Source organism: Falco biarmicus, chromosome 8 (assembly GCF_023638135.1).
Source record: "Falco biarmicus isolate bFalBia1 chromosome 8, bFalBia1.pri, whole genome shotgun sequence".
NCBI classification, from domain to species: domain Eukaryota; kingdom Metazoa; phylum Chordata; class Aves; order Falconiformes; family Falconidae; genus Falco; species Falco biarmicus.
In genome coordinates this window covers 54,229,430-54,342,104 of record NC_079295.1, presented here as the reverse complement: position 1 = coordinate 54,342,104, position 112,675 = coordinate 54,229,430, and the positions used below count along the sequence as shown (strand labels likewise).

At 49.3% G+C, this 112,675-nt stretch overlaps 1 protein-coding gene and 1 long non-coding RNA gene across 3 annotated transcripts; one reads left to right on the top strand and one right to left on the bottom strand.

Moving 5' to 3' along the window:
* Window positions 1–45,242: 45,242 nt before the first annotated feature.
* Window positions 45,243–50,187, bottom strand: LOC130154424 (uncharacterized). The gene is made up of 3 exons (XR_008823738.1): window positions 50,031–50,187; window positions 47,301–47,535; window positions 45,243–45,920 (listed from the first exon to the last, which is right to left on the bottom strand). It is a non-coding gene; the product is annotated as an uncharacterized LOC130154424 (long non-coding RNA).
* Window positions 50,188–52,404: 2,217 nt separating this feature from the next.
* Window positions 52,405–89,843, top strand: ADRB2 (adrenoceptor beta 2). 2 transcript variants are annotated; one of them, XM_056349306.1, is made up of 2 exons: window positions 52,405–53,785; window positions 86,285–89,843. In XM_056349306.1, exons 1-2 carry the CDS (start codon window positions 52,612–52,614, stop codon window positions 86,317–86,319), a joined length of 1,209 nt encoding a protein of 402 aa, XP_056205281.1. In that variant the 5' UTR covers window positions 52,405–52,611; the 3' UTR covers window positions 86,320–89,843. The 2 variants fall into 2 exon arrangements, with proteins under 2 accessions (XP_056205281.1, XP_056205280.1); XM_056349305.1 differs by lacking the exon at window positions 86,285–89,843 and adding an exon at window positions 59,592–60,854.
* The last annotated feature ends 22,832 nt before the right edge of the window (window positions 89,844–112,675 follow it).

Genomic DNA, 112,675 nt, shown 5'->3' with positions numbered 1-112,675 from the left:
GAAGTAGACAGTTAAAAGAGACACTAAAGCTATAAGGGCTGGTGATGAGAATACAGTTCAAAAGAAGACAGAAATATTTGGGCATTGGCCAGAATAATTTTATGTTTGTGCAAATGACAGAAAGTTTCCATCGTCTGTTGAAAACGGTGCTAAAAATAATTTTCCCCAGAGTGTTGCATATCCAGAGACCTGAGCGGATGATATGGATGCTGGCAGTTTGGAGGCCTTCACCTGTGAGAAGAAGGGAAAGAGATTACAAAATAAGCAAGGTCCAGGACCTTTTCAGTACTTCAGTGTTGTCAGCTGGGTGATATTTAAGACATATTTAATCTGAGAACAGGCAAGACAAACACGTCTTTTCCCTGTATTGCATCTCACAGTGTTAGGGCTGTATTCGTGCTGTCCAGGTCTTCACCATAAGGCTCCGTATGGCATAGTCCTGCACTGGAGAGGAAGAAACTTCTAACCTTCCTTTAGTATGGGTTATGTACAAGTTTATCTAACCCCTTTCCTTCCAGGAAGAGTCACTCGCTGGCACTCCAGGGAGGTACTCCAGGAGGCTGCAGTGAGGCTGGAAGCGAACTTCCATGAGATATATAGCACAGGAGCATTTTGTAGACTTGGCAGTACCTCCAGCTTCTGTTTTAGCTAGAGGCTCTTTCATTTAAGGTGCTGGAGCACCAGGGAGTGGGTGCTATTGTAGTGCCTGCCTGGATGCAACAGGAGATTCTCAATGAGCATCTGTAGGCTCGCAGAGCAGCCATTCCTTCAAGGCGCAGGGGTGCTGCTGGGTGAAGGTGCTGGGAGAGAGAAGTGTGTCCCTGGGCTAATGATTTTTTTGCAGCAGTACTTCACAAACAGTCTTACAAGTCAGCCCATGATTTATTAAGGGAAGGGAACTTGGCCTGCTTGCCTCTTTGGGCCCAGTCCCACTGTGGAACTGGCTTCTATATCTTAAACAAACCAGTTAAAGAAAAGCAGCATGTCTTGTCTTTGTGCTGGAAGACATCCCAGTGCTCTGTTTGCCTTCCTTTGGAAACTCTGGCTGAAAAGGAATTTGTGAAGGGGTGCAGCAAAAAAAAAGTGGTTTGGAGCAGGATGGATCCAGCTGACACCTCCATCTGCCCGGTGGGTCAGGCCATGCTGACATGGGCCACTCCAGTCCAGGCCACCACCTCCTGCTTCAGGGTGAGCACTTGTGCACAGGGCGAGAGCAGTGCCCAGAGTGCCCTGATCCCACACAGGACATTAAGGGATGGTGGAAGCAGGCAGAGACAGACGAGATGTGGGATATGTTATTCAAACCCTGGCACTGGCAGGAGAGAGGAACTTATATTTGACCAGTAGTGTTGTGCTGGTGATCTCAGCATTTGGAGAGGGCAAGTGTCTATCTACCTACTTACTTTTAGCGGACAGTTTTATTTGTACAACCATATACTTGGTAGATTTGGGCCCCCGAGGGAAAACTAAAGGCTGCTTTGTAAGGTACCACCTTGGAAACAGCCAGTAGGCAGTGGAACAGGAATGAGGCTAAGAGATTTCAGACTTGTTTCCTCCAACCTTTCCTTTGGAAGAGTAGTGTTATCCTTTAAAAAAAAAACAACAAAACCCCTCCCCATTTGGTACCATTGTTAGTTTGGAGTCAAGAGGGTAAGTTCCCTTCCGTGTGCTGAGCAGGGCTGGAAGGGGTACTACAGACTGATTGCTGAGGATGGCATAACATGATTTTTGGGACAGCAAGAAGTGATTTACTGTGGCTTGGGCCAGTAATGTGGCACCTCAGTTGTGCCAATAATCTATCAGATAGGATCACTTCCCACCCTGAGCACAGCAGCAGGCTCACACACTAGTATGAGAGATGGCAGCATGAGTTCAAGTGGATCAGTATGTTTGCAATCCTATTAAGCCATAAAACATAAACCGTCCTTTATGGAGCTGGAAAGGGCAGCATTCAAGTTCAATTGGCTTTTCTCACCTCTCTCAGTAGGAATGCCAGGACAGCACAGTGGTATCACCAGCTCCATCTCCCATTCCTGCCTAAGGGCAGCCAGCATAGGCAAAACCAGAACAGCAACACGCTTGTGTCATTTATAAATCAACATTTGCCCTGGCTTTCTGCTGGATCCATTCTCTCGCTGTTTCTTCTGTATCCCAAGAAGACTTTGTGCTCCATAAACTGTTTGAATTGAATGTGGTTGCTGAACAAGGGGATGGGGCTGAAGCCTGGCAGAGCGAGTGGCTCCGTCAGCCCTGCCTGCCTCTTTCCTGCACTGGATTAACCCAAACTCTTGCACCTCCTGGGGGAGTTGTGCTTGCTGTCACCTCTGGAGGAGACAGGACTCCAGTAACGATTCCAGAGGCTCCCTCATCTAGCTATAGGGCTTTGAAAGCAATGGGTAATTAATTTCTCATCACGGCTTCCCACCTTTCTTAATTTTTCCAGCTCCTCCCGCTTCTCTGAAGTACTCTTTGAAAAGCAGCAAACATCGTGCCAGAGAATCCAGTTCCTAAATTGGGGCAATTTGCTTCCAGTCAGTTGTTCGTACACTTCTTGACCACCTTCTGGCAAACACTCTCCTCCAGTAAAGGTTAGCGGCTGCAGGAGCAATGGCTAATTTGAAGACCTGAAAAGTTCCTTACATCCTTCAGCCATCAGAATACACACACCAGATGCTTGTACAAGCAGGCTTAATGCTCAGCAGGGATGAGAAAATGGAGGGAAAAGGTAAATAATGAAAGATATAATTTGAAATACAGATATCTAAAGCTGGCTGTTTGAATAACTGTGGAGCTCGGAGAGAAATGGTTTGTGGCTGGGGCGGGGGGGGGATCAGAATGAGGAAGAGCTATGAGCCAGGAAAAGATGAAGTCTTTGGAGGGAAAAGCGTTTTGGAAATTTTTTTCTCTCTGTATAGACTGAGTGTTGGTAAATGTCACCCGGCTGCTGCGTGGAGGGGGAGCATGAACTGCCCTTCTGAAGCAGCCCTGCTTGGAGCAAGCTGGGCTTATCATCTGTACAATGAGGATGGAGGTGATAAACTGAAAGTAGTAAGTGCATTTCTTACATTGTAAATCAGTGGTGTTATGCTTTGCTGGTTTACAAAATCTGGAGGGAACAGAGAGAAAGAAGGGCAAAGCATGAGGAAAGAAGGAGCAGGTAATGGAACGGATGGTCTTCTATACATTAACATCTGGGGGGAGCATCCCCAAGCAATAGTGTCATAGGTGCTTCAGAGTGGGCTGTGAGAAACCTGGGTCTGGGTTCATCTCGGTCTCCCTCCACCAGGATTCCCATTGCGGCCGGTGAGCTGCTTACTCAGCGTTTAAAAGAGAGGCTGAAGTTGTGACATGACCATGGTCTACCATCAACTGCAAGAGAAAAACTGCACAGCAGCAAGGATGGCTCAATTCAGTAGAAAAAGACATAACAAAGTACTGCAGGCATTCCTAAGGTAACTAAAGCAAGTAAAATGTAAAACTGAGCAAACAGCCCTGTGCTGCAGGCCCTTCCCTGTGCATACCCTGCTGGTAAGTGTCAGGAGGCAGTCTCCAGTGTAGTCTCAACAGGAGTTTCTCGCCAAGACTATCTTTCTTCTTCATGCAGAAAATTATATTTACAAAAGAACATCCATAGTCCACGACTGCCACTGAGGGTGGGGAGGCTGTGAAGCATCCACACCTTGTTCCTCCTGCTGCCTCCTGAAATGACATTGGAAACCCTTACATGCTCTTATCTGATCTGCCACATCAGTGAGGAGCAGCACTAGCCAGAGAACTTCCATTGCATGTTTCAGTCAGCAATAGAGTACTATACACCTGAATGCTGGATATCTGTGACTGGTGGAGTATGATGGAGTCACTGGTTAAGCCTTTAATTATGGCTGTTTTGGGGGACCACCTGAATACTCCACAGTAACTTGCAATAAGCCTCAGTTGCATCCTGTGGGTGCGTTACCCTATTTGTTACTGACACCAGGGTTCCCTTACTGTCTTAAGGGTTTGCTAAGGGCACTTTTACCTGTTTGCAGAGGCATCCACAAACAAAAGGTGACAAGTTGGCTTAACCGCTTCTGCCAAGAGAGGACACCTCGTGGAGAGTTGCAAGGTTGGTTGCGAGCCCTGCCCACATCTCCTGGCGTGGCACAGAAGGCGGCTCTCACCGCTGCAGAAGGCACTGCTGCAACTACGCCGTAGTGCTGACGGAGCAGTGGCTGGGCTCCAGCAAGCCAGGCTTTCTCCCCATCCTTTTGTTCCGATTCCCAGGCGTGTGGCAATGAGGCTGTCCCCAGGAGAAACAGGGTGTAAATCACTAATTAATGCCTCCCGCCTGCATGCAATTCAAGTCCATTTGTGCTTGACGGAGATATGCAGCACAGGCTCCCCGGAGAGATATTCTATAATCTGCTACTAATCACTGAGGCTTCAAAACCATTTAAAAGGATGTGCCTGTGACTTGTCCCGTGCAAACATCAATTATATTCTCTCTGATGCTATGGCCTGAAAGGCTGCGGCACAGAAGGAGGCTTATGAACATTAGTCCCTCAGCCCTGACATCCAGCTTGTTTTATTGCAAGTGGTGATGTTATTTAAGGTATTCCCTGCTGTTTGGAGGATGGTTGAGGGAATTTCTTGAGAAGACGTTAAGACACTATGGCACAGTAAAAGACAGAAAGCATTACACTTTTCCAGGGCATCATGTAAACAAGTGCAGCAGTTTGTAGTAGTAAGTCAAGGTTTAATGCTGCACACACACTGTTGTTACGTGTGCTAAAAGATTCAGGAGATCCTGGCCAGAAATGGGACCCAGTGTGTTAAGCCTCAGTCAGATATAGAGGAGGTGACACTAAAGAACTTGCCTAAGAATTTTTTAAGCCAACAACATGATGCCCAAATAAACCCAACCCCATGCCCCCACCCCCTGGCCAATTCTTGGATGTTTGAGCAGTCTTTAGGCATTTTAAAATGCTTTAGCTCATATAAAATGTTTACTATAAACACTTTTTGAAATTGAGGCAGCCAGCAAATCTAATACACTTCTGGCTTTCACTCAACTTGGTGAGACATTCACATGGCTAGAAACATGTCCCAGCAAGTGTAATCTGGGACATTGGAGGAAATCAGATTTTTAATTACTCTTGGCATTTCAGTGCTGCTGGTTGCCAGTGGCCAGCCTGCTGGAAAATTACATCACCAGTGTTCATATTAGGATGCCAGTCTGTAAAACCAGTTTGCCAGCCTGTTTTCCTGTCACTGGGAGGAGTTTTCTATCTGTATATTTATCTATCTTTTGAACTTTGGAACTTGAAATTTATGGACACCATTAATCTTCTTACAAAAAATAAATAGGCTCTAATTTTATGCCTGCAATCAACTATGGGCATAAATTTTCCCCAGCAGCATTTAGCTGTAGCATTAGCTTGTACAGCTAACTTTCCATACATCCAGTACTTTCCCTAGTAATTGGGAATTAGGGTTTCTTTGTCAACAGTGTTATGAAGGCAGCAGCCTGACTGATTTCTTTAATTAGTTGGTGTCATGATTTAGCCCCAGCCAGCAACTAAGCCCCACGCAGCCACTCACTCACTCCCTCCTGCTGGGATGGGGGAGAGAATTGGAAGGGTAAAAGTAAGAAAAGTTGTGGGTTGAGATAAAGACAGGTTAACAGGTAAAGCAAAAGCCGCATGCACAAGCAAAGGAAAGCAAGGAATGCATTTATCGCTTCCCATGGGAGGCAGGTGTTCAGCCATCCCCAGGAAAGCAGGGATTCACCACACTTAACAGCTGCTTGGGAGGGCATATGCCATCACTCCAAACATCCCCCCCGGCCCTTCTTCTTCCCCAGCTCTTTATTGCCGAGCATGACGCCATGTGGTGTGGAATAGCCCTTTGGTCAGTTGGGGTCAGCTGTCCCAGTTGTGTCCCCTCGCAACTTCTTGTGCCCCCCCAGCCTCCTCGCTGGTGGGGTGGGGGGAAGCAAAGCCCTTGGCTCTGGGTAAGTGCTGCTCAGCAGTAACTAAAACATCCCTGAGTTATCAAGGCTGTTTTCAGCACCAATCCACTCTATCCCAGCCAAAACCAGCACAGATGGCAATCATGCAATGTTAGATTTTAAAATGTACAAATATCCAAGATTTGAGGATTCATTTTGAGACAGGGGCACCTTTGTGTATCTCAAATGTGGAAGTTTCTTTTGCTCAGAGGTGAACTGCTACACAGCACAACAAGAAAAACTTTCCCTTTTCAAGGGGAGGTCCAGTCTGGACCTGCAGAGAGTGCTGGAAGGGACCTGAGCAGGGCTGTGCAGCTCTCCCCTATCTCCTGGCCAGCACACCTCACTTCTGTTGACCCACGTTGCAAAGACTTGCCAGGGCTGAGCAGCACAGACATGGGCTAGAAAGCCTGAACATAGGCATGAATATCTCAAGCCAGGGCTAACAGTCCCTCTGTTTCGTGAGAACCAAAGCAAATATTTTAAAAGTTAGTTATTCTTCCCAAGAAAGCAATTGCCAGACAAAAAAATAGATTTAAAAACTATTTCTATTGCCAATATAAAATGCTCTGTTTGTGTAGATATTGTGATGACACCTTAATAGCCTGTTGCTTATCTCTGTGATCTACGGGACTCAGTACACTCTGCTCTTCACATCCCTGGCAATTTAGGGGAATCAGTCCTTAATCGCCTCTATAAATGGGATTTTTTTCCTTATGAGTTGCATAATTTTGGATGTGATCCTCTAAGGGGTAGACATGGCTCTTTGGACTCAGCCTGAAATCCTTCAGGAGCTCTTGGAGTCCATCACTGCTTAAAGTTTCTCTGCCAGCTGTTCCTTGTGCAGGTTTGCTTTTCCTTTAGAATCATAGAATCAATTACATTGGAAAAGACCTCTGAGATCTTGGAAAAGACCTCAACCAAGGACTGCCAAGCCCACCACTAAACCATGTCCCTGTGCACCACATCTGCATGTCTTGTAAATGCCTCTAGGGATGGTGATTCCACCACCTCCCTGGGTAGCCTGTTCCAATGCTTGACCACCCTTTCAGTGAAGAAATTTTCCTTAACATCAATCTGAACCTCCCCTGGTGCAATGTGAGGCCGTTTCCTCTTGTCCTATTGCTTGATACTTGGGAGAAGAGGCTGACACTCAGCTCCACAACCTCCTTTCAGTAGAGAGCGATAAGGTCCCCCCTGAGCCTCCTTTTCTCCAGGCTAAACAACCCCAGTTCCCTCAGCTGCTCCTCCTAAGACCTGTGCCCCAGCCCCTTCCCCAGCCCCGTGCCCGTCTCTGGACACTAAGGACTCAGTATTGAGAGACAGAGAAAACAGCGTGTGTTCCTCTAACAGGGCAATGCCTGAAAATGCACTGTGCGCTGGGCGGGCAAACCGCAGAGGCACCTCGGCTCAACATCAGTGTTGTCTGGGAGCATTTGCAGGTCTGGCTAGAGGCACAGGAGAAGAAGCAGAGACTTGTTCAGCGGCTTTCTAGGAGAAGAAAAGAGCCCTGGCTGCTGCTCTACCTACAGCAAGGCCCTGGAAAGCCAAACGGGCTGCTGCTGCTCCCAACAGCGACATGGGGACACGTGCACATAGCACAGTAACCCTTCTGTCCAGCAACAGCTATTTCTTCTCTCTCCCATCCCAGGGATGGCAGTGGGAGCAGCCAGCCCACCTCCTCCGAATCTCTGCCCAGCTCTGTTCTTTCCCTTTCTCCCCTTTCTTGGGAAGGAACGGTCCAATCCTGACCAGCCCTCAACCCATTATCCTTGGGCAGCTAGTATCCAGTTCTGCCGATGCAGCAGAGAAGCTGTAAGCTTGGCTTTTGCAGTATGTGTGTGTGGGAGGGTGTCTTGGTGTCGAAACTATTTCTATTCCTTCATCAGTATTCAATTTATTTAGAAAAGAAATAAAAAGTCCTGTGAGCCACAATGTATTGTTTAATCAGCAGAGAGCTAGTTAACAAATGAAAATGTGTGGCTGAGCCAGTTGCAAAATTCTTGGAAATAATTCAGGGATTGCATTGGAAGGAAAATACCCCAGGGCAGAGCTTCCCAGAGGGGGAATTCTGGTTCTGCTCAGTCCTCTTTGAATAAATGAGGACTATCTGGATGGGTACCTTCAAAGAGTAGCCAGAAAGGAGCTATAAATAAAGGTATCGAGCTACATTTCACATTGGAAGCTGGTTTCACTTGGAAGCATTTTAAATGATAAGCTGCACTGCAGTGAACCTCAGAGATAAAGGCTCTGTGTGTGTGTGTGTGTGTGTGAGGCTCTTGCTGTTAGAGAATAACTTACACTTACTCCAGCTCGTTACATCACCAACACTTAATGCTTTCATCTTTTAGCTCTGTTTATAGTCCATGACAACAAAACCCAGAAGGATTCTGAGGCATGTTTTCAAGCACAAGTGCTGGAAGGAAGAAGTCCAGCCCCAGACCTCCAGTGCATCTGTAGGCAGCTGCCCTCCAGCTGAGGCTCCCCTTGTATATGAAGATTCTCCCTGCAAGCAGAGCTTCTGCACCACTGGGCCCATGCTTGGGAGGTTGGTTGGCTTCAGGTAGTCCTGGAGGCAGCCCAGGGATGAGCATGGAGAACCTTTTGCTGACATTGAAGGCCACCCTCACCAAGTAGTCCAAGCACTAGTGCTAGTATCAGTCAAGTCAGCTGGTGTTTGGGACCTCTGGAAATTCAGGAAGCTGTTCCCAAACTGACTTTTGTGCTTGTTCATCATCATCCCTTTCACATGCTTTATCCTAGTGATTGCTGAGAGCTGCAGCCTGTGAAAAGAACAGAGTAAGTGTCCCAAGACCCAGACAGAAGTGGCTGCCTGGTCCCTTCCCTCCAGCCAGCTCAAAAGCCTTGAGCAGCTGATGTTCAGAAAGATAGCAGGAGATAAAGCTAAGGCCATGCTGTTCTAGTTGATTCCCAGCACGGCCAGGAGCCAAAGGAACGTGACAGGTCCTGGAGCCCGTGCCCTGGCAGGAGGGCGCAGCTGCCTGCGGGATGCCGGGTGCTGACACTGTAACAGCAGGTTGTGTGTTGAGCCAGCAGGTGTGAATGGTTTGTGGGGTACTGGTGGGCTGTGTCCATACCCCCGCCTTTCACCATGGGGCAGGAGGGGAGAGTATGACATGATGTGTGGTGTCAGGCCAAGCCCTTGCATCAGCCCAAGTCCTCTCTGTGGTCTGAAGTCACTGGGCAACTTGGCAGAGTGCTGGGTTGAGGAGGTCCATGAGGACTGTAGTACCAGTGTGGGTCTGAAAAGCATGGGCAGAGATGAGAGTCTGGGGGCAGAAGGCCGGGGCTGGGATGGTTTGGCAGAGCTCTGCAGGAAGGTTTTTGAACAGGGACTGCATATTCTCCACTGTAGCCAGAGTTAGGCTTGTTCAGCCCTCTCCAACATCTGGTGTTTTGCAAGAGTGAAGAACTAGATGGCAAGCTCATGGTGGCTCCTGTGGTTGCTCGGAGAACGCCAAGGGAAAGCAACCACTCACAACGTTTCTTCATGAGGATCTTTTTTCTAGAGTCAGAGTGGAAAGTGGGAGCTGTTTTGCCAGGTGTATTGTCCAATGGGGCTGCCAGAATAGGCTATATCACCATCTCCATTTTCCCAGCTCTGTTGCTGGCAGAAGGGGCAGCTGCTAATTTGTGTCTGCACTATGAATAGGATCAGGGGAAGAGCCTGAAAACAGTGATACAAACTGACCCTGTACATAGTGATATGCGTAGAGATGGACAATTTATGTCTGAAGCAGTGGAGCAGTTCCAAACACTTTTTTCGTATTCTGTATCCTGCCTTTCATGTCTTCAGCAGTAGGAAAACTGTTTTCTTTACATTTCTGCCTGGAAAAACAATTATAAATGTTAATTGCATTGACCAGGAGGTGGAACAGGAGTTGGCCAGGAAGGGCTTTTCTTTGCTCGTAAACAGGAAGACTCAACCTTTCCCGCCATTCTCCATGTTTTGGAGATGAAGGCGTTGTGAGGATTTCAAAAAGCTAGAAAATGGGATTTCAGTGGGAAAACCACCATAATGAAGAAATGAAACAACGAGAACAACAGAGCAAAGGCCCCGTCATTGTCACTCTCCAGGAGCAAACTGTGCTCCCATCCTGCTGGGGGAGGAAGCCATGTGAAGGGTGCAGGCACCTCATCTGCTTTTTGGAAGTTCTCCAGGATTTTCCTGTAATCTAATAACCTCCGTTGAGAGGTGTGGAAAGACCCAACAGCCTCTCCCTTCCCTAAATTGCAGAGATCTCATAGGCAGAAGTCTGAGCTATACACAAAGCTCTGCTCCTTGTGCAGCTCCACAGTTACAGGCTGATGGGGATCCCATGGAAAGGGATATCCTTCTTCATTGCTCAGGTACATCAGATTACCACTCTGAAGACCACTGTTTCTTCTCAGATCTTGGCAGGTGTGTAGGTTCTGGCTTGTTAAATGCTGAGCACTTTATTAGAAACATGGCTTTTACGGTAATAAAAGTGGCTAAGGTGTTCCTGATTGCAAGTCTTGACCTTCGTCCCTCTGCTGAGTGCACCATCAGGCAAGACTCTTTGAGAATATGAACTCTGCCACTGCACTCTCTGAAAGTACCAGAGTTGTGTCTATTGAATAATTTTCGCCTTTTTTTGTGCTGCAAAATACTATTCATTTGTGTAACCTGCCACACAATTTTCCCTGACAACAATTTCAAGTCAATTTTGCCTAAAACCACTGAGCACCTTAAATGTCCCCTCAAAACTAGTTTAATGAAAAAATCTTTTTTTTTTTTTTAATCTTTTTTGCTATGACAGCTAGCTTCATTCCAGTCTAGGGGCTATTTTGTCTTTCTGTTTTTCTCAGCACAAAATCACTGCCAGACCTGCTGTCTGTTCAGGGAGCAGAGGGACAGGGCCACCTCACTGCTCTGAGTGGGGCAGATGGCTCTATCCACTGGGCACATGGCAGTCATCAGTCAAAGATATCCTCGTGGTATCATCAGGATACAAGAACGTGGTGCAGGCTAGACCTTCAACCACTTCAGATGCCTGTGCGAATGGGTGGAAATACGCATATCACATATGAGGTCTGGTTACCTGTGTGCAAAAAAGAAAGCAAAGGTGCAGTTGTGAGTCTCCTTTTATCTTGCATTTCACGGCACTTAGACCTGGCTGTTCCCAGGACCCAGGGAGCTAGGACAGGGCTCTTTAACACCAAACAAGTCATTTCCCCTCACTTTGCTTCACTATTCTCATCTGGAAAAGGCAAAACAGTAATATTAGCTTCTCCTTGAGGGTATCGTGAGGATGAGCTGGCTGCTGGCTGCAGAAAGCTGCAGGATCCTGAGCTGGCAGTGGTTAGATAGACCATGTGTTATTATTTTATATTGGATAAACAAAGTAATTTCCCAAGGGTCTTTAAGATAGCATTGCCTTTTAGTGAGTGTTAATTGACTTTTCTATAAGGCACCCGATTTGTTGCTGTGTCCCTTAATTAAAACCATGGCTGTATGGCCCAAATGTTCTTGGGACAAGGCAAATAGTTTACAAATCAAGTTTCCATTACGTTCTTTTCGCATTGTGTCCTTTGTGCAGTGCTTCACCGTGTCCATTCCCCTTCCACAGCGAAGTGACAGTGCCAGCCAGCGGCAGAGCCGCCCCGCTGATCTCCGGGATGTTCTTAGAAACAGCCTCTAGCCTCTCCAAAACAGGAATTGCTGTCGAGGCGTCCCAGGTGGGACATGCCAGGGACCTGCATCTCATCTGGTGACTAGGCATTTCAGCAGGGGAGTGGATACTGTACCATAACAGAAGTTTAAAAAGGAAATCTAGAGGCAGTGGGAGCCTGAAGAGACAGACGGTGCTGCAGAGCCCAAGGGAACAGGGTGCCACCTGCCTCCACTAGTTTCTAGAGCCCACAGCCACCACTTTGAGTTGTGGCCAGGTTATGATAGAAACAGATTTCCAACAGCTGAGGATATTTGGCCATTTCTATGCTCCACCTCCCTGCTTGTAGTAGCCCCAAGCTTTTGGAGGATGTTCTGGAGCACACAACAGAGAGTATCCAACCGCAGGACAAGTCCCATGACAAAGGGCTGATTATGCAGTCAGTAGCTAAAGACATGTCCTCATTTATAACTTTTGAGCAAGTGCAGATGGCTCCAAGTGCTGGGACTCCAACCAGCACTTTTTGAATAGGGAACAGAAGTGTCCTGGCACTGAAGAGAGCTGCCCAGCATCAACTGGCAAGGAAGATCATTACTGAGCAACTGAGATTCATTGTGTGCTTCTTGGGACCCCCTGTCAGAAACCCTTTTCATTTTGTGGGTCTTTTTCTTCCCTTCCTGACATTCTGTATTTTCTTTGCTCAGGAAGGTCTGTGAAGAGCCTGCTGCCAGCAATGTCTTCTGCCAGCTTTAAATAGGCTTGATTGCTCCCCAGGATTGCTGCAGGAAAAAAATGCAAAATCCCTGCCTGCAGGGTGGGTTTTCCTTGGTGCAGGCTGTACCCGGTGCTGAGACCATCTCCTGACCTAGAGTTCAGCACTGTCACAGCACTCTCCAAACTAGCCGGCTGCAACAAGGTCTTTTACCATCTCATGCCAACATACTCTTCATGCCAGTCCCTCTGCTGCCTTCTCCTAGCCTCTCCTCATCCAGGGCCCGCCCTCTCTCTCCCTCTCTCTCTCTCTCTCTGATAATGATAATTATCTCTCTCAATGTTAATTAATTGAGCTTCATCCCTCTACAATTCCCCACCCCCCTTTTTTTTTTAACATTTCATACCCCACCCCCCTTTTTTTTTTAACGTTTCATACCTTATGTTTTTAACAATCATTACAACCTTTTTGCAAATAAACCTTTCATACAGTCCTCTATAATTCCTCTACACAGCACCAGTGATGACTTGTGCTCACCCAAAATCTCTACTCTTGTTTTATCTTCCTTTTCATTGAGACACAGCAAATCAGTCAGCCTTTTACTTTACCCCTTCATCTTCCAAAATTTCCTGTGGATTCCAGTGTGTGAGCAGCCTGAGGAATACCCTGGAGAGCACAAAACATGCTCTGTAAGACAACGTGGGCAGCCCCGGGGCCGTACAGCGCTCTATCAATAGAAGTCTCCTTTGACTCAGGTATTCCCTGTTAATTAAATATTGTGCATTTCTGGAGCAACAGATATAATGAATATGTGAGTTTTGTAAGGTGGTAAATAGTTGGACCCACTACACTCATTTTCATCCCAAGGCCAAGGCAGGAATTGGCCTCAGGACAATTTTCTTCGGACACGGGACTATTCCTCACAGCCAAAAATTTGCTCCATGCATGTCTTGGCAAGGTTGCTTTGCCATACGGTTATTGCTACAACTTTCCTCAGCTTTCCTAATATAGCTAGTCTTTGATGGAACACTCCCCAAATGTGATAAAAATAGCAAAATGTGAAAGAGTTTTAAGGTTGCTTGGGGTCCATTTTATTCAGCTCCCTTGTCCATGGGTAACAGCAGAACATCCTCCTCTCCCGAACCTCCATCCCTGGGAGTGCTGATCCTTTCTTTCAGATCTCTCAGATTTTCTCCCATTGTTTGTTTTCTCAGCTATTTAGATTGCAAAATCTTTGGACAAGGTTGCCTCTTGTGATGTGTAACACCCAGCACAGGCAAGATCCTAATCCTGTCTGGGGCCCTTGGGCATTATTGTAGTGCAAATAGAAAATAATAACAATAGCTGTCAGACATCTGAGAGGAGAAGTCGCATGAGTCACCCTAGAGCTAAGAGCTGCACAGGGCTGCTGGGGGTACCAGCCACAATCCTGTGTCTAGCAGGCACCTGCAGTGAGTCCTGTGAAGAGAAGAATAAACTCATGTTACTGCTTGTGGAAGAGCGTGTGAAAACACTCGGCAATGTTTTGTGTGCTGTGCTTGCTTTTGTTTTCCCACCATCCTCTATGCAGCCTGGCTCCTGGAGATGGTGGTGGCCCTTTGACTTGGGACTTTTTCTTCTGAAGGGTAGAGCGCTTCAGGAGATGTGGGTGTGTGGAGGATATGTTATTTTGAGAAGACAAATGCAAAGCAGCCAAAGGTGCACAGAGAGGCAGCCGCCCTGGGACACTAGCATGGAGCACACTCTGTCCCAAACACACTGGGTCATCTGGGGCTAAGTCCTCAACTGGGATGTGATGCAAAATGACATAGTTTGAGATGCAAATAGTGTAGAAGCTCAGGCCAGGGGATGCAAAAACCTTTCCACCTGGCTTAGGTTCTAACTCAATAAAAGAAAACCTTTTGATTTTAAAGTTGTCATTTTCTGGATTGTGTAACAGTAGGTGTGTGCTTCAACCGTTTGTGGTTAAAATACAGTGTTGATAAAAATACCCTTTTGTTGATAAAAAAAGCTGCCAGCCTTGAGGCTGTGTTTCTTTGTCACCCAACAAGTCCAGCGTAAGCTCAGCCTTGTCTACCTGGAGGAACAACATCCAAAGTTTATTCTTCCAAGTCCTCTTTTCGAAATGTGGTTTCTTTCAGCCCCTGGGCCCGTGGCATGGATGGATTTGTGAGCTGACATTGCCATCTGGGGCCTGGCCCAAGCCCCCGTGTGCCATCACGTAGCCAACAGAAAGTCCATCAGACACGGATGATTTCTGACTGCTGGTTCCCCCACCGCAGCCAAACTGTGCATGGCTCAGGCTTTCCCGAAGAGCTCTCCGAACCGTTGGAGCCTGCCAGATCATTAGTGAAACCAGACAGGAATCGGTTCACAGCCTCAGCTGCTGCCCAGCAAACCTCTCAATTGCAGAAAATTCCACAAGAGCAGCAGGTTAGTCGGTGACTGCCATCCACTTAGTGTATATCTGGGTTCAAGTTATTCATGTCAGTTGAACAGCCCACTCAGATCCAGGTGGTTGTTCATGGACTATTCAGGGGATAAATGCATTTACACCAAATCCACCTGGCCAAGCTCAGGAGTCAAATAAATCAGCCTTGAGTGATTAGAAATGAGATTATGATCTGAATGCATTTCTGTGACATCCGTGATGGATGTATACAAGTCAGCAAGGGCTTGGCTCTTCAGGAAGTTTCTGGAACCATCAGTCCACTTCCAAGGCTTTTGCTCAATTCTTGACAGCTTCGAAGGAAGTTAATTCATTGTTGCAGCTAAAATTTTTGAGAGGGACTCATGAGGCCATGAAGTGCATGACTGAGTAATTTAACTGGAGCTTCTGGCTAATGCATGCTTCATCAGAAGCTGGTGGAAGAACAAGTGAAGTATTTCAGATTGGAAGTACTGTGCAGGTATTTGAAGGCTGTGTTGAAGCTATTTCAGCAGGTGAATTCACTTACAGCTCTTTCCTGGTTTTGTTTTTAGACACATGGGCTTGTATTATAGTCTAATCCTCAGCCTTCCATTTTTATCCTTTCCCAGAAATACAAAGGTATATGATTTAAGAGTGTGAGACAATGTACTTAAAAGGACTTGAGGTTTCCTGGACAGTCGGGTACATAAGCAAAACTAAGGATTCACTATGAAATCCCTTCTAATGAAATCCCTTCTAATAAGGCCTCCTACTAAGTCTATTAAAACCAGCAGGAGCTTTTCCATTGACTCTAATGGGCTTTGGAAAACGCCCTGTAACACAGCAAGCAGCCCTTATCTACCAAAATATGCTCTCCTAAAGGAAACACCATGCTATTCCTTGGAGACTGGATATGTGAGCAATCTCGGTGGCCCTTAATTCATGGTGCTCACTGTTTCCCTGCTCCACTGGGAAAGCAGACAGGTTCTGCTGGGAAAGGGCTGCTGGAGGAACCAGGCTAGAGTTGCTTAGATAACGGGCTGATGCCACATGGGAAGAAAGATGCTTGCTGGAAAACTACCAGGGGAAGGAAGCTGCCTGATGTCTTCCTACATATTACTGCCACTTCATTTTGATGAAATCCATTAGCTATGCAAGGAGAAAGTCAAGGCATTTTATGCCAGGCTGATGTGCATTTGGGAAATGATGAGAGCTGGTGACTCCCCATGTAGGGCTGCAGGTCCAGTGCCAGGGCTATGTGGAATAGCAACAGGCTGGTATCGGGGCTGGGGCCACTGACAAAGGGTGGGGAAGCCCGTGCATGCCCTGGACTGGGTTGGTTTGTGTTGTTGTAGCTGTTGTTCAGTCGTCCACCACTTGCTAATGTCAAAGCAACATTTCCACCAGCATTAACGAACATGCACAGCTTATGAAACACCCCTCCTTCCTATTTCCCCAGGAATAAACATCAACAGTCACATAACTTCTTTTGTACCTTCTTGCGGCTGAGCTAATTCAAGAGGTCAAGTTGAACACAGTAACTGTATACACCTTCCCTGAGATATGGACATTGCTCTAGGAGCCAGACATTCAAGGCTATTTATAGACCCTGCTCAGGGAGAGAAGAGGGCAAGAGGCTTGTTTTAACGGAAAACAGGCAGGGGCAATTAGAAGTATTTGGGAGAACTTCACTGCCTGCAAATTCCAAGCAACACCAGCATGATTTTTTTCACCGGAGCACTAAGAAAGGGGTTATCAAAGAGGAGGGCTTCTTTTTGAGGCCTCTATCACACATACATCCCAAAACTGCAGGGAGGTGAAGCAAGGGAAAATATATCTTGATAATTTGTTTTCAAAGTACCTTAGATGGACATAAACTTCTCCCTGGAGTCTAATGTTCCCAGGGCTTGAACAGCTGCCTGGCTATAAAATAATAGGGAGATGCAAAGAGGAGCGTTTTCACTTCTGGCATGAGAACAGACGGCACTGTTTAGCATCCCACTTCATGTGAGAATGAAAGCCCCAGTCTATATGAACAGGGAGAAAGCGAGGCTCTCAGAAACCCTCCTAATAAGGTAGAGGAATTCCCACTTTAGGAGACTTCCCTTGCTGCCAGGCAGACGTGAAATGCTTCTATAGGCTGTGCTCCGTCATGCTGCTGGGACTTTCAAGCCTCATAACCAGCACTGTGAATGCACATAGTGCTTTTCCAGCCGGTACAGCACCGCAGCACCATGGCTGCATCCTGAGGAGCCCAGGCTGATGTGAACCCAGGGGGTGACAGCAGGAGCCTGCAAATTGCTAGCAGAGGTAGCGAGGGATCGGAAGACAGTCCATGTAGGAAGCTGCACAGGAAGGATTTGAAAGGGCAGAAGGGAGATGCTTGGCATTGGCTAGTTACAAGTGGAGGGAGAGGGCTTGAGAGGGAACACGGTGGTGAGCACGAGAGAGGAGCGATCAGGAAAAAGGACTATAAAGAATACTGGGGAAGAAGGGAGGGAGCAGAGCTGCGACCAGATGAACAATGAGCTCAAGGAAGCGTGGGAGAGCAAGAGCCAAGGAAGGGATAGCCTGGGGGAGCACAGGTGGAGAAACAAGGCATCTAGCCCTGAGTTCCCTTAGACACTGCTACAACCAACAAGGGTTTGACTGGGAACGGCAGCATCCCAAAGATGTAAAATGCCAGCAGACTGCATTTGAGTGGGCTGTGGTAAAGAGCAGCCCCAGAATCCACCATATTCACAGGGCGTGAAGGGTGGGTATGCAGCCTGCTGTCCAGACCTGTGGGGTGAAGGGCATTGCATTCTCACAGGAAGACGCCAGGCAACCCGCTAACAGCACAAAAGGAAACGCGCCTTTTGCAAAAACAAAGTCATTGGGATTCTGGACTTCAAAGCTCCATGCTACGCCCAGTGCTGTTTGTTGCTGTATTCATGGTGGCAGAGAGCCAGTTCTGAGAATTAAGAGGGGAAAAACTGCATTAACTTATTCTGCTGAAAACCTGTGTCAGTGCTGCAAGGAGAGCACCTGAAAAGCTGGTGTCTGTAGAGAAGGAAAAGACTCAGAGAAGTGAGTTTCCAAATGCATCAACACCTCTAAGGGACGTGAGTCCACTTTAAAGGCTGACCTACATGAAACTTTGTTTTCCACATCACTTTTCAGAAAGTAATGAAGTCACCTAGATGAGAGTTCACAGTGCAGCAGCCCCTGAATACATTAAAATTCTGAGCTGTGAGCTCCCAGGCTGCTGATACATCTCAGAAAATGGTACCTCAAAGCCATTCTGCAATTTCACTGGATCTGAATGCAAAGAAGGATAGTTTGGAAGGCAACAGTTGAAAAGGTGCATTTACAGAATAGATTTGTCGGGAGAGAAATTAGGAGTCCATAATTGGTTGAATGTTAAAAAAAAAGTTTTGACTCATGTTCACAAATGATAAAATTAAACTGCTGCCATTCTTAGGCTGACCCTATTCCCAGGGGTCTCAATGGTAGTCAGACAGAAACATGCACTGATCTCGGAAGTTTATTAATGGTAGCATAAATTATTAATTTTCTTAAAATGTGTGCCTATAGAATAGCGTTCAGGAATTGCTGCCTGCAATGTTTAAATCAACCAGTGAAGCAGCAAAGCATGGCTTTCACAGAGGCTCAAGCCGATGCTTTTTGCCATGGCCATGCAATTTGCTACATGTGCTTTCACAATGAGTTGCCACCGCCCAGCTGATGCGCAGCAACTTGTTGAGCTGCTGTGACTTGCCCATGCGCCCCGGGGTTTTCAAATCACTGGCTTGGGCTGCGCATGTGGGAGCAATGAAAGATGCAACTGTTCCCAGCTATCTGTCCGCCCCTGCTTGGTCTGGGGCTGCAGAAAGGCTGGTGAGCCTCCCCTTTCAGCTGTGGTTCATCACCTGGGCATTAATTGCAGCTTGACGTTGTGTCTGCTGGTGCAGGGACTGCAGCAGCTGGGGCAGCACGGGGAGCACAGGGAGCACAGGGCTGGCTCTCCCTCCCTGCTGCAGGGCACTTGCCCCTGGTCATGGATGCCTCAGCTCTGGGTGGTGGGGATTGCCACAAGCCATGAATCAGAGCCCAGAGCCTCAAACCTTGTTTGGATTTCAGCTTACGCTGTTCTTAACCGATTTAAACTGGTGTAAGCCAGGCTAATAGGAAGCTCGATGGATGTTTGCAGAAGGTCTGTCTAGCTGAACCCTCAAACCTGTGCTCATCCGAGTGGGGTCGGTGAGCAACCAGGTACCAGCTGAGGACAGTGCCTCCTCCAGCACTGCCAGCATGGGCACCCACAGCCAGGGTCTCAGTCCTGGCTGGTGGCAACCAGCTGGGGAAGCTGCAAAAACACCTGGGCATTGAGATCAGCCCCTTGTATTTGCTCTGCATCATCTCACATCTGGTGCTTGCTGTGATACTGTCACCCACTACATGCTCCTGGTCAAAGCCTGTGCCTGGGAGGGTACCGGCAGAGCGTGCAGGGGCCAGCCAGCCCTGGGCTGTGCGCACTGTGCTGAGCCCACACACACATGCAGCTAAAGAAAGGCAGGTTTGGGAGAGCGGCAGTGTGGCGAGTCCCCTGCTGACCTTAGCAGGGCTGACTGTGGGAGAAACATCTCAGTGGAATAAGCAAAGGTTGCACAGTCTGGTGCTGGTTGCTGTCAGGTTCATCCTTATTTGGCCCCAGGAAGGCAGGACCTGCTGGCTGCAAACTGGTACAAACTCTGTTAAAATGACAACTCCAGATTGTTTCTTCCCATTTTCACCCTTCTGATAGCTGTGGAGGTGCTAAGTTCCTTACTGTCCCTGAAGTACCACCCCTTGTCCCAAAAGCCTTACATGGGAATTGCACCCCAGCTATTCCCAATTATTTATTTCTGGGCACTGCTCTCTCCTCCTGTAAATTAAAAAATGATCGGTCTGAAGACTGTACTTGTGGTAATGTAAATAAGCACATGAAAAAGAAAAAGTTAAACACTGAAAGCAAAACATCCTTCAGTGCCGCAGCTCCTCAAAGAGCAGCGTGGGACTGGCACAGCCCTGCAGAGGGACTGGTATGGCCAGCCTGCCCAGCTCCCTGCACCGTCCAGCATCCCTCCAGCCCTTGCCATTGAACACCCCCTGAGGCAGCTGAGCTGGGAAAGCCCGAGCGGTCCAGCCTGGAATGCAGCCAAGGCTGGCAGCCTCCACCGACCAGCCCTGGCCAGCTCCTCACCCCAGAGCAGCGGGACGTGTGAGTGGGGTTCAGGGAAGGTGCAGCTGGGGGCTCTGACTCACAGCTCCACCAGTTTGAGCTGAGGAGGTTTAACCGTTGCCATGAGGTGTTCGCACCCGCAGGTCCTCCAGGGGCGGTGGTAATGGCTTAAATCAGCACAGCTAATGCTTTGAGAGCTCGTGAGTCAGAGTTGTGAGTAAATGTGAAAACACTCTATGAGCAGAGCTCCTCTAATGGAAACATTCCCTCTTTCACACACTTAGGAGATTTTTTTTTTTTTTCAATAAAATCTGAGGAGAATACAATATGAGCAACAGCTAAGGAATTTATTTGCCCATGTGCTTTCTACCTCTCTTTCACACCTCTCTTCTGCAGCTTTACCCACAGTACATACCTGGGTGGAGTGGCGTGAATATAGGTAATTTTCTTAATAGGAATATGTGCTTTTTTGCATGGTGTGGCTGCACTTGCACACCTTGCTTAGCAAGCAGAAGAGGAAGGAAGAGCTCTGGGGGGACTTGCAAGAAGAAAAAACGGGTGAACAGTTTTGAATTAATAATGGCACCATCTTCTTCCAAGGAAAAGGCCGTATAGATCTTAGCTAAATATTCAGGCTTCTGTGTCCAGGTTTTTTTACTTTTCCCCTAGTTCTTAGCTCTCCTCATGGAGAGGGAAGAACAGTTGATGCTCAGAGCAGCAAAGCTGTGCTGCCTCCACAGTTAGTCTGCAGCTGGCAGTGGCCTGACTGCATTGGTCACTGCAGCATGCCAGCCTCTGGTCGTGGGTGGAGAGGGTTATTTATTTGCACCTTAGGAAAATGGGACAAAGACACAGGTCTTTAAATCGTACTGGACTTTAGAGGTGCTTTATTATGGGATCAAGGGAAAACACTGCAAAACAGAAGTGTAGTGGGTGCAAGAGGTGATGCAGAGAGCATCGCAAACAACCCTCCCTGTGGTAGTCCCAGCCCACTTGCTGCTGCAACTCTAAAACGAGGGGTCTTGCTGTGTGACAAGCCCCCCAGCCCTGGCGCCTCATCAGCCACAGGCTCAGTAATGTCCCTGGGTTAAAGGCCAGATCCAAATGCCTGGGCTCCCTATGTCCCCCCAGGAGAGGCTGTGTGTGTCTGGTGCCCAGGCTGCGCTTGGATTCATATCTATGCAGCAATGCAAATCTCCACAGGAGTGACAAGAGCTCTTTGCCAGCTTCCAGAGTAAAGTTGCTCTTGTTACAAAGTCCTCACATGTGAAACTTCTCAAAAGCAAGACCAAGGAGTCTCCAAGCCAAATCCAGCCTAGCAGAAACCACTCAACGGTACAAGCACATGGCAAAATACTGTGCATCGGTATCTGGGTGTAACTGGATTTAGGGATTAGCTGAGATCAGCTCCAGCGCTGACTCCGGGGCGTCAGGGAGCTGTTTCTGTGAATGGTACCTGTGAGAACCGTCTGGGAGTGACTCAGCCAGACAGCTTCACCATCCCTTCAGATCACACCTAGTTTCCCTGCCCAGCCGTAATGCCGCGCTGGTTGCTGAAAGCAAAATTGTCCAGGCCAGGTGAATTGCAGCTGCATTGCTAGCCCCCAGCCACTCGGGACCATGCCTGGTTTGCATCAACCAGACCAATTGCTTGTATTTTTTACCCAAAGTAGGACATGGAAATTGTCTTGGGAGCACCTATGCTGTCCTTATCTGAGGTTGTGGGAGAGCACTGTGGGCTGGGAAGTGCCACTTCTGTGTCAACCTGTGTTGACAGTGGGATAAGAGGCAGACCAGTGCTGAGGGTGCTGAAGCAGTGATTGATTTTGCTGCCCTGGAGGTCTCCCTTCAGGCCTTTTGGGGGTGTATGCCCAACATTTCCTTTCAACAGCAAGCTGTCTGAAGAACCAGCATGAACAGGAGAATTGTTTTTTTCAGCTGGGCTATTTAAAGAAGGACTAGAGGGGTGAGAATCCTGCTTTCTTTCTTATGCCAATGAGCTGAGGATGCTTGTTTGTTTGCTGCACATGTCAAAGCTCACTGAGCTTTGGACCATTTTCAGCTTGGTTAAAGGGGTATCTCAGCTCTCCCAGGAAGGGTTTTCTTTGTTTCAGGCTGTGGCCATCATCTCTCACTACCCTGGGAACAGCAGCACCCAGTGAGCATGTGCTGCAGGCAGCATCAGGATTTATTCTCCTTGTCAGCCTAAATTTAAACTTTTTTTCCCCATAGTCATGATGAAACAGATGAAAGTGCTGCAGCCAATGGGTCCTTTACAAGCTGTGGCCCAGGGACTTTAAGGTAGCATGCTCTGTCTTTCAGAATTGCCTTTGAAGTGTCAAATACCGGGTGTGATGACATAAAGGAGGCAAACTTTTTAGGTCTCTGTGGGCAGAGCACTTGCAGGCAGAACTAGAAGGCTTCCTGCAAATGTACCAAGTGCCCGAGGATGTCAAACCGTGGATGTCTTTCACTGTTGATAAAGTGCAGTCACTGCTTGGCTGGGTCACTAGTGTATCTATCACCCATGCCCAGCAGTACCTAAGCAGTACTTGGTGTACTCCTAAGTACACCTTAGGAGATGATGTGCAATTTCTGGGTAAACTGAGCTGCTTGAGGCCTCAAGATGATTTATGATCCACCTCCAACCTTACTGAAGGATCACTTCTAAGTGTGTCACTGCTAATGGTCGTTCCTTTAAGCTCAGAGTCTTTGCAACCTCCCCAGCCTGTAATCATCCAAGTTAAAGCTGGGCGGCTGCAGCAGAATGAAAAGCATGAGATGAGGGCACCATCTGGCCTTATCCTGAGGGCAAGTGTTCAAGCAGGCCTCTGTTTTTATGTTTCAAGTGCAGACCACCCCCTCCTGCTCTGGTGCAGCCCCTCAGCACCTTTACAGAGCATCCCTCAGTGGCTGGGGACACGCTTTTTGCTTTGGCAGCATCCTGTTCTGGGGCCACAGAGCCCAAGGGAAAGCTGATGATGACCCAAGTCATCCAACCACGTTAAAGCTTGGGAGCTTTGGTCCCTTTACCCTTAAGTATTTCACAAACAGATAACATCCACAGCTTGCTTTGCTGAGAGGGGGGTGGCGGTGTCTCTCACATCCCTTGCCAGCGTGGAGAGCAGCATCATAACTAAACCTCATGAAAAGTTACCAGCTGCCGTGAGATGGGGAATGTCCTTAAACTCATACCACGGCCGCAGCGCTTTTTGCTCAGCTGTCCTCTGAAAGCGGTGTAACTGTGCTGTGCCAGGGAGCTGCCTGCTTTCTCCAGCGAGCAGAAAGCCGGAGGAACACAACAAATGGAAAGCCTCAAGCTGTTGACATATGAAGGAAGATGGAAGCGGTTCAAATTAACCAGTGACTAATAGGACACTGTAGCCATCTGCAAACACAAGAAGGGTGTACACACCAATAAGAAAAGGAAAGCAATTAGGAGTACATTTGGGGTATAGTTAAGAGAAATAGAATGACTAATTGAAGGAAAGTGTAAGCTGAATGTCAGGAAATAATTCCTAACTGTGAACTGTGTGGGGCTGTGGGACAAGCTCATAAAAAGAATGGAAATGTGATTTCCTGAGCTGCTCAAACCCGAATCAAACACTTGAGATCCGAACCCGCCTGGCAATAGACCAGCTCCTGAGCCAGTTCTGCCTGAGCCTCTGGTCTTGTCACAGTTGTTTTAAAAGCAAAAATGATGTTAATGTCTATAAAACACAGTTAAATTTCCACTCAGCATTTGCCACAGGAATCATGCATTTCTTGAGACTCCTGGTCAGGCACAGACCTTTGGTGCCACAAAACAGCAACAGAAAGCTCTCAAACACTGATTGAGTACATTGGCCTTGAACCCTTCCTTCTCTTGAGGTTGAACAAAAAGCTAAACAACTTCAAATCATTATTTTATCTTTATTGTCCACTCTGGAAGGCACATTCATTTTCTGATTCATTTACTCCTGTGATCAGTGCCCTCTTATCTCTTAAATTGCCTCTCTAGGAAGCTACTGCCTGTCTGGGAGGGGTGGCTTGGTGCTCTCCAGCCCTGGCCATGCCCTGTGGAGCTGACCTCCACTTGCCATTCCTTTCTCAATGTCCCCTGCAGTGCTGGCAGTCCTGCCGAGCCCCGGCGAGCACAGTGTGCCATAGGAACAGGAAAAGAGATGGCCTCTTGACAAAACTTGCTATTGTGAAATCCTAAGCTCCAGGGGAAGATAATAATTGGTGATAATAACATAATTGGTGATAAACAAAGGCAGCCCAGCACGCGGAGTTTCTGTTTCTGAATTTTCTCCAGCCTCTTAAGAAGGGCTGAACTTCAGCAGAAAAGAGGGATGCAGCTCTCAGGAAAATAGTTTAAGGAGAGTGGTCATCCCTGCCTGGCTCCGTGCAGCACCACTGCTAGGTGAAGGGATGGTGTGGAGAAGCACCAGGAGCTGGTTGAAGGAGAGTTTTGTCACACAATTTCATCCATATATTCATCAAAAGGGCTGAGATCAGGGGGGGAAAAAAGCAGAGGAAATCTACTGATGCTTGTGGTACCTGAATGCTTGATAGCAAGAGATAAATACCACCTATTAGAACTTCCCTTCCCTCCCCTGACAAACCCAGGGCTGCTTTGCAAATCTTGGCTGGTTTCTAAAGCTTGCCAGTAGTTCCCACTGGTCTCTTCAGTCTAGCAGACCACGCTGGCAGGAAACTTCTCCAAAAATTCAGCCCATCCTGGTCCTTGCTTTCCTTGCTGTACAGCCAATGTGTTGCACACCATGTTTTCTGAAAGATTTCTTGTATTGTTTTGAAATCTTGTTGCGGGAAGGAGAGGACAAACCATTTCCCTGAATGGAAATTCCCTCCCAGCCTGCTGAATACAGCTGCCTATAGGATGTTTAAATTCCTATGGTGGCTTTGGAACAGTGGTGAAGTTTGACTGAGAAGCACCCGAGAGGCACATACAGAGGTGTCATGGTTTGTAGGACTGATTTACAGAGCACCATGAATTTCCCAATGCTGCTGAAGTGGAGATATAAATCAGCAGTGACAAGAGATTCTCTCCTGGGAGGGTGTGTGAACACAGGCACAGACGGGGCACTTTGACAATTACCTAGGGATACTTCCCACCGCGCTCTGGTGAACTTTGCTCTGTTCACCACATGTCATAGAAAGAGGCAATTAATGTTACTTAACATTTGACTGTTTTTCCCAGATTAGATGTTGTTGACTCATTTGGTAGCTGCAGAACTTCTCTGGAAAGGTTAAAGGTTTCCAATCAGCCAGGGCAGAAACAGGAAAAGATCACTAACCTAATGGTGGACACGGACCTTCTTCTGACCTTCAGCTGTAGTTCCTGCCAGGCCCCTCAGACTGCTTTTCTCTTACTATTCACATTTTTCATGCAGAGTAACTTTCTTATAACCTCAGAGTTTAAATTCATTGTTTCTGATGTCACTGATCTATGGCATAACATTATAAAATTTAAATTGGGTTTTGAATAGAAAAGTCATAACTTGCGGGTATAAACGAGTCACAGATCTCATAAGTTACAAATGAGAAATGTTACACTGATGGAGCAAGAGACCTTGACTGAGACTGGGAGGATGTGACAATGACATCCCTTTTTGCATGCTGCTAGCTCAATAGCACAGATAAGACAGCTACAGAGAAATAGGTGAAAGTAATTTAAATTAGTAGAAAACAGAGCATTAAAAAAAAAAATAAGAGGGGGAAAGCTCTGGCCTTTCTGCAGATCCTTTGGTACTTCTAAATCCCAAATTATTTCAGAATGCATTTTGTTAAGAGACCAGCCATGTGGAGACTGTGCTGGGCTATGTTAGATGCTACTAATCCAGCAACTGCACAACGCTGCACATCATTGCCACCCGCTTCACTGAGAAAATTTCTGTGTTTCTTGGATCACCTGTTCAAAAATTAGTCTCTGCCTGTGGCAGATTGCTAGTGAATGGCACGTGACAGATGTCTGTACAACACCTTGTGCCCTGGGTGCTAAAAATATTCTTGGCACTTGACACCAGGGCTCAGCACTTGACCCACCTGTAACCTGCCCCCTGCCAGGACTTGGTTTTTCACTACGGTGGATGAGGGCTATGCTGAGCTCACCAAAGAGCTGAGTCCTTAATAAATGACAGGTTGTTCTGCTTAGGTGGCCTTGAACTTTCTGTCCTCTTGAAATCTGTAGTACGCCCCATCTTGATAGCCAAGAATAAACCTAAAGCCCTTCACAAACACGCTTGCAGAGCTGAGCAAACAGCCCTTCAGCAGGAAGCAGGTTATCTGCCCAACTGATCTACCAACAGGCTCTTCTGCCTGAACCAGTCAGCTCCGGGGCTTCCCCTTGGGGGCAGCTGCAGCCATCTGGCCCAGGGAGGTCCACCTCTACCTGCGGCATCGGCATCGCAGGAACAGCACTTCCAGCCCGGGCTCCCAGGTGGTGACCTGTGGCCTGCTCCTCCCTCTTGTCCTAAATTCAGCCATTATAGAGGTATAATTGGATCTGTGGCTTCATTAGCATAAGGGAATCTGGGGGGAAGGGCGGTGTACCCTGCAGCAGTCCCCTGGAGGATGAAGACCTCCCTGACCATGACCAAGGCTGTGGGACAGTGCCGGCTTGCCCCGCTCTCTGCTTTGTACCGCACTGACACAGGACCTGCGTGAAGCTGTTGCTTCAGTTACCACCTTGACTGGAGCTTGGTATCGACATTTGGTTTGTAGCAGGAGAAGCTGTTCAGCAGAGAGACAGCCCAGAAGAGCTGCACGTGCTGGCCCATGTGCCTCCCTGCACAGAGCTGGTCTCTGCGGGGACCCGTCTTTGCCCTTGCCTCAGAAATGCCCACTTCCTATCTCCAAAACACGGCAGTATTTCAGATTCCTTCTCCCCTCCTTTCTCCCCTAGCCACAACCTTCCTGGTATTGTATCTGTGCCTGGCAGCACTGTTCCTGGAAAGGTCTCGCTGTAGTCATCGAGGGACTGATTTTCAGGTCTCATGTGGGCACCAGTACCAGAGAAACTGCTGGCTGGACAAGCTGTCCAGCTGCTCCATTGCCATAACTGTGTGTATCTGTTCCAAAATCACATGGGCTAATCTGCTGGCACTCAGTCGTGAAAAGAAAAATAAATGCTAGTTTTGCAGTCTGCTGGTTTTGCCTTCAAATGTTTTTACATTTTAGTTCAATCTCTGCATACCGTGTCCTCAACAAAATTACAGTTCTTCACTTTCATAGCTGAGACTTAGCACTGTGTGTGCACAATCCTCAAGAAAGCACAGAGAGGGATCCCTAGGAATCTTGCCCCGGGCAGCCCATGGTTGTGTGGTCATTAGCCACCAGCTCAGTACGATGCTGAGTTTGGAGCAGGACTGAACTGTGTCGGAGCGTGCTGCTGCTGAACTGCCCAGAGGGTTTACAGAGCAGAGGGTTTACCAGGATAAACATGCCCCCATTTCTCAGCATTCGGAACAAACTTAGGGTGGCAGCATGAATCTGTGCCAGTTCCAGGATCTGCAGTGTGAGTCTGTAGGTCTCAAATCTGGTTGAGCATCCTAAAAGTGCATTTAGCTCTTGAATCTGTGGTGTCCTGTTAACAAAGCTCAGCCATATCTAGAATTTACCTTTGGGTAACTGATCTCCTTGACAGCATCTTGTGGAGCAGTCAGTCACCATGTCTCAGCTATGCCATGACAGTGACAGCAAGAGCAGATTAGGAGATCCCTGTTCCTGCCTCCTACAGCTTGCAGAGACTAGGATCAAAGTACCGAATGGGCTGCAGGTGGCCTCCGAATTCCTGAGTGTCTCAGCCTTCCTGACCTTACAATGAAGTTTAGGTGAAGACTGTAACCTATGTTGAGCTACCGTCTGTTCCTCAGTTTTCATCTGGTTTCTCTCAGGAGAGGATAGAAGTGGTGGTAGCAGTGTTCACACTCTGAGCTCCAGCAGTCCAGCCTGGGAACCACATGAACCCTTAGCTGCTTTGCCTCCGTTCCTTCCTCTAAGAGTGAATTAAAGTCACGGTGACGAACCTACTTTACCAGGGCTGGACTCTGGCCAGAGCTTGAATATGTGGCTGCTCGGTTATTTTTGTCTTGGGATCCCCTGGAATTTTCTGTCATGATTCCTCAGCCAAAACGCTGCATTTCAACAGCAAGATAAACGCAAACATGAACTGGAAAAGGTCTATCTAATCTTGTCATCATCTGTTAACAGTGCAGTGTGAATGGCTTGACATGTGATACTCGTGCACAGTATTTTATCCGAAGTGTGGATTCCTGTGCTTCCAGATGCTGTTTATCAACTTCCCCAAGGAGTCCCTTGTGAGTACAGGGACACATTCTGCTCTGAGCCACACCAGGATATGTCTGAAATGCTTTCGTTGTCTGTAGTAGCATAACCGGATTTTTTATCAATGTAACTGAGACGAGATTCTGTCCAAGATGTTCTAATAAAAACAAGAGTCTGCCCTGGGAACAAAGAGCATGTGATAGTTTTTTTCCAGCTCACTCAGCACTGAAGAGCTGAAAACAAGATGGTGCTGCTACAAACTCTTGGAGGTGCTGACATGCCTCATGCCTTTCACATTACGGTTATAGTGCTACATGAGGCTCCTGGTGCCTTCAGGGATGGAGCTTTTGCATGGAGATGAACTTTGGTATTGATGGACTTTGTAATGGCCTGATGAAACACATAGCAGGGGCAGGAGGTCAGTGAATAGTAGGGAAACGTGGATTTGTTGTATGCACTGACACTCATGGCATTACAATAACGAAGTGCCTGCACAGTTGCATGCTGTAATTGCTCACTGGTTACAGTGTTGGCAATGCAGTTATAGTTTCTTTTATGCCCCTGGATCAAGAAGGGGCTAGTTGTGCACAGGTGTTGTATTGGCTGTACAGTACTTTGTGGCTGATGGTGAATACATCGCTTTGTTTCCTACTCAAGTTCTGATACGGTTCTCTGCCATGGCTTTCTGAGATTTTGTAATCACATGAGCAGTAATAACCAGTTAAACAAAAACAAACCTTCATTAAATCTGCAAAACATGTGGCAGGAGCATGGTCGGGATTTTTTTCTGCCGGCAGCAGACCTGAATGAGTCAAAACTAAAGTAAGTTGAAATGCAGAGCAAAACACACAATAGCACCGAGCTTGTGAACGTGTCTCCTCCTTCTAGACACAGATTATCCAGCACAAGCGCCTGCCTGATCCACAGCCCATAGGAGGAGAGACCGAACGGCAGGGGCCTCGCTCCCTCTGATGGGCTCTCCAGAGCCATCTGTCTTTGTTTCCTTTGAGAACAGCTAGTTCTTGTCTGCAACAATCCTACATTATAAGTGAAGTTTGGAGATGTTCTTACTTCTAGCATGTCCCCTCTGCTGCTGTCTGTGATTTGGATGCAACCTCTGGCTCGGGAAGACCTTCAGCTGCTGATTGCCAGAACGGGGAGTGCCTCTGAGGGAAGGGTTCGTGCAAGTTTTGTTCTGCTGCTTATTATCTCTCTGTGATCATCCTCAGTTGGTCACAGCTGGAAACAGAATACTGGTCAAGCTGGACTTTTGCTCTAAAGGAGTTGTGGTTTATTTGTGTTTTCCTTAGAGACGTTTAATTTCCCCCAGGAGAAAAATCGTCTCTTAGTGAGACCATGAGGAGGCTGTTTGACGAGGCAGAGGCTGGGTTTTTTCTTTTGGGATAGGCAATGTGTTGAGGACAAGGGGAGACCATGCAGCCAGGTGATAAGAAAGCAGAGGGGACCTCAAGGGTGAAAGGTGTGAGCAACTTCTCAAAGGTCTGATGACTTGCCCAACTATAACTATTTTATCAGCTAATGCTGAGCTTCAGCAAAGTTTTCCCCACTGACACATTTATCCAGCCCTCTTGAATTCCTGCTCTGAGAACTGGCAACTTTCACCTTAGGGGTGGAGAAGGATCCAGAAGAACATGAAGAGGCGGCAGAACCAACAACTTATTTGCTGAGGGCCTGTGACCCAGCCACCCTCCCACTGCTGAGCGCCCACAGGGCAGGGAGGACAAAAACCTCTGGGGTTTGCCATCCAGTGTGTCAGTGACCAAGGATTCATTATTACTGATATCAAACCTGCTCAGTGGGAATTATGTCCCAATATTGTGGTAGCTTCCATCACGACAGAGATACTGAGACCTCTCTTACTCAGCATGTTGTCTTTAGCCTTTCATTTGCCATGTTGGAAAGTGTCCAGTTAGGAATGATGTGGGAGGAACACTGGGAACTCCCTGGCAGGACCTCCAGATAAAGGGAAGCCAGCTGAGCTCAGAGGGAAGCAAAAGATAATCCAGCATTGCAACTGTTGAGCTCCAGGTGTGACCTCTACCCGGCTCTACCTATCTGTGGAAAGTTGGTGGTCAGCCCTTGGTGTCTTCTGCTGTGGGAACTGTGGGGTCACAGCTGGATGGGACATCCCGCGGGGCAGTTTGGTGGATGCTTGCCTACTGCACAGCCCGAAATGCCCTGCCCATCCCTGTCCTCTGAGTATGCCCTGCCACCGCCCACTGTTCCCCTCCTTCTTGGAAAGCAAGTACCTCGTTGTAGGAGCAGGGCAGGGGAGATGACGGCTTTATTGCTTGAAACTATAACTACTGCATCCTGCTTCATGTAGTAAAAACTGGTTTGCCCTTTTCCAGAACTGCTTCGTATACTTTTGGGTTCACAGCAGTTCAGCCTCATCAGGTCAAAGGCAGCAGAGTGCTTACGTGCACAATTGTTTCATAGTGGGAACACAAGGAGAAATTAAAGGGGATGGATGGACAGCCACTCGAGATCAATACAAACTGTGCTGCCGAGTGGGGAAGACTGCAAGGAGGGAATGAAGGTCGCACGGGACAGAGAGACTGGAAGGCTCATGTACTGGGGGAAATGATGTTACAGCGTACAGGAAGAGAGTAGTAGGACCACTTGTACTCCAGACCTCCAGTTTACAAGTGTGTTGCAATACAGGTGATACTGGTCTTGTGGATAGTGGCTGACATGGGACAACACCCAGCAAATTATCAGAACTTGCAGGCTTGGTCTAGACTGGGGTATGAATATGGATGTTTCTGGTGTAGTTATCTCAGTGCTATGGTCATGAATATGAACCTGAGTGCATGTCTGAGTATTGCTGATGGCACACGCATGCTGACGTTGCCTTGGTATCATTTAATGCCACCACACACATCATATTCTGATTCTAATTAGTGAGTTCTAATTCAGATCTAAACCAAAAACCCTGCCAAGAGAAATTTTATTTACATGGTCTTTCTGCTCATTATCTTTTTAACGCCAAAACCCACTGGATTCTGCCCAACCCCTTTGAAATAAAAAAATACAAAGATTTTTCTGTTTCATCAGTGCATTATTGGGTGTCCAGGATCCACACAAGTTTCAGCTTTAAAGACGTGGAAGAATGTCTTCCTGACATTTCCAGAGTACATTATTCACTGTTGCACCAGACATACAAGTGGTAACGTGGCAGTGAAGTGTTCTGGTTCTGTTCCCAGCAGTGACAGTACTCTTAAGCAATCCACTCAGAACTATTCTCCTGATCCAGTTCTCCCACCTGGACAGTGTGTTGATAAGCCAGGGGGCTGTGATGATGAATTGACTCCCTTCGTAGGTTTCCCCGTGGAACCAAGTCATTGCATGACAGATTCCTGAGGCTGTGAAAAAGCCTGCAATCTCATAAAACAGGGCCAACATCTCTGACAAATGGCCAGATCCTGCTGTCCTGCTCTGACAGAAGCACACGAAAACAAATGCGGAGGCTAATGCCTGGAAGAGTGTGTTACCCTGGGTATGGTGGAGTGCTCTTGCTCTTTTCCTGCTGAGACTGGAATGGTGCCAAGCTGACGGGACCTTGCTGCCTGGTTCAGCAGCTTCAAAGCCTGCTGGTATTTCCTTTGAGTCATCTTGGTGAAGAAGTTGATAAGGCTGAGCCAAGACTCAGTGCAATGTTAGTGTCTCTCTGTATCTGCCGGGGGGTGCAGATCTCTCCAGGGCACTGTCACTAGGAGCCCACCTGGGCATGAGTCAGGGCTGGAGCTTCGGCTCTCCTTCCTGCTGTGCACAAACATGCCTTGCTGTGTATTGGCTCCTTTTGGAAAAGCTTAGTAGAAGAGGTGATGCCAACAGGAACCAGCTGAAGAATAGACTTGATACAGTAAATGGTGTGAGGATGTTCCAAGCCCCCTATCCCAAAGCTTTCCAAACTTCCTCAAGTCCCTCCATGATGTTTCATGATTCAAGGCCAGGTCTAACATGCATTTCTGACCCTCCAAAGATGTGGGAGCCCAAGCACGCTCTGAGAAAGCCGCTGGGGATCCTGCCAAAGGAACCCTACGTGCCACGTGCAGACTTGCCAGGAGCAGAGGGCACTGCACAGATACCTTGCAGCAATCCAGCAGCAGTGGAGCATGGAGCCAGGACCTCTATCAACTGAAGAGCAAGCTGCAGTAGTACAGGTGTATGTGATTGGAAGCTTTCTTTCAGGGATGGGCAAAATTTGGACATACATCTTGGAGCCAGTGTCAGATTTTTAATGCAAACACTGGGAAACGCTCTGGAGCAGGACAACTTTCTGCAATTGTTTTGGTGCCCAGTTTTGAGAACGAATTTCTCATTCCCAGTCCTGGACCTGCCTTGTGGCACATTGTCCTCATAGACAAACATGTTTGAGCTGAACTCATTGAGCATTCAGGAGCAGCTAGACTGGGATTTATTAGGATTTTTGCAGAGAACAGAACAGACCAAGAAGCAGCCTGACCCATCACTGCCTCCTCTCAGCTGCTTATAAAAGTGCTGTTTCTGAAGGCCAAGATGCCCACAGGCTCTGGCTGACCACCCATGCAATAAAAAGTCAGAATAACCTCAGCTGGGCTCTTCGGTGTGCTACAATACCTTGCCAGTGCAAAGAAACTCCTTAAAAATTAAGGGATTGTAATTTGCTCTCTTTTCCCTTCTTTTTACCTCTCAAAACTAATAAACCTTGACAAGCTCTAGCTATAAACCAGTTTTATTTCAAGCCTGCCCAGCAGCTCTCAAATCCTGAGTATTCCTTGCAGCCGGCTCGTGCCGTTGGGGTGTGTGGCACTGCTGGGGTTTGCAAAGCTGCCATCCTCTGGGGAGGAGCTGGGACCATCGCCAGATCGGGAAGGTGGCTAAACATGGACCTCTGAATAGACTTGGCTATTCAGTGCCGGCAGCGTAAAGGCAAAGCTTCTTGGAAAATCCCACTCCCAAAGCGAAATGTGGTAAGCAGCATGTGAAGGTCCGCTACCTGGCTGATTCACATTTAAGGACTTTTTAAGACAATTCAGTGGTCCCTGTCTGAACAAGTCAATGTATGCGTGCAAAACACCGCTAAAGCTTTTGAGGTGTATTGCTGTGCCTAAATCGTGCTCTGATTTTGGTGGAATTTCCTTGTTTTTACAGCAAGAAACGTGTTTTGTGCTGTGGTAAATGTAGCAGGAATAGAGCTATGACTTTGCTTTTTAGCAAAGCGTTAGTTAAAAGAGATACAGGGAAGCTGGAAGAGCAACAGCTTCCAAGGGGCTCATGTAAAAAGCTGGATGGGGTCATTTCCACCAGTCGCTTCCAACTTTCCCTGTGATTCCCCAAAGTTCTTCCAACAGAAACAAAACCCTGTTTGCTGAGGCTTTCCCAATCCTCCCTCTGACACCAGAACTCTCTTTAGTGGAGACAAATTCCCCGAAGCTGTTTGCAGCAACTGCTGCCTAATGACTATCATGCTGCCGGTTCCTTATAGATTACTTCAAGATGCTGAGAGATCCTGCCTGTCTAATCCAATTGGCTTCACTTTGGATGCCTATGAGAGATGAAGTTGAACAAAATAAATGTAAACCAAAGCAAACCTCTGATGCACGCTGCTGAGGAATACTGCTTGTCATGTAAAGGTCAACTGCTGTCAGATCCCTGCTAAATTACAGCGTTTTATTTCTCCTCCAGTCTGGGAAAAATATTGAAATTACGGCGCAGACCTGCAGTTGGAAGAGATGTGGATTTGACGTGGGGCTGGAGCGGTCTGTAGCTTCCCCACTGTCGATGGGTGTTCTGGTCCATGTGGCTGGGGCAGCCCACCCCCACCTCGGTGGTGGGAGAAAACCTTTAAGGGCACGCACAGAGCATCTGGGAAACAGGACTTGGAGGTTCTGCTCTGCTACCGATTTCTTGCACGACCCTGAGCACTTAACCTTTCCATATGTCATCTTCCTTTGAATTAAAAAAAAGAGTATTGATACTGTTCTTCTGCTTCTGCAGGGAGCAGTGAGGACAAGTACCTTAAGATGTGGCTTCTTTACTTTGGCCCACAGGGCATTTTAAGTCCTGTGGATAGACATCGTTTCAAATTCACGTCTCAAACGTCTGACACGGTGCCAAGCAAAGAGATAGAGCTTTGTGTTTGCTACAGAGAGGTCACCACAAAATTATGCATCATTCTGAATTGTGCCAGAAATTCTCTTTAGCCCGATTTCTGCAGCAAGGGGCTCTGTTTACGTCAGCATGTGCAAACTTTAAAGAATCTTCAGACTTTCTGCACCAGGCTGGGAAGCTTGCAACAAAATCCCAGGATGAGGCTAATATTGTCCAGTGTCCTGGCCAAATGTACTGTACAAACCCCACAGTTTTCTGCACGTTCAAACCATATCCAGACTAGTTTAAAATGTTCAAACTCTAGGAGACATGGAAACAGGCACTGTACTAGGGGTGGTCTCCTACAACATCAGTGGGACATCCATTCTGCACAAGGATGCATCATCATGTATTCCCAGATGTCACCACCAAATAACAGAGGGGAAAACCTGCAGAAGCTCCTTGTTTGTCTCTGGTTTCAGTCTTAATAACTCTCTTGCAGCTGCTGTCATAACCACTGATCCTTGTTCTCACCTTTCCTTAGTCTGGAAGAGGAAAAGCAGAAATACGATATATGAAGGTCCTTGACACTGAAGGGACACTGTAATTTATTTTCTTGTAATCCAGATAGTTACAAGGTCTTATCTTGCTATTCTTCTAATTTGCCTTCATTTGGGGGGGATGGGGGGACGGGGACGAGGATCCAAGAAAAATCCAGAAAGTACCTCTCAACAGAAACAATATTCTCTGAAGGCACTTGAGGAAGGATGTCAAGGAGGCATTCATATAGCTGAACGGATTTTTACCTCCAGAGACACTACGAAAACTTACTTTATGTGCACTGCATACCTGAAACAGGAAGAAACAATCTTGTTTCTGTGCTTTGTTCGCAAAGCTGTTTCCATCTCCTTAAATATGGGCTTTGGACAGAGGAGCTCAGCACCAATAATCTTGATCTACCTGTCAGCCAGATACAGTTTATCATCATAGCCAGGCATCAGTAATGCCTTCTTAATCTTGCCTTTACATGGAAAACAAACCTATTCTTGCCATATAGAATAGACCTTATCTTAGTGTTCCAGTTTAACCTTCCTCTGATTTCTGTCTGAAGTAGGAAGTACCCAATTTTTATGGATTTACCTTTCAGCTTATGAAATATTGCTCCTGGCACTCCGTTCAGTTTTGCTTTTCTTGCTGCAAACAAGAAGTGATATCATCCCCACCATAACTGAGTTTTTTTCTTTTATGTTGAGTGCTTTGCCTTTTTCAGGAACAGTAGAAGTGTATCTGAAAGGTCCTTCCCTTGCATTTTGCAACGCACAGCTGTCCTCATTACCTGTAACCACAGAGTCCAGTTAGCATTTCCGCGTTACTCCAAGTTATAACTGAAATGTTGTAAGATTTAAGATGCAAAAAGCAATTTCTCAGTACATTGCACAGCCACAAACGCAAATACAAAGTTTCACTGGGTGCAGAATACAGATTTCATGTTGTTTTCTTATTAAAACCGTTTTGGACTGTGGACCTTAATACCCTATATGGTCAGATATGAAGACAATTCACTACTAGGAGCACTGCCAGCTGATGTCCTAATTGTTCCTCTGTTGCAGTGTATTTCATCCCTTGAAGATGGAGTACAGTATGGAAATCCAAAAGGATGAGTTGAATTTCAGTCCCCCTACCCTGAGAATGTTGGGAGTTTCAAATCCAGCTCGGAATTATACTGAGTGTAGAGCCAAGTTAAGCTCCAATGTGATGTGGGATTTGATGAGTATCCCTAGGAGACTAACTAGAAGGCATCTTTTCATACTGAATCACAAGTAGCTGTAGTAGGATTCAACATGGATAACCTTTACCAAGGCAGAGAGAACACAAGGTTCATCCATATGAAATACCAAGAACATGACCTGTGGAACAGGCAAACAGAACCTTGAATAGCTTATAATTTTAGGTGTTGACTGAGCACCAACAAGTTAATCTGATTGTTAGACAACCCTGGTTTGTCAACATTGCAATAATTCCCTCTGATTGTAGATTCTTCTTCCCCCTCATTCCACCTTTTCCTCTGCCTGCATCTGCTTTGGTTTCAAGCACTGAAGAAGAGTCAGATCACAGCTGAGATGGGGGCACCAGCAAAGGACCTCCGTGTTGCCAGCATGGAGGCCCTGCTGCTGCTCTAACTGCCCACTGCATCTTGGACGTGCCCAAACACATGGTCTGCGGTTTGTTTGCATCATGTCTGTGGTAGCTCTGAACCAAGCTGCCTCCTCCAGAGGAGCTTCTGTCCGTCACAGAGCATTAGGGAGAGAAGCCATAGGCAAACATCATTTTTAAAACAAGTCATCAGGCACAAGTTTTCACACTGTAGGTCCAGATTATGCACAGGCATGTGTGTACTCCTCCAGCATGTCCAGAGCCTGCCTGGTGAACACCAGTGCATGGCTGGTGAGCTCCCAGAGTTCTGGCTTGCATCCATGCAGTGTTACATGTGTCCTCCATGGTGACATGTGTCTTCAGTACACTGGGTGCCTGCTCTGGCTTGTGTGCGTTTAGAGGCAGAGACAAATGACGGAGCCTGTGACAGCATGGAGGAAAATAAATGAACCTTCAATCTGAGTGGAAGAACACCCCCAAACACACGCACACACACAAAATAAAACCAAACCAAAACCTGCTTCCATCTTGAAAATAGGTGAAAACTTTTCTTCAGCAGCTCTTCAGTTGTTTTGCTCTTTCTTTGTCTACTCCACTAGTATGTTTTAAAGTTAATTGCAATATTCTATAGCCTGTTGACAGCATGTCAGCAAGACTCTAGAAGGGACTCCACAGAGGATCTCTGGTCCATGCTAAGGCCAATTTTACAAACACTCCCTTCTCTCCTGAAGCACTGCAGAGATAGTAAAAGATCTTTCCTCCCTGTGCTGCTACTAGACACAGCGCGTTACAGCTTTACCTCAAATCAGCAGTTCTGAGTCATCTCCATGCACAGAGGTTTTCCTTGTTGGATCGAGGAGGTTCATTACTGTACACAGCAGCTACTCTGGTCCAGCCACCCAGGCTGTGGTGCTTAACACCCTCAATCATTTGATTTGCCTCTTCAGATCAAATTACTGGAATTCTACATTAATAAAACTGGCGCTCACCCTTGGGTGGATTCCTTATTTTCCTAAATTTCCTCTCTTCACATACCAGGTCCTGGCTCCTTGGAAAGCCATTATTTCCAATAAAGGCCCTTTAGGGCAACTGACTGCTCTATTTAGCTCTCCTCTGCTATCCTGAACCATAAGAGCAAAAGGGATTTTTAATCAATATCTCCCAACTATGCTAAGCATGATGAAAAAGGAGGTGCAGGGAGCAGCAACCAGATACTAAGGTGATGCATGTTGATTTGGGAGCAGGCAGATATGCATTTGCTTACATTAAGACATTGAGATGTGAAGTGGATGAGTGAACTGGGAGGCAGCCCCAGTTGTTGGCCTGGGGCTCTCTCCCTTCCTGCTGCCCGTCCTTTTTAGCTGGTTTTTCCTTCATAACCTGATAATGAAACTTGTTTGTATGAGTGAGCGAACAGCACCCCCACATCTCCCCTGCAAGGTGGCAGACAAGCAGCAGATGGAGGAGCTCAGAGGAAAACATTTCTTTCCTGGGGAAAAAGGCTGGGGAGTGAGAATTCAGGAAATCCCTCCAGCAGTACTGCACATTCATAGTAGCCTTCACCAAACCCACCTGGTTCCATCTCTTCCTTACCCAGCCAAGCCCCATGGTGAAGAGGCTTCAGCACAAGAACAAAGCCATCACATTTGCCTGTCTTTGCCCTTTGCCTCTGTCCTTTCCCTGCTGTACCAGACCTTAGTCCCAGATCATGATGGCATATTTATGAAGGACACTGACCTACTCAATTCAACCCTTGAAAGACCTACAGTGCATTTGTGCCAAACCACAGCTAAAAGCAATCTTTGAAAACACAGATTAAAAAAATCCCTCCCTAATCCTTCTGTCTTGGCAGAACTTAAAAACATGGTTTAATGCATGAGTAAGTCCTTAGACATTTCCATGCATCCTATTTTTCTCCTACCCACCAGCATGATAACGAGAAATGTGTCTGTTTTGCACTGTGCACTTTGCCATGGCCTGCCAGGAGCCTGGGGATGGTCCCTGGATGTCACCCTTGCAGAGACGGTACCTCACATGGTTATCATCTCCTCTCTTTGGGCCATGAGCTGAAAAGCACTGGTCACAGTGCCACTAAAAGGGCTTTAGCTCCTCCCCTGGCTTTATGAGCTGCTGTGCCGGGTGAAAGTGAGCTTGAGAGAAGTGTCCAAACTCTAGGTTTCCAAGGGTGCTATCAGACCTTCTGCTGTGCAGAGATGAAGGATGCTGCCACTGTGCCCTTCTCCCCACGACTGGCTCTTAGTGTCTCTTCACTGTGTGTCAGATGGCTGAAACTAAAGGCCATCCCACCCTGCGAAAGCAGTCTTTCAGAGAAGCACATCAGACTGGTTATCTTCCACTGTCAGCTGCAGCAGCAAAGGGCTGAGCTACCGAGGATTCAGCTCTGCAGTTGTCACTAGATGCTTTTCTTCTCTTGTTTTCCCCAGAGAGCCCACCTACAAGCAGAGCAAGCAACCAGCCTTCATTGAACAACTGCACAAACAGGAGCTGTCAGCAACATCTCAGACCATTGAGGAACCCTGGCTGACAATAGGTCTTTAAGAAACCCATGCTTTATAATTTGCAACAGGAGCTATACGCTCATTTTTTCCCCCTTGGGTGAAGGATCCAAAGCAAACAATGCTGTGTTCTTATCAGCAGAAACATTTGTTGGGGAGTGGTCCAAAAGTGACTGACGCAAAGCCCTCTTCGGTAAAGTGCTTTGTCCTATTCCTAGATGAAGTACATTTGCATCCAGTTAAATCCACTGAGCTTTATCAGTGGGTGTATATATAGATGTGAGTAAGAAAACAGTGATGGACACAGCGGTAAAAAAATACCATAAGGCTCCTGCATTCCTTATTCCCAATCAATATGTTACATGCCAGATGGCTAGCTGTATTTGTGCTGTGCTATTAACTGTAATAGCCATATGAAGGGTCCACTTCCCTAGCCAACATCCTAGAAGCAGGAGTGGATATCTACTATCAATTATCCAGGAATAGCAGAGGGAGGAGGCTCCAGAGATGAACAGACCCTTTATAGATTGAAGAACAGATGATTTGGCTCCACTGACAACACAGATAAGAAATTCAGTGGTGGTTCCACTGGTGGGATGGAGGGAACTATAACAGATTCATTAAATACGTGCTATTTCTTTCCAGTCTTGAGGGTGTGAGTTTCTAAGCAAGGTCACAGGTCCCAGTGCACTGCTGGTCGTGGCAGATGGCTACCAGGTATCACAGCTGCTCAGAGCAATAAGGAGTTGGGATTACTGAGCCTTGACCTCAGTCACCTACCATGGCACCATGACTTCTGAAGTCAGAGGCATTGTTATTTCAAATGGGTGGTTGCATGTGGCCTGCTGCAGTCTCGCACCTCAGTCTCGCTCAGCTGCATCGCTAGCAGCCAGACACCATCATTCGCATCCTCAGACCCTGCAGCTTCACCAGAGCCTTGAGTCCCAGGCAGTTTTATGACATGGGCAAATGGGATGCAGGTGGGAAGGTCCAAGACCACAGCTGCTGCTGTGCTGCCAGGAGGATAATGTCGTCCCAGGGCTGAGGGGCTGGTGCCCCCTTGCTTGATATCACTGCTGGGCGCAGGTCCCTGGTCTCCAGTGCCTTCCTGGGAGAGGCTGAAGATGCTCTTTCCTTCTCCAGCTTTGCTGAAAATCAGTTCAGCAGGAGTTCAGGGAAAATCCAGAACATGCAAGGAAAACCCTGCCTAGAAGGCAGGTTTTGAGACCACCAGCATTTGACCTGTTCCTCTGCTGCAAAACTGATGGGAGTGGTGCCTCTCAGCCCTTTTTTCTGCCCCAGCCCCATGGCTTTCCCAGCAGCCTGGCTGTGTTAGCCTGTGCACTGACACCAGCTTTGAAGTCACCGTCAGTGGCATAGGAGCAGAAAGCTGGGGATTAACAGGAGCATTTCTTGTGAAGGGGATAATCACGTGCACAGCGCACAGATCGGATAGCCCTCCTGCAAGCCAGAGCTACTAATGAGATGTTTCCCCTGTGGTTGTTGAAGGGCTCATAACCAAGTTCCTGTCCTATTCTGTTTCCCAACATTACTTACGACAGCTGTCTGACAGAGGTCTTCTGTCAGAAATACTTGTTTCTTGCCCTCCCCTGTGGCTGCCCTTCTTCATCCTGGAGACAGATGGTGTGTTGAGTCCCCCAGCATGGTTTCTGGGCTCGACGTGCTGGATCTGCACAGCATCTCCTGACCCTGCTCCAGTGCTGGGTCCCAACACATCCGCGTGGACCTAGCCCAGCCATCCTGCTCCCTTGGGCCGCCCAGACACACTGCGTAGCCACCCTCACTGCTCTGCTACCTTTTTTTCTTAAAGGGTTTAACTGTTTAATTTTAATTAGTATTTACATAATGAATAACTAAGCAGCAAGCTTGTTTTTCATGTAGCCAGTGCTAAACAGCTGTCATGTACTTTTTATTTTGCCAGGTAAATAAATCATTGGAAAGCAGGTGAGTGAAATTAAGATTTTGCCTTTATAGAATACAGAAAACACTGCACATGGAGTGAAAATTGTTTGAAGGTGGTTTGGAGGTCACATGGTGGTGTTATATTCTTGGGTCTAATCTAAGGGCATCAATGGAAAGTGCAGTTTGAAGCAATACTCCAGGAAAAAGTCTGCATTTGAAGAAATCCAGACCTCAGTAGGATTCTGCTGTAGTCCTGATAACGGACTTGAATGTGCAGGAGCAGGGCTGCGAAGTGGCTGCGAATGAGGTGGTGCAACCATGTAAAGGACATGGCAGAGGGGTTTCAGACTCCATGGTCACCTGCACTTTTGCCTCCTGTTTTGCGTTTTGGGGATTCCATATGAGACATCTGCTTCCTGACATGGGCTCCCCTTTGAAAGGTTTTAGCTCCAGAGAAGCAGCGACCAGGCATGAAAAAGCCAAGAGCTGGGTCTCGTGGGGCTGGGCCAGACGCCTTCATTCCTCCCCCTACAGCAAAGCCCCTGTGAACCGGGGTCTCCCACATCTCCCACAAAAGCTGCTGACTTCACTCATAATGATAATAATAACACAGACTGTGAGGGTTGTTTAGTTAATGAGCTTCAAATGCTTGGGGGAAAAGAAAGGTTTGGTGACTTGGCTGGCGAAGTGAGTGATGGAGCCAGGACCCAAGACCTCCTGGTCCCACAGTCAGTCTGAAGGGAAGGTTGTTACTCTTGGCACCAGAGACCAGTGAAAAGCAGCCGCTCTGTGTGCTCTGGACCATTTTACCTGCTTCAATAAACCATCCACATCCACCCTGGGTGGGAAATACAACTGCTGAAGTCAACTTGCTAGCAGGTGAAGGATAGGGGTGCTGTTTATTTTAGTTTAGCTTATTTAAAGCCTTATAATTACTTTTCACAAGGCTATATTTGTTATTATTTATTTTGGATTTCAAGCACGATTTTCCCTTTTAAAACTGCACCCACTCCGACTCGGCAGCTGCCTTAACTCATGCAATAGGAATGAACTGAGATTTACAAGGAAAGGGAATGCATACCTTCAGATAAAATGTTTCTGTCTTATTAGGGTCTGTCAACCACAGTCACCCTAAAACTCTAAATCTGGCTTTCTTCCAGATTAAAAGTCTGGGATATGCTCTATGGGACAGTTATAGCTGGTGCAGCAGACATCAGACAAGGTGAACCACCAGGTCTCCTCCACACCTTTGCTTTGCCTGTAAAATCCCTCATCTTTTAACTTCAGACAACAGTCTCTTCAGAAGCTATTTCAATTGTTATGGAAACTGTTCAAAGGAGTGAGTTAATCTCAAAAGAAGCTTTCAGCTCAGTCACCTCTAGTGTTTTTGTGGAAGAAGGCCCCTTGCTAAGCTCAGTTGTTGGTGGTGACAGCTCCTGACCCACCTCAGTCTGCAGCTGGGCGTCAAAGCCATCGACATGAGCTGTGCCCCTGCCCCTAACGGGGACATTGTGCTTGGGTTGCTGTCATCTCCTTGGTCTGTTTCTTTCAGCTGCGCAAGAGTATAAACTACTCTTTTATAGGAGATGCAGTTAAGGATCTGTTGCAAGTATCTGGTGAGAAACAAGGGTTGTACAAATAGGTGACATGGAAATGTTCCTGTTTCTGGACCAAGGCATCTCTACCCTGACGTGCTCTGACTTGTGTTGTCAGCTCTGGGGTGTGAACGCTGCTCCTGTACCACACCTCAGTCCTGAGCAGCAAAAGCAGCTGCTGTGCTGGTAAAGGGACATCCACCTGCCCCACCTGCCCTAAGCAGGCAGAGGCTGTGCACTGATGGGGAGCTGGGGTCCGTGCCATCCTGCCCCACCACCCTTCTGGCCAGCCCTGTGCAGAGGGAGCCGCCGGCACCGGCACGGATGCACATAGGTCTCTCCCTGTGAGTGTTTTACTCATAGTGCACATGCATCCAGCTGGTTGGTGATGGTTACATTATGAATGAAACAGTGATGACTAATGAATTAATCAATGACAGGGACAACAGGGAAGGTGGGGAGCTGTGGTGACTCCCAGAGAGGTTAAAAACCGGAGTAAAAGCCCCTTGTGCTGCTCATGCTGGGAAACACATGGGCTCCTCCTGTGCAACAGAGATGGGACAAGGACAACACAGCACACTAGCTCTCTGCTGGCTTCGGGGTACGCTGGAGGAAAGCACACAGGCCTTCTAGCTGCTGGATCCCCACGACTGTTTTATTTTAAGGATAAAGTCAATTTGTTTGAATGCATCTGCATTTATAGCAAAAAGAACCCCAAAAGTACAACTCCACAATCTTCACGCATCCTGCTTCTGTTCGGCTGCTCAGCAGAGCTGCCAGCCACAGGCGTGACCTTTTGGCAAGAGCCTTCATAGCCTGACTCAGAGGGACCTGGCAGCAGTGGGGGGCAGAGCTCTGCCTGATTTTCAGGGTAATCAGCAGAGGATGGCTGCTGGAAACCCCCTAGATGAAACTGGGGTGGCCTGGAGGGAGGAATTCTGCCCCATGAAAGGGCAACGGCATTTCTGCCCCCTCCTCTCCCTAATCCTCAGCCCAGAGCTACACTTACATCTAGCTCTGTATTTTGGAAAGGTAGGATCTCCCTCGTTGCACCACCTGCTCCTCCAGGTCTCTGGGACACCTCTCTCTGCTTTCCACTTCCATAAGAGTGATTATGAAACCAAATGGCTTTGACCTTTGAAGTGGGAAATCAATGGCTGGGCAGGGCTCAGTTAACTGCAGAAATATTTACAGGCAGATCAGGAACGTTGTACTAAGTTCTTTCATTCTGGCGAGAAGGCAGGGAGCCAGCATGTGTTACATTCAATTCATACATTCAGATTTCGTTATGACTCTTGCTTCGCCTGCCTTGGCCTTCTGCCGTGCCCTGGGGAGAAGCTCAGCTGCGGTGCACGAGTCACAGATATTTTCGGGGAAAAATGTTTCTAGAACTGCAAGTGTAAGTGCAGAACGCTACTCCCAGAGGTGTCTAGTGGCTTGGAGGTCCCCATGGAGCTGGACACAGGTGGCTGCATGATAGGAGTGCAGGCACAGAGGCTGGGCTCCTGGAGAGCTCCCCTGCTACCTGTGCCAGCCAGGGCTGCTGGACCGTTGCTGCAGCAGCATCTCCAGGGATGCACTTTAAAAAGTCCTCAGGCATCAGGTGCATTTTTGATGCAAAAATCTGAGCCTTTGGTACTTTCCTGGTGAAGTGAGGGAGAGCATGCCTTTTCTCTGGGGAATGTGGAGGAATTCTGGAGGATACAGGATTCTCAAAATGTTGAGAGTCTGTGACTCCATCGAAGAGGATAATAGCCTGAGCAGCAGAAAAACCCAGGTTTGCAGGTTCTCTATCTATTTAGCTGTGTGAACTTGCAACCGTTTTTTATCCCAAGTGTTCTGCCATGAGCTGGCAGAAGGGAGGGAATTTGAGTTTGCAAAGGCTAATTTTAGTAAGAGACAGCCTTAAACCAGTTCCCTCAGGGCTAGCTATGTTACCAAAAAAATCATCCACAGATTAAAATCACCCAATTACCATACTATAGCAAATAAAAACACTAGCCAGAGATGTAATCTCACGTGCTATTAAAATACACTAACACGCAAAACACCATTCACAGATACCATCTACCTAGATGAATGCCACACACAATAGCCCATCTGAAATCACTTACTTAAATTGTTTAAGGAGTTACACACAGTATTTGTTCTTGCATTCCAGGGTGGGCTGGGTTGGATAAAGAGTCTGAATGGTCATGAGACATGGTGCCTTTCACTTTCATGTGCTGCTCTGAATTTAGCCCGGGTTTATTAATGAGCAGAGAAAATAAGGACTCACTGATGTATAGTAGGTGGGATATGCGATATGACCTGGAAATGAGCTGCAAATTTCTACCAGAGCTGGGGAGTAAGTCAAACAGGGTTCACATCAGATGTCAAGACCAGGCTGAGAGAGGGCGAGAGATATGCGAGCTATGGAGACTGAATTCTGCCTACCGGCTTCTGTTGTACACATCACCTGGATATCTTAGTCCTTACCACCCTTCTTGCTACTATACAACGTCCCCAGTTAGGCGAATTTGTTGATAGTAACCAGCAAAATAAGTATCTTTGCATGGAGATGTTTGTGTCCACATCTCTCAGTGTGATCATTTTCCTCAAATACATTCACTTCTAAAGGATGCTCCTGTCCCCCCAGTCTTTCATGACACAACTACTGCCTTTCTTTTAGGGCATCGATTCACTTCCATGCTAAGAGCAAAATCTCCATGACAATTCCCCCTGTAAATGTCCAATCTCTGTGTAAAACAGGAAGGCTGATGGCTGCAGTCAGACTGGAGGCATTACAAAGTAATGAGTTTACCCTAAGCCACTTCTGAATTGTGATTTCCTTTTTCCAGCCAAGGTATTGAGGGAGAGCATGGGACCATATATATTGTAATCACAGAGAAAAACAACCTTTTTAGCACTACCTTATGAAGTCTTCTCCAAAATAACTGACAGACATCAGTGGGTGTCCTTGTTAGATGCCTGGAGGAATAAGGATTAATTAATTCTGCCTCACTGACGGAAAACAGAAAATTAAGGGTACAATGACCGAAAAGGTCTATGGGATCTAGGGACCAAATGCCAAGGACTATGGTCTTTTCTTCGTGTGTGTTTATTGACACTCCAGGTCTGGAGCCACCTATGTAAATGCCAAGCACTTGCACAAGGGCTCGGAAGACATTGTAGCTCTCCACAGGGATGTTGTAGCTTTTGAAAGATGCCCACAGAATGGCCAGGCATCTTCTGGCAGTGTGGGCATGGCAGGCGTGACCTACCATGCTCTAGCTAGCCAGGGTGCCATAGGCTGTAGCATGGGCTGTTCAAATCTGTCCAAGATCTTGGCATTGCTGGAGCCGTTCCTTCTGCACCCTTGCTGCTGCTGTCAGTCCTCCTGGCCATGCATACAGTGCAGAGCTATGGTTATTGCTCAGCCCCATCTCCACCTGGCCGTCTTCTCCTTTTGCACATCTCATCTCCCCAGCTGGTTCTGTCTTGCTGGGTACAAGGCACCCAGACACCAGCTGTTGGCTTGGCCCCAGCGCATGTTGGTGTACCTGCCTTCAGGCCACGCCAAGGGCCTTTCCCACAGTGAAAAAGGCTGTTAAAATAAATTAAAATCCCTTGGGTTTGCACCATCTGAAAGGCATGCACACAGCACCCACCATGGCTGTACCACCTTGCAGCAGTGCGTTAGCAAATCCTCCTCTAGCTGTTGACCCATCCCTCAGAGCTGAGGGAAAGCTTGGTCTGAACCAGCAGCCACACAAGCTATTTTGGGTTTGATATGCAGTAGGTTTGATAAGAAAGCTCTCAGGAAAAAACAAATTTCCTCTTGGACTCGGTAGAACTGGGCACATACTCCGGCACACAGAGTTTCCTTTCCTATAAGCTCATGAAGTAGCCTTCTAAAATTAGGAATGGGAGATGAAGCTCTGGACCCACTGCAAGCAGAGACCTCTGTCCCCAGGACCAGGATTCACCTTAGGGGTAAGGTAGACCCTCCCTTGATGGCAGAGAGGTGAAGAGGAAGAATTTTCAACACAGTACAAAAATGTAAAGCATTCCTTTCTGTGTTGATACCCTGGTATGCCTCCTGTGTACATGCCAAGTATTCATGTGGGTCAGGGGTTTACACCGGGTCAGTGCAGGTGCCATACAATTTGCCTCCTGTCTAATGATACTGAGCATTATCTGAGGAGCTCAGACCACCTTGCAAGAACAAGGGGTTCTTGTTATTGCTCAAAGTGAGAAACAAGGCACCTCAGTATGGCTACAATTTGGTGCATTTCTGCTTGAATCGGATTTGTCTGCCTCACACTATGAGTGCGCGATTCACCGTGGCTCCAGCCCAGGCTCCCATGAAATTATGGCTACATTTCTGTAGCCTCATCTGCTCTGTGGCCCCAGGTGCCCATTGTACCTGACTGGTATCTCCTCTGAGCTGCTGGATGGGTGCAGTGGAGCAGAAGCCGCTTCAGTGCTCGTGATGCCCAGAGGATGGGGTGCATTTTATGCTCAAAACCCCTCCACTGTGTGGCAAACTCCCTTGCTGCAGCCTCACGCCACAGCTTTGCACCATGTGGGGAAACAAGATACTGGGGAGTGGACAAGAAAATACGGCTGGCAGCACGGGCCCAGAGGTCATTGCCAGGGACAAATCGAGAGGGAGATGCAGGTCAGAGACCATGATCTCCTCTGCTTATGAAAACGGTGTTCAGTTATGGGGAAAACACTAATGACATGAAAAAAAGTCTTGATACCGATCTTTTACCTCTATTATTCTGATGCTCTCTTCTGTTTCCTCTGCTGCGCTCATGTTGTGTCATTTTGTAACCTGTGTTCACCATCAGTATGGATTTACAGGCGAACAGTTCAGTATTTGGCCCAGAGACAATGACTCTCTGGTGTTCAGCTGTTCCAGCCAGTGTCATGTTCCATATAAAGCACCTCAGTTTTCACTGGGGTCATTGCTCATATTCAGCAGTTTCCTTTTTCCTTGATCTAATCTAAAAAAAAAATAATAATAAAAAAATTAACTACCTCCCTACAAATGCCAGTACTCCAGAAGCTAATCGCCTGATCTCCCACACTCAGAAGATGCCCTGGGAGATGCACAGGGAGGACCAGAGGATCCTGCCTGCCTTGGTGCAAGGTGGTTGATCTCCCCCCTCAGTTTTCCTTCACACCCCTACGGGCACCCTCACATGGGAAGATGTAGGGATGGGTACCCTAACAGCGGTGGCACCTGTGGAAGTGTTAGGGATGTTCCTTTGCCAGATGGGTGCTGCCTCAGGCATTTCACACCACCTTGCAGCCCCCAGAGCCCCTTGGCTGCCCCATCCCCCTGTGGAACACAGGGTGGGCACGGTCCTTGGGAGTGCAGGGGCTGGGGACGGCTGCCCGAGGGTGGCAGTGGCAGCATCTCCCAGTCAAAAAGAAGCAGGAACGTTTCTGTCCCTTCTGCTGGCCTCCCTGCTGCAGGTGGGTGCCAAAGGGAGTCCTGGGCTTCTCCTTACTGCTGCGGGCTCATGGAGCAAGGAGATGTCGAAGGGTCCCACCAGACCATGCAGGAAGCTCAGAGAGAGAAAGAAAGACACAAAAAAGCCCGCGCTTTATCATTTAAACCCTGATTTCTAATTGCACTGCTGTTTCAAACAAGCGTACAGGGGAGCTTGTCACGGGTGGCTCCCCCTCATGGCTCACAGCGCGAGAGGAAGAGAAATCCAGAGCACCAAGCCTGCACTGCTGCTAGCACAGCTAACCTGCTGCAAGCTCCCTGACCCCTGCCAAGCTGCTTGGAAGGAATGAGGAGACCAAAAGCCCCTGAGGAAGGCAGAGGAGACCCCCAGAAAGCGTCCCTGTCCCTCTTCCCGCAGGCTGGTGAGCTGCCCCAGCACAGCACCCTGCCGCAGCACTGCTGAGCGCCCGCTGGCAGCCAAAGCCAGGCACGTGTGAAGTCATGCAGCAGGGAAAAGGGGAAAAGCAGGCTGAAGCCCCTCCGAGCACGCACTGCCAGATCATCTGAAGGGTGCCCGGCGTGGGTCAGGCCAGGGTGGGCTGCTCGCCTGCTGCAGGGGCTGGCGGCAATCAGTAGCCACACCAAGAGGAATGCTTGCACGCTATCTGCATGCTGCTGCTGCTGCCCTACAGCCCTCCCCACAGTGACATACCAGGCACAGTTACTTATCTGTTCTCTACAAGAAGAGAATTTTACAATTCCTCTCCCGCCAAACACTGTGTTGAAGATTGTCACTTCTGAGCGCTTGCCAAGGGCCTGATCAGGCCAGCTGCTTAATATCAGAGTGCTTTGCGCTTTCCAGCTTGTGATAAGCATCTGGGCAGGCAGGGTTGAGGCCAGCATCCCGGCTAGCTGCAGTCCTGAGGAAGGTCTTGGATGCCCGAAAGCCTGGCTGCTTTTTCCAATTATGTCAGTTGGGCTAATAAAAGTGATTACCTCTTTCTACCAACCCTGCCTTTCTCATTGATCCCACAGGCTGTTCTTCAAATGTCACCCAGCAAGGAGGGAGCACACATCCAATTATAAAAAGAGAAAAGATTAGCGTGATGACAAAGCAATGGGGTCAGTGGTGCAGATGTGCTGCACAAAACAAATGAGACGTGCCTGGTTTTGGCACCCTCCAAGCCCAAGGAACCCAGAGGAAGGTATTTTGGGGTGAGCTGGGGCTCTCCCCAGCACTTCAGGCGGCATAGGGACTGCCAGCTTCACTGTTTTCCTGACCTCTCCTCTGAGGTTTGGTATTATATTTGTTTATATAAGAAGCTTTGAACATGCTGGAAAACCAGTAACTACTCAAAAGCGCAGATAAAGGCTTGCAAACATCAAAAGCAACTCGGACTTTGGGTGATGAAATTTATTTTTATGTGGGGCAAATTCCTGCCTTTATTTTGAACCTGTGGTCACTAGTCACGCTCACTTGGTGTGGGTCGTGGGTGCATAGCCAAGGGCAGAAATCAGCTCGAGCCATGGGCCCACCCTGACACACCTCACATAGGAGAGCAAAGATTGCCAACAAAAGCACGAGTTGCAGAATCAAGAAAGAAAAATCAGCCTTTCTTGGCTTCGTCTACCACATCCTGTTAACCAAAGCAGAGGTTCAGGCTTTTTTGAATATAGTACAACGAAGAGAAAATATTTAGGTGTAAGCTGGACTGACTGATTTCTGCACCCTGGGCCACAGACACTTCCAGAGTCCTGTAGAAGACTCTGGAGAGGGATATTACAAGGGATGTTGCAGGGCACACGGGTGCCTTTGGTAAAGCACTTGTTACAAAGCAGAAAACTTAGCTTTGCCTCTCCAAGAGCTGGTATCACCCACCAAGTCCCCAAACCTGCCTCTCCTCCTCTGAAGGTTCAGTGCTTCATGCAAAGATAGGGATAGGGGACTCAACGCTTTGACTTGGTGTCGGAGTATTCCCAGATGTTAGCGTAACCCACAGGAGACAGCACAGCAAACTCACCAGGTTATTACCAGAAACTTACCTCGAGCACTTTCCAGAGATTTTTGGTCACCTCTTACAAAAGAAGGGGGAACAGGGAGCTGAGGATGACATGTAGTTCCCACATCTGCTTTTCCTTTCCCGTTTTGCTCTGCTCCCCCACTATTGCATCTCATCTCTGTATGTCTGCTTTTCCAGCAGCTTCTTCCTGCTCTTCCCCTGCAAGGGGCACTCAAGAGAGAGTGGGGGGGTGGCATGTGCGCCCGGGGGGAGCTGAGGAATGGGTGTTGCACCCAGCAAGTGCTAACTGAGCCTGTGTCCGTGTACGGGCCAGGCTCTCAGCTGCTGTGAAGCCTCTGAACGCTGATGGAGCACTACAGAACCGCACCAGCCACCAGCCGGTTACAGCTGTACATGTTGGTATGTGTGGGAAACATATGGCCCCGTTTATCTCGATGGTGGGCAGGGGAAACTCCTGGTAATTAGCTAAGGTTGTTAGCACTGCACGTGTGGCTTCTCCAAATGCTCCTGCTTTCAATGGGCTCCTCATGTCTGCAGTGGGAAGGGGTGTCCTGTGGGTCTTCTGTTCATTTTTAAAACCTCGGAGGTGTGTGGATGCAAAAGTGGAGTGTGGAAAGAGTGCGGATGAGACGCTAGCTAAAAGGTCCCTGCCTAGACAGAAACCTTGTACTGCTGAAACTGCCTTTCATCTCATTTCCTGATTCCTGCACCTCATTTGCTTCTCTTGTTTTAAACCGCAAAGCTTCCTCCGCATACACCCTGCTCTTGGCTATAAATAACCCAGGTGCAGCCGGGGTGCGACACGGACCCACAGCGGGCCATGGCACAGGGCCAGCGGGGTGACGGTTGCTCCCCGCTGGTATGGCCTTGCCAGCTGGGAAAAACGAGGCAGAATCGTGAAGCCCCAGCAGTTTCCGGCAGCTGATGTGTTTCAGATAAGATTTAACATTAGTAAGTGTTTAATTGCTAACGAGAGCCCTCCACGGCCTCTGCCATGGGAGGGCCACAGTGCAGCACCCAACAAGACGCTGACCCGCAGCTACTTCTGGTGCACCAAGAGGTGTGGTGGGAAGTCTGGGCAAAAGTGATGCTTTCCATTCTTGCTTTCTGTGGCACAGGGCAATTTTAGAGCTACAGCCTTCAGGTTTCGCTGTCACTGCCGCAAGCACCCCGGGGCTTGCAGGCAGCAGGATGTGTCTGCAGAGCAGCATGGGACTGGACAGTGTCAGCGCAGGGCAACGGGCAGAAATGAATCTCCAGCGGCAGCGTTATCTCCCATTACGCTAAAAGGAAGTTTGCAGGATTCCTTAGTCCTTATTTAGCAAATTTGTTGCTTTGGAGGGAAATGCTTGTGTTAGTGTCTGGGGCTAACACATGCCTGGCTCCTCTGGAGGACCACTGTGCAGGAGCACAGCCTCCCTGCCTGGCCAGTGCTGCTGGAAGAGCTGAGGGGCATTGCACCCTTGAGCAGCTCTGGGGGCTCTGGGGCTGGGCTGTGGCTGCAGCACTTGGATGCACCCACCGCCCCAGCTGCCGGGGTGCCAGCCGGGCTGCTGAAGCCACAGCAGTGGTGCTGGGCGGGGGGCCAGCAGGGATGGAGACCTGGGTGACATCCTGGCACAAAGTGTCACCAGTGAGCATGGGGGCTCTCAGGAAAGTGAGACCACAGTGCCCAGCCAGGGACTTTGTGAGCACCAGCATCCTCAGGATTTTCCTGGTGCCATGTGTCCTGGAGACACCCCCGGGACACGGAGCACACAGGGTGCGCAGCTGGGGTGGGAGCTGGGTGACACCCCGGGAGGGGGAGCACACAGGGTGCACGGCAGCTGGGTGACACCCCGGGACACGGAGCACACAGGGTGCAAGGCAGCTGGGTGACACCCCGGGACACGGAGCACACAGGGTGCACGGCAGCTGGGTGACACCCCGGGACACGGAGCACACAGGGTGCACGGCAGCTGGGTGACACCCCGGGACACGGAGCACACAGGGTGCAAGGCAGCTGGGTGACACCCCGGGACACGGAGCACACAGGGTGCACAGCAGCTGGGTGACACCCCGGGACACGGAGCACACGTGTGGCACTCGTGGGTGCACAGCATGGGGACACTGCAGAGCCAGCAGCGCGCGGGAGGCATGCCGGGCGGAAAGCACAGGGACACCCTGCGGCGGGGAGCACGCGTGGGCAGGGGGGCGTGGGGACACGGCGGGGCGTGGACACGCGTGGGGCAGGCGGTCGGGGAGGGGGGTGCGGGGGGGTGCGAGGTGCGCGCGGGGCGCGGCGCGGGCTGCCATTGGCTGTGGCGGGCTGATGTCACAGCGGGTGTCGCTATAAGCTCCGCGGCGCCTAACGGGCTGGGGGAGTCGGGCGGGCGCGCGCCGCCGCGCGGGGCACGGGACGGGACGGGACGGGACGGGAGCGGAGCCGTGCGGGAGCGGAGCGGAGCGGCCCTGTCCCAGGCACGCACAGCGGGAGCGCCCCTCGCCCAGCCCGCCCCGCACCTGCCGGTCCCGTATGCGCCGTGCCCAGCGCAGCGCTGCCGCGGAGCAGCCCTAGGCAAAGCCAAGCCCCCGCCGCCTGCCCGGGGGGCTGCTGGGGGGCCATGGGGGTGGCAGGCACCGAGCTGCCCAGCGGCAACGTCAGTGCCAACCAGAGCGCCGCTGACCCCACGCTGTCGCGGGACGTGTGGATGGTGGGCATGGGGATCCTCATGTCGGTGATCGTGCTGGCCATCGTCTTCGGCAACGTGCTGGTGATCACCGCCATCGCCCGGTTCCAGCGCCTGCAGACCGTCACCAACTACTTCATCACCTCGCTGGCCTGCGCCGACCTGGTGATGGGGCTGGCCGTGGTGCCCTTCGGCGCCAGCCACATCATCATGGAGATGTGGAAATTCGGGAACTTCTGGTGTGAGTTCTGGACCTCCTTGGATGTGCTCTGCGTCACAGCCAGCATTGAGACCCTCTGCGTCATTGCCGTGGACCGGTACTTCGCCATCACCTCCCCTTTCAAGTACCAGAGCCTGCTGACCAAGAGCAAGGCACGCGTGGTCATCCTCGTGGTGTGGGTGGTCTCAGCCCTCACCTCCTTCTTGCCCATCCAGATGCACTGGTACCGGGCGGACCGCGACGAGGCCATCCTGTGCTACGAGAAGGACACGTGTTGCGACTTCTTCACCAACCAAGCCTATGCCATTGCCTCCTCCATCATCTCCTTCTACCTGCCGCTTGTGGTCATGGTATTCGTCTACGCCAGGGTCTTCCAGGTGGCCAAGAAGCAATTGCAGAAGATAGACAGGAGCGAGGGGAGGTTTCACACCCAGAACAAGGAGCAGGAGCAGAAAGGGGGTGCTGGGCACCGCCGATCCTCCAAGTTCTTCTTGAAGGAGCACAAGGCCCTCAAGACCCTGGGCATCATCATGGGCACCTTCACGCTGTGCTGGCTGCCCTTCTTCATTGTCAACATCGTGCACGTCATCCAGGACGACATCATACCCAAGTATGTGTACATCCTCTTGAACTGGCTGGGCTATGTTAACTCTGCCTTCAACCCTTTGATCTACTGCCGGAGCCCGGACTTCAGGTATGCCTTCCAGGAGCTCCTGTGCCTCCGCAGGTCCGCCCTGAAGATGTATGCCAACGGCTACTCAAACAGCAACGGCAAGAGCGACTACAACGAGGAGGACAACGGCTACCCCCTGGCCTCAGATAAAGCCTGCGAGCTGCTCTGCGAGGAGGGCTCCTTCCCTCACCCCGAGGACTTGTTGCACTGCAAAGGTACTGTGCCTAGCGGGTAGCGTCGAGGCGCGACGGGCTCTGGCGTGGCACACGTCGGTTGTAAAGAGGAGCCTTTCTCTCGTAAGGAAAAACAAACCCCCCGTTAATAATAGCAGTGATCCTCTTCTAGGGTGCACCTAGAACCTACCGGCTGCAAGAAACACAAAAACTCAGCAAACCTTCTGCAAACAGGTGGGGGGTTGCTCCGGGCAGGCTGCAAGCAGCCTGCCTCTTCAGGGGTACGGCCGTGGGTGCCTTGGGCGTGGGTGGGGGTGGGGGGGTGGGGGGTAAGGCAGTGGAGAAAGCTTGTCCCCGGCGGGACAAGCCGGGGCCGGTGTTGGAACTACCTCATGACCTGACTGTAGGAGCCGGCGGCGGAGCGCGGTGCGGTGCGGCGGGAGCGGGCGGGGGCTGCGGCGCCCGGTGCGCCGCCGGAGTCCCCCCGCTGCCCTCCGCCTGACCGTGGGACCCCTCCCCGGCCAGGAGGGCAGCCCCGGGCGGTGGTACCAGTCTTGTCCAGTCCAGGGGACCGTGCGGAGGTGCCACCCTGCGGCAAACCCCCCCGGGAAGGTATGCTAGCAGCGGGGCTGAGCGCGGCTCGGCAGGGCTGTGTCGCGGCTATTGCTCTCACTGGGACAGTTTAAACAACGCCCAGAAACAACGAATGGTTTGTTTGGGGTTTTTTTGCCAAGTGCTATCATCGGACTTTCTGCTGAAATAATAAGGGAAATAAATGGACTGTTTGCCCTGAGACTCTGACTATGGGACTGAGGAATGTGGCACTGGGAAGCCGGGTGAAATGCTGCTACAACCGCAGCCCATCCTTTTGTTGAGGCTCCCAAAGCTCTCAAACCGCCCGGCTTGTTTAACTACAAGTCTCGGATACAGGGAGCCCGAGGAGGTGGGAAGGGAGGAGACGTTTTGTTTTCTGTGGCAGACGGCAGCACAGCTCTAGCCGCGGGACGGCTGTAGGTGGGTTGGGTTGTTGGCCGAGGGGGTTTCCCCCCTCACTTCAGGCTTTGCGGGTTGTCCCCGGGCTGCGGGAGCGGGTGGCGGGCGCGCAGCGCTGGCGGGGGGCGGCAGATGCGGGCTGCGGGATGGGGACGGCGCCGCTGCCGGGGGCTTGCTCCCTGGAAGCCCCTAGCTGGAGGGAAGCAGGCATCGGGGGGCAGATGGGGCTCCCCCCATTGCCAGCACCCGCGGCTGCTGTTGGGAAAGGCTGGACCCGAGGCCCGGGAGGATGTGCAAGTGCGGGATCTTTTCAGAAACACCCAGGAGAGGTGGAAACGGTTCTGACGGGACCTACCGGTGCTCCGTGGGGCCGTGCTGGCCCGCGTGGGGATGCTTGGGCACCGTGTGCGGGGTTTTCTCCCCTAACACACAGCCCCCCCCCATTTCCACGCACTTGCCCCGTGCTACGCGGGTTTTGTTTTGCCTGCGCTGCTGCTGAGGCCCTGCCGCGGGTGTGTGTGGCGTCTGGGGGTCGCTGGCTTTGCAGAAGCAGTGGGGTGGCCAGCTACACGCCCGGAGCTGAGACCCCCGGGGCTGGTCCCCCCTGCGGCAGGCGGCAGAGGCGGCTTGGGGCTGCGCTGCAAGCAGGCAGCGGGCATCGGAGGCTGGGAGCGGGGATGGAGCGGGGCTCCCGGCTGCCGGCAGCTCTTTGCATTCTCCCCAGGCTCGCTTGGCTGCTCAGAGAAGGACTTGTCCCAAGGGAATCCCCTCTGGAACGGCAGCGGGGGGCCGGGGGGGATTGCTACTGGTCTCTGCTGCTGCAAGGTGCAGGACAGCCACAAACTCCTGGAACTCTCACACCCCTCATGGTAAAACCCCACCTGGCTTTTATGGGGCGGGGGGCTGGAAACTTCTGGCGCTCTCTTCTTTCTTTCCCAAAGCGGTCCTGATCCTGCTTGAAAAGGGTGCTGGGAAGGAGGAACAGCTGTAGGAGCCCTCTCCTCTAGCCCTGTGATGGGTGCTGGCTCAGCTGTGCTTGCCACCTTTTGAGCTCTGCCTGAGCACCCTTCCCTCCTGCCTCTTGCAGTCTGCTTTGATGCCTGTGCCTGCCTGTGCCCTCATCTGCTGCTCTGGTGGGGTTGTCAGCAGTGCCCTAAGTCCTTTGAGTGTGAGCCACTTGGCAAAGGAGTGTGGTGATACGGTGTAGTGTGTGAGGCCACAGGTCAGCAAAAACATTTGCTCCTCAGATAAACATTAGCAGGCTGTCCGAGCAGGGGGAGACCCAGTGCAGGACTGGGACTGGTGGTCAGGTGCTGTTTGCTTAATACTGCACAAGGACGAAAATGCAAGTGGGTAGTGTGCTGTGTTGTTGGTGTAGGTTCATGTGCTTGGGCTAGAGATGCACTTCAGCTCCGTGTGTGCCACGATTATTATGTAGCATTCAGGAGGAAGTGAAAATTAACTTCTTGATTGTAGCAATCGATATCTCCTGTGTTATATCTCCAGCGGTTTTAATCTTGCCGGTCACTTGCCATTATTTTGCAACACTCAGGGGCAGTGTAGGTTAGCAGGTAGCAAGGCCACAGCGGGAGGAGGTGTCCCACAGTGACAGCCAGCTCTGACTGGGGGTCAGGCCAGCCAGACTCCCACTGGCTTTAGGGCAGGAGCCACAGGCACAAAGAAATCTGGTGTCTGCATTTCAGTTGCTAGTAAACTGTTAAAAAAGTAAAGTAGTAAAAATATTTTTACTATGATTATTTGCATTTCAGTAGCGCATGTTGTGGACCAGGACTTTGTTGTCCAAATAATTGCTCTGTTTGTTTGGCTGGCTGTGTTTGTGCTTCAGATGTTGCGGCTGTATCTAGTCAAAGCTGCCAGGTGAGCGAGTGGCTAATGGCAGAACCACTACAGCATCCAGAGTACATGATGTGGAAGGGACAGGGGACGCTGGGCTGTTTGCACTGTGCAGTTGACCTCGGTACTGCACCGCTCAGCTACAATGTTAGGAAACCTCAGCCTTGCAATGAAGTCTTGAGTGTTGAAGAACTGGTTCTTTCCTCTAAGGCAACATTACTAAAACTGGTGAAATGTGAACTGTGCAGTTCTGGGGGCAGCTGGAATCAAAACGGAGAAATATGGAGGAAAAAAAAAAAAAGTGGCACTACCCAAACCAAATCTGAAAAACCTTTCCTGTTCCATGGTTGAAAAAGAAAAGCTGTGTAAAAGAATCCTTTAGCCTGTTAAAATATTTTATAATAGAAAGGTAGTTTTATAGATGCATGCTAGGCATTAAGAAAAGAAGCACTGAAGACTGGACACTAGCTGCTTAAATTGATTTTAGGGTACTTAGGATTTTACACTAGCAGAGAGTTGGCTCAGGTTAAATACATCTGGCAAAACACACAGCACTGACTTCATTTGAGGAAAATCACAGTGACAAAATACCAAATTCTCATTGCAAACAGAGAAGGCTACCTTCTGTGCTGCTGGTTTGTACCTTATGCCGCTGCCACAACGGTGGGTAGAACATGGGTGGGATACTGTCCACCCCCCGGGCGTCAGTGTGTACAGCTAACTGGAGCTTTGCATTACATTCACTGCTTTTAGCCACTTTGGCGAAACAGGTTGTTATTGTTTTTAAAGTCTTTGTCAAGATGAGCGTCACAAATGCAGCTTTTGTGTTGTTACAAAATACTGTCTTTGCTGTAGGTTCTGCTTGTGATTCGGGCAGCTGTAGTTTCCACTTCAGGGGCTGTCTTTGCTTTGTCCTCCAAAACAGGCAGAGTATAGAGAGCTGCTGAGTTATGTCAGTCCTTTGCCTCTTGGGAGCATTCCTGGAGAGCTTTTGCTTTCTGGGAAGCCAGGCCATGAAATATAACCTGCTGCTTGCTCCGGCGCTGGGGAGGCATGGAAGTGCAAGGAGAGCTGGCAAGAGGGGACGGGGTCTGGGTGCAGATCCCTACCTGTGAGCACAACTGGAGCATCTCTTGAGGACTGGCTGTTCCCAAAGCACCCTATATCCCAAACGGTTCAGCAGTTCCTAATGCACAGCATTGCCCATCAGTGCATGTCGCATTGCTGTGGGGTTCAGGGTGGGCACGCAGAGCCTGGCTGTGCCTGCCCCAGCCTCACCTGTGGAGCTGGGTCCACACCTTGTGGCCTCCCCTGTGGTTTAGGTGAAGGTGACACCTCTGCCTAAGGACATCCTGGGTACGGCAGGGAGGGAAGAGACTTAAGTTACCAAATGCACCCAAATGTTTGAAAATAGGCCAGGGATTAGTAGTGTAGAAAGGAGAGCCCGGCTTCTTCGAAGAGGGAGCGGATGTGTGAGGAGGCACACAGCGTGCTCTTCAGCTCTCCCATGTCACAGCTGCTGGGCTTTTCTAAGGGCTTATTTATGTGTTTATTTACTATAAGGGACACTTTTTTGCCATAGTGGGGAGGGTCTTGACAGGGCTGGCTAGGAGTAAACAGGAGGCTGCAATCTATCTCCCAGTATCTCTTGCCCTTCTGGTACAGAACCATAGAATCATTTAGATTGGAAAAAAAAGATCATAGAGTCCAACCGTTAACCCACCACTGCCAAGCCCACCACAAAACCACGTCCCTAAGTCCCTAAGTGCCACATCTACATGTCTTTTAAATACCTTCAGCGATGGTGACTTACCCACTGCCCTGGGCAGTCTGTTCCAATGATTGACAACCCTTTCGGTGAAGAAATTATTCCTAACACCCAATCTAAACCTCCCCCGGTGCAACTTGAGGCCCTTTCCTCTCACCCTATTGCTTTTCCCCTGGGAGAAGAGACCGACCCCCACCTGCCTACAACCTCCTTTCAGGCAGCTGTAGAGAGCGATAACGTCTCTTAAGGCAGGACCTGCCTTTCACAAACCCACGCTGGCCGGGCCTGATCCCCTGGTTGCCCTGGATGTGCCACGTGATGGCATCAAGATGATCCGCTCCGTAACCTTCCCCGGCACCGAGGTCAGGCTGACAGGGCTGTAGGTGCCCAGATCCTCCTTCCAGCCCTTCTTGTAGGTCACATTTGCTGACCCCCAGTCTGCTGGGACCCCCCCAGTCAGCCAGGGCCGCTGACAAACGATGGGAAGTGCCTCGGTGAGCCCTTGTGCCAGCTCCCTCAGTGTCCTCGGGAGGATCCCATCCAGCCCCAGAGACCTGTGTGTGCCTGAGTGGTGCAGCAGGGCACTGACCATTTCTCCTTCTCATTCTGCTCCCCATCCCTGTCTTCCAGCTCAGGGGGCTGGGGACCCAGAGAACAACTGGTCTTACTCTTAAAGACTCAGACAAAGGTGGCATTAAGTACCTCAGCCTTTTCCTCACCCTTGTTTCTCCCCGCATCCAATAAAGGACAGAGAATCTCCTTAGCCCTCCTTTTGTTGCTAATGTATTTATAGAAACATTTTTTATTGTCTTTTACGGCAGTAGTCAGATTAAGTTCTAGTTGGGCTTTGGCCCTTCTGATTTTCTCCCTGCTACATCTCTGTAGTCCAGAGCTGCCTGCCCCCTCTTCCAAAGGACATCAACTCCTTTTCTCCCTGAGTTCCAGCCCAAGCTCTCTGCTCAGCCAGGCTGGTCTTCCCCGCCGGCTCATCTGTCGGCACACGGGGACAGCCTGCTCCTGCGCCTTAATTACAATGCTGCTGCTGCCAGGGGTCTCAAACACCCACACTGGCCAAGGGGAGCTTTTGTCCCCTCCCTTTGCCAGTCCTCTGCCTTGAGCGTTTGTTTCCACTGGTTTGATGAATCCATTTCCCAAGGAGATGGGTTTATAGGTACGTTCATGCCAGAGGGAGGATGGCCTGTCTTGCATGTTCCCTTCTCTGCTCTCTGTCAGCAGGTAGAAGGTGCAGCCATCCTGAAAGCATCAGGGAGGCAGAGGTTTCGTGGCTGACCATGGCAGTGCCTGGCTGTGTCCCTGGGCTATGAGGATGGACGAGAGCTGGGGAAGGTGCCTGCTGGTCTGCTCACAAGCATCACCGTCTTCCCCCTCTGCAGCTGCCTCTGCAGAAGCATCCAGCCTTGGTGAAGCACCTCGTACCTTGGCTGATCCACACCTTTTGCTAACTTGTAAGAGCAGTGTCGATGCCTGCACTTCAGTTTTGCAATGTGTGTGGTACCCAGGGTGGTTCTTCAGGTTCGGATGAGCAAGGGCTGTTCTGGTAAGCCACACTGGTCTTGGATGTTGTTCTCAGCAGAAAGGTGGTGTGACCCCAGCTTCCCTGAGGTTAGTGTTTTACAAGGATTAAGAATCCTTTCCTCCTGTTTTTACACTTGTGCTTGTTTTCTCAGGTCTACAAGTAGGACCGCAGCCACTCTTTGTCATCTCCTCCCTGTGCACCAAAGTCTCTTTCAATGTGAAAACTTGCCTCTTTGACACTTGAACCCAGCAGCCCAAGAATTTCTTCCCCTTGTTATTCTTTTATCTGAGCTGGTTTGAAAGCAAGCATTAGTCCGAACCTTTCTTCCTAGGGGCAAAGCAAGTATTTTGCAATGAACACACATCCTGGGCTGTGTTTGATAGCTGGGGTAGCTACACCCTCTTATCAGAGACATTCCTGTGGGGTGACCAGCTGCATGGGCACCCATGGGAACCTGTCGATGCGTGGGTATCTGCTGGAATTGCTGTGTGTCAGGGTGCTGAGTCAAGCAGAGTATTTCTCTCTTGAGAGAAACTGAGCCTTTACAAACTTTACTTTGTCATGAAAAAAGTGGATTTGCTGCTTTTCCATGCATGCAGTTTCAGTTTTTCTCCTGTTTTCTTACCCCCCCAATGGCAGGAGTATACCATTAAATTTCTGTGCAATATTGCCAGTGCCAGTAAGAATGGACTGGGAAATATTTACTTGTTTCCTGTCTTTGGTAAAGTCATTTTTGCACAAGTGCATATATATTTAGATATGTGTATGTATATGTGTGTATATGTATCTCTGTTATCTATATACAGTGTTATATAGATCTGTATATAAAAAAGGAAATGTAAAGGTGTTCTGTTGTGTGAGATAAATACATAGATGAAGATCTGTATTTTCAAAAGTTTGGGTATTTATTGTAGGTCCTATGGATTGACATTGTGTATAAATAAAGAATATTTATGGTATGTTTGTAGTCAAGTGTTCTTGCTTAAAGCTGTTTTGCTGGCTGTATTTCCCCCATACTCTACAAGACTCTTACGGTGAATCCTTCAGGACTCACTAAAAAAAAACCAGCACCTGAACAGCCTGGTGCTGCCAGGGAGGCACACACAGCTCCCTTGAGTGAGTAAGAATTTTTTTATTTTTCCAGCGCTTTGAGGCCTGGAAACAGCGAGGAAGTTGTGGGTGCTCAGCACCTTGCTGTGAGCGGGCTTCTCTGGTTTTCACCAGAAACGTCAGGGTCCACAGACAAAGCGATTTTTAAAAACCCACCTGCTTTTCTGCCTGTTTGGACTTGAAACAGTGGCAGTCTTGGATGGCTCCTGCGCTCCCGTGGCAGAGCAGGGCTGCTGCAGAAGCATGGACCAGTACAGCTGGGGGCTTTAATTCTCTGTTGCTGGTCACCAGTGCCAGCATTCCCTGGGACTGGGAGGAAACACAGATGTCCAATGCAGAGATTGTTGGGACGGGAAACATGGAACACTGCAAAATGTATGTAGGGCTTGTCTGTAAAGCCCTGTGCTGTCTCTGCTCTGCTGTGATCCAAAAGCAAGCACCCGCACTGCCATTGCAGCAGGAGGGAATGATGACTGTGCTCCCTCTCAGCTGTCTGAGGAAGGTCCTACCTCGCCCAGGGTGAATGCTGCACACCTCGGCAGGGCTCCTTCGTCCTGGCTCAGCACAGTGCAGACACCGTGCTGCAGCCTGTCTGGCTGTGCTGCTTTGGAGCTTGGGCTGAAGCAGGGGTAACGGGGCGAATTGTCCTGCAGGACAGGGGTGGTGGGAGCACGGTGTGGTAGGTCACTGCTGTCTGTCCCAATTTGCTTTATCTCCTAATTGGGATTGGAAAGGCTTCTGGAGGGGTGTCTCTGGAAAAGTATCCTGGTCTCCTGGCCTGTTCTGTTACCTGTTGCCCAGCCCTGTTGTCCCAGTGCTCTTACTGCTTCAGGTGGGGGTGAAGAAAGAGCATGGTTAATGTAAAGTAGGATCCCAGGCCAGCATGTTGCAATTACAAGTATTTTGCATTCTTTATGCCACTTAAAACCATGATGAAAGTCTTGGCAGTAAAGGCCAACGTGTGCCCTGCACATTTCAAAGCTTCTCCTTTCCAGAAACAACAGGGAGTCATTGTGCATCTTGGACAGGGAGAGATTACACCAGGCACTTCCAAAACATGCCCAGATTATAACAATTTATGGGTTTGTAACTTTGTGCTTTCAAGGGGTAGATAGCCCTAGCTAGAAATACCAGCTGTTGCTGACTGCAGGGGTCCTGAAGAAGGAATCAGTTGGAACTTGAGCATCTGTGGGGGGAGCCTCAGTTGCCATCCAGCTCCCTCCACCCCCATTAAAACAGGATATTCAGACCAAAGAACATTTCATGTCCCATCTTGAAAGGTGCTTGGTCCTAAGAGATGCTTAGAGCCCAGTCCCTGCTTCCTAGCACATTTGATGATTGTCCTGAGGTTCCCAGCAGCCTGTCCTGGCTCTGGTCCTCCAGCGATGTCAAAGGAAAGGCATTAGGAATCCACAGCAGCTGCTCCAGAGCTCTCTGCGGTCTCACAGACACGACTTCTTCGCAGGTGTAGGCAAGAAGGGGCAAGGAGCGAGCGGATCTCTTACCAGCTCAGGCTGAATGTGGCTCCCCACTCGCACCACCTCCTTGGTGGCTCAGGGCAGTTCAGGTTATACCACTGACCTCCGCAGCCTCAGCCCAGCCCTGAGAAATGCATTAACAGCAAATGGCCTTTGGGAAGCACCTGCCAAGTCCTTTTTCCCTCATGTAAATATTTTTTCCTCTTAAGTTTATGCAAGTGTGAAAAATCCCTCCTTAATCTACTTTTTTTCTCTCTGGCTGAAGAAAACGCTTATTCATCCCTGGGTGGGAACTGCCCTCATCTTGATATTTTGCAGCCCAAGCAGGGACCACACTGCCAAAAACATTTCTTACTGCCCTCGAAGCTGTACTGCTCTTCCTGCCTCCCAAGCCTACTGGCATCGGCTCAAATGGTGTCTACCACAATGGGTACCTGTCAGGATACTACACTCCTTAGTGGCTGTTGGATGGAGGTCCCATGGGCTACAGTGTGTGGACAGCAAATTAATTAGGCAGCCTTGAAGAAGCCTTGAAAACCAGTGCAAAATTTCCATGGGGTTGCAAGGTCACTCCTCCAAAGTCCCGTCCTGTTGTATAGGACTCACGTCCGGAAATGTGTGGCAGTTTCTCCTGAAAAAAGCTGGAGCAGAAGCCCTAGATAAGGTCCTTGAGACCTGGCTCTGGAAGCAAATGGCTGATTTTCCAGTTGCTACTTAGTGGAGAAGGGAAGTGTGTCTGCATATAGCAGAGACAGTGGAAGCCCCAGTATACCCACGTGCAGGGGAGCAGGGTGGAGGAGCTGTGCAGGCGCCTGTTCGTGGGGAATCTCTTCCCACCGTTTGGATGCTTTCTTCCTGTCCATTCACCTCACCTAGCTGTCCTGCGTGGGAATGGGTGGGATCAGGCGTAGGCTATCGCCCCTCTCTTCCAGCCCTCTGCTTGGGACCTTGGCTAAGGTCTGTGTCTCATGAAAATAAGAAGGCGCTGCTGTTGGTGGTTTCAGAGAGGAAACGTCAGCACAGTAACCAACCTCACACAAGAGAACGATGCCGAGATAAACCTGTATCAGCCTTGACTGCATGTCTTTTGTGATATGTCATTGTAACCCAGATACTACTGTGATACTCCACCTCAACATGAGTCTGGCTGAGCATGGGACCTTCTTTACAGAGACAAGTCAGGCCTAAAGGCTGGAGTGCAGAGCTGCTGCTTGTGAAGGGCTGTACAAACAGCTTTGTAGCTAAAAAAGAGGAGAAAGAAGCATTTCCTTTATGCTTAGATGCGAAACACCCTTGTAGCAACCCGGAAATTTGACGCGGAGAGACGCTGATGTTTTAGGCTGGGTTTTAGGATGGTCTCCCAGGGGCATTTGTTGTGCTGAATCCAAGGTGCCTGGCTAGACTCTGTAAGTTAGCCCAGCTCAAGCAAGACCTCTTTCCACTCAGCTTGTCTGTGCTGTAAACCATCAGGTCACAGATTTTCCATCGGAATGTGTGTTGCTCTGTTCCTGTGCTCTTGTGGATCTGGACCGCAGTGCCAGACACAGTGGTGTAAGCTGCAAGGTAACACATGAAATCGGTCATGACAGGGAGTCAGTCGACACCCTGCATGATCTTGAAAGCTTGCTTGGAGAAGAGTCAGCGTCTGATTACAGAGAACTTAGGCATGGAAGGTGGGAGGGGAAGAGAGATGCTTTCATGGTTGGGCTCGGGGGCTAGGTGTTACTCAGCATGGCAGTTTTTTCTAGCACAAACATCAGAGCAGTGTCTTCCCCTGAATGGCATTTTGCTTTGTGTTGCGGTGAGTGCTGGTAGGGACCTGCCTTTTACCAGGACCAGCCCTTTGAAGTGCTGTGGCCCAGAGACACCCCTCCCCAAGTCTTCTCCTGGCAAGGACAGGTTGTCCTCTTCTTTTCAGCTTCATGAAAGTGGAGTCATTTGTGAACTTGCCAGGGTTTTGCACAATGGAGATGTTAGTACACTCCCTGCTGTGGAAGATGGAGCCCCAAGCAACGTCAGTGGTGATGGCAATGGAGAGGCAATGAACGCAAGTGCCACCCAAACCTGGAGGTCTTGCTGGCTCCAGCTGAGATACAAATATAGAGGCACAGAGTGCAAGTATATACGGTTATAGATATGGAAGCAGGGAAGGCACTAAGCTGGGCGTACAATCCACAGCTCTTGGAGTTGATTCATATCACTTCAGCGCAGCAGCTGAGGCAAAGGGGAGCTCTATGGGGGAGACCCATGGTAGAGCAGAACCACTGAAAGACATTGTGTGACTCAGAACAAGAAGGCTATTCCTCTGTAACTGCATAGCATGATTTGTTCAGCTCATTTAAAAGGTGGCTGTGTGGTTCCCTGTCCCTCCAGGGCTCCCTGCTGCAGAGAAAGACCCTTCTTAAAAGGGGATCCTCAGGGTACCTATTTATAGCATGGAAACTGCTCCAGGAGAGCCATCCAGCCTTGAATGAACATCTCCCCGTCCCCAGCAGCAGAGCGATGTACAGGCTGTTCCTCCTGCAATCCCACCCCCTCCTTCGCAGGGGCCCAGCTGACATTTGCTAGCAGACTGTAAGGGACAGTTGCGGGCATCTCTCCGTGGCACCGGAGGTGATGACACAGCGGCTGCCCTCACGCCAGGCTGGCAGAGGCAGGAGGAGGCAGGGAGAGGGGCAGGGTGCTGGGCTGCTCCGGTTGGGCTGCCCCTCACTTGGCCGTGGGGGAGAGTCAAGTGATGGGAGGCGAGTGGTGCATGCTGTTCCCAGAAAGGAAAGGTCAGGGCGCAGAGCCGCAGCAGGATTAGCCTCCGAGCCAGAGCCAGTGGCAGCAGGGCCAGGGGGCTGTGATTTCTAGGCATGACTTGTGAATGTTGGCCAGGAGAGACAGAAATGAATTGGAGAGGGGGGAAAGGATGATGGTCTGAAGGGAAGCATGGTGTTCTGCAGAAGTGCTGTCCAGGGGCTTGATGAGCTGTCTCTACCAGTCTGCAGTGCCCCCCTGGACCTTAGAGGGACCTCAAGAGGGGGTGCCAGCATTGTGTCTGGTCTCAGGCTGGGCTGGCTCCAACCCTTGGTGCCGGGGGCAAGTCACCGCTGAGCAGCACACTTGGACTCACTTGTCTGGCTGCAGGATAGGATTTTAGTTTGCTAGTTAGATGGCAGAGCTTTGGGGATTTTCCTTTCCGATATGATTTGCAAAGCCAACAGCTTATAACGAAGTCAGGGTGATTTCAAGGATGTTTTCTTTCTCTGCCTAAGAATTCTTCTTGCCACACAAAATTCAGGAGGGGAAAGATAACGATAAAATGGGACAAAGCCAACTTTTTTAGCATAGGTTTGGACAACTTCAGCTTACTCAGGGCTTGTGTCTGTAAGAAGGCTGCTATCAACTTTGCCATTAAAGTCATAAATACAGTACAGATCGTTGATGAAAAGAGGATTCTAAGCAGAATGGTTCAAGGGACAGATAGAGGCAGCCAAAGAACAGAGGCAAAATGAAATACAAGTCAGTAAGAGTATAAAAAGATGATGAAGAAACAAATGGAAATGAGAAATCAGTCCTAAGAGGAACAATGACACCAGCAGCAAACTCAAGTTGGAAAGCAAGAGGCTGGATCCCATGGAAAAGGAAGGAGAAGGTAGAAAGGGATTGGAGAAGAGGGAGAAACAGGGCTGGGAAATGCCATGACAGCAGGATCTGCATTTCAGTGCAGGCAGTCTGACAGCTGCCTCTTCCCTCCTACATCAATATTTTCCTTGTCTGCTTTCAGCCAGTGTGAGTTTGATTCAGCAGATCTGGCAGGAGAAAGGTGGCAGGGCGAAAGGAAAGTGGACAGTTTCTGAGTGATGCAGAATTGCTAGGGAACTGTGGGTTAGAGAGGCGATGCATGCACAGTTTATTCCCAGCATCAAGGGAGTTGTCCAGGGCAAGTGGCCAGCCTAATTTACGCTCCCAGAGCAAGGAAGGTGAGTGTTGTTTTATTTTTAAAGATGGTCTCCTCTGCCTTGCACCGTGCTACCACCTTCAGTAGGGTTCCAGTTTCAGGAAGAGCAGGGGAAAAGCAACCCCAACCAAATTAAAACATTCTGCTTTTACCTGTAAATGGCATCAAATATTTTTGCCTCAAATCTCTTTCTGCTCTCTTTTTGCCTCAAATCTGCTCTCAGATTTACTCTTCCCTCCTGCCTGACAGAACCAGTGCTGGAATCCGTGGCCTTGCAAGCCAGCACCTTGAGAAGACAACCCAGGCAAGGAGCAGGCAGATGGTGGGGCAGGTCTTGGCACAGGGCAGTGGGGTGATGTTTAAACCCAAATCACTTGAGTGATGAGCACAGTGAGAGCACACCGTGCTGGGGCTGAGCTGTCTGGCATGCAGTGGGATCATGCTGGGGAACCAGTGATAAATTGGAGCTGGAATTTTTCTACCTGAGGCAGAACAAGCACCCAGTTCACCAAGAGGACTAGTGTGAGGTAAAGGGAGGTGGTATTTGAGCACTGCCTCAGCTGAGCATTTCAGAGGGAAGGTAGGCTGCTTAGCAGACTGTCCTTTCCCTTGTTGCCAATGCCTTGTGCAGGGTTTGGTTCCTCCTGGGGATGGGAGATGCTGAGGAAGAGTTGGCTCATTGCAAGCAACTGGTATGCAAGCAAAAGCTCTCAGCATCTGCAAATTGCAAGTAAGGATTTAAGTGGCCCAAGTTAGGTGTTCAAATTATGCTAGTGAGCAGAGCCTTGTCCCTACTAATGACTAAAACAGCTGGGACAGGGCATTCAGACCTAATGAAGGGATGTAGAGAGGGTTTCCACTGGAGATGAGTGAAAAAGTGACAACTGATCCTCCTGTCCAGTAAAAATCCAACAAATTCTGGCCTTGGGCATCCAGCCTGGGGCTCACCTTTCCACTCTTCCAGCCTCAGGACCAGGGGTCACAAGGCAGCAGTATCAAGCCAGCCCCTAGTCACATCCCATCCTGACCTGATCTTGGAGAAGGCACAGAGCATGTCACACCTGTGCTGTGCTGCTCGGATATTCTCCTCTGCCAGCCAAAACTTTCAGCAGGCTCATTACAGCAACTTTACGGCTCCTTTGCATTGCTGGAGAGGGAAGAAAAGCCAGGGATTTTGTCATGGGAGGAAACTCCCACTGCAAACTTGAGGTGCTCCATAAAACAGCTGGATTGCTTCTGTCTTTGCTAGTTTTTTTTTTCTTCAGTGTAGGGAAAGTGCCACATCCCGACTGACAGGGCACTGCAGAGCAGTCCCACCACACCATGGTGGTGCAGGAGCAGGGATGGCCCTGGTGTTCTGCTTCTCACTCCAGCATCACCCACAGGATCAGACTGTCCTGTGCCTTGGTTTTGGATGGAGGTGTCCCTTCTCTGTACTGCATGTTACAGTCTTGATTCCAATATTTGTCTCTCTCCTGTCTCCCATTCCAGCCAGCGCAAAAGCAATGATAGTCATGAGGTGGCCTAAAGCTGACAATGGGTTACCTAACCCTGCTAGAGCATGGGGACAAGCTGTGTGTGTTGGGATGTGTGTGTGTGTGATAAAGAGGGAGGAAGATGACTGCGTAAGCCAAATTGCTGCAGATGCATTCAGGACCTCACTGTCATTTTAACTGCAATGGGTTTCATGTGATTCGTTGCAGTGGGTATGCTGTCACAGCTCAAACAGCACAAAATTGGGTGATTTGGTTTTAAACAAACAAGCGAACAAAGAAAGTTGACATGAAATCATCTTGTGTAGGCATTGCCTTGCCTTGTGTCTCCTTGGGAGTGGTGGCAAGGTGCAAATGCAGAGGCTGTGCCTCTGCACTCTGGCTCTGCCCTGCAGCCCGCAGGATTTCCCAGCTCCAGAGCTCAGCCACGATGCCAGTGGCATCCCTGTGCCTCCAGCTGCTCCCTGCTGCTTTCTTCTGTTTGTGCTTTGGTGCCTGTATCTGCATCTTACCCTTCTATTGCAGAGTATCTGCACCTCTGGCATCCCTGTCTGTAACCCCTCCAACGTGCCCACCAGCCGTTCCCTTCCTGTCATGACAGCTTGGAAAGGCAAAACGTTTCATCCCCTCCTCTCCTCCATTCTGAGCTATTTGTGCTAAGACTTTCCCCTCCATCTCCTTGTAGCAGTGGAAGGCCCCCAGAGCTGCCCTGATGGGGAGCAGGGAGCTGCACGCCCCTTCACTCTGCTGGGATCAACACGGGAACTCACGGAGCTGGAGGTGGGGACCTAGGAGCCAGCAGCTGCTGGGCCAGACAGTGAGCTCAGAGGGAAATCTTGGCATCAGTGCTGTGTTTTGCCAACACGATGCCTACATGGGAGCTTGCATGCCTGGCAGACCAGAATACATTGCCTTTCCTGTGCTGGCAATGAGCTTTGCCCTCTGCATCCACGTGTAAAACCTCTGAGCATGGAAGTGGTCTTTGCTGTTGGTGAAATGCCTCTCCTGACACATCAGGAAGGTGTTTCTTCAATCCAAGCAGGTGCTCTGGTGGTGGAAAGGGGAGAGACCCTGTTTCAGCCATGCAGACAGGGCAAAGACCTGCCTCCAGCAGCCTGCTCAGGCCTGCAAGGACAGAAAATCTCTGGAGGTCTCAGAGTCGGGCACTCCCATCAGGCACCATGGCACCCACACAGTCCTGTATGCTGGTAGGAATCCAGAGAAGCTCACAGGGCTTCATCCAGCACCAGGGAGCACTGGGCTGAGTTACTTCATGGCAAGCAGGGCAGCCTCTCTGTTCGCCCCTGAAGCAGTCGGAGGGTACGGTGGAGCAGGGCTGGGGGAGCCACCAGCCAAACTCCTGGGCTGGTGGGTGGTGGAGAGAAGAAGGGTTTCACAGAGCAGGCTGGGCGGGCAGGGGGACTGAGGGCTGTGCCATACAGGCACACAGGGCAATTAGTTTCCCAGCAGACTTCTGCTGGAATCAGGTGAAAAATGTGGCATTTTTTAAAGGATGAGCTCCTATGGATGGGATGAAGTGCTTCTGAGCGTCCCCCAAGGCACTACAAATCAAATGGGCAAGAAAAGAGCTCCTGCCAAATGCATTGCTTTTTGAATAAAAACCACAGGTTGGGAGATCAGCATCTTGATTTGGGAATCGGGGCAGACATGCTTGCGTAGTGTTTGCTTGTTCTCTGGCTGGCATTAGCTGGGGCTTCCAATGTCCATGAGTGCTGAAAGAATTAGAAGGTAGCTTAAAAAAAATGTATTTTTAATGTGTTTTCTATTAGCAGCCTCCACGTGTAGATAGAGGTGGCCAGAGAAAACCAGTGATGGACAACATATGAAGAAAGCCTGGTATTCATTTCCAAAAACATACTGTCTACCTTGATATACCATCTTTATTTCCCTTATTTTTCATCCTTCTCCTTCTGGAGCCAGGGCATTGCAGTCCTACAACCTGGTTCCTTCCTGAAGCATCTTCTTCTTCTTTTTCCTTGTAGAAGACACAAAGACAAACCCATGTGTTTGGAAAGTCCCTTCCCAATCCTTGGTGCAGGGCAGGATTCTGTAAAGCAATAATTCATGATTTCCTCTCAGTCCCCAGGTTCCTTCCCAAGTTGTTGAAACTTTGTGTAGAGCGATGATTGCCTCTGAAATGAATGGCAGCCTCGCTTCCTTCTTGGGGGCTGCTCTGCTGCCTGCCAAGGCACGGTCGGGGCAGGTGTGGAGTGGGCGTTTGTCATTCTGCAGCCGTGCGTGCCTTTGCAGTGAGCGTGTCTGACGGCTATGGAGACAACTCAGGACAGCCGTCTCCCTGCCTCAGTGCAGCGATGGCCTTGGTGGTAAGAGGGAGATGCAGCTGCAAGATGCAAGTGGGGAGACGAGGTTTTCCCAGGAAGAGAGTTGTGGGAAGGGCTTGGGTACCTGGGTGGCACCAGGGATGCTGCTTGGGCTTTAGCATCAGTCCTGGAAGTTTTGCTGCTCTTAATTTGTTTTTTGTTTATTATTTTGGGGTGTCTCCACAATGCAAGACATGCCAGCCAGCAGCTGTGGTTTGGAAGGAACAGGGCGGTGTGGCTCACCTCTCTTGGTATGTCTAACGTGCACACTTGTCAGCGTGGCAAACGGGTCCGCTGTGGCCATGCTATTTCCAGTGCCTGCGGTAACGTGAGCACGTGCCATGTGGCTAGCATCAACGCCGCTTTGCTGAGATGGTTTTGCCATGAGCAGCCCCGGAGGACGTGCGGAGGGGCCCGCAGCTGCACTGTGCCCCAAGGAAAGTCAGACCCCCTGCGGGAGCCTAGCAGGACCGGGACCTGGGCAGGGCCCTGGCTGTATTAGGGGTGCAAACCTATCCACGGTACAGATCTGGACTGGAATTATCCCGCTGTGCAAGGTGCCCTTGGAGTAACGTGGAGATACCCCTAGTCTCCGGTGTCTGTAGCCGTCCCTGAAAAGCAGCCTGGGTTATATTTATATTGCCTCTGGGTGGAGATTGCACTGTTACTGAAACACATCTGACTCAGTAGTGCCAAAATCTTTGTGCAGACTTTGTACATAATTCCTCAAGACCTCAGTCCTCTCTGAAGCACAGAGTCTTTCATATGGGGGTGCTTCTTGAGTCACAGGAAGAAATACAGCACAAAAATACCACCCTGTTCCACAGTGACAAACATCTACGATACAGGACCCAGATTAGAAACTGAGAGCGCTGAGGTCTGCTCTCCGCTGCAGTGACTCATCTCACATCTCGGTGCCTCGGCGCACTTGTCTGCAAAATGGAGCCTGCCAGGTGCCCGGTGCCCGGGAGGGCAATGTCTCTGCAGGTGGTGGCCAGGGCTGTGGAGAGAAGATGCTTCACAACTGCCAGACATTGTCATTTCTTGGCTTCTGCAGCAGGAATCTGAACCTCAGCCTGATCCAGATTCGCTTACGATGAAACCCTTTTGTTAGTTTGCCAGAGCTTACCCAAGAGTGCTGTCAGGATTCTGTAAGACAACTAGCACTAGGTCATTAAGTCTCACTACGGAGAGTAGTAGCACCTAGTAGCAGTAGAAAGCCATTTTGTGTTGTATTTGTTACTGTCTTGTTAGTCTTGAGTAATCCTGCCTAATCTAAAAGTGACTGCATCCCCTGTGAAAGTTTCCCATTTTCATTAACCCTAATTATGCGTTAAGATTTCTTTCCTTCAGCTGATGACAAAAAAGGTTGTGTTTGCAGAGTGCTTTCTTCCGTTCCCCCTTGCTTCTTTCATGATTCATCCTGAGATGCCGCATTCCTCTGTTGGGAGATACAAGAATTCAGGCTAAGGAGGCAATTACATCACCAGCATCAATGCAAATTGGGCCAGAGCAGTCGGCAGATGCTAATGGATACTTTTTCGTACACATGCTAATTATAGCATCAGCAAAGCCAGGTCAAGCTATGGCTCTGCCTGAGGAACCCCCCCTGTGATTTTAGCCAGGAGTTCCAATTCCTGTTTGTTACAAGTAAATGACTAATAGGAACTAGACCTGTTAGGTCACTTTGTGTGCTTCTGAAGGATTCCTCTGCTGTAGTGTGAGCATAGGGATGGGATTATTGTGCTCAGAAGTCACCAAAATGTTTTTTTCATGCTATGTTTGCCCTATGCATAGGATGGTGGGCTGCCCTATGCAGGATGATGGGTTGCCCATCTCTTCCCCGGACAGAAGAGTCTGGGACAGCCCAGAGGCACACCATTTCCTATGCCTGTGTCTCCGCTGGTTTACCCCTTTGCTCACAGTTATTCTGTTTTGATCCTTCGTCCTGAGCCCTGTTCAAGGAGGGCAGCAGAGGCAGGCTGGGGCCCTGGCTGCGCGGCTCGTCCTGTGCCTGTGCCGTGCTTCTCACTGCAGGCATCCTCATCCCCATCCACAGCTCCCACGAAGGATGGCAATGCAAATAACAAACACTTCGTTGTTAATGAGAGAGACAATTTAGAGGTGAGCTGCTGAGTGATTTAAGGGCTGGCTGGACTGGTTTTTGAGGCGAGAATAATAGAGCTGAATAGACGTGTGCATCTCACCCGCTCCACCTTTTATCTTCCTTACATGGAAGTTGTTAACATCTGACTTCCAGTAATTTATGAAAAGCTCAGTTATGATTTCCACACGGATTGCCTCTGGGTGGATCTCCATGCCACAGAAACAACTCTTTCATTCATTGCATATCACGGGTTCTTTATTGGCCATTTTAGCACGCAGCTGGATACTCCTGTGACCCTGAGCCCTGCTTTGTCCTCCAGCCACCGTGGTGAGCCCTTGTACGGCGGGGTCAAATGTGGAGGAATCAGACATTACACGGCTGCTGGTCATTCTCTGTAAGTAGTTGGAGGCCTTCAGATTTCAATACTGTCATAACTATGCAATTGAGTTAAAATACAATAAACCCGAAAGCCCTTCCACATCAGACCGTCAGAGGGCTGTAGATGAGCCGCTTGGACCTGCCGTAAATACCAGGGCTGTCATTCCTGCAGAAGTCTTGGGACCATCCATTTTTAAATGGGGTTTCACATTACAGCTGGGCTTTACAGCACAGCTTGTGATTGCTGCAGGGTCATGATGCTGGGAGGTTAAGACCTGGCCCTTCCTAAAGAGCAGGGAAATTACAGTAAATATATGAATATATGAAAATGTATGAAAATATGAAGTGAGAACCCAATGTCCCTTGAACATTCTGCCTCTGACGTTTCTGCATGTTCCTGTAGAGGTTTTGCTGGGCTTTTCCTCTCCTCTGGTTAACTTCTGCAAGGGTTGTCTGACTTCTAGCCCTCTTTCTGGCCCCAGGAGGACAGGTCCTGCTGTTGCGTTGTGTGCAGCTGGGATTTGCACTGGAAAGGATGGGTTAGGTGATCACAGCCTCCCTGGCTGAAAACTCAGCTGAAGGCAGAAGTAGCTGCTGCTGAAGGAGGGCAAGGGCAGGGGCACTGGAGGAAGGGGTGCCTCCACCAAGTGCAGCAGGTCACCATGACTGAAACCATGAGATCATCAACAAGCCAAGCTCCACCTTGCAGGGAAGTCTTTTTATATCTCTGTGGCAGATGCCAACCATTTGCTCACTCGCTGAAGAAGGTGCTTGCCAGAGAGCAAAGCAGAAAAGCCCCTGAGGGCTGCTGCGCTGCAATCACCAGCTGGAGGCTGGGCTCTGGGAAAACAGGCCTTCTTGCTGTGGTTGTGTTTACCCAGGTGTAGTGCCCGCTCCACCCGAGGATTCCTGGCCATTGCCTTCATGCTGTTTGCGCTGCAGAACTGGGCGGCTGCCCGCCAGCCGTGTTGTGTCTGCCTGCGATACCATCAGCCATGTGCAGCACCTCACCACGCCGGCCGCCGCTGGGGTGCCTGTCGCTTTGCTTTGATGCAGGAAACCAAAGCGCAGTGCAAACTCAGCCGCGCTGAGGCAGAGTGTTTTCCACACAGGTTTAGCCCCATAAACCCTGGGAGTATTTATCAGCCCTGGCACAAACCTCTGTGCTCCACCCTTGATGTGTGTGAGCAGGGTAAGGGAAAAAGAATTGGACTTACTGTCATCAAGTAGCATCTACTCCTGAGCGAGCGATTATCCAAGGCAATTTTGAAAATGAGACTTAAGCTCCGGAGCCACTTTGGGAAAAGCTACTGGAGATTTGTTGCACAAGAGAGAAATAAAGGATGGCTAGGGCTCCGTGTCCCTCCCTGCCCACACAGTTATGTATTTCTAACATGGTTGTCACCCATTTAATCGGATGACAGAGCCGCAGGACTTCCCAGGAGTGGTGTCCTCCAAATACCTGTGATATAACCATGACTGCAGATAATTGCCACTTAGGCTCTCCTTCAAGTTGCTTGTGTGACTCTAGCATACACAGGGTGAAAAGAATGTGTTTGCTTTTAGGTTGCTTTTGTGTGAAGTGAAAAATAAGTTCATTCTTTATTAGACTGAAGTGCTGTGAGGAGGAGATGGGAAGGAGTGCCGATAGATGCTCTGCACTGAAGTCATGCATGTGGGCAGTTCAGAAACAGTCTACAGGGAGGCTGTCTGAGGGGCATAACGTGCTGCTCAGCCTTTCAGATAAGACTTTCCACTTGTTCCTAGGTGGGAGACAGCATCAGGTGGGGACCCCACCTGCCTCAGGTCCTGTTCCAGTGCGGTGCTCTGCAGTTCCTCATGGCTCTGCCACATTCACGTCCTTTTCTGATGCCCGATTGCTCTCTGGCTGGATGAGAGCAGGCCACTTGTGCTGCTGCTCAGGAGTCTCCAGGCTTTCTTTAGTCTTAGGAAACTGAGAAACTGCTGCTGTGGAGAAAACAGGCTGAGAGCTGCCTGCGTGGTGGAGAGCTGCTTTCTGCTGTGCCCCGTGCGGCTTAGGGAGGTGTGCAGGGAGGATGCCAGCTAAGAGAAGGTTAATGCCACCTCCACCTTCCTCAGAGCCAAATGTGTCCTGCTATGTCCTGTGGGACAGTCACTGTGCAGCAGGGCTATGGAGAAAGGGCTGTGACTGGGACGGCAATGCTGCTTTTGTGTTATTTACGTACTCTGTTAGTCACAGTCACTGCTGCCACATGAGGGAAAGGACGCGCCGTCTCCAGACGGTTTCTCTGTGCTGAGTCACTTACACTTACATAACTGCCTTTCCCCAAGCGGTAGCAAACCATACAGGACCCCCAAAGTCTGCCTTAAGTAAACCGCAGGAACCTGTGGTTTTTCTTTCTTCTCCTTCCTTCGTTTGCTTTCCCCTCTTCTCTTTGCCTGCTCCCTTCTGAGCTGTTAACGTTCGTGCCAGCGTCAAGTTTTCGAGCTGCCATCGACTATCCCAAGGGGCACCAGCGTATCTCTTACTTCCCCGTGGCAGCAGCAATACCTTGCCAGGTCAAATGTTGTCAAAATTTAAGGCTCTAATAAAGAAACCCTGACCTTTACGAGCTCTGTAACCACTCCTGAGAAGAGAGTGCTTCCTGCCCCGCTGCAGCGTTAACATTTCACCAGTTTCTACTTTGATTCTCATTCATCAGAGAAGCTTCCCTTTTGCCCTGTGAACCTGCTGCAGTCTGGCTAAAAGGCAGCCTGAGCCCTGAGCAAACCCCCGCTGTCCTGGGCAGCCCCTGAAATGCTGCCACATCCCTGGATGTGGTCCCCCTCCTGCAGGATGGGGGCAGAACAGAAACTGGTGAATTTTTCCTCCTTCCTTCCCAAGCGGTGATGCTTAAACGTGCATCACTGAAGTCATATTTAGGAACAGCTGCTTGTGACCTGTCCCACGGCTTGGATCCTATCGCTAAATACAAAATTGTGTAACACAATGATGTGAAATCGCAAGAACTGAATTTCTCCCCTAACTGCCTCTCATGCAGCTGCCCTGTCCCTTGTCCTCTTTGCCACATCCCAATCCCAAGAAGTCAAGCAGGTGGATAATACACAGTTTTGGAGAACAAGTTCTTCTAAGGGAAAGGAAGGGATTTATTTGAATAAAGAATTTTATTTGTGGGTGAAATGGTATCCGCTATGTCTCTGAGTTTAAACTAGTATCCGCCTTACCTCATTAGTCATGTTAGTCATAAACTAGCATTACTGTTGGCTCACACATTCATCAGGGAATGTCAGAGCTGCCCAGAGAGTTGGCTGAAGACTAGAGATTTGGAAACCAGACTTATATCACTAGTGGCTCCGGCTCACTACGTGACCTTGGTGGGATCCTAGCCCCTTACCTGTTGGGTGGGAGAGAGAATGCTTCTTTCCCGACTGCTTCAAGATCAGCAGATGAAACGCGCCATTTTGAAAATGATGGAAATACTTTTGTGTTGATGTAAACAGGCAAATGTCTTCCCTTCCTCCTTCCTCCCAGCTGCCAGCGGGACCACGCTCCAACAGCGGCGCTGGGGGCTGCAGAGGCACCTCCTTCCTTCTCGGGGAGGGTCACGGGAGCCGTGTCCTCTGTCTGGCCTCAGACCCCTTCTGGCATCACATGAGGTCTGTGTCCGATGCACGTCACGTTCTGGCTTTATTCAAGGAAGCAGAAGAGGGGTGTGGAGGCAGGCTGGGCAGCAGGAGCGTTGGAGGTGGATGCACACAAGCCACCCGTGTCCTTCCCCAGCAAGGCTCTGCCACACACCAGTCCTGTACAGCAGGACCCCAGCGTCTGCAGCAGCTCAGCAAGGCACGGCCATTAACAAGTGTGCTGGAAGCGGCTGGTTCGGTGCCCCCTGCACTCTGCCTAGCCCCTGGGGCTAGCGTGGGGTGTATAGGCTGCCTGAGGATAAGGGACTTGGTTGTAAACCATTTCCCACATCCAAGGCTGTTCCAGTCATGCCCTTGGGATCAGAGATCATCCGCACTGGAGCCTTGCATGGGAACGGCGCCTGCGAGAGGGACAGCCGCAGAGCTGCACGTGAGAGGCACTGAGGATGTCCTCTGTGTCTCGCAGTCTCTTGCTGCCTCTTCTCCCCAGGAAGAGTCTCAAGAGAACCACAGCAACATGACAAAAACTCACAGCAAAGCACAAAACCGGGGATGCTAAGTGTCTGTGTTTCTGAAGGGGGAGATGGTAATACCCAGTTTCACCTGGCCTGAATTCCACCTGTGTCCCCATCCCGTGTTCAAGCCTGACAGCCACCCTGGAAATGCTCAGTTCAAGGTGGCAGAATTCAGCTTACAACAGTCTGGGTAGCTGTGACTGTCAGTTATGGGTGTATGCATGCAGGAAATGCACCGAATTCCTCCAAAAAGAGATTCTGTGCTCTGACCGACCATGGGACAGCTGGTTTGGGTGTTTGCCAGTGGATTGGAAGCAGAGATATGGACCTTCTTCCCCACTCCCTTATCTCCAGCCAACACGATGGCTGTGTATGGGGTCTCTGAATGTGACTCAGCCCCTCTTTACTAGCAATGATATGCAAGGCATAGGAAAAGCTCACTCTTCCCACTTTATTCAGTAAAAAGGAAGTTTTTTACAAGGAAAGGGAGCAGATTTGCTTCTGCTTGTTACCCGTTGGACCCTTGCACCAATAGAGCATGGAGGCAGCCTTGTGGGACACTGTGGTGGCTTCATGATGGTTTCTGTTAAGCCACCTGGCATTGACAGCTTTACTCCTAATTCCCCGTGTTTGCTCTTCCAATCAGACCTTTAAGAACAATTTAGCACTGGAGTGTTGTGGTGGCTGCTGCCAACTCATGGGGTCACTCAACAGACTGAGAAAGATCCTCTCGTGTAAGTGTCTCCCCATGTCACAAGGACAGTGTGGAGAAGATATCCCTGCTTTTTTTGGTTGAAAACCGAACCCTGTCTGAGTGCTCGGTGAGTTACCAGAGAGCTGCCCCGTGACACTGTTGGACTTTCTAAAATAAAAATTCTTCTGCATCTTCCCCATACCCCAGGTTATTTTGCATAAAACAATTAAACAGACCACCCAAACCCCATTTACAAGGTTTCCCAGAAACCCTTGGAACATTTGAAGCAGTTGGAGGAAATCAGAGTTCAGACCCAAATTCCACAAGTGATGACATCGCTAAGGCTGGAGAAGGATTTTCATTGCTTGAAGCCAAATGTCCGCAAATGGTTCTTTCTTGAAACGTAGGACTTTTTTCAGTGTGAAACCACTCCAGGCATTCACAGGTAAGCACCGAATGACCTGCTGATAGGCCACTTCTGTCATGTTTGTCAGATCCCTGGCCCTTTCTCATCCAGAGGACCATCGTTTGCTATTCTCATATATAGATTTGCATCTAAAAGCAGGGCAGGGCACAACCTGGGCTTAATCTCTATCTTAACGGCCCTTGAATTTGGCTCTCTTGATGGTGGTCCACCTCTGTCTCCTGGGGCTGGCAGCCTGTCACTTCAAATACTCCTGGGCCAGAAGGAAATTGGCAGAGCTTTAAGGAACAGCTTGACCCTAAGTGGGACCACATCTTGTCAAACCTGAGAAACAACCCTGATGTGCAATATCATCAGAGAATTGGCTGCCTTCAGTTTAGCAGCTTCCATCAAAGGCTGGCGCTTTTGGTTGTTCATTTGCACGTAGCCTACACAGCAGCAAACCACAGCACAGCAGGAAAATGGAGAACTCCTGAATTAATGGGAAAAATGCAGTTGTAAAGAAATCAGTGGTGGACCTCTACTTGAGCTGGTAGTGCCCATGTCACCAACACCTTGGCACTGAAATGCCAGTGACACTTAATCAAAAGGCTCCTTGCTATTGCAATTCACTGGGAGCCTCAGGAGCCCTTAGGGAAACTGTCACTGGAATGCCCCTTGGCACCAGCCTGGCAGCTAATGTGTTTGGCAGCCCCACAAGTTCAGTGTGCTGCCCAGAGGGCAGAAACCAGACAGTTCATAGGAAAATTAGGAGGCCTTTGTGAAGTCTTTGCTTTTTCACAGCTGGCTGGTGAGAAAGAGGAGATGGTGGTGTCTTCATGTATATCCTTTTCCATGTTGCATGGCTTTCTGAGCCTGGCACACAGCAGTGCTCCTACCTGCTGTATTTCACAGGACTGCGGGATAGCTGGGGCTGGCACGGACCTTTCGAGACCATCCCATCCAAACCCCCCGCTCAAAGCACGGTCAGTGAGAGCAGGTTGCTCAGAGCTGTGTCCTTTGCTTGTGGCAGGAGAGGAGCTGAAATCCCACCCCAGCACCTTCCTTTTGACAGGGTGTGAAGTACAGAGGCAGGTGGAGGAGTGAGGGTGCTGTTTGGATATTCTGTTGTTCTTACAGGGAGAGGAATGTTCTACTCATTGTGAACTTGTTTGGTTTGGGTTTAAGTCTGTATTAGTTGAAACAACTGCATAGGAAACTGGGTGTAAGCCCAGCTTAAGGACAGGTCTGCACTATGTTGGCCTCACACCAAGGAAAGCAAATTACAGTGTGCCACAACCTAAGGCAAAAGCATTGCTTACATTATCTGGCATGCAGGGCTCTGACCTCTGTCATAATTTCAGGTTTGCAGAGTATCGAAAGGATGTGGATTTTTGCATAGTCATGAAGTCATGTTCCCATACCTTGAGAGCATAGTGAGATCCCACATACAGGGTATTTTACACTTGCATCATGTGTACATGCAGTATTTCAGAGTAAACCTCTTCCATTAAGGCTTCAGAAAGTACCTTCCCTTTCTACAGTCCTCCCACTTGCCCTGGTAGTTACGCAGTTGCAAGATTTGAGTGAAGTCTATCAGCTGCAAAGAGTTGAGTACGCGATAGCAGCACATGCCCTAGCGCATTGCGCTGTTGTCAGGAAAGCACAGGGAGGAAAATCATGATTTGCCAAAAACCATAAAATCCCAGAAAAGCATTACACAAGGCTTCCAGCTCTCCAAAGTCAAGAGCTCCTGCTGGGGGATTGCAGAATTTTACAGTTTATTTAATAGTTTCTAAGAGAATTGTTGCTCTGTTGGGAACCACCTTCAATCTGTTCAATGATTAAAAAGAAGCAAACAATGTTCTTCCAACTTCCCCAAAATTCAAAAAAGGAAACAAACAACCCCCTCAGAAAAGCTGGGGCAAGCAAACGAGAGAGAAATAATATAACGTCGCTTTTAAAATCCTGTTGCTTTGCAGCTGTTCACATTCTGGCCACTTTCCAGAGTTACTTTGATGATCCTCTGCCAGGAAAAAAAGAAGTCCTTCAAGTCTAGAATTTGATTAGGACATTATTTTTCAGCAAAGTAAATGAAGATGCAGGTTTGAGATTTAATGATGGAACTGGCATCTGCATCAACTTAAGACCAAGGGTCTTTACCAAGACCCTGGCAGATCTGGGTGATATCCTAGTGGTGGGAGATCTGTGTTCTTCAACTGGTGGTAAAGGAGAAAGAGGACTTAGGTCTTCAGTGACAACCAACAAGTGGAGATGTGAAGTTAAATTGGTGCCTGGCTAGCAAGGAGCGAGCTGGACATGTGCTAAGAACCGACACTAGGGAAGTTGTGTCAAAGTCTGGCTTTGCTGTGTTGGCTGCTGGAACCCTGTCCCATAGGAGAGCTCATGGGGAAGGAGTGTAAAAGAAGCACCAACTGGTGCAGGGGAGAATGGCGGGGAAGAAAGACAAGCCCTGAGCTGATGGATGCATTATGAAGTATTAAAAGCACTGCCAGCATTCCCAAGGCTGTGACTTGTACCTAGGGGTCATGGATGAGCTCTGTGGAGGAAAGATGCTGTGTCAGAGCCCTGCAACAAAACAAGTAGCATCACCGTGTGTCACTCAGAACATCACCCCATACAGCCAGGTGCAGATATGCCCTAAAGCAGAGGTGTGGGTTACAGCAAACTAAAAAGGCTGAGACGTAATTTTTTTTTCTTTCTTAGTTAAGGATGTTCATAAAGTAGCCTAACTCTGGGATCAGCACTCTCTGGGGTTCCTTGTGCCCTTATGTTACAACTCAGCTTCTTACCGTGCATTAACTGGTTCTTACTTTATCTTGATCTGTGAAGAAGCAACTGATGGTTCATTTCATGTTGTTGTACCCTAGAATTCTTTTTACACTCTGCACTTTTAACATATGCTATTTAAAGGTTATAGGAAGAGCTGTTGGCAAATGGTAGATGACAGGTTGCTGAAACATGATAAAATAGCAAGAGTTTCCACGGAGAGATTGAAGCGGCAGGAAAGGAAAGAGGGGAGAATCTGTAGGCAGCCTGTGCCAAACTTCATGAGGTTGGAAGCCCCTGTTTGGATGCAGAGCCTGTGCAATGCAAGGCTGACAGACTGTCTCGCCTGCTGGAGTGCAGGAAGGCGATGGAGTGAAATCCCCTCCTGCCCTGCCCTTGCTCCACCTGAACCTGGCTGATGCTCTGGGGAAAAGCCGCTCAGCTGCCTTGCAGGTGGTGACACTAGTCTGAGGACTGGGCTCCCAGAGTGTCCATTCCTCTGGACGACTAGCTCGGATGGAGATTTGCACAGACGTCTCAAATTGAGTGAAGCAAATCTAAGATTTGCAAAACCACTTAGTAAACCACTAAGACAATCTACTGCCAATCTACAGCCTAGGGCCAAGGAGAGAATTTTTTTCCTCTTCATCCTTTGCTTGACCCCTTGGGAAACGTCCCTTAGGGGATGTTTTTAAAGTCTCGCTGTGACTATGTGGGTTACAGTCGATTCCCATTGATTGAAAAGGTCATTTTACTTTCTCTCCAGAACTTCACGCATCAGAATGGCTGCCCTTGAGCCTGGGATGTATTGTGACTAATGACCAAAAGTGATTTCATCATTAGACTTCCACCTCTTCTAGGGCTGTACTGGAACAATATAAAGGAATTTAAATTAGTGATATCCAGCTGGCTACATGGTTAGCAAGATGAATGCATGTGGCCTGTCTCCACACATCCCTTGCTTTGTGGGATGTGGGTGGTCCATCCCTCTCATCATGTTTGTCTGATGAGCAAATCCAAGCTTCCCACAGGTGAACAGGCAACGGGCAAGAACAGCAGCTACGAGTCTCTTCAGCTGACTTCTGTTTTGAATATTATGTTTTGACTTGTGAACCCTGAGGAATTCAGATCTCAGGGCAGAGGAAATGTTGGAAGAGGTCAGGCGAGCTGTGCTCCCTCTGTGTTACTTGGAGCAGCAAATAGCATGCATTCCAGGGCAACATCTGATTTTCTGCTTTTACGAGGCAGATGTTTAGGATAAGTGATCTGCTGTTTATTTTAATTGCCATCTTCCAAACCTCCTTCCTACGTGCGTGCACACATTCGGAGCCCATAAATAAGGATTCTTCAGATTATGCCGTTATTTGGGTAGCTAGCCCTGTCTTCCATCAGTGCCTGGACAAGGCTATGTGCTGCCAGCCTAGTTCCCCTTGCACATCAGCTTTACAGTGGTGTAAATCATTAGGTCCAATTCCTTTCTCAATGACACTAGCATAAATCTGAAATTGTTCCACTGACGTCAGCACCGTAATGGCAGTCTAAAGGAAAGTTAGACTCCCTTGACTTCAGAATGTTGCTGCTGATTTACACCAGAACAAGAGCAAAAGTAGTTGGGTTCAGCATGTCCTAGCACTGTTACTAAACAGCAGGCCAGGGTTTGCTCTGGGATACAGTGGTGATGACAGAGAGCAACTCCGTGGATTTTGCTGGTATTAAGTTGATGGAAATGACACAACATACCTTCACCACAGTTTACGTCTCAAAGAGCTCCATGTAGTAGGTCATTAATGAAAAGAAGGATAAATCAATGCTCCTGTGTAAAGTGATTAGTCTCATTGCCTGTCACTATTCCAGGAGAGTCATAAAGGGATGAATCTGACCATTTGGCTTGTGTTGTGATGATGATGATGGTAGAGAGCAAGACAGAGGTACCCTCATCTCCTGATGGATACCATGCAGATGTCCATGGAGGAACTGGTGGTCCTAGCTGAAGACAGAGGGGCATGTGGGGGGGCTGTGCTTGCAACTGGTGCTAAGAGCTAGTCTGGAGGGTTGGAGATGCTGGCTGCACTTTTCTTCTCCAAGAGACACAAGCAGTTGTTGTAGGCATTCTGTGCTGGCAGCATTCAGTGTTAATCCTTACTTGTTTCTCTAGATTTCCCACCTTTTCTCTAAAGGGCTGGAAGTGAAAGCCTGGCTGTAAAAGGGGTGCTGGCCCCTCTCTGCTCTGCTGTGGCTTCAGCCTGCAGGCTGTGGATTTAAGCAGAAGGAGATGAGAAGTGGATATTTCCACTTGAAGTGGTAGGGCTTCCCAAACAACCTTGCTGTTTAAAAGACACTTTGGCAAGGAGGGCCTGCATTTCTGCTGGCTGCTCTTTGGGAAGTTAGAGAGCCCAGTTGTCGCCTCAGAGTCCATCAGCCCTTCCCCATTACAGCCAGTTCAAGCTGATTTACACCCCTCTTCTGTTGGCATCTGGCCAATCTCTTAATTGCTCATAAGTGACTTCCTTTCTTAATGGTACACGTTTGCGCTGGGTGGCTCGGTTTGCACACAGTGAAATGCAGCCATGTGTGGCATAACTGCTTTAAAGCCACCAGGTCAAAATGGGGTCCCTGTGAACTGCTGGGTAGCCTGGAGGTGCTGCAAAGTAGGATGGGGCCATGGGTGTCCCAGGGAAATAAGCCCTCACCTTCTTTCTGTTTTTTAAAAAAAGTTGAGGCCATGCCTTACCCATCTCTCAGCCTTTCCCATGGTGGCAGAGGTGGGAGGCAGCAGGAGAACCTCAGAAACCAGAGGGGAACTGCAGTCCTTCCTTTTCTACTTATTATCCAGGGCTCCAGCCACAGCTATCATCAACAGACAGGAGAAATAAAAGCCATTCTCCATGCTCCCAGCCCCAAGGAACCCCGGCTGGGTGCACTGAATGGTTCCCACATCCCTGCTGTACAGCCATGGGGATGGATGGCTGCTCCGAGCTCCAGCCAAGGGTTTTGACAGCCGAGGTAGAACCTGTGAGCTGCAGCACGTGGGATGTTCCTCACTCACACTCGCCTCCTTGTCTGCACCCTTACCTGGAATCTGGCCCTGTGGAGATGCAAGAGGGCTAAGGGAACATGGGCCCAGTTTTCCCACCTCTTTTGTTCTCAGTAGTGGTGAATAACACAGTCGACGTGATGCGTTTGCTGGCAGGGAGCGACAGAGTTTACCAGTCATGAAACAAAACTGTGATTATTGCCATAGAAACTGGAGCTTGAATGTGAAGCTCATCCAGCGGGGCAGTGGGAAGAGGACATTGGACTTCTGCCTCCTATCTAAACTCATGTGCATGGCTTGGATTTGGAATACCAGAAAGTCACTTATAAGAATCATGTCATAAAATATCTAGATATCAAGAAACACTGACTTCTTTTGGATTCCTAGGAAGAACTAAGTCAGGACCTTGGGAACTGGCCTGTGAGGGATGAGGGTGTTTAGTAACACCACTTCAAAGAGCAAAGTTCTTTCCAATTTGGAAAGCAGGCAATTAAATCACAGTGGCTGAGGGATGCAGAGTCAGGAACATAACCTTGCTCTGCTTCGTGGCTCTCTTTCCTGAATGCAGACATGCAATTTGTTTAGAGAATTCCCTCCTCCTTTCACATTTGAACTCTCTGCAATAGTGGCTTTGCCCTGGGAGCTTACAGCGTGGCTCAGATTTCCTTGTAAGTTTACAAGCCCCATCTATAGGGTAGCCGAAGAAGAGCCCTTTGGCTTCAAGTTGATGAAAAAGGGCAGAAAAGCTGCACTCAGAGGTTCCTGTTTTGCTCTGGAAAAACTCCAGCATGCTTAGCATACCGCATTGCAGAAAGTCACTGATTTCATCGTCATGACTTCATATTTGGGTATAGCTTTCCTTCCTGGTTAAACTGTCAGACTTTGATCCCATGCTGCATGATTGTTCCATGCTGTTGCCTGTGGAAATTGCTGGAGATGTGGAGCTGCTATTATTCCACATGGGAAGTCTCAGGAATTTTCTAAAGAGCTCCTGGTTTGCAAGATTTCTGGGTGACAGTTGTGATGCCTTTAAGTTCTGATAGCCTACAGTGCCTCATGAACAAAACTGAACAGTAGTGATTAACAAGTCCAAATCATCTAAATCCAGCTGTTTTAGCAAATGAGTTTCTCCTTATCCCAGTGTTTAACGATTGCCAGCCCCAGCCCACACTTCACTGCTCAGGCTGCACCAGAAGTAATTGCAATCCATGGGGTGGGGGAGCTAGGAGGAGGAAACAGAAAGTTGAAGGACTTTTCTTCCTTCTTTGGTGCAAAGTAGAATCCTTCTTGGCAATAAGGTGCGGTACAGACTGGGCTGTGTGTGGTTCTAAAGAAAGGAAGGAAGGAAGGAAGGAAAGAAGGAAAGGAAGGAAGGAAGGAAAGAAGGAAAGGAAGGAAGGAAGGAAAGAAGGAAAGGAAGGAAGGAAGGAAAGGAAGGAAGGAAGGAAGGACAGACGGACAGACACACTTTGCAGGGTGGATGGAGTGTGAGCAGTCGTTAAAGAGATGCTAGCAACTGACATTGTTGCAAATCATCTCTCTCATGTTGGAACTTCATCTTTGAGTTGCGCAAGAAATACAACTTCATTTTGGATACCCAGTATTCTTCCGAGAGAGGCATTGTGTTCCCAAAGAACAAATATGTTTTTTTCCTTTCTGCAGATCCATTCTGGTTTTAAACGCTGCTTTCTCCCCACTCCCCACAGACAATAATCTTTGACATGTACTTACTAAAATATCACTTTCAAATAAATAAAAAGCACACAGGCATATCCAGTACTTGTTCCTTGCTCTATCTCAAGATTAATTTCCCATTTTTCCATCTAATGTGTCTGTCATTCAGATATCTCCACAATCAAGAAAAAGCCCTTTTTCTTCCCTTTTGTAGATTCACAGATATTAAGACCAGAAGGAAATATATTCTTATCTACTGGGCAGCTGACCTGAGTGTATATGTAGAGAGACATCTGTTTGTTCCGATTATTTCATGCAAAGAAGCTTTGCTTTTTGGTAGTACTGCAGGAAAATCATCGTTCAGGTACTAAAGCAGCCAGCAGTCCAGGGGCTGCAACCCCTGCCCAGTGCCTTGGTTGATCATCCCACTCACACAGCTCAGAAGTGTAACAGCACTGTAGAAACATCACTGAAAACATGGGGGCAGAAGCTCACCCAGCTGGAGGAGGTGCAGCACCAGCACCCAGTGGCATGTTTGGGCAGGGCACCACTGGGCATGGAGGGAGTGGGCTGCTCCTGGTGCTCATTCAACCACTGGCTGCTTCAGTTGGGGTGTTCACAGCATCTGGGGAGGGTGCCTGAAGGCTAAGACAGAGCCAGTGGACATGGTGTACACCAGGCAGGATCAGCAAGTCCTGGGGAAGTGTAATTTCTCTTCCTACCTTCAGCATTTGAATCCCTTCTCTACCCCAGCCATGCTAAACTGATGCTTTTTTTCTTTCTTTCTCTGTCACATAGAGATCCCTGGGTGCCCAGGAATGGTGGAGAGCTGAATGGGCTGACCTGTCTTCCTCACCATCCTGAGCTCATGAGGGCTCTGAAGAGATTGAGTGGGAGCATGGCCTTGCTTCTCTGAGCCTGGGGATGCTGCGGGAAGTGATTGCCTTGGCAAATGTCTTCATCCCAACCCATAGTCCATTGTGCATCACCTGAAGGAGAAGCTGATGAAGGATAACTAGAGGACCAGGAAAGGCTCTGCTAGCCTTGGAGGACACAGATGGTGGACTGGCACTAAGAAAGGCACTTGGCAGGAGTCACTGCATATGAAACCAGCGCTGGAAAGAAGCTACAGGAGCCCTTTGAACTGAAGGAGGTAAATGTCCAAATCACCACAAAAGGTGCAGACGGGTTTCCTTGGCACAGCATCCTCAGAAAGCACTTTCAAAAGGGAAGAGGGTACCAGGACCATGTGGCCATCTCCAGTGGCTGGTTTGGAAGAGGCACAGCAAGGTCTCTGCCTTGTGGTCAGGTCAGTGGACTGGCAGGACATGCTCACAGCTGCCTGTCCACGTGCTGGCTGGGGCTCCAGATGAAACAGGAATCTGACCACAACTGAGAAAGCAAGAGCGTGGAAGACTGCTTTGACTTATTCTGTGCTTATTTGTCCTTCTGGTGTCTTCTCTGTCTACCTCTTTTTCTCTCTAGGCCTACGTGTACTGTGTGTGGGGCCCAGACCCCCACAAACAAGCAGAAGTATTAGTACAGGGCAAATCCTGCCCAGTGCACAACGTGATGCCCAGTGCAGTGCTGTTGCTAGATGAGGCTGACGTTGCACAGTGCGGATGTAACGTGGCCTTTGTTTGCTCCTTACACCAACAAATCTGCAGCTGTAATGCCTGGACTTCAGACAGGAGAAAGGCTTGAACCTGGTGATCCTTTTACTTGCAAGCAGTCACATGCTAACCTGACCAGCCACGCTTGGGAACGAGTTTTAACACCCCAGCCCCAAAACATTACAGAGCATCCTCCCTCTCCTGGCTGTGGAAGTGAGTGCACCAGCAGGCTGCACGCTAAGCTTCTGCACCTTGGACTGTAAAAAACTCATTAAGCAGAGAAAGAGAGAGAGACGGAGGCAGTGGCAGGGGCTCAGGTAGAAAATAGTAGGAAAAACTGGTTCAAAACCACAGGAAAATATGCGCCTTTTAATTGCAGGTGGTGTCCCAGCTGCAGACTGTCATGCCCAGCTGGGTGGCTGCAGGTCTCTGTTCACCAAGCTGCTCCCGCAGGCCTGGGCAAAATGTGCTGGTACTGAACCGTACCGGGAGCCCTATCTCAGACCTTCTCTCTTGGCCTTCCAGCTGCATACCCCTTCCCTCGTGTGCAATTGTATTTATTTATTTATTTCCTTGCTGCTTGATGCAAAGCTGCTAGCAGAGCACCCTCCCCACAACCATCCACATCTGAGAGGGGATGGAGAAGGGGAGCGTGTACCGCGTGTCTGTGCGATGGAAGCGGGCCAAGGGGCAGGTGTCTGCCTTGAGCGGGCCAGATCCGGGCATGCATGTGGGGTCTGCATGTGAGGCAGGAGGAAAAGGCTGCAATTAAACCAGAAATACTTTCCCTGGGGTCAGTTGTGCAATTTTGATCTTTCGAGAATTAAGAACAGGCTGGGCAAAGCTTTGTTGGGAAGGACAGCAGGACAGCTGTTGGCTGCACAAGCTCTGCCGCTCCAGCCAGATTTTCTCCGTGCAGCTGTGCTTGTGCAGGGCATGTGCCTCTGTGCAAGTTGCTTGTCCAGATCGTGCCCTCTCAGCACCCCCAGCTGTAACGAAGCAAACTTACTGTGTGTACATCCTGGCTTTGGACACTTGCAGGGGGCCCTATCCTCAGCCAGGCAAGTTGCTACCAGGGTGCTCACAGAGGTTTAATGCCCTTTTCTGCTCTGTCCAAAAGACATATCCATGTACGGACCATTTAACGCAGCCGGTTTGAGACCGGCAGACACAAGCCTCTCTAGACAATGCTGTAGCTGTGCTGTAATGGGCCATGCTCAGCCTTGGCTTGTTCCGTCCCATTTTGCTAAAAAACTGGCACAACAGCAGCATCCACTTGTGGCCAGGCATCCCATTTTATGGAAAGCCTGTGTGGCCTTTGCAGAGGGGAATCGTTTCTCTGGGAGAAGGGGGGTTCTCCAGTGTCCTGCTGCTCTCCCACAGCTGCCACGCTCAGGAGGGAGCCAGGGTGCCTGGGCATCCCTTGGCAGAGGTCCTGGCTGCTCCAAGGGAGCCTGGCTTCTCCCATACCCTTCCCTCTGAGATGCCCCACCAAGGCTTTGTCCAAACCTGTGTGGCTGCTGAATGGAAATACTTCCCAACCAAAACCTGTTCCTCAGAAGATTCCTGGCTGGCTCCAGTCACTTGTTACGTACTGGAAACACTGCCCTTGGGAATAGTTTTCAGGTTAGAGACACACATGCGATCGTTGTAGTCCTTTTTCTCACAAATCCTTTCGTGTGCAAGAGCAGGTTGCAGCAAGTGAAATGGGTACACTTGCTCTGATAATTTGCCAGCATGGCCCAAAAGCAGTGACCTGCTTACTGCTGATTGCTTCCTTGCAGAGTTGTAAGAGTTGGAGATAGAAGACATGTATTATGAATCCATCTGCCTATGACCCTTCAGGCTTGTTCCATGTATTGCATTTACTGGTGGTGTGCTGGGCCTATTTTTAACTGTCCTGACACTAGGGTTATTGTGCTGTCCTTTGGGAGATTGCTCTGTAGTCCATGTCAGGGGCTGCTATTAGTATTCCACCTGCATTTCCTCCTGAAAACTTCATTCCATTATTCCTAGTGATGCTCTTCAAATACCTGCTGCTCATTATGCCCCAGTCAGTCTCTACCACCTGACCAGCGCTCCTCTTTGCTCCTCCAAGAACCTTTCCGGCTCCTTGATTGCTGCCACTCCCTGTCCTTCCCATAGTTCGGCACAGAATGAGTCTTTTTGTCAATTCAGCTGTGCAGAGTTTGTCAGGCATCGGTACCCACCAGTGGAGCAGCTGGGACCTCTGGCAATGCCCAGTCTCCCCAGTGGCTCTAGGGCTGCTCTCTCCCTCACTGCAAAGCACGTGGGGCACAGGAAAGGGGCAGAGACTGAGATGTGTCTGAAAGTGGACCAGTGTTGGCAATGAGCTCTCCTGTCCCGTGGGGAACCAACGTCTGCGAGGGACAGTACACAACAAAGTCTCCATTTCAGCAAAAGCCCAGACTGAGCAATGGAGGTGGGTGATGCTCCAGTACTGCCTGTGCAGCCGTACTGGGATCGGTGGGGGTCAGAGGTCCGTGCCGTGACAGGGAGCTGTGGTCTGTCCTGCCTGGAAATCGTATGTGTGAGCTGGAACCATGGCTGGGCACAGAGGGATCCCCGTGCCCCACCAGCAGCGCGGGGGCTCGGCAGGCTTGGCGCACGTGGAGCGCTTGCATGGGGATTCTGTGTACAGCGCTTGGCTGGAGCACCATTGTGATTGTAAGAGCTCTGTTCTCACCGAACAAATTGTTCCTACAAATAAAGAATGAAAAGTCCTCCTCTTCCCACTCTTCTTTTTTGCACTATTCATTGAGTGGTGCCAAAGGAAGGGCCTGCACCTGGATGGTGGGAGCAGAAAGTCACTGTGCTCCTGTGGCTGCCAGGGCAGCTTGTGGGGAGGTGCTGGGGCTACCTGGAGGGGAGGTTGAATGCAAGAAGAATAGCCAGGGTAAGTCAGAACGTAAAGTGCACCAGAGCAGGTTGCAGCGTCTCTCCATGAAGCTCGCTGATGCTGATAGGCAATGGGTTGCAATATCTCCAGGCACTGTGGGCACGCGCCTGTGGGACAAGGCTAGAGAGGCACTGAGGGCAGTCTGTGCAGGTACCAGTCCTGCATGAGCAAACCAGGAGGAGGACAGGTCAAAAAACCCAAGGAGGATAAAAAGACCCAGATGAAAGAGGGTGCTGAGTCTCCCAAGGGTTTCACAGGTTGACAACAGAGGAATCTGGAGTCTCCTGTGTGGCAGCGTGTAGTCCCAGGGGCCGGTTCTTTGCCCAAAGTTCAGACCAGTGACGGAGCAGAAGGCTCCTTAATTCCTTCTCTCAATCCCCAGCTGTTCTCCCCAGTGATGCAGAGCAGGATGGCAGAGCAGGGTGGCAGTGACAACATTACAGCTTTTCTTAAGCAGTTGTCAGGGGAAGAATTCGGTCCCCAAACAACAAAAGAATCAAAATGACACATTTCCAACAGAATTCATGATTAGACAATTAATCATCCCAATTGACAACGTTGGAGGGCCTAGAGTGCCCTAATACATAAAGATGCTCAAGGCGGTGGTTGTGCTACATCTGTCAGTAACCCGTTCTCTGGCTGCCAGGGAGCACGGGGCTTTAGGCAGCACCACACAGCTGGGGACTGGTCTTCTGGTGGCACCTGCATGCAGAGCTGCCAGGGGAATTTGGTATGTCTTTTATCAAGGCACAGAGACAGTCTTGAACTGCTGCATAACGGTATGCAGGTCTCCATAGTGCCATACCTCCACTTTTTAGTATGACTCTGAACCACAAACACTCAGCATCTCATCCCTGCTTTCTAAGGACATTTCCAAACTCACGTATGGCTCAGGCACTGGTGTGCCAGCCACGTGCAGACCCAAGTACCTACCCACCCAGATTAAAGAGGCTTGTCTAACCTCTGCAGGCCTTCAGCAAGCTAACAGGATGGATTTTCTCCATCTCCCGGTCTTTGTATCTGGATTTACTGAGCTCTGGGGTCAGCCCTGGCTTTTGGGACTGCATAAATTGTGACCCTTATTCGCCAAGAGCACACACAATCCCACTGCCTCCAGACATCCCAGGATGTGTCCAAATATCTTTCTAAAGTTCCTAAAGCTTTAACGCAATCAGGAGAAAGGAGCTGTGAGGAGATTATTGCAGCACATAACTGCAATAAACCTTTTCTTCATCCTTTCATGGTTAGAGGTATGAACATGAATTATATCAACTTAAACCTCTTGAGAGCAGCATGTAAAATCACTTTTTCAAATGGCTGGTAAAGAACCTCGTTAAGCTAAGATGTCAGTGCTCGCAAATGCTGCTGTCTGAATGAGGCTATTTTACGAGTCAGTTTAATTCTTCCAGGAATTAAACAACCCCTTTCCACCCACGCTGAGCAGCAGACTCACTCTTTGCTCCTTGTTTTCTGACCTGTTTGTTCATTGAAGGCTTTGGCACCCTCACGGGTTGCAGCAGTTGAGATGGCTCATAGCTTGCAAATGTAAATAGGTTAATAAAAAACTCCACATCTGGCTAGTTTTCAGGCTACCTGGCATATACCAGAGGCTACAGAGAAGTCAGGGGCTTTTCACGTTCAACCAGAAGCAAAATGGGAAGAAAGAAATGTTCATTTGCTCCATTTGCAACTCTCCAGGTCGTTTTGTTAGCTGCCACACAAGTAGGGCTCCTAGACCCCAGCAACCCCTGTAGGATGCCTTCCTGCTGTGCCCCGTTGCTTCTGGGGATGGATTTTCCTGGAGGATGGAGGAGGACTGGGAGGACCATACCCTGAAGGGTGGCTCAGGTTCACACAGCAACCCAAGAGCCATGGTCCCTCCCAGCCACAGCCCCATCCCCATCCCCATCCCCTTCTCATTCAATGGTTCTCCGTCTCTTAGCATCCTTTTAACAATCACACAGCTGGGCATAAGCATAATACTCTCCCTGCCTTGTATGCTTCCTGGAGGATGTGCCCCTTTTCCTGGTCATGTTTACCTGGCCTGACACCAGCCTGACGGGTGCTGCTGCCACGACACCGATTTATTCCTGAGGCTCTTCTGACAGCCCCACCAGCCCCAGCTGGTGCTGCTCTGCCTTCCTGAGGCAGAAGCTGATTTCTAGGTCTTCCAGACACATTTGCTTTCAATTCTATAGGCACAAATCCCCATAAATCATAAAATCACGGATTCATTTAGGTTGGCAAAGACCTTTAAGATCATCAGGCCCAATTGTTAACCCAGCACTGCCAAGCCCACCACTAAACCATATCCCTAAGCGCCACATCTGCATGTCTTTTAAATATCTCCAGGGATGGTGATTCAACCGCTTCCCTGGGCAGCCTGTTCCAACGCTTAACAGCTCTCCCAGTGAAGAAGTTTTTCCTAATATCCAATCTAAACCTCCCCAGTGTAACTTGAGGCCATTTCCTCACATCCTATCACTTGTTACCTGGGAAAAAAGGATGACACCCACCTCACTACTTGCCTTTTTTCCCCCCTCAGTAACTTTGTGCTGGTAATTTACTATAATTTTGGTTATTATGGGAGAACGTTTAAATCCCAGGTGCTCTGTTTTGGTCTCCATGGAAATTGATAGAAAGGGTCACCTTTTGATTGCAGAATCCTGGTGCTGAGGGGAATGTTTTTGCCTTACCAGTTGGGGAAGTGATGGGGGCTGGGTGATTTGTCTGCTTTTCCTTTTGTCTGTCAGTGAAATTCATAATGAAAAGCTGAATCTGCACAGACCAGGCCATCATCCGACAGCAGGAAATGAAAAACAGGAAGAAGGGGTGTGACAAAAATGGAAATTATGGTAATTACAACACAAAAAAATAACAGCAAAATGTATCCAGGCATTACAAAAACCAGGCTGGTTTATCGATGCTGCTTCTCTAAAGACTGTTGTGGCTGGAAACGGAAAGAATAGAGAAATATCTAGTGCTGTTGTTAACCATTAACCATTTTGCTGCTAGTCTGGACTGCAGCCTGCATGGGGAGCCTGTGTTTTTAAGAGTTAATCCTCATTCGAAGCTCACCCAAGCCAAAGGAAAGGCTGTAAGGGCATCCAGGGATGCAGGTGACTATTAACTGCGTTAGCCATGGGTGCAGGTGACTATTAACTGTGGTAGTCACGGCAATAGCAACCAGGCAATGGAAGCAGGGAACTCCACAGCTTTGCCTACCGGCTCCAGGTATTGCACCAGCCATGTGGGAAAGGGTCTGGTCCTGCAAAGCTCAAGATCTAAATAGTCATGAGGGGGTAGTCAGGACAATAAAAGGCAGAAGACATCCCAAGAGCAGCAAACAGCATCTAAGTGCAATCCCTGGTTAAGCAGAGGTCAGCTAAACATCAGGAAATTAAGACTGTTCTACACTAGGATAAACTGCCTCTCTGAATGGGCAATTTTTTTACCAATATTACAAAAGTGCTTTGGAGTAGCTCAGCTGGAGACATCTGCTTTTAGTCAGAAAGATGCTGGCCACTCGGTCTGCTCTCCACAGCCTTTTCAATGGCCCTTCACTGGTACAGTGATGGGGACCTGGCTGTATGGCAGAGGTGTGCTTTGCCCCTTGCGCCAACCTTCCCAGGGCAGGGAATAAAGCAGTGCCCTGCTCTGGGAAACTGCACATTCCCATTTGCATCCCTGCACATGCCTGACTGCTGCACAAGCCCAGCAGGAGCACCAGCTGCTGCTTCTTGCAAGAAACGTGCAAAAATTATAGAACCAGAAAGCAATTGTACAACGAGCACCAAGCTTGCAAAGGCAGATTTTTGGGAAGGTTCTGTTTTGTTAAAAAGGGAATATTTGTCATCTTTGAAAAATATTTCAGATGTTTCTTTTTAAAAAACATAGGAGTCACATCTCCATTGCCACATTCTTCCCCTTCCCCTTTGTAAGCTAAATAGAGTGCACTGACCCACAGACTGTTCCACTTTCACCTACGCTCCTTCAGTTGGAGAAGTTTTGTGATTTCTGGTTTTTTAAGCCAATAAAGGAGGGGGAGGGGAAAAATGAGAACACCCTCAGCATCATCTAAACAAGTGCATTCAGGGACAAAGCAAATGGAGAGGAAATTAAATTTTTCAGTTTTCTTTTATCATCAAAACCAAAGCAAAATGAATGCATCAATCCAAAATGAAGTTTGCCGTGTTTAAGAGACCCCCCCGAAAACATATTCAGAAATGATGTTTTTTTGACAAAAAGATGGTTTTGATGGAATCTGACTTTTTGATCCCCAAATTGTGGCTAACCAGAGTTAAATGGCACTTCCAGCTCTCCATCCTGTGGCTGCAGTTGAGTACTTCATGCTGGTCCTTGTACAAACTCCGGATGGTTTTGGTAAAGAGCCTGAGAACCCCACTTGGCAATCCAGCCCTTGCGCTGCACAGACACCCCATGCCCTGCGGGAAGCCGGGCACAGCATGATTTTTGGCAGGACAGGTGGAAAAAGGGGAGCCCTTGCTTGTCCTCCCACACTGCTGCCTGCCTCCCAGCCTCTAATGCATCCCAGGTGTGCCTGGCAGCGAGCCATGAGATAAAGGCAGGAGAAATTACAGCACGTTTGCCAGTGGCTGGGGGGCTCTTGAGGAGCCTGGCTGGCTGCAGCAGCAGGACGCTCCAGGATGGCACCTGTTGCTGTTGAGGCTGTGCTAGGCAGGGGCTCAGTGCTATTTTTGGACTGTGCTTGAGGGCAGGAAGGATTAACATGCCCTAAATGCAGAAAAGCTGGGCTTGTTATGAACAGAAAAGGCTCAGATTTGCTCAGCAGTGAGGTCTGTCCCTGCTGGGGGCAGGAAGGGTTAACCTGGACTTCCTTGACATGGAGGAGCAGGTCTCGAGCAAGGTGCTCCAAACTCTCCACTGACAGCAATGGGGACTTTTTAAAAAACATGGGAGTCACATCCCCATTGCAATGGGGACTTCGGCAAGTTTGCAGCAGGCCTGGGATGTCTGAAAAGTGCCAGCCAGAGGCTGGAGCTTTTCTACCCACATGATACGGAGCAAAGTGTCCTGCATCTACAACAGGCTGGGATACGAGAGAGACACAACCCTTAGACTGGGCCTTGAAGGAGGGAAGCAGGAGGAAGAGATGCTTTTTCTAGGATCAGGGAGGTTGACTGAAAAGGGACAGTCATTGCACAAATCAGAAAAACCAACAGAGGAACTTCACAGGAGAGGATTTTCTTGTTGATGGCAGCCAGATCATGTGGTGGCACCCATGGATGCCAGAGGAGCTCCAGAGCTGACACCCTTAATAAAGATACACCAGCAGGGCAAGTCCCTGGAAAGCTTTCAAAGAGTGTTGTTTTCATCCTGCTGTGAACAAATACACTGCTGCTTCTGCCACCTGGAGCCCTGACTCTGCCTGCAGCCTCCCCTCTCTTTTTGGGTCCTGCAGGGAGAAGGGACCATTAGCCCACAAGATGCTTGTGCCAAGCCTCAAAGTTTTGTTAGTGCTTCTTTCCGGTTGGATAGGACAATTTCCACCTTTTGGCCCCCCAGCAGCTGAGATGTGTTTCTCCCAGCCAAAATGACTGCTCAAAAAGGGATGGACAAATCATGGCACCAGTGAGATGAACAAAGGTAGTGGGGTTGAGCAAAGGAGATAAAGCAGACACAGGGAGGCTGAAAGCAAAGCAGCTGTCCCGAGGCAAAGGCAAATGCCCTGAAACCTTAGCAGAAGCCCATGGTTCTGGTTTTTTCTTCCTCTTTGTAACTGATTCACAAGACATGCTTGTGTAATGGATACACACCCAGATAAAATAGTGGTCAGCACTCCTGCTGCCCCTGGGACCCTTAGCTCTGAAGTAACGCAGTGTTCACCTGGTGATAGAAGCAGCCAGGTTTATCTGCAAGATGCCGCTGCAAATGTGTCATGGGAAAGATTTCAGCAGATGCAAAGCTGGGGAGTCGCAACTGCTACGCTTCAACTTCAGCACATGGAGAAATCCAGGATACTTCTCAGGAGCAAGAGAACAAGCCTGCCCCCAGAATAGAAATGAACACCCATTTCATTAGCTAAGACTTCCCTGTGCTTATTTAAGCATCGATTCCTGTGGTGGTTGTGTGCTGTATAGTGCTGATTAACAATTACAGAATGTACCAGAGCAGCATCACCACGGCACAGCTGGGAACTGCGGAGCCGACCGGGGTGATGCCGTGTCAACCTGGTGGCTGCATCTCCAAGGTTACTTGTAATAGGCAGCCACTTGCTGGATAACTTTGAAGGAAGCAACCATGGTTTTAAAGTCTGGGGGTTTTGTTTGCTGTGAATTCCCCTTAGCTCAGCACTCTGTAGCTGCCTGATGGAGCAACTGCCTGAGTGGTAACTCCCTTTCTAAGACTGTTTTGCCTTCTTGCTCTTCTCCTTCTAGTGGGGGATGTATTTCCTCAAAGCCCACCCACTCCTCCATTTCTCTGCCACAGGCTGCCGAAGGAGCCTTCCAGCTCAGCACTGATCCCTACAGTCTTCTACATTGCTGGTGAGAAGAAGCAGAATCTCTATCTATCCGTGGCCACACCTTCCAGGACATTTCACGTCCCCTCCTGCCTACCCAGTGACACCTTAGGCACTCCTAATCCCAAACTCCATTTGTCCTAAAAGTTGAAGAGGACCCCTTTGGGGGTTGATTTGTCCTGTCCACTGGGATGTTGAGCTTCCAGCTTCAGCCAGACGAGGGTACCAGAGAGCAAGGCAAGGGGGCTTTCCTCCTCCGGCGCTGCCCTGCTGCCGCTTGCCCACCTTCCCCCCGGGGAGCCAGCCTGCGGTGCGCAGCCCGGTGGCTCCCCTGGAGGAATCGGGATCAGCTTAAAACACAACGTGGCTCTCTGGGTTTGAATCCTGCTCTGTTATTAACTTGCCTGAGGAACAGGAAAACCTTGTGCATTTGGCTAGGGCTTGCTTGCTTTGTGTATCCCTTATCTTCCTCTGGGACATCGGGTGCCACTATCAGGGTGTGCAGGATATTGGCCTCAATGCAAAGGTAGTGTCGAGTCCTCCTCTCCTACAAGCTGTTCTTGCCCAGAGAGGAGCCTCCATGCGGTGCCAGAGTGGTTTCCTGCCTCCCATCATGAGCCGATATCCACCGAGGTTTGGTGCTTGGAGGTCCCAGCAGCTCGCCGAGTCCTCCTGGACACTGCTGCTGGCTATGCTAATATTGCATGAGGAACGCTGGCATTTCCAGAAAGTCCAATAAAATAATGTCCTCATCACTATTCATTCCTTCAGTGCAGACTCTCTTGTGCCCACGTGAATCCTAATGTGCTAATAGGATATTAATGTGGGTGCTCTGGGTGTCCCTGAGGAACCTGCACTGATGCAGAGTGTTAATAGCCCATCTTCCTTTCCACTGAGAAGTTATTACACGTGGTATGCGCTGACTTTAACCCGCTCTGAGCAAGCTTTTCTTCCAGGCTGCAGTTTCTTTCTGCTGATGGCAGAGGCCAGCCGTAGCAGGGCGGGGTGCTGCCATCCTGCAGGGAGCTGGCATGGAGGGAACCACGGGCACGACAGCACTGCTCACTCCTGGAGCAGCAGATGCCTGATGGAAAGACTCAAAGATGGGGGTTGTGCAGCCCCCTGTACTCATCCAACATTTTCCCATCTCTTCTAGCTTCCCCAGTGCTAATCCCTTGCTTTGCTTAAATCAGCCCATGGTGCCTTTATGTTCAGTCAGGTAAAGATCTGCTATCCCCCCTGCCCAGGCAAGCAGCGCTCTGCAGAGCAGCTGAGTACAGCCAGCAGTGTGGATCCCCATCCCCAGGCAGAGGAAGGGAGGTTCATCCCTGGTTGCTTAGTTCATGCCCTGTGTATGGTCTGAAACCCAGGGTCTGGCTCTCTGCTACAGCCCGACATCCTGAGCTTCTGTCCTCTGATCTGGGCAGGCAGCTGCAATATGAAAATGAGGTAGTTTTAATTAACCTCAAAAAAAAAAAAAAAAAGACAGTATCTCTGGGGAAGGAGACAAAAAAGAGAATTTACACTCTTGGTTACAGAGCTGCTCGTACCATCTGAGGGATGTCTGGGACAGTGGGGAGATGGGAAAAAAGACTTGAGAAGAAAGACTTCCAGAGAGACCTGGACTTGGAGATGAAACATTGAATAGAGTATATTTTATACCTAAGAAGCCTGCCGCTGCAGGAACCCAGGCTGTTAATTGGATTGACAATCCCTTTGATCTTAGATATATGTCTGCTGGCTGATTCATGCTGAGACATCCTTCTGACCTTTTGAATATTCAGCTTTTTGGGGAGAAGCAAATGGGGAGCAGCTTTCTTTTAACAGACTGAGCAATAAAACAGTGACTGTAGCAGTCCTCCTCATTTTCTTTGGCATGATGTGTCAATATCTGACTAATGAATGTAGTCAATAGCTGAGTAACTTCACCTGCCAGGAGTGTGACCCTAACACAGAAAGACGGTCTCCCATGAACAGCAGTGCCGAGCAGGCAAGGGAGCAGGACCAGGCCTGACGGGACAGGTGGCAGCTGTTGTTCCAGGTCATCATCAAAGGTGACTCTATAAAGTGATTGTGGAGATTAGCTCAAGTCAAAGCCAGGGACCACCCACAGCAGCAAGGTGAGTAACAAGGTGAAGAGAAGGCAAACACACCAGCATCAGCCCAGACCCATGGTGCCTCCTGTGGATACAGAGCACAGATGGATGCAGAGCTCTAGGGGCATGGCTGCCATCTCCAGCACTCTTCCCCAAATGGGAAAGTGGGTGGCAAGCTCACGGCACCTCAAGGCAGAAGGGTTTTATCTTTACTAGCAGTGCTGCTGTACAACCCCTACTCAGATGGGTCTCAGTGGCACTGTCACATTGTCCCCTGACATGGCATTTACCTCATGAAGCACCGTCTTATGATTTGGGGGGGGGGGGGGGGGACCAGGGAGCTGGCAGGCTTGCCTGTCCTCTTGGCTGTGACAAATGTTTGTTTGTCACGGGAGCTCCTAATAAGTTCCATTAATGTTCCCCTGGGAAAGGCTGAGACTAAAGTCTTTGGGAGATAAATAGAGCTTCTGCCAGGCTGAAGGGTTTTCTTTTTGCAGCAGCAATTTATCCCTCATGGCTTTTCCCAGTATTTATTGCCTGGCATGTCTTCTTCTGGAACAGAAAAACTCTGATGCAGAGACTTCTGCAGGAGCTCTGTGGGCTGGCAGAGTCCCCTTGCAGGGATGCTGTACCCATATGTATCTATGTGCCTGTTTATTGGGGGGGTGTTTCTTGACACGCCACATCCAAACTGGATCTCACCTCTCATTTATACAGGTGTAATTCCAACACCACTCCAGACTCTGCAGGGTACCCGCACAGCCAGGGCTTCCAGAGTTACTAAAGCTCCACTTTTTTCTGGAAACCTCCCCACTCAGGCTCCCCCACAACCTCACATAACCCAGTCCCAGCTCCCAGAGCCTCTTCTCGGGGTGGTATTATTAGAGGGGAGAAAAAGGAGCCTGACTCACCGGGTCCTGCACCTGTGGCTGAGTTTTCCTCCAGACTTGCTAAGAGGGAATGCAGGTTCACGTCAGGGCTGTTTTTCCATCCCCTTTTCAGAGTTAATCTCTCCAGGTCAGCGCCTGCTGGAAGAGGCTCCCTGACTCGCTCCTGCTGTGGGCAGATGTCTGTCTGATGACAGAAGTGCCCTTCACACCTGCCTGTAACCTTCATCTGCTGCAACCTGGTCCATCCTGCGCTTGGGGCAGGTACAGGGGGTTACAGTCCGGAGGGGAACAGCAGCAGCACAGGCAGAGGTGCTCGGTCCCACAGCTCGGGTGGTGCATGCAAAGGGACAGGAGACCCAGCAAAGAGCCCTGCTGCTTTCTGCCAGAAACAAATGAACAAAGCTCAGGCTTCACCCATATGGATCTCCCTGTTTTCTTCCATTTCCCTCCAGACTCAACAGTTTCAAATCCAAAGCAAGGAAAACCAACAGGAGTTCCAAGTGGAAAACTTCCTTCCAGCCCTGGATGCAGAGCACTGAGATATATCTGTATTCCCTGCTCAAGTACAGGGATAAATTCCAGTGGAAGATGTATTTCTGTCTCTCAGTGATTAGTACAGCCTTCAGAAACATAAAATGCTTCTGCTGATGCAACAGAATTTATAAGTGAGAAGATCGTTTATTACATTAGGAACTGAACCATAGGTCTTTCAACCCTCCTCATAGTAACTAAATTAAATTGATGTAAGTGGTCATTCCTTCTGTGACAGGGGCTCCCTGAGGGCTCCTCCACAGAAGCTAGGATGGGGCACAGACATCTCCAAGTAGAAATTTCAGGACAGACTCATTCTTGACGCAACGCCAGCCGCAAAGATACCCTAATGATTAGGTTGGCGTATGAAACCCAGGAGAAGGGTCAGAGGGGAGCCAGCACCCCTGCCTGGCTATGCTATGCAGTGTGCAGAACAGGGCAAGCACCCTGACCGCAGGGCTCAGCCTCGCTCCTTCCCACCTGCAGCCAGCTGGTTAGAGAGCAGCTCCGCGGGTCACTAGCAGCATAGGAGGGATGTGTGGGTCATCGGGAATGTCTAGCAAAGATAGAGACATGAGCAGCTCTAACAAAAGATAGAGAATCACTTCCTCAGCTATAACCCTACACTCAGCTCCCCAGCCAAGCTGTATTAGGAGCAAACCAAGGCTTTATACCTGGACAGCCAGTGCTGCCTTCCCTCCATTCCTGCCAGCAGCCACTCATGCACAGATGAGTCTTTAAATTCTCCACAGCTAGCCTTGATCTACAGCTCTAAGTTCTGTGGGTATGCTGTGGAGGAAATAGGAGCTGGTGCTCTGTTTTCTAAAGTAGCTCTGGAGGTGAGTAAAAAAGAAGTGCTAATGGGGGAGCTCTTAAATCCAGCTCACAGGCAAAGGCTCAAGGGAGGGAAGCACTGCAGGTACAGGGAGGAAGAAGGATTTAGGTTTTTCTTGCATGCCTGCAGTAAGGGCCGTTATGGGAATGTACCTATCACTGGTGTTTATCGAGCTCACGGTGGCTGTGATGGTTGTTCTGATGTTCTTCAGTCCCTCAGAGACAGTGAGCTTGAAGAGGGGAAAGAAAGCAGGGTGGGAGAAACTGGGAGGATTTCCAAGCAGCTAACTTTTGTACTGGCAGCAGTGAAGAAAAATGAGATCTTTCCCTGCCCCCCCCGCCCCCCCAACCTGGGAATGTGACAGTGATGAGCAATGTGGCAGAGGGCTGCAGCCTCACAGTAAGAGGCCTCTTGTCAGGAGCCAGAGGCGGCGTTTGGGTGCTATCATCACCTGCTCATCTCCAGGTGATTTTAGAGAGCTGAAAGCCAGGCTCAGCAACACCATGCTAGGCAGCTAGAGATGTGCTTGCTGGTAGGCAGGACTCTGTTGGAGCCCTCATCAATCAAGCCATCTCTGAGAGTAACTTGGTTACTGAATCATCAGTGTGTGACTGGCCATGGTCTTTGAGTTCTCTATCCAAAACCAGTAGCAGTTTTGAAAAATCCCACTCCTTGGCATACAAATCTGCCTGGGACATCTTCCCTGTATCTAGTCTGAGAGAAGAAGAAGTCTGAGCATGCAATTACAATGATGGAGGCTGAAAGCAAAAAGTGACAGGTTGAGAGAGTTGGGGTTGTTCAGCCTGGAGAAGAGAAGGCTCCGGGAAGACCTTACAGCAGCTTTACAGTGCCCAAAGGGGGCTACAAGAAAGCTGGAGAGGGGCTTTTTACAAGGGCATGTGGCAACAGGGCAAGGGGGAATGGCTTTAAACTGAAAGAGTTAGATTGAGGTATTAGGAAGAAATTCTTTGCTGTGAGGGTGGTGAGGCCCTGGAGCAGGCTGCCCAGAGCAGCTGTGGGTGCCCCATCCCTGGGATGCTCAGGGCCAGGCTGGACGGGGCTCTGAGTGACCTGCCCTGGTGGAAGGTGTCCCTGCCCATGGCGGGGGGATGGGAACTAGATGGCCTCTAACATCCCTTCCAACCCAAACCATTCTATGATTCTCTGAAACACAGCTCATGGCATGGCTGCAACAGTGCTGAGGGTGAACTGAGCTGGTCAGGCACGTCCTAAACAAAGCATTCACTCCTTCCTTTGCCCATTTCTTACTTTACCCCAGTTTCTTTCCTTCCCATCTTTGGTTTTTAAGGCTAATAAGTGAAATACATGTGGTGTCACGAGGGCCAGGAGGAGCTCTTGCCTCCATAGCTTGCTGCTGGGGGAGCTGGCAGTGTGGTGGTGACTCCCCCTGTGTGATTTCTAAAGAAAAAGTTTGAGTCTGATGAACCCTTGGGGGAGACAATGGGACAAGAACAAATAAACAAACAAAAGACACTGACATTAAATCATATTAATTGCAACAGAATCTTGAGAAGTGTGTTCTTGGCCACCTGATCCACTCATTTAATGAGAAACTGTACACCTACTTTCCTTCACCAAGAGTTCATCTTGCACACAAATCGCAGCAAGGTCTCTCTTCAGCTGGAAGGATTCTTCCTGCTTTTGCATACAGGGCACTTCACATGTTTGCCTTGTAGTCTCCATTTTAAAACACTCTGTCCTGTGTTATGTGTTTTTTTTCCCCATGTTATCCTGGATCAAACAAAGCATGCTGCCTCTGCTCCAAGTCACTGCTGGCTCTGCATGGGCAGGTGGTGCTGCAGCCAAAGTCCATGTAGAGGTGCCTGCGGTCAGCTTAGCTCATGGCACTCAAAACCATGAGAACTGCTACCTATGGCAGTAATTAAGAAGATAAAAAGTGGGATAGTTCCAGAAATAGCTCTTGTGGAAGTCCAAACCCAGTCATTGCTACCTTTATCCTGGTGTGATGGGTCAGAGCCAGGCTAGACCGCCCAGGGCATGAAGACTTAGGGGTTTCAGCCTCTCAGCAGGCTTGACATCAAGACCCATACCCGAAACCCAAAGCATTATGCTTTGGCAAGCCAGAACCCAGCTGCTGTGCCTGTTTGTATATGAGCAGCACACAAACTACTTCACTGCATTAAGGGAATTTTCCACGTGCAGGCACTGAACTCATCTCCCTTCTCACTCTGGCTGGCTCTCCCCCTGGGAGAAGGTAACAACTCAGCTTTGCAGGGCAGCTCTCCAGGAGAAGTCCTACCCTCCTCCTGTCCCTGGGGGTGGGCAGAGCTCGAGGCGTGCGGCTGAGTCCAAAACTTGCAGGTGGGAGTTGCACAGAGGATGCCAAAAGTAAATGCACAGAGTGCAGGATGGAGCTGTGTGTGACAAGGGAGCTCGGGAAGCCACTTTCTCCTCCAGGCTTTCCACTAACCCCACCACTTTCTGTGTGTCCTGCTCCAGCAGACCTCATTTGACTTAATGTGAGCTCAGTGCAGAGGGGAGGGGGGCACCAGGCAGGAGGCCTCTGTTTCCTAAAATAGCCCTGACAGGTGCCCTTAATATCCTGGCACCAGTGTGACACTGCCGAGCGAGGGCCGTTAGAGATCCCGAAATGGATTTCAGCTCATTGAGTCTAACCAGATGTAACCCTGGACCTCTGGGTCACTTTTATTTGTCCATCTTCTGTCAGACACAGAGACCTGAGAGCAGAAACATGCCCGTGCCCACGCGTGCACAGCGATCATCTCACTGCTAATGCACGTGGCTTTGGGCTGGGGCAAGCGTGCAGCGTGTCCCTATCCCGAGGCAGGCACACCGCCAGCCCCTCCTCACCAGGCAGCCCCAGGAGATGCTGGGCACTGCTGCTGCTGCCGTGGACCCATCTTGCTGAGTTGCAATCTGTCTTCCCTCTGCTGCTTCTCACAGGGTTTCTGTGCTTTGTCAGGTCAGGGCTTTTTTCCCTGAATCTTGGATTTCAGATCTTCTTTTTAAACTGTCACTAACTAGTAGCGACTCAGCAGTTTAACAGTACTTTCTCTCCTTGGTTTTTCCTTTCTTAACTTGTGTGGTCGAGCCTTCATGCACTGGCTCAAAGACAGGACAAGAAATAAATACAATGACAGCTCTCAGTAAAAATACATCTGAGTTTGCCTATAGCTATTGCCCCAAATAGGTGCAGCGGTTGTATCCTGCTGGTCCTACATGCAAACATGTTCCTCCTTCAGATTTAAATCTGGATATTTCTTATGGAGGCTGGGACTCCATGATGGATGGACAGCGTTTGGATGGACAGACCCCTGATGAACTCTTGGGAGGCAAAACTGCACAGTGCATTGCACTGGGGTGTTGGGGAATTCTTCCCAGTACTGTCAAGAGGATACTGGGAACATCAACTTAATCACCTCATTCTGCATTTTATCCTCTGTAAAGGCATGAAGTCTTCTCCGGGACAAATACCACGTTTTGTCATTGTTATTCTCTCTATTCAAGAAAGCCCTAGGGGATGCCATCCACAGATAGATACTTTACAATCATCTGCCTTCACTGGGACCTCTTCTCTCTCCTGTCCTCCAGCCTGTGGCTTCTGGACCCTCTGGACCTGCAGGAGCTGCTCTGCTTGTGATGTCTGTGGGGGAGAGGGCCCCAGAGGTGACAGTGGGGTGTGCAACGTATCAGCTGTCTGATGAAGCAGGGGCATGTGAATCCTTCAGAGATGGAAGTTTTTGTTAAAAGGCAAGAGGGTAATTCTTCATTTGCAAAATGACACAATGTTCCACAAGGCAAGAAAAAAAAAAAAAAAAAAGAAAAAAGACTAACAACGTAACTGAAAACAACCCACCCAACCTCAAAACGGTAAATCCAATCAAGCTTTCCTGTTAAATGCAGGCTTTGAAGAACATTGTATTTAATCATTAACAGTGCTGAATCGATATAAATAATCTGAAGCGACTCCAAGCAGCAGGGGCAGTTTATGTTTACAAAGAGATGAATATTGATGCAGCCATTGCAAGTGCAGCCTGAACGCTGCAAAGCCCGCTCCCGCCATGACCCATACACGAGGGTGGTGGCAGAGGACATGAGCCACTGGTGAAGGGTCCCCACGGCCTGCCAGCTGAATGCAGGGAAGAACAAGTGCACTGGAAACATGCAGGAGTCTGTTCTCTGCTGAATGTAGACCCAGGCTGCAGTGTTGCGCAGGAGAGCCCATCACACAGGTTGTTTTTCTTTCCTCTCCCCACCACTGCTCTAGCTGGTAACAGACATCACATCACACCACCATCAGGACCAAATGATGGTCTCCTCATCCCTCTGCAGGCTCAGCTTCCAAGACCAGCCAGTCACCTCATCTGGACCTGCTGCCCACCTCAAAGCAGACTTTGACCTGCTGACTTGTCCTGGGGACTGTGTGATGAGCAAGATGACAAGTTTACTTTCACAATTCAAGTGGCATTTGTAGGTTTAGAATATCCCAGCTGCTTTCAGCCCTATCCTTTCACTGACCAAAGGAAAGTCCCAGGGTATTAGAGTGATGCTAGCTAGCTATCTGCCTTGAATCATTTGGTAGAGAGCGGTGGTGGGTGGGTATTGCTGTGTGAATCATGGAACTCATAATTGCAGCCCCCGCTTAACAAGCAACTGCTTAAGTTTTTGTTTAGTTTGTTTGCTGTCCTATTTTTCCTTTTTGCCTGGCCATTTGACAGTGGTTATTCATTAGAGCATTTTTTATTGGACATTTTGAGAGGCCTGTTGCCTTTAGCTCTGGGGTGCCAATAATTTTTTAATGAATTCTCATGAATTTCTCCCAGATGGAAATGAAGTAAAGAGCCGGAGGAGATGGTATGATTTCCAGTTCCTGGGAGTGCTTTATAAACAACTCAGATGATTAAAAAAGCAAGGGTGCTCTTTTAATAACAGGTTTTGTCAGGATTCAGCCAATTAATTTCAAAGAAAAATGAGCCATTTTGTTAAAGCAGCCACTTGAGCTTCCTTCTCTCTTCAGCTTCTCTTTGGCTTCACCATGCTTTATGGCATCAGCACCTAACTCAAAGGGTATTAAGGGGCGGGGGTGGGGGGTGGGTGCAGAAGAGCCCTCCAATTCCCACGTGGACTTTGTGGGGGAACGGCTGTCATTACTGCCATGCCACAGCCTGCCCGCTCCTCCTTCCCATGGGGCAGCTTTTGTGAATGTTTTTTTGGAAATACATGTAAGCAGACAAAGGGATGCCTCAGCAGAGGGCAGATGGGGGTGAGTGCTGAGATCGAGAGCTCACCTTGGTGCTACTGGGAGGAAAGCGTGTCTCAGCCCTCTCCGGTGGCAGCTTCTACCCAAGCCATGACCCTGCTGGCAAACCACAACAGGCATCATTGCCATCTCTCCCTGGGCTGAAGAAGCATCGCCTGCCATCCAATCAAGGAGGTGGGAGAAGGTTCAGCTATGGGATAACCAAAGAGGAGATAAAATGCACTGAAAGGATGTAGGACACCGCTCCCTGCCAGCACCCCACAGATGTGGGTATCAGCAGCCACGGCTGCACCAAGTACTGTGTTCTGATGTAAGCGGTTCAGTTCAGAGCTGCCGCTGACTTCCAAGACTTTTTCATCACAGTCCCCAGATCCCTTCCCTCTCCACGTGGTGTCTGGCTACAGCGCTACCCTGCCGCCTTTCAGTACAGAGGGACCAAAGCCAACCTTTTTGTCTCAATTTCTGCAATTTCTTTGATTTCTTTTTCTCTGCACAGTTCCTTCCCCTCAGCATTTCAGCATTTCAGACTTGGGGATTAAAAAAAATATGCAAAAAACATGTTGCCTGATTAAAAGATTAAAATAAATAAATAAAATCTTATTCAACATAATTAACTTGGTGCAGCTTGGGCAACTTCATTCTCCCACACAGACATCCCCCAGCCAGCCACTGTCAGTGCTGAGAGTGAAGATGGATTTATTAAAAAAAAAAAAAAACCCTCAGAAAACATGTTGGTTTATTTCTGAGGATTGAAATGGGCTTACTTCTTATACTCATTTTCAAATTCTTTATCCATATTTTTCCAAATGCTTTACCTCCCAAAATTACCAATGTGTTACAATACAAGAAACGGTTAGAGTTTAGCCAGCACTTTGTGGTGTTGCTGTTCCTGAAAAACATATTAGAAGTGAAAAAGAAAGTGCCTGTGGACAAAGCATTAACATAAAAATGATTGGTGACTTGGAACTAGTGGTCTAATCATATGCCTTTTGTGAAAATAAAATATTTTGATGGCTTTTCGCCAGTGTGAAATAGTTAAGAACAGTATTGATCTGTGAGGACAGAAAAATAACAGAAGCCTAAATGACAATTGGCAGCTATTTGAAGTAAAACTTTTCTAGCTCTCTAATCTCACAGTCTGCAATTATACAAGTAAGCTTCATTAACTGGGGGAAGGGGAGGAGTGGAAGGGAAGAAATAAAACAGGAAAAAAATAAAACATACTGCTTTAAAAAGAGTTAATAATCAAAACGTGTGCCTCTATACTGGTTTCTGGGTTTATAAAATAAAAGAAATTACAAAAGGAGAACATTTACAAAACCTGCATTTTGCCAGTTGTTGCGGGAGGTGTTAAAAGGCTCACTTTACAGGAACAAAAGGAGGTCGTTCTTTAGCACACTAAAAAGAAGCTTATAGAAGTGGTTTCCATTGCCTGTAGTTAGATATTCTGCAACTTTCCTTTCAGCCTTCCTACCTTACTTCAGGATGCAGTGTAGTGCCACATACTGGGGCATTTCCCCACATAAGCCCAGCTTCACAGCCTTCAGCATGTTTTCTCCTCGCTCTCGGTGCTCTGATTAGGATGCTGTCCTGCTTTTCCTGCAGGGACTGCTCATGCAGGTTATACATAGCATCCCATATACCAAAGTATCAGCAAAACCTGATACAAGTTCCTTTGCATGGGCAGCGCAGAAGATAAATGCATGTGAATAACAATATCTTTGGTGCTAAAAGCATCCAGAGTGATTGTCCACCTCCTCCTAGTCTTTCCCAGGATAGGTGGTGGTGTGGTGAGGAATGAAGCTGGACTAATTAACATTGATAATATACAGCTGTGGGCTGGCTTCAGGGGTGGTGGGTTGGCTGATGTAGATAAGGTGCAGCTGTGGCTGTTCTGTTAAGTGGTTGAGAGCCAATGAAGAGAGGCAGCTGAGGAAGAACCAGAGAGAAGAGAAAGAATGTGTGCTCTGGATGAGGAGAGGCTAGGAGAAGGCAGCAGAGGGACTGGCATGAAGCGTTATGTTGGCATGAGGTGGTAAAAGACCTTGTTGCAGCCGGCTAGTTTGGAGAGTGCTGTGACATGTTGGCACACCAGGGTGGTCAGCCCAAGTGCCCCCAGCTTTGCAGCCACTGGTCTGGATTGCCTGGGGTTCCCCGACCCCCGTGTGGTGGGGGGCACCAGGCAGCAGTTCTAGCCCAGGGATTCAGCTGGAGACCTGTCCATCCCACTGTGCTCTATTCCAGTCCCTTCTCCTGCCAGGACACCGGGCAGGTACCCCAGCCTGTAGGCATGGCCCCTGGCAGAGCCGCTCTCCTGGCTGAGAATGCTGCGTCTCCTCTGTGTCCATCGCCTTTGTGCACAGTTCTCAGCCTGAGAAGGGTTTCTGAGCCAATACTGCTAAACCAAGAGCCCCGTTGTGAATCACCCACCACCTAGAGCTGGGACGTCAGCTATCAAATTAATTTAATTAGTTGTTACTGTGGGCTTTCAAGAGTCATTTGTGCCCTGAACATGCCACAGTGGCTGCACAACCAGCTGGCTGAGCCTCAACCTGCAGCCTGTCTCCCCATGAGAAATGTGGGCCGGGCAAGAGTGATGAACTCTCTGTGCTGTGGCCTTGGCATTGTGCAGGATGACACAGGAATAGCTGCTTGCAAAAAATAAATGAAAATGAACCATGCCTGTCCTCTCCTGCCATACTGGCAGTGGTACCTGGGGTGTCAATACACAGCCAGTGAGGTTGGTAAGAAATGGGGCACAAGAAGGGAATGGAGAGAATGAGCATGGGGAACAGGGACGTGTGGTGGGCAGAAGGAGCAGGGAGCCTGCGTGACCTCCTCAAAACGAGGGACCAAGCCCATTCCCAGTTTTGGCTTTGTTTCCTTTGGCCCCTGACCAAGCACCCACTCTTGCCCTCTCCGGTGTGTTGCACACCCAGATTGGTGCCAAGACTGGGAAACACCAGGGCATCTTGGGCAATGAATAGCCAGGGCCTGGGCATGCCAGGCTGCCCAAAACTTCTCACCTGCACACAGCAGACAGCAAATAAGCAGGATTCCACACTCAGTAGGTCCTGCCTGAAGATAAAACTGCTCGTTAGTTTGCACTGTAATCTGCACCTTGTTTAGAGGCTGTCAGCAGACTGCTGGTCTGACCGCCCTGTTCCTGCTGCCCTCCCCTTGTTATACTTGTTGGTTAAATAAATGTCTATTTTTGTGCTCAGCTTCTGCTTGTTCACCACGTACTCGCAGGGAAATGAAGAGCTGTGTTTATACCAAATGGGTTTATTGAAGTATCAGAAAGCACAAATCAATTTACAAACGAAATTATATGGTACCCCAGGAATCAAAACTGACAAACACAGAGATTTGCTGTTAAATTAATAGCAAACCAAGATAAAAGGCTATGCAGACCATAAAATTAATCAGGTACAATATACTCCCTAAAATTTAGAGCTCACAGGCACACTGCTCAATTTCAGAACTAAATAACCAGCAAAGGGGTTTTAAAAATCAGTGTTGCAGGACACATGGCAAAGCAAATTCCAGAAAGCACTGTATGCATTTTGCAGTGGAGGACTTACCCTTGCCTTCCCTTGTCCCCTGCCAGCCTGGGCCAGCACCAACACCCGCATTGCCTGTGCTGGGGGCTGCACAAGGAGCGCACTGGTAGAACTTCTACAGCAAGGTCTTTCACTTGTCAAATTGGTTTGGGCAGAGGCAAGTTCACCACTTGGGCAGAGGGTGAGGATCTTCTCGTGCCCTCCTCCAGTGTCACTGGGACCAAGAGTTGGTGCTTCCCAGGCTGGTTGTGGTACAGGGCTGGGAGTGTGCATTGCTGCAGAGCTGGGAAATGCCATTTGTTCCATAAATAAATTAATAGAAGAGATCAGGCTGGCAGAGAGGGCCCACGGCAGAACAGAAGCAAAGCAGTCATCACCCACAACATGACTAACAGGCATCTCTGCTCAAGGCAGCTTAACCCAGCTCCAGTGTCATAAAAATGATGTAATGCTGGAAATCACCCTTGAAGGCTGGAGGATCGCTCCCAGGCAGCCAGGGTGTCCCAGCATCGGACACTGTCTGGAGATGGTCCCTTCACCCTGCTCTGCAGTGAGGAGGGTCCCTGCTGAAAGCCAGGGCCATGGCATGCTGCTGACGGTCACCCTTGGACAGGAGGTGCCCTCTGGGCATGGTGCAGCAGCAAGGCACTGTGCTAAGCATTACTTTTCCACTAATAGAGCTATCCTAGCATGGCACAAGCATCCGCCTGTGCTCCCTGCTCATCCTGAATGACAGGAACAAGATGCCCCAAGTATGGCTGTCACAAAGGGCAGCACCTTGGGCTTTGTTTTCTGAGCTCATCTGACATTTTCACACATTTTGTAGGGCTTCTCCAACTTCTGTTGCTTGCTCTTCTGCCCTCTAATTAACTAACGAGACATATGATGAAGCTGTGACATGTACAAGAAATGACAGGGCCACCAAGTGCTTCAGTGTGGCATTCCCCTCAGGCACCCTGCAAAGCAGCAGGCTGGGGCAAGCTTTCAGAGATAACTGCTAATGTACTTTGAAACACAGCACTTTTTTAAGGGAGAATAAAACACACCTCAAAAGAGACTCCAGGCTCTTTAACCCTGGGATGATCCTGCCTCCCTGAGTACCCAGCACTGCAAGACATCAGTAGGAGGGGTGGGAGAAGATTGCTGGCTTCTCTAGGGCTCTGCCCCTGTTCAAGGCCACCTTACATGTACGTTTTTAAAGCCACTGCAGAATTATCCTGAGCATTCATATCTCGAGGATGTGGGCCAAAACTTTCCTGGAATATTCCAGGCTTTAGCCTAATAGCTAATAAGGCTACTATACATAAATTAAGTTATAGGTATCTAATGTTAATATCTTTGGTTTTAATTGCCTTTTGTTTATGAAACTAAATACAATGATGCATAATAATAATAATAATAATTACAGATTGGCTGATGAGCAGGAAATCAATCCATGTCTCCTGGGTAGTCACTGAATATCAGTCATTTAAAAAAAAAATTGTTTTTATAAACATGTAATTATTGTCTTACTAAAAACCAAATTAACAAACAGATGTATGCCCGTATGTAAATCAGCTCTGGTGGCAATTTCTACAGGCTCCAGCTTGGGCTGGAAGAGGTCCAGGGCGACCCAGCACAGCCCCACTTCGGAGCAGCTGGTGCTCCTTGCCATGGTAACCCCTTTCTGCTTGGCCATGTGCAGCTTTTCCACCTGCCCACCCTGGCTTGTGTTTTTCTTAGGCAGCCTCTGAGTTTTGGACACCATCCCTCACAAACCCATCCTCTGGGCAAACCCAGTGGGTGCAGACCCCAGCCTTCCCATGAAAGCCTGCCTGCACCCTAAAAAAAGTGCAGAAAATCCAGAATCACCTCTTCGGAGCATAGCTTTCTGTATTGATCTTGTGGATGTGGAAGAAAACAAATTAAGTAGACAGAGGGCTATCCCAGGAGCTGCCTGCCTGGATGTTCCACTTCCCGATGAACCAAGCAAGCCAATGCCCGGGTATCGCTTGTGCTGCTCCTGCAGCCCCTGTCCAGCACGGCATGGGGAGAGGCAGCTCCAGGCAGAGATGGCCAAGGCACAGACATCCCAACACTGCTCCGGCAGCAGAGACGCTGACTGAGGGCTGTGGGAAATCTCCTCCCGCAGGCTCAAACTTACCAGATTGGGTGTAAAATCTATTCCATGATTTCTTTAGCAGTCTTAAACTGCTGAGAGCTGATGAATCTGCGGGGGCGGGAAATACAGTCATGGCCAGACTTGTTCACAGGTCACTGAGTAATGGTAATGAGTTTGTGGCTCCTCATGGCATGTCCCCGGGAGCTGTGTTCGCAGCCCTATGAGCCTGGCACTGCTCATCTGTCACAGAACAAGAGCCAAGAAACTGGTGTACGGACTGTGCTTTGCCCTCCGAAAACATCCCCATGCACATCCCCATCAGCAATTCTCCCTCCGTATCCTGTTCCTCCTCTGTACCCCCAGCCACCGAGGAACACTCCCACCCACAACAGGCAGCTGAAGGAGATGCTGGCTGCCCACACCAAGAGAAACCAGGGCTGGATCCTGGCGCTGGTATCCCACACAGCCGCAGTCGCACACTCAGGTTCACCTGCTGTACCCAGACTCACTTTGCTCCTTGGCCGATGCTTCCCTTGTGTCAGCACTGATTTCTGTTCCTCCAAAATTGTGACGTGGCTTTAGCCATCCTTGTAAGCACAAAGTGGGCATTTGTACCCAGGTGTCTTTCTTGTTGCTTGCCCTGGTGCTTTTTCATCTGCCCTTGTAAATGACTTCCCTTGTTGTACATTGTCTTACACAAGATTGTAAGAGATTCAGGACAGGGGCTGAGTTTTGCAGTATAAACACATCTTCTTGCCTAACTAAAGGCAGCTAGAAAAGAGTTGTGTTTGTTAACCAGTGCAACTGAACATTAAAGACATTAGTTAAAGTATGGGAGCAGTATCACAACTGGTGAGTATGATGCCAATCTGAAC

Excerpts from the sequence above, each read along its gene's own strand:
- ADRB2 (XM_056349305.1), top strand. The coding sequence starts at position 52,612 with ATGGGGGTGGCAGGCACCGAGCTGCCCAGCGGCAACGTCAGTGCCAAC. Across the intron at positions 53,786-59,591 it reads GGACTTGTTGCACTGCAAAG|CAGGTAGAAGGTGCAGCCAT; the intron begins GTACTGTGCCTA and ends GCTCTCTGTCAG.